Raw genomic sequence first — 144,179 nt, forward strand, 5'->3', positions numbered from 1 at the left:
TATTATAGTGTGCATCTTTTCCTTGCACATGTACAAGAATATCAGGTGCTTTCTATCATTTTTGTCTCTTTTTTATACCAAAAGCAGGATCTAAAGCAATATTACAGCAACCTTGTTGATAACTGAAAAGTGATTACTTTCTGGCAGCAATATGCAATCCTCCTGTAACATTGAGAGATCTTTATCAGCTTAGTTTTGTAGTCTCAAGTCTTTTAAAGGTGACCTGAAAAATGGAATATAAAATCAACTACCCTCAGTAACATTAAGTCCTTAATTCTCCATTAGCCTTATTGAGTATATTCACCACTCGCAGTGATCATGCCACTTCATTACTTGGTGTATTCTATAAATTAACTTAAATGTGGTATCCTTTATTTTCTGGTAGCTTTATACCGAGGACCTGATTCAAAGTTTAGGTGAGTCCAGGGAACCTTCTTCCAACGTCTGCAGTTACCTTTGGATCAGATCTCAGGTGTATTTAAGAGATATGATCTCCATTATTTGACCCCACCTTCCTCTTTGGCAACTCTGTTTATCTGAATGCTCTTCTGCCCAATTCAGTCCACATGTCCTTTTTTTCCCACTCTTAAATCCTTACTATTTAATCCATCTACTTTACTGCCTCTCAAGAAATTTTGATATTACTGTTTTGAAACAACATGCTTCAGTTTGCACAAGGAAAACACCGATTCTTTTGTTTTTCTCATAATTCTTTCCACCATAAATATATTAATGACTTTGCTGGTAAAGAACTAGAAACTAATGCTATTTGTATCTTATGCAAGAGTATTTCAGCTGGTTTTTGGTGCTGATCAACATGGTCTTAATATCTTAAAAGAAAAAAACCCCTTCTCTAATCTTCTTTATAACAACGAATGATGAATGCCTATCTTTTTTGGGTTTTTTGTTGTTGCTGGTATTTTGCAAAACATAAGCTGATGAGCAAGTTCATTTTTAAGTTTCTAATAAATGCATTATCTTTTACTTATTCAGGTAGTGTTCCATCACTGGCTGCCGGCCTTTTCTTTGGGGGTTTGGCTGGACTGGGTGCTTATCAGCTCTCACAGAATCCAAATAATATTTGGCTTTCTTTGAGTAAGTAATCTTAAAATTTTACTTAGAAGGGATTATACTTACCCTAAAATAACTGGATATTTAAAATTAGTTCCTAAAAGTCTTTACAGAAGAGTTAAATGGATGGTGTTATATATCTAATTTCAGTCCAGTCTTTAAACTTCACTGCACTGGTGGCTGCCAACATTCATCTGTCTGGTACTGATGTGTTTGAGGGATCGTAGTTCTAGGAAAGTGTTAGTAAATTGATGTCTGACCTCTCTGTGTCCTCGTTCTGACTGAATCCTACTTTAAGCATCCCACAGTAAGCTGGAGCATTTGGGGAAGTGGGATTCCACTGTAGACTGCCTATACCACTAGCAGGTTATTTTATTACCACTGAAAATGGCAGAGGTTGTGATTGGCTTATTTTTATATATGACAAATATGTGGAATGACAAAGGTGTTGCATGCCTGGGGGGATTAAACAGAAAAGTAAGGTTCAGTAGTGCAGCTTATTCTTCCTTCTTCTCAGAACTGGAGCTTCCCTTCCTCCTGATTGTAGAAGCTGACTGTGGAGAGTTACTACTTAATCAGTGTTTGAAGAGCTGACACTGACTATAGCATTTTTTCACTGAAGCAGTGACATAACATCTGGCTCTTTGGTATATGAAAGTCAGAAGTGAAAGGGGAAGGCCCAGCATTTCTCTCCACTTCAGTTTTGTTTACAGGCAGTCCTGTTTATGGGCTTCTACATCTACTGGACAGGCCAAAAGCTGTGCATGGTCAAGCCTAAGTAACTGGAATAAACTGCAAATACAGCAAGCTTAAGAAGAGTGATACCAAGTGTTTTCCTAAATGTCAGAGGCAGTCAGATACATTTCTCTAACTCAGTAGCATATGAAGTCTTTTCCTCTAAAGTTTTTGGAGAAGAGGTGTTCTACTGCTGCTTTGGACAAAATTACATTGTGAGTTGTGCATATTTTGAAGAGTGCCTAATAATTAGAGCTTGAAGCATTTGAATATTAAAATATTTTAGTTTTACTGTGTGTCAGACTGTGATCCCAGTCTCTTATATATCTCCTTACATGAGATCACTAGACGTCAGTGACAATATTTGGAGTGGTGTTAGGGAAGGGGCATGCCATGGCTAGGACTGAAGATGAGCTGGGTCCTGCAAGACCAGTCATCACATAGAAACAATGGTAGAAGATAAACGAGTTGGAACATACTGTGCGTAGCTGTTACCACTGGGTAGCAGATGCATGCTAATGCTAAGGATTTCATCAATATATTTTTCTTACAGTTTTCTTAGTATTCAGTCTTTCTGTGATATACAGTGTTCCAGGGACTGCTCTTTCTATTTTACTGGCTCAGTGAAAGTACGTGGCTCCTGTCTCTAAGTCAAGTGGTCAGGGACAATAGATTTAACTCTCATCTTAGTGGAAGGAGGTGCAGGACTGAAATGGCTTGGTAATGCATAGCACTTACATAGCACACTTCCCTTTTCAAGTCTTTTGAAACATAAATTAGTTCATTCTCAGAACATTACTACAAGTTACACATGAAAATGCTCTCTCCCTTTTATGAGAAGTGGGGGAATTACGTGCACAAGTTTAGTGATTTGCCTGTGCATGGGGAAGGAGTGAGCAGTGTGGCACAAATTATTTCCAGCCTCAAAAAGAGCACATTTTGAAAAAGAAATCTGAGGAGTGTGTGCAGAACTATATGGAGTGCACTGTCTGCTAGAACTTGATGTACAATACTTTTTACATACTGAGGCATTCCAAAATTTACATAATTTATTGACTCTCTTAGTCCATCAAGTGAAATAACTGTTTCACTTTTTACTTGACGCTACTACTTCTCACTGTTCTGTTAGTTTTTAATTCTATTATGTCTCTTACACACACGTATCTGCTGCCTGGACTGTACAATCTCTCATTTAAGTTACATCTGGAACACTGTCTGCCATCATGGGAACAAGATTTTACAACTCCAGAAAATTCATGCCTGCGGGACTAATTGCTGGTGTCAGGTACAACACAATATACTTTTTTTTTTAACCTCCTGTGTGTGATTTCTTATTTGCTTAATTAAACTGAAATGGCATGAGTCATATTTTATGTATCTTTTTTGTTCCTGTGCACCAGTTATATGGGAAGTATTTGAAAATGTATTAACAAATTGTTGTTATTATTGTTTAATTATGTGTTTTTTCCCCTTATGCAGTTTGCTAATGGTTGGAAGATTAGCACTGAAGATGTTGGAAAAGCCCCAGGATAAGTAGCTGTTCCCTTTACAGCCTAATATTTGGATAAGGAAACCTGATAATGGCGTTGCATAAATTCAGAAACAAGAAGATGGAAAAATTTTCTATATCAAGACATTTTTTCCCCTTTTTTACATAAAAGGGAGTAGAATGACGGGACAGATAGTTTATAAACATTTGTTTATATACATTTGTTTCAATGATCAGGTAGACCTATTTGTGTATAGAGAGAAATGGGTCTTGGGTTTGATTTTTCCAGATGTGAATCGGTGTATTTTAACACTTCCAGTTTTTATATTTCAAAATATTCTGCTGACATATATGAAGCAGAGCGAACCTGTAATTAAGAAAATAACCACAAAGAGGCACCAGGAGTAATTTGCTAAATACAACAGTGTATCTCAAACCTTTTGTACTTAGTATTACAGCATGCTTTACCTGTTGCATTCTGAGTTGATACACCACGTCTGTATAACACCTAACAGATCTTACATTTTTATTGTGAAATGATGATAAAATGTTGCTTTTCTACAAGTAAATTCTATTACAAACCTTTATTTGGTGTGGTTTTTTATAATCTCTGTGTTTTGGGTATGGGGGATATTTTTGCCTTGTTTTCTTCTCTCAGTGGAAATCTCTGCAGTGAACTGTTAGTATGCCGTCTTCCAAAATCACTTTATAAATGTGGGGGCAAAAGATTAAATTAGGGGCCTTCATTAACATTTTAATGTATTTCATATTGTAACCTCTCTTGTTTCCAGACAATCTGTAAATAACCTGATTGTACAAGATGAATCTGCAGGGAGCAACACTGAAATCATGTAAAAGTGTGTCTGAAATTCTAGTCCCAGTTAAATCATAGTCTCTTTTGACCATGCTGTAAGCAAAACCCAACAGAAGTTTTGTAATTACATTTTTATATTTCTAAATCTCCCCATGTAATTGAATAGAAAATTCCATCCCTCATACAGGATTTTCTAGAGCCATTCAAGAACTAGAGACATTAGTATACTTTCTCCAGAGTGCTCATGCTTTTAGACTGATTGTTAGCTAATTCTATAAGTTTTCTTTCCTATTTTTATTGTGTAGGTTTCGGTGTCTTGGTTTTTGGTTTTTCTCCACTTAGAGTGGTCTCTATCTAAATTGAGATAATTACTTTTGCATTAAATTCACTGTGGCTATGCCATGACTTCAGTGGAACTTTGTGCTATGAGTCAGCTTTTATATGGATGTAAATTTTGGAAAGTGATTTAGTTATTTTTAGGAAATCAATTGTTAAAATAATTCTTAAATTAAGGCTACTCTGTTTAAAGCACACTCTGAAAATAAAAATGTTACTTTAATATTTCTTACAGTATCAGCTATCAGCGCAAGCTTAAATGAGTACAGATTTTTCAACAAGGTTCAGTAACAGGAAACTGGTTGTACAATACACAGACTGGGTGACCAGAATTCAACAACTTGGAGTTTAATCATGCCTCCAGAACTTAAATACATTATAGAAATGTGAGAAGAAGAGAGTTATCAAATCCTCATTTCCCAGGTTGAAGAGCCAGGCCCTCTATTGCACATCTGCATGCCAGGTAGAAGTCTGGGTGGCAGGAGAAAATGTCAGGTATTTCACCCCTCTCTTTGAGGGGCTCACTCAGGACTAGAGGATGGAATTCCCTATTTGCTTTGGTAGGTAAATGATCTCTTGAAATTAGGAGTTTGCCCTAAACTTTGTAAGGGGGATGTATAAGGCTGTTTTGTAATAGCAAGTCCTTAAGTCCTGGAAAGTGAGAGATGTTGCACTATCTTCAGCTCCTGCTCTGGAGAGGTTCAAGTTCCCTTCCCAGGAGAGGGCTCTTTGACTCAGGCGCGGGATGTCCCACATGGAGAATATTACCTGGGGAAGCCACACCACAGGTGAGAAAAGACCGCAAAGTTCTTGGGACCTCTGGCAAAAGAAGCAACTATTTTTTTAAGTCTTCTTTTAAAGCTAAATAGTAACTGGTAAAAATACAGAAACGTTCTGAGGCTGAGAGATGGAACCCAGATTCCTCTCTGCCCAGGTGGAAAATCCAGTGGGACCACCTAAATTTCACCTATGCTATGTTTACTTCTGGCTAACCCTAAGTTCTCTGCCATTCAGGATCTTACCTGTGGTGTTCCAGCTGCTGACACTGGGGCAGCATCAGGCGCATACAGGCTTGACATGTTGCAAAATAACACAGTTAGTGGAAAGCTGAGCAAATATTTTGGGGTGAGCCAAAATCTGGGACACTTGAGTGCCTCAAATGTGCCTTAGTCTTTACAGGTATAGCACTGAGACCTCTAACACAGCAATAATGTACTGAGGCTGAATTACATCACTGAGTTGAGGGGAGGAAAAACAGACTTTTTACTCACCCATTGATAGATGTCACACCCTAAGCTGTTCTTCCAATTAATGTGACATTTGCAGGTAGCAAAATCTCTTTAATTTAGTACAGATCTGTACTATAGTGTAAGAATGTAAGTAATGTTACGCTAGTAGTGCAGACAACTGACTTTTACAAACTAGCGAAGGAGAATGAGAAAAGGATGGAAAATGTTTCAACTGAAACGGTTTAGAAAGGAAATAGTCATGTGCTGTCCTACTTCATCCCTTGTTCTAAGAATATCGTATGAGGCTGTTTTTAATGCAGAGCGAATCCCCTAACTCTTGTTCTGCTTCAGGCTTCAAAAGTGCAATTTGCCATGTCCCAGTTCTGTCAGTCATTGTGCTGGGAGCTGTTGGCACTTCATCATCACAGGCTGAGGGTTGGTTCTGTGGTGAAACTAATATGGCCTGAAGTATTACACAATTATCCCTTTGTGGTGTTAAAATTGCTGGCTTCTTGGCATTATAGTCATGCTTTCTGACTGCACAGTTTAATCACCTGGAAAAATGGGAGGGGGAAAAGAGGTCAGGAGAACCTCCAGGCACTTATGACAGGAGGGGGAAAGTCTTTGTTCTTTGAGAATCCCTACAAGTAAAAATGGGAAAATGTTGTGTCAATAATGGCACAGAGGCTGCCTACATCTGTTTTCCTGCTTCCTTGAAATGCTGCCACGCTGGAACAGATCAAAGCGCTTATGGTTTTGTGCCCTATCCCCAGCTCAGTCCAGTGCACAAGTGACTTTGGGTGTTCCCTTTAGTTTTTCTGTACTTCTCCTCTGAACTGTGAAATAGAGATAACGTTTTCTGTATCCCTTCCCTGTCTGTGTTTGCTGTCTTACACAGTGTGTGGCATAACATGTTCCCTGCCCCAGAAGCAAGAATTGGTGGTTGGAATTGATACTGTTTTATTGCTGATAGTTAATACAGTCTGTCCTTGTTTTAAGTTAATACTCTTTTAGAAAATACCTAATGAGAAAAAAAAAAGGTACAACAAAAGTCTGATCCTGTTCTTTCATTTAATTAAATGTTAGCGTTTTCTAATATATTGCTATCATATTTGAAATCCTGTCCTGCAAGTACCATAACTAAGTGGAATTGAGTTTTAGTACTAATACTGGGAGGCATACTTAGAATATCCTGAGTTGGAAGTGAGCCGTGAGGATCGAGTCCAACTCCTGACTCCACACAGGGCAACCTGAAAGTGAAACCATATATCTAAGAGCGTTGTCCAAACGCTTATTGAACTCCATCAGCTTTGGAACCATGACCGCTTCTCTGGGAGCTTGTTGCACTGCTTGACTACCCCCATAGTGAAGATCACAGTCTTCCCCTTTCTTTTCCTTCTTTCCTCATTTTTTCTTCCCTTTTTTTTTTAATTTCTTATATTTTTCTTTTTTCCCCTTTTACTTTTTTCCTTTCTCTTTTTTCTTTGTCTTTTTCTTTCTTCTTTTTCCTGTTTCTTTTTTCCCTTTCTCTCTTTTGTTCCTTTTTTATTGTCCCCCCTTTTTTCCTTTCCCTCCCCCTTTTATCCTTCATTTTCCCTCTTTTCCTTTTTTCCCTCTTTTTGTCCTTTCCGTTTTTCCCTTAGTGTGGGGGGGTTTTTTTCCCTCTTTCTTTCTTGGTTTCTTTCTCTTGGTTTGGTTTTTTTTTTTCCCCTTGTTTCTCTGTTATTCAGTGGCTGCCTGTGCTGAGAATGCAGAAGTTTTGGAAGGCTCTCCAGCGCGGAGAGCCGAGAGAGGGCGGCAGCGGTGCTCCGATGGGCTGCCGCTCCGCCCGGCCAGCTGTCAGCCGGGGAAGAAGGGCACCCCAGCCCGAGAGATGGAGAAAAGGATAAATAATAATCAACCTGCTTCTAATTTAGGGTTTGTCCACTTGTAGTTATGTGACCTTGAACACCAAATACTGGAACACAAATGCTTGGCTCAGCCGAAAAGGAGTGTCGCTTCTTTCATTGCCTTTGTGCTGGCCTGAGGAATGAAAGGAAATGATCCTGGGGCAAAAGGCACCGTGTGTACTGTGCAATCCCTGGCTAGTGCTGCTAAGGATCTGATAATAATCGCGTGAAGAATGAAAAATAAAACCCTTTTAGCACTCTTCTTACACCCCCTCGAGGAAATCACTTATCTGTATTGGAAGATCAGCCCAGTCTTTCTCACCTATTTACAGGAAGAAACATCTGCAGGTTGTCACCCTGACTCATAAGCAGAGGGGATTTGGCAGGACAGGCCTTCTTCTCTAAGCACTTTTAAGAAATACATAAACGTTATAGTTTTGTAAGCTGTTGAGGTATATGTATAATGAGGGAGAGGATGTTGAATGCATTTCTTTGGAGGCAGTGCTCTTTCAGCAGTGATATAACAATAGGAAATGGCTGGGATCAAATTATGTGCTGTTACCTGAAGGCATCCCATCAGTAGGAGAGTTATTGGATGCGCTGAAATTCCTTCTGACCCCTCTGTTCCTCAATAAACCTGTGTGCAACTTCCTCTGGGGACGGGCCAAGTATTGCTCCATTAGTATGCAGCACCACAGTCAGCAGGGCAGAAAAATACACACCAGGAGGAGAGAAAATAGATGAAAAGCAGCAGGAGCAAAGTAAACGCTTTTAAATTCTGGACTGAAATTTCCCTCCACTGAGGTTCCTGCTGGTCTGAGGTGTCATGACAAGACCTAAAATATTCTGAGATGAGAGGAAGGTTGGTCCACTTACTCAAGTTCTGTTTCTGTTAAAAATGAAGCCTAAACTAGGAGGTAGGGAAAATTTTTTTTGATGGGAGTAAGAACCCAAAAATCATGACAACAGACACAGACAGTCCTAAAATCTTCTGAAAATATTCTAATCCATAAAGCTGTTGGGAAAATGGTCATTCTGGTTCTCTGTAGTTACATATCCCTCCTGTTTAACAGCATGGTAGATGCTCCACTCTTCATTGTTTGTCCTATACTCAGCAACATCTTCAGTTCCCAGACACTACCTCACCTGGCAGCCCTGCAGCATTTACATCAGTTTAGGGCCTGTCGCCAGGTTTTCTCCTCCATATGCCACTATTGTCTCATCCCTGCCAAAAAAAATAAGGACACTCTGTTCAACTTACTCCTATAAATATCATCTATATAAATTTATTTTTATATAAATTTATTTGTTTATGTGAAGGACAGTAGGTAGTTCAGCAGCCAGTGTCTCGGGAAGCACAGAGAGTCCTTGATCAACACAGGGACCCAGGTTCAGCTACATTCTTCTCACAGCCAGGTGTGCAGTCAACACATACTTTCATGCTTGTGCACAGCAACAGACAGTACCATGATTGCACAGGAGTTTTATTTACACCTTTTAAAGCATTTTGTTTGCTTATGCATGTTTTTCGTATTTGTCAGTGACAAATACCAAATAACAGTGATAAAAACTGATATAACAGTGATAAAAACCAAATAACAAATAACATTTGCTTCTGTATATCTCATTCCCATACTATCAAGCAAGCAAATATTCCCAACGCTAAAAGGCACTGTGACTTTCTGAGGCAGAGATGGCAGCAGTATGCAATTATTCCTGTTCCTCTTAACTGTCAATGATCAGAGTACCAACTTCTATAGAGAGTGGTGTGTTGCACAGAGGCAGAAAAGATCCATAGATTTTGTTAGACACACTTGATTTATAGAATATATCCCACAGGATGCCCTTCAGAGTCAGGTCTTCTCTCAAGAGTATTCCTTGCATGTAAGCATTAACTGTCTGATGTCACCTACAGACACTCTGCTTGCTTTAGCCGTTTCTATAACAATGCACCAAAAGACACTAAAAGAAGATGTTAAATGCATTCAAATCTTCCCTTAACAACCATAAACAGGGTGTGGTGCATATGTTTAACAAACAGCAGGAAAGAGAAGAGTTAGCTATTTAAATAACCATGTTCAGTGAGACCTAATTAGTGCTAATCTCAAGTTTTTCTTTTTTTTTTCCCCAGGAACAGTAATGTACAGAAGAGGATGTTTGTGAGGAGGAAGGATAAGAGAGGTCAGCCTACTATTAATTGCATCTTGTTTAGCTGGGTCACTGCAGTTGACCTCATTCAAACCTGTGATGGGTTGACCCTGGCTGTATGGCAGGTGCCCACTGAAGCCACTCTTACCACTCCTCTCCTCATCTGGACAGGGGAGAGAAAATATAATGAAAGGAGATAAGGACAGGGAGAGATCACTCACCAATTAATGTCATGAGCAAAACAGATTTGACGTGGGGAAAATTAATTTGATTTATTACCAATCAAATCTGAGTAGAATAATGAGAAGTAAAACCAAATCTTAAAAACACCTTCTCCCCACTCATCCCTTCTTCCAGGGCTCAACTTCACTCCCAATTTTCTCCACCTCCTCCCCGCAGTGGCGCAGGGTGATGTGGAATGGTGGTTGAGGTCAGTTCATCACATGTTGTCTCTGCTGCTCCTTGCTCTTCCAGGGTAGATCTCCTCATGCTCATCCCCTGCTCCAGCCTGGGGTCCCTCCCACAAAAGACAGACCTCCATGAATTTCTGCAAGGCAAGTCTTTCACATGGTCTGCAATTCTTCATGAACTGCCCTCGTGTGGGTCCCTTCCATGGGGTGCAATCCTTCAGGAACAAACTGCTACAGAGTGGGTCCCCCATGGGGACACAGTTCCTGCCAGTAAACCTGCTCCAGTGTGGGCTCCTCTCTCCACAGGTCCTGCTGGAAGCCTACTCCAGCATGGGTTTGCATGGGGTCCCAGCCTTCTTCAGGTGCATCCACCTGGTCCTCCATAGACTGCAGGTGGATCTCTGCTCCACCATGAACGTTCATGGGCTGCAGAGGGTGCAGGGGTACATCCTGCCTCACCATGGTCTTCACCACAGGCTGCAGGGGAATGAATCTCTGCTCTGGCACCTGCAGGACCTCCCTCCTCTCCTTTTCTGAGAGTGTCTGCAGTGCTGTTTCTCTCGCTCCTCTCTCCAGCTGGAGTTGCTCTTGTGTGGTAACTTCTTTACCCTTCTTAAATACCTTATCCCAGAGGTGCTACTGCTGTTGCTGATGGGCTCAACTTTAACCAGTGGTGGGTCTGTCTTGGAACTGGCTGGCATTGTCTCTACTGGACATGGGGGAAGCTTCTGGCAGCTTATCACAGAAGCCATCCCTGTAATCTCTGAGCTACCAAAACCTTGCCACGCAAACCCCATACAAAATCCTTAAATGACACATTTAAAATCCAAAATGGCAACACCGTGCAAGATTTGTGCATACTCAGAGTTGTGCTGTCTTCATTAGTCTCTCATTCTTTATCAAACATTTATTTCATATGCAGATGAACATTTAAATTCAGTTGTAGCATTGCCCAAAGGTACAGTGGATTTTGTATTGCCATGTCCTGCCTAGTGTTGGGTGCTGCACTCCTACTTCATCCAGAAAACGTGAAGATGAGGCATGCCCCTGTTTCTATGGAATCTGAGGGGGAATAGGTGCAGCACCCTTAGGGCCAAGGGAAAAAAAATAAGACAGATGGTTAACTATAAAAAAGGAAGAGTGAAACATCCGAAGTGTTGTAAAGATGCCCTGGAAGAAAGTTTCAGATATTACCCTGAGGAGTGGCAGAGCCAAGTGTTGCTGACCTGAGGCATGCTGTGTCAACTCACCCACATGAGTTTCTGTCCTTCCACCCTTTAGTTTCTCATTTTTCAACAGAGAGACATGACTGTGGTCAGTAGCAAATCTATTTACAGAGCTTGTCAAAAGACCTCTCAGAAATCTAAGTATTTCCCAACATAGGAACATTCCCAACATAAGGAGAAGGCATTTTTGTGTTAATGTCTTCAGAAGTTGCTCTGAAATTTTTGGAAGCAGAGCAAATGGAAGCAATAAGCTTTCCTTTAGGCACTTCTGGAGGCAGTACTGATTCAGGCTTAGTTTAATCAACATGCTGGGGTAAATTGATATTCTCTAATTTGCTCAAAATTGTTTTTTAAAGGAAATGGACTTATGGAATCCTCTTCTTGCAGACAAGGTGGTCCAAGGCACCCTTCACCCAAGCACCCCAAGTGAAGGAGTGCAAACTGGAGCAGGCTGGGATCTTGAGATCTTGGAGTCAGTGTCCCTTTTCCTCTCCATCAGGAAAGTTTCCTAGTCCCCCGAAGTTTCCCCTGCATGGGAACTGAGAATTAGAAATGGAGATTGTAACTCATCTCTCTTCAGTCCTTTCCCCCGTTTTTAACCAATTGTTGCCCTTCTTTATGTAGACAGGCCTTTTTCCCAAAGAAGCCGCAAAGTGGTAGCTTGCAGAAAAATCAGTCTCGTGCTCTTTGAACACTTATGCTTTTCTTATGTAGTCTCTTATGTCTGTAGTTTGGTGGCTTTGGTCAGATGCTTAACTGAGACTACACATCTCTGTAAGGTTGTGCACAGCTGGAGCCCTGCCAAGTAAACAACCAGGCAAAGGACACCCTTTCACAAAAACATGGGACGTGGCTGGGTGAGCTTGTGGTCAAACACCTGGGTTTGGTGCAAGGCACTGAGTGATGGGGAGGAGGAGTTGCTGAGGCAAGGCTCGCTCCTTGAATGCAAGTCTCGTGGGCCACACATTGGCTGAAAACCCTCAAGTAACCCTCAGTTACTCCCCCAGATGAAATGTCAGCCCTAAAACATTCCCAGGGAAGAGAAATGTGGGGACCAAATGGATGGGTACCCCTGGCCGGCTGCACTGTGCTGCTTCTTGGGGTATTCCACAGCCTCTGGTGTCACCCTGGTCACCTTGGCCACCCCTGCTCAGGACAATGGATTTTTTCATCCCTACTCAGAGTAAACACTGTGGATTCAGCCCCTCACAGGGAGGAGGTACAGCTGACAGCACGCTGCTCTCACCAGAGTAATTAACTAATATTAATTACATGAATACACATCAATTAGCATTACCACCTTCCTGAAGCTTTCTATCGTGTGACCCGTCTGTGGTTGGGAAGTTCCTCATTTCTCTTGGGAAAAATAGTGCCTGGGAGTGCATTTCCTCTGCCAGAGTGACCTGAACTGATGTGCTTATTAGGTGAGAGGAAGAGAAAGATGGTTATTTAGAGGAGGCCAGTGCTTAGGAGAAATCTCTCTGGTAGGCTACTTAAAGAACCCTAAAGCAGCCAGTCCTGAAGCAAAGTGAGTTTCCTTCAGTGCTTCTGGCAGTGAACAGGTTGCAAAACACTCCCAGCCATTATCCCTCATCATTTTTGCCATCACCATGAATACTTGTGCAGTTCAAGGTAATCACACTTTGCTCTTCCAAAGCGCTCCATTACAGAAGATGCAAAAAAAAAAAGAACCACACAAACTGCAGCCCCCCCCAGGAGTGGGGTGAGGTAGGAGATTGTTGTGCACAGGTAGGAAGGGGCTGATGGCTTACTGGAGTCTAGGGCTTGCTGTGTCACACCCTCCAGATTGTGGCTACAGCTGCTATGGGAGACTCATCCCATGATGAAGCAGCAAGTGGACCTCAGTGACTGCCAGTGTGCGGCACCTGGTTTTGGTGCAGCTGTGCTTCCTGCCTTGCTTGTGGACCAGCCGCTGCCAGCTCCACTTGTTGGTTGAAGTGTTTCTCTCCAGTGAAAGAGCAAAAATGCAATTTCATAAAAATGGAAGGGAGGGAGGTAAGGGAGCAAGATGATAAAACCCACCCTGGCTGGCTGGTTTAGCCCTGCATTTGAGACCTGCCCTGAAAAAGGAAGAAACCAGCTAAAATAGTGAAAGTCTATGTTCAGACTGAGCCTTTGTTTTTTCTGTGTTTGCTGGGGGTCTTGGGGAGAAGGGGAATGAAGAGATGCTGGAGCTGCCGCTGCTTGGCTCTCAGAGAAAGACACTTATCTTAGCATTTTCAATGCAGTTTGTTTGTATTTTCCCTAATGTGACCATATTATATATACAAGGATATGCACTATATTTTAAGGAAACATATCACTGAGGAGAATTAAAAAAGCATTTACTTAACAAATCATGTTTGTTTCTTCTTGATTCCTCTGATCTAGAAATCATACATATTTAAACTTGGAAGTTGTTTTTCTATGTATGATTAACACAGATTTCTAATGTACATGGTGTCACTTCTCCAACTATCGGCAATCTGCTTCATAACTTATAAGGGAAATTTCAGTGCTGTCTATTGAGCTGTGACACAGACAAAAGAATTGTTAGAGGACAAATGAAGGATGCCCTTGAAAATTAGTACTCTGCTCTGTATTGATCTCACTCTTCTGCTTCTGAATTTGAGTGAGATTCTGCAACCCCAACCCAGGCAGGCTGCCATTAAAGAGTTTTTTCTGCATTAAACCAGCAGTATTAAACCCGCTGTGGTTCTGATATCCACCTTCTGAAACACCTTTCCTCTTTTCACCAGAGATGCCCATCCAACAGACTTTCTGTCATTCCATATCCTGCCATAAAAACTCAAGAATTTGCTCATCCAGCCCATCTACTAAAAATTAGCCTATGTTCCCTGAAAAAACCACCCATATGGCTTGCAAAGCATCACTTAGTCTTTGTGCACTCCTATGCTTCATTCTGCAGAACTGCTGATAGTGTTGTAGCTTCAAGTTTCTCCACATTAATTGCAATGATATTTTTCAGTCTTTTCCTGCCAACCAAGCTGCTGGCTTTTGATCAGAAATCACATGTGTGCTAGAAAGAAGTAGTGGATTGCTGTCAGCTGGCTCCCGTCTGTTTTGCCATGGAGGAAAGGTTGAAGAGCACAACACAGGGCTTCTGCAACTAGGGAGACAAAAGGTATAAGATACACTAAGTATACAAAAGTAAGTGTTAAATAGGACCTTAAAACCCCAATAATCAAACCCAGGGGCCCCTGTTTATGCAATATTGGACTTGAATGGAGTAGAAATTGTTTCTATCCCTGGATTCACTGCTGAGCTGAGACTGAGCGTAGACTGTCCACTTTCCTGTGCATCAGTGTCCCCATATGTGAATCAGAGATAAAAATTCCAGACTCCTTTATTAAGTGCTTTGGAATCTGCTGATGAAAAGCATCATTTGTCATGATGTGCCCTATGGGCACTTAAAAATTATTTCTGTGGAGTGAAAAGGCACTAATATATATGTAACAAATACGTGAAGAACAGTTAAGTAAAGATCAACAGAGCTCCCACTAGCTTGGCTGTAAAGAGGCATCATATGCAGCCTGTTGGAGTGCAGCCTACACACCAGATGAGTTATGGATAGGGTGTCATGCAGAGGGGTCATTCAGTAGGGACGGACAAGCCCTTCTGCAGACGAACCTCTCATGCTGAGGGCTGTCATGTTTCTCCCTAGGAGATTTTGGGTACAAAGACAGCCACATGTGTGAGATAATGCCTCTTCGGTAGCCCCCACATTTCTGGAAAGCCATGAGCATGTGTCGTACAGATGGTGTTTGTGTGCTGGGAATGTGCAGTGCCACCAGCGAGCGTTGGACCTATGGCACAGCCACATGGCGATGCCGCACCCACGCAAGGGAAAGGCTGTGCTTACTGAGCATCCAGTGAATGCCTGAGCAGCTTCTACCTTCCAGGGAAGCCCAAAATTTCCACATCTGGGTCCCTTGCAGAAAAACTAGCTGGTCTGCCAGATGACCAACAAGATGAGGTTTTCCTCAGAAGGGTGGGCAGAAAGCATGGAAGGCCCATGGTTCTGTGGGCTCACGGTTACCCCATGGCAGGTGATGCAGCTCTTGCACAGCCCTCAGGCACCACTGCCCGACCTGCTCATGAAAGGCATGAACCCCAGTCCCTTCTGTGCCTCTCAGGAGTCTCTGTTACGGCAAAGAGTTGGTTTTGATTTCAAGGGGAAGGGAGGACAGTGATTACCAAGTGTGAGTTTACCTCTGGCTTCTTTGCATATAGCTGCTGAGGGGAGCTTGTTGCAGATCAAAGGAAGAGGGATGGATACTTCAGGGAGGGGAGGTTACCAAAGTACTCTACAGACCAGCTCACTGGCAGCAAACATTATACTTGCCTCTTTCCTCAGGGAATTTCAGGGAAGCTTTGTTTGGAAGGGAGGTTTGACAGGATTTGTGTGATGGATAGTGTGAAAAGTTTCCAGGGAGCAATTAAAAAGTGGGAAGGGGGGGCAGACTGTTTTAGCATTTTCCATTACTGTTTGGGTAACTGGAAGAGCTACATGTGAAACTCTGAAGCAACAGTAAATTCCTGGAGAGAGACAAGATGCTCCAAACATTTTGTTTCTGACAAAAACTGTTCTAAGTTCTGCTCCCTACAAACAAAAAGTGAGCAAATGCCAAGCCAGTCATCCAAGTAACTGTACAGTTCAGTGCTTGTTTTATGCTGTCTTTTTCAGGGACCTCTTCTAAACAGAGTTTTTTTCAAGTTCCCTTCTTTTTCTGTCTAATTTGACATTTCTTTTGAACATCTTCATCTTCCTGTTGTACGGCAACAAATTCTGCTTCTCTGTTCTCTTTTGTCATTCCCCTTCCCTAGTGTCTTCTGTGAAGAGCATAGAAATCTCTTCCACATATTGAGCAGGCATTCCTGCACCAGTAATTTCTGTTTTGTCTCAGACAATCTATCAGGCTTGCGTGATTAAATTTAATGCCTGTATATGGCTTATATCTCTTCTCCTACTGAGAAGATTTTTCTATACCAGTATATGGGGCAAGGCAAAGTTCTCTCAACCTCGAATATGAATGTAAAAAAATCACACCTTTGAACCAGGCTTTCAGAAGTCAGTTGAAGGAGCACTAAAAAGTTACAGTCAAGAAACTGGCAGGATCACAGCTTTGCCATGCAAGCTGCAATTTGATTAATGTAGGAGAGAGTTTTGAGGAAATTAGGTCATTTTATGCTTTTAAAGCTCTTTAAAACTCAGTGGTACTCCTCCTCCGCTGGAGGTTTATGAGCATGCGGCAACTTCTGTATTTAATAAAGAAAGGAAGTACAGCAGAAAGACTGAAAATGATTTCCAGGGGCAGTGGGGCTCAATCGTCATATGATAATAGACCAGAAAACTTGGTTTCTGGAAATCTAGTCCTCAGCATCTTGGTTTGCATAGTCCAAATCCGCAATCATGTATCTCGCTTTATCCAGTGCTGAGGTCTAATTTAGGAGCACTTCACAGTGTCAAGCACTGAACATGGCCTGACTGACAGCCCTGGAAATATCCTTGACCTCAGAGGGATCTCTCAGTAGGTTGGACTGGCTGGCCAGAATGAATTTTAGTTCCCTCCAGCAGAGGAAGGTAGCCAATGTGCATGAACTATGTGGAAGAGAAGGTCCCGTGGCATGAATCATCTACTTCCCCTGGTGGAAAGAGGGTGGTTCTAATCAATGTGCTACCAAAAAACAGAGAAACCTCTTTCCAGCAAATTATCAACATATGCTGTCTGTGAGACAAATCTAATTCAGGAGGAGTAAACTTGGGAGTCAGTCAGCAGCGTTAAGGTTGCCTTTGAAGCTTCTTGGCATTAATGAAGGTTTAACTGGGAATTTAAGACTTTAAAACTGCTTTTCTACCAGATGTGAGAATGCAAAATTAATGCAGATGCAGTAACCATGGCCCAGAGGAGAGGTTTTGGTCTGGAACTTGGAAGATCTGGTTTCTGTTTTGGGATGTGCTGATTGTGACATGAGAAAATACTCTATGCTAGATTTAGGAGAGTTTAATATTTTTGGCAGTCACAAAATCCAGTTTTATCCTTCTGTGCTCCCAACCTTTCTGCACAGTTAGCTTTCCAGTTGTTGAGTCTCCAGGGTCAAAGCTTTTTAACCTCCAGTTTGGAAACTACTAACTGTCTGTAAGATATCAGAAGGTGATCTCTGGGAAGTGCCACAATTAAAAAACAAACTTAAATTATTGCCAAAGGCAGCACAAACAGACAGAATGTGGAAAGTACAAGTACTGAACATCCCTAACTGTATTTGGCTGCAAAGAACAGCTGCTGTGGAGTCTGCACAGAATAGTCTTTTGATTTGTTACCCAAAAGATGTAAAATGCTCTGGATTTGAGGAGCATCACTTTCAACGCATGGCTTTGTAACCATGGTGCCCAAACTGGTGCTTCCCAACCTGTTCTGCATTGAGAGTCAAAGTTCATCTCACCTCCTTGACAGCAAATCTGAAGGTGATGGTATTTTCCCTCTTATGCATCAACTCTGTAGTTAAGGCATTAGTTTAAGTTGTAGAAGAATAAAATTCAAAACCCCCATCTGCCTTGAGGGAATGTGAAATCCTGCCTCTGACCTTCTGGGAGGTTGTCCTTGCATTCAGGGTCTCAGCAGCTCTCAGCCTCTCCCTCCCACTCTCTATGGAGTATTTTTATCTTTCCTAAGCCAACTATGATCTCGCAGCTGACAAGAGAAGGTTCTTGCTTGTGAGGAGGTGGGGAGACCTGAGGTCCAATCCTTGCTCAAGTTAAAAGCTCAGTGTTTTAGTAATATGTTTGCTAACAAGGTTCTAAAGAAAGGCAGAGCACTGAAACGGGGAGCCAAGGCATTATGTAAACTCCTGAGATAACCGCTTATTGAAGTGATAAACAAATGTTTTCACTTGGAGCCTTTACTGCAAGTGAAGAAAGTGTATTTCCTTCATTTCAGTGTCTTCATTTTAGCTTGGTCAACCAGTTGTTCATTAGAACTGAGAAATTATTTACAGGTTAAAAAAGCTGTAAATTTCTTTTTCCTACCCACCAGTCTATGAATCAACTGAGACATCAGGACTAAGATCTGCTCATTCCAGGCTGTTTAAGCACTGGTTAACAATTATTTCATGAGCATCAGTTTTCTTTGTACAATAATACAGTCAACATTAAATAAAAAACATGTTTTGACACCTTCTTCTATTTTCATATCTAAATCAATTTGATATTGCTTTATTTGATAATGGAAATCAATGCCACCTTTTTGCATGTTATTATAGCATAATTTCTATCCCAAGGCAATTCAACATAACTCCTAAGAAAAAAATTGAATTACCTAGTAAGTACAAAATATAATTTGCCCTTTCCTAATATAATAAAAAGTAAACATTAGGCATTTGAATAAAAATTTAAATTGGTTAAGTATTTGAACATATACATATCACATTCTGAGTTAGGAAAACAAGAAAGTATGAAATATAGCAAAAGACTTCAGAAGAGAAATCTCAGTGGTTACCAACTACTAAGCATCAACTGCTCTTGGGAAAAATGATTAAATACAAATGCAAAACGAATAAAACCTGATAACTTTAGCCAAGGTCACTTGCTTTCTCCTTTAAGTGACAATTAAAATAGTTTGCTAAAATCCCACGCATATGAATCACTCCACCTAGCTTATTTTTCACAACAGGAGGTAGTGAGTTTTTGCCTCTGCGGTCGAAAGAGAGGAGGAAGGAGGCACCCCGCTAACTCTGTCACTGCTGGCAGCCCTTTCAGTTCACCTCTGCTCACTCCCAGCCCTCCCTTGCAAATGGCTTCCAGCACATGGACTTGTCTCACATTTCTCTCTACTGCCTGTCTGAGGAGCAAGGCTCTTGTGTTTGCCACCTGGCCTTTCACCTCTCCAAACATGCATCTCTCTACCTTTGTCCCATTTATGATCCCCGCAGATCTTTGGTAATGAAGAGATACCTCTGAAACCACCAGATAGGTCTGGCCAGAAATGCTTGGAGGAGCCTGAGATTTCTGTGGAGTGGCAAGTCACATTAGGTGAGACTTCTAGGGCATGCAGGAAACTGGGACCTAATGTGTCTGAAGGAAGAAAAGAAGAGAACTTGAGTTTGGCATCCTGGGAAGTCAGGAGATGAAAAGCAAAGCAGCCTTGATGCACTGGTTCAACCCAGGAAAAGAGATGCTATTTATTGTGGTGCTTTATACGTAGGGCTCGTCTGCTTCTTCCCTCCTTTCTGTCTGACTCTCAGAGTTGCTCCAGCAATGCACATCCTAACCACATTTTGTACTAAACCAGACCAGACAAATGCAGCATAACTCCCCTGGATGCCTGTGGGAGAGTTTCCAAATCCCACCAAACCACCAATTACACCTTCTCCCAGGAACAGGAAGGACTTGAGCTCTGGGGCATTTCCAAGGGCAGCCCAGTCCTTCTGCCACATTACTGTGCATGCAGGTTGCCAAATTCCCTGATGCCAGCTGTTGTCTCTGAATTATTCCAAGACTGTTTGCCATTGCATTTGGATCCTGTTGTTTTGTTTTGGTTTTGTGTTTTGGTTTTTTTTCCCAAAATAAATATGCTGAGTGTAGCACTCTGGCAGCCATCAATATTCAGATCAAATACCACTGTGCTGCCCAGGGGATAAAGAGAAAGAGGAGATGACATTGCGTGCTGCTAAAACTTGTTATCTACTGGGTATCTCTGCTGCAAGTCTGATGGGGGGGAACTGACGCAAGGCAGGTTTGTCTGCCTTGACTGCAAGGCATAACTGCAGAATTGTAAAACCTTGTGACTGTGCCATTTGGGGAGTTCAATGCAGAGAAGAGCAGGATTTGCACCCACGTGAGACTGCTTTGAATCTAGGCTTAGGGCATTTTCTGTGAGAAAGGAGTTGATATTTCCTCCTCCCTAATTGTCATAAAAATGAGTCACAACTTAATTCTGGGCCATTTTCTATGCCAGATGATCAGCACAACAATTCTTTGTTCACATATCTGAAATGATAAAAACAATGCAAGGATGAGAACATCAAATTCCAACACTGAAATCAGAGATTCTCCTTCTCTCAACTGGGATCTGAAATGCCTGCATTTTTTTAAGTGTGAAATGAATGAAAGAAAATGCAAGCATCTCTCCTCTCAAGATGTGCACCATTTCATGGCAAGTGCTTCATGCTTATTTTTGACTTGCCTTTGAGCCTTGCCCAATTACAAAGTTCACTACATTGAAAACTATTTCTCTGTGTAATCAAATCTGCTCAAGTTTAAAGTCTGAGGGTAAACGCTCTAACCTGGATTTGTAAAATGGTTTGCAAATGTGATTAAAGCCAGCCTAGCTTCTCATGGTAAATTATAAAAATTATGCATCTGACAGAGATGTTAACCTGAACACTGCCAGTGATTGCATTGCTGTATTCAACACCCTCCTTTGTCTTTTGTTAGAATAACAGGAGCACAGGCATACATTTGACAGTGTCCCACATAGGGTATATGTGGGACACAGCCCAATGTGTACTGCATTAGATTTGTGATTCCATACTGTCCTTAATAAAGCTGCCCTACTTTCTTTGTCGCTATGATTTTCTAATATTAGGAGTGCTGAGTGCTATTGTGTAGCCTTATTAATATTAAAAAAAATATTCTCCTATTACTGAGCAATCCTCATTCAGTCACTTTTGGTCATGTGTCCTACACTGAAAGGTGATGGGTTCTTAAGCATCAGAAAGGCATGTACACAGCTGGAACATTATCCTGTGCATTATAGGTAAAATGTGTGGCAACTGGAAGCTCCCTGCTGCAGCCTCACTCTGATGAGAAATCAGGAAGTCCTTTCATGAGGGTTTATTTAATAAACCACAGTTGCTGCACCAGTTACTAAAATGCTAAGTATCCATTTTATTCCTAGTGATTAATGTCTGAAGCCTGATAATATATATAGTATCCGAGCTATTAAAATATTTTTGAATAAACATTCTCCTCTTAAATAAAGTTCCTTTGAAAGACCTATTTTAATTTCAAGAGAAAGATTAAACCTTGCTTAAATATTAAAAAGGAATTCTGAATTAAAAAGGAATTAAAAAGGAAAAAAGGAAAAAATTAAAAAGGAATCCACACAATATCTAGTGAAGATATTGTCTGTTTATTTTGAGTTGGGAGTCTGTCTCTAGCAGTTATGATTTCAAAGATCATCTCAAAAATATAACCTCATTAAAATTGGTGCCTGTTTGCCTGCCTCAGTTTGCAGATTTCCTGAGAGAGCCACTCTCTCCTATTCATTTTGATGGTGATGCTTCAGGCCTGGGTACCTGAAATCGTTGACTTTTACCATGTTCCTTTGGGCACACCAGGGCAGAACCTGTTCTGAATGATGGCAGACACAGGGCAAGGAAGAAGAGGAAGGGGAAGCGATTAAGCCTGATTTTGAAAAGGAAGTCTCCAGCTTTGAAAAAGCCAAGAAACACCTTTAGCTCTTAGGAGAGAGAGAATTAAGAAAACATCTGGTAGTTTCTTTGTTATAGGGACACCAGTGCTGCAAGTTTCCAATCCCCTGAAGCACTTGATAGCATACTCTCCTCACCATGTGTGAATGGGGACCCAAGGGACCCTTGGAATGGACTGGCCTCCCTGCTCTGACCAGGAGACACTATTGCCTTCCTGAGGATGACAACACTCACCTTCTTCACTACAGACATTGCACTTGGTTCAATACTTGCCTGGATTGAAGTAAGAACCTCCAGAAATAACAAAAAATAATGGATTACCATTGTAATAATAATGGCGAACGAAGATTTGGGGAAAGGTCTTTTACCTTTCCAGCCTGCGCAATGGATTTTTTAGGTGAGACACAGCCTGCGCTGAACTGAGCCCACCCTTTAATCCTAAGGTTCATCTGCCGGGGCCAAGCACGTTTGGACAATGGCAGTGAGGCCCTCAGGACGTAGGTTTGTTTAGAGTGACCTTCTCATAGATGGATGGCCTCACAGGGCTAACGGGCTCCATCTGCCCAGGGGACGAGCTGGGATTCGAACCTGGGTAGCAGAGGTGAGAGTCCTGCATGCTAACCACTAGGCCACCACGGGTCCCCAATTACCATTGTAGATAAAGCAGAAATTGCAAAGAGCCAGTAGCCTAGAAACTGGACTGGACTGAATTCACCCTTTGTGCAAATAAAGAACATACGATTCACCATTATTGATTTAATGAAGCAAGGTCACAGAGCAGGTAATGCAGGCCAGACTTCCACATGATCACATCAGTACATCTGGCAACTCGAAGACCTGAGATTTAACAGTGTTAAAGAGCATGATTTTAAGGGAGCAATAGCTGTACAGAGGCAGGCCAATGTCTGAAGACGTCTGAAAGCAAACTGCACTCACTCAGCTTGTGCTGTGGTGCTAGTGTAGACCTAAATAATGGGTTTTCTCTTTTTTTTTTCTCTCAATGCATAAAAATGAAAGATTCACTAACTTGCATTTATTTGTTCAGATTAAGAATAACCACAGTACCAATCCAGAGCTCCAAATGCATGTGTCATTAATTGAAAATTGAAATTAAAACTAATGAGGAAGGCTGCTTAGGATCATAAGATTGTACTTCAGACCAGCAGGGCGTTCAGTAGGTAATGCAGTAAATACCACTACCTCAGTAGCCTAGCAGGGAAAGAGAAGGTTGGCATTTCAGTGTGTCCAGGAAACTAACAAATCTGGATCTTTGGAGAGATTACAGGAAAAGTGCAAGTTTCTGTACTGAATATTATGAAAAAAATATATGTATAAAGACCAGCATCAGGACACAAGCCTGCATTAGAAGAGAACACTCTCCAGAGGCTGGGTTATCTATTCCTAAGAAACATACTCCTGGGATTCAATATCTTTTTAGTGTACACAGGACATGGGCCTGTTTCAACAGGTAGACAGAAATTCCTGCCTACTCTGCCTGAATCACTGAGCCTTTGTTAAACAGCAGCAGGTTTTCCATTGTGAAATGAAACTGATTTCAGTACCCTGAAAGGCTGTCCAAGTCTATAGTATTTAACACATCTGACAATTAAAACTTATTCATTCAATAGATGTATTTTCCTCTAACATCTATTCCATAACTGTCTCCATTAAGATTTCTTTCAAGTCATGTTGAAATCCCAGTTGCTTTCAGAGAGAGCACAGTTGAGGAGGGAGGTGGTTGACTCCAGTGTGGAGCAGCCTTGAGTTATATTCCCAGGTCACTTTCCCTAGAGCACAAGAGCTCTCTATCCTGGTGTGTAGGAAATCAAGCAAGGCAGGCCAGAAAACAGCATGGCTGAGCAAGGATCTGCTTGTCAAACTGAGGAGTATGAAAGAAATGCACAGCCAGTGGAAGCAGGGACAGGTGACTTGGGGAGAGTACAGGGTTTGCATGTGCAGGGATGGTATCAGGAAAGCCAAGGCAAAGCTGGAACAGGACTTGGCAAGGGATGTGAAGAATAACAAGAAGGGATTATGTAAGCACTTAGGTCAGAAAAAACGGTGAAGGAGAGTGTACCCCCCCTTATAAGAAAGAAGGGTGAACTGGTGTTGACTGATATGGAGAAGGCTGAGGTACTCAATGAGTTCTTCATCTCAGTCTCCACTGGCAGTCAGGCTTCCCACTCCTCTCAAGTCCCTGATCCTCAGGGTGGGTGTGGGGGGAGTGAAATCCTCCCACTAAAAGCAAAGAGCAGGTTTGGGATCACTTGATGAAGTGGAATAGCCAAGTCTGTGGGGTGACAGGCATTCCAGAGTCCTTAGGGAAGTGGCTGCTGTTGTTGCCAAGCCATTCTCCACCATATCTGAAAAATCATGGCAGTCAGGTGAAGTTCCTGGATAAAGGAAAACATCGGTCCCATTTTTATAAAGGTGAGAAAGGAAGATCTGGAAAACTACAGACTGGGGAGCTCCCCTTTCTGCTTTGGAAGATCGTGGACCACAACCTCCTAAAGTTGCATGTTTTATGCAAACAAGGAGGTGACATAAAGACAAGGAGGTGATCCAAGGCTTTACTAAAGGCAAATTGTGCCTGACCAATCTATGATAGAGCGACAGCAATGATCAACAAGGGAAGACCTACAGTTGTCATCTATCTAGAGTTCTGTAAGGCCTTCAACATGGTCCCACGTGACATCCCAATCTCCAAATTGGAGAGGCATGGATTTGATGGAGGGACTCTTCAGTGGATAAGGAATTATCACAGAATCACAGAATATGATGAGTTGGAAGGGACCCACAAGGATCATGGAGTCCAACACCTGGCCCTGCACAGGACCATCCCTAACAGTCACACCATGTGTCTGAGGATATTGTCCAAAATTGTCTGGATGGGGACAGCCAGAGAGTTGTGGTCAATGGCTGTATGTCCAGGTGGAGGCCAGTGACGAGTGGTGTCCCTGGGGGCTCTGTCTTGGGACCGATGCTCTTCAGTATCTTCATCAATGACACAGACAGTGGGATGGAGTGCACTCCCAGCAAGTATGCAGATGACATGAAGCTGAGCAGTTACACTGACACAAGAGAAGGACAGGATGTCATCCAGAGGGATTTGGACAAGCTTGAGAGGCCCACAAGAACCTCGTGAAGTTCAACAACTCCAAGTGCAAGATGCTGCACCTGGATTGGGTATGAGTACAGATTCAGAGAAGAAATCATTGAGAGAAGCCCTGAAGAGAACACCTTGAAGGTTCTCATTAATGAAAAGCTGGACATGAGCCAACAGTGTGCACTTGCAGCCCAGGAGCCCAACTACATCCCAGGGTACATCAAAAGAGAAATGGCCAACAGGTCAAGGGAGGTGATTCTCTTCCTCTGCTTTGCCCTCACCTGGAGACCTCACCTGGACTTACATGTTGGACCTGGACTGCTGCATTCAGCTCTGGGGTCCTCAACACAAGAAAGATGTGGATCTGCTGGAATGGGTCCAAAGGAGGTCCATGAAGATAATCAGAGGACTGGCTGGAGCACCTCTCCTACTAGGAAGTCACGCTGAGAGAGCTGGGGTTCTTCAGCCTGGAGAAGAGGAAGCTCTAGGAGACTTCATTGTGGCCTTCCAGTATCTTAAGGGGACTTATGGAAAGGAGGGAGAGGGATTTTTTTATACAGGCAAATAGTGACAGGACAAGGGGCTGGTTTTAAATATTAGGAATAAATTCTTTACTCAGAGGGTGGTGCAGCACTGGCACATGTTGCTCAGAGAAGTTACTGGCTGCCCTAACCCTGGGAAGTGTTCAAGGCCAGGTTAGATGGGGTCCTGAGTAACCTGATCTAGCGGATGGCATCCCTGGCCATGGCAGGGGGGTTGGAACTAAATGATCTTTAAGGTCCCTTCCAACCCAAACCATTCTATGATCCTATGATTCTATGACAAAAGGATGATTTCTACCAAACTAAGCCCTTGCAAATCCCACCCTTCATAGGCAGGCTTAGAAGTCTAGAAATCACACGTGCTTGCTCTCATGAACTCCTGCATGACTAATAAAATGAAGATTCTCTGCTATTTTCATCCCAAAGTAACACATCTCAGCTGCCCTGCAAGCAATGTGCAATGTAATATTGCTAAAATAATAAGTACTTCGGCAGCATATTACAGCTATTTGCACAGCACTTAACAAGTGTGATATGACACAAACTAACACTTAGGTTCAAATCCATTTTTCAGAATTAAGAATTTCTATATGGCTCATTCACACTGTTGGTTTTTTCCCCCAGTGAAGTATCAATATGAGAATCCCCTTCTCCATGGGTCTATATACATAGTCCAAAAACCACAGATTTGCTAAGGCGGCTTAGGAAGCTTTAGCTACTGCTGCCCAGCCCATGGCATTTGTCCAGGGGCTCTGGAAGCCTGGCAGAAGCCCAGACAGAGCAGCAAACAGCCCAGGCACAGAAAGTTAAATTTACTGTGGGCAGGAATCCTGCCTCCTTGGCAGACCTGGTGCTGTGCTCTAGGTCTGTCTCAGGAACGCCTGGTTTGCTGAAGGCACGTCAGGGATTTCATCAGCAGGTGCATAGCATGCAACATCTGACGATCCAGTGCTTGCATGTTTGCTGTCTGCTGCATACTGTTTCTGTCAGGAGGGAATGACTGATGTGAGCTTTAGGTACATATTACACCATCATGAGTCCTGGTTGCACCCATGCAGCTGTACGCCTATTCCCTACTTTCATTAGGTGATCCCATGTACATCGTTGCTAACAGGTTCTCTATCTGCTTTTTTATGTTATTAAAACTGTGACCAACAGGAGCTTAAGAAAGCCAGCCAGACCAAAACTATAAGTGTATGCCAGCTGAGCATCCCGTTTTGTGTGCCTAGTTGCCCTCAAACACCCAAAAAGACCCAACAGAGAACAATAGAGAACATTGCACTCATTTTCTCTGAGCCTTAATTTCTCCGCATGTAAAGTGAGAATACATGCACTTGTCTTCATAGGATGTCATAGATTGTCAAAGAGAGGAAAGTGTTATTATTTAGGTCCTCATCTGTACCTTAGTGAACAGAGCAGCAATGCCTTCAGAAGTATCTTGTTAATGATGTAGTTTCTTGAAGCCTCAGTATCTTCCTCACAGCCCATCCACACCTGGCATATGTATCTTCTAAACAAAGGCTCTGGAAACTGTGAATGAAAAATGTTGAAATCATACTGAACAGGCTCAGAGACCCCAGGCACGGTCACAATTCCCACTGATCAGAATGGAGGAGTGCTGAATGTATTATGACCCCTTTGCTAGCCATATGGTCTACTCTAGTTCTCTCTGTTGCATGTTGTACCATTTAATACTACAAAAGGTAATGCAATTCCTGCCTTCAGATCTCAGAGCAAGAACTTCTGTGGATTGTCTCAGTGGAAATGCATTCAAAGAGATGCTTAAACAAACTGGCTCTTCTCAGGAACAAATTCCTGACAGCCTGAGAAACTGCCAGTTGTGTGTCATAAGATGTAAAAAAGGACTTGAGCAACTCAGCTTACACATCCTTTCTCGTGCTGCACGTTAAAGCTGAGGATGAGTCAGTACAGCTGAGTGGGAGAACCAGACAGGTCTGATTCACCACTTTTTCCTCATCTCTGAAGCACTATTATTTCCATGCAAATAATTTCAAGGCTCAAAGTTACAGAAGAAGCCCAGTAGTGGTGTTCACTAACCTCATATCCCAGAAGAAATCAACTGGTTAATGAAAATTCACAACTGTTTCATGTTTAAAGACACTGATTTATGTAAAAGGAAATGAGCTAATTAATCTTAAAATTCTGGAAATTGAGAAGTATCTGGAGAGACAGCAAGTTCCATTTCAGGATTTCACTGAAGCTATATATTATTCAGCTCTTTCCCTTGTTGTTCAGACAGACGTATGAGAGGTTTGAGGAACGTATCTGTGGAGTCTGACTGGATAAATGTTTAAAAAATCTGAAAAAGACCAGATTTTCTTTTAAATACAGAGAAGTAAGAAAGAAACAGTGTGGGATCCTGCTACTCTTATCAGGTGGATCTTATCTTTGTGTTAAGCAGGCTCTACAATAGAAAGCTCTGCAATAAGTGGGAAGATGCCTTCAAACAGATTCAGAAAGTAAATTGAGGATGTTTATTGACTAAGTGCTATCTGTCTCTGGGAAACCACCAACTTTCTGCATTTGACTTATGCCAACAGATAATGCATATTTTCATGTCATGTATGCTTGATTGATTCTTTTATGCCTTTTATATCTAGTAATTTCAACTCAATAGCTACCTTAATAATAATAAAACTAAACACAAAAGATAAATAAAAGCTCTTAAAGTAATTAAACAAAATTAATTTAAAGAAAATATATTTTACATTATTAATTATTAAAAATAATTCAATGAATTAAGAAGTCAAGGATTTCTGACTTATATTTTCAACACTTATTTAAGAAGAAACCAATACAGTTGTACAGAAAGAATTTCATGCAATATATGAAATTCAACTGAGAAGACAGTTTCAAATCTTTGCAAACAACTGTATCAGAATTCTGTAGAAGTGCTATTGAGTTGGGATTTCTCACGTAAAGTTGGTAATATATTTGATATGTACATTGTACAGTATAATGGCCTGGAGCCACAAAACTCAACTGAAATATATAAAAGGATCAGAATTGTGACTGCAACACTTCTGTTAGTTTCCTGCCAGTTTTTTTACAGAATTTAGACACAGAAAAAGGATGTATGAGACTTTCATGGGTTTCTTTGTTTTTTTTCCTATGTGCAACTTTGTTTTTGAAAAAAAAAAAAACAAGAAAGAACAGAATTACTGTCTCTGTGAGAAATCTCTGTGTGCATGTCTTTGTTGAAGGAAGCTTTAGCAACCTTCCGAACAAAATGTTGGCTCTCTTGACAAGACTGACAGGTTTAGAAGTGTAGAGGTCTAATACACAGAGCACCTGAGGCTTCATAGTTCAATACACTCAACTCAAAGAACCTTGGTCCTGGTTAGACACATCCTTCGAAGTGAAGGACTTCTTTGTTGACTTAATCTATTTTGTTTTGCACAAAAAAATCTTGCCTAGATTTGATAATACTTCAAATCAAAAGTAACTGATAACTGGAAGCACTAGTGATGTGTATTTGAGCAAAGATTCTGCTTTCATTCATGTTTGCAGTCACCTACATCATGGTGAGGACACAGCCTGGATTCCCAAAAGGCCAGTGGTCCTTCACTGTCTTCCCTCAGTCCTTCTGGGTGCTCATGAAGATAGGTAGGTGTAACATGGTGGCCCTATGTCACACAATTAACTGAGAAAGATTTGACCCCGCTCCAGTACAGCAGTATGAGGTGTGGCCCCCAAAGTCCCAGCAACAAATGAGGGGGAACACAGAGCTTCTGCAGATGCAGTAATTCAGGCTTGCTCAGAGGCTGACTTGGCTACTGCAGTGTTGAGGGCCAGGTGCCATTCGCCAAGTTTAACTCTGCAAACCTAACTGGGGAAAAAAAAAATTAAAAGTAATGCAACGAAAAATTCTTTTTAGGGAAATAAGGGACATAGCAGAATGCATAATTTTATTCCCTAGTCCTTAATTCCCAGTTTGAGTGCCTTACTGAATATTTCCCTAAACAGTGATCTTACACAGATCTTCATAAAGTGGCTTGTGCCTACTAAAGTAACAAAAGCTATATAATGACTAAATAGTCACATAGCATCTATTTTTCTTCAACCTATTCAAACATATTTACCCTGTTCATGTAACCTGGTTACTTTCTTGGGGTTTTTTATTATGCACAGATAAGCAAATAAGACAAGACAGATATTCCAAATTGCTTATCCTGGGAACACCCTGTATGAACAGGTTTGAATGTCTGATGGAGAGTCCCAAAGCAATCTTTGTATTTTAAAGAAAGGTAATACTCCTGCAGTTCTTTGACAAATGGATCTGGATTGTGTTTCAATTGTCAGAAGCCAAAGGGCATCCATCTCCTTCACTTCAGCATTAATAGCGCATGGAAAGCAAAACATGTTTAACTCGCAGCATCCTTTCAGTGATTCTGCTTTTTGTAATGAAGAAGTGTTTGCTGTGAGATGGTGGCAAGAAAAAAAACCCACTCCACCTCTTTACCTAGTATGGGAAAAGACTGCTGGCTTCCAAGCCCAATTTTTTGAACACTGGTGGATTACTTTTGCAACATTGTCCTTGGCACATTTCCAGGAGTCTCATAAAGGAAAGGTTTTTAATTTCTTTTGTCTTTTCTTTCCTTTTCCCTTCATTCTCTTCCCATTCCTTCTTCCCTTTCCTTCCTTACCCTTGTCTTCCTTTCTCTTAGGAGCTGGTAAAAAAGACAACATGTGGAAAATCATCTTTATCCTTATCTTTTAATCAGAAGCAGGAAGTTTCATAATTTTTCTTCCAAAGAGTGAGTTAGGCTGTGGTGTGACTGTGTGGCACTCACAGGAGATACTGTGCTCTCAGACCAGCTGATCTGTGCACAAAGCCAGTGCAGAGATTCACCTCTGTGGGAACCAGCTCTGCACAGACCTGTGTGAGACCAATGGGCACTGCAGTCCTTGGTCACTCTTGGGCCCATCTGGCAGCCTCCAGGTTGGCAGGAGCACAGCTCTGGAGGACTAACATTCAGCCCAGACAGGGGCAAAGGCGGGATGAGAAGGATCCGGCATGGGGCACTGCAGTGGTTCTGGAAGGTTTGCTCTTCTGGAAAGGGAGTTTTTACAAGGGCATATAGTGATAAGTGGGCTTAGATTAGATATTAGGAAGAAATTCTTTACTGTGAGGGTGGTGAGACACTGGAACAGGTTGCCCAGAGAAGCTGTGGATGTCCCATCCCTGGAAGTGTTCAAGGCTAGGTTGAATGGGGCTTTGAGCAAACTGGTCTAGTGGAAGGTGTCCCTGCTGATGGTAGGGGGGTTGGAACCAGACAATCTTTAAGATCCTTTCCAACAAAAGCCATTCTGATTCTATGAGTTGCATGCTACACACCTGTTGATGAAATCCCTGACGTGCCTTCAGCAAACCAGGCGTTCCTGAGACAGACCTAGAGCACAGCACCAGGTCTGCCAAGGAGGCAGGATTCCTGCCCACAGTAAATTTAACTTTCTGTGCCTGGGCTGTTTGCTGCTCTGTCTGGGCTTCTGCCAGGCTTCCAGAGCCCCTGGACAAATGCCATGGGCTGGGCAGCAGTAGCTAAAGCTTCCTAAGCCGCCTTAGCAAATCTATGGTTTTTGGACTGTGTAAGTAGACCCATGGAGAAGGGGACTCTCATATTGATACTTTGCTGGGGAAAAAAAAAAAAAAAGAAAAAAAAAGAACCAATGTAAAGCTGCAGAGGCGTGATATTTGTGAGGGAAATGAATGACCAGCAGTCTGGTATGGGATGGGTGGTAGACATATCGGCTGGGCGTCCCAGGCGAGTGGCATGGGCGTGGTAGGAGCCGGAGTCCGACCCCGCGCCCGGCAGGTGCCAGGGCTCGGTGCAGATCCCCTCGTGCTCTGGGACATCTCCGCTCCGGAAAACTGTCTCAGAGGGAAACGGACCGCGGGGCGACGCACACGATCAGCTTACGCCGGTCTGCCGCCGTGGCTCTCCCAGCTCTCCCGTGCCTTTACCGGGGCGTGACTCCTTGACTCCCCATCACCACGGCCCTTTAGCGGTTCTGCCGTGGGGGAAGAGGCGGGGCGGGATATGTCTCCGGAGGTGCCCCGATATCCACCCGCCAGGCAGACGGCCAACCCCACGGTGCCTCGGGACCGCACCTGCACCGCGCCCCTCCTGCACCGCGGTGCTGCGGGGCGGGCGGGCCGGCGGCTCCCAGAGGGCGCCCCGCGGCGCCGGTGCCGCTGTCGGGGCGGTGCCGGGGCGAGCGGCCGCCAATGGTGCGGCGGGGGCGGTGCGGGCGGTGCAGGAACACCCGGGAGGTGACAGCGACGCACCGCCCTCCCGGCGGCGAGCGGGTGCCGGCGAACATGGCAGAGGAGCGGCGCTGAGCCCGCGCCGCCGCCCGGGGAAGGGCGGTCGCCCCCGCGTCCGCTGAAGGGAGGCCAGCGCCGGCGCCTCCGCGGGGGCGTGTGTGTGATGGTGCAGGCATGGCGGGGCAGCCGGCGGCCGAGGCGCTGCTGAGGCGGGGGGCGGCCGGTCCCGGCCCCGGCGGCGGCAGCGGCGATATCCAGCGGGGGCTGCCTCCCTCTCCCTGCTGAGAGAAGGAGAGAGCGGCTCGCCTCGCCGTGCCGTGCCGCCCGCCTCGCCGCCGCCATGCTGCCCGGGGTGGGGGTGTTCGGCACCGGGCTGACGGCGCGGGTGATCGTGCCGCTGCTGAAGGCGGAGGGCTTCGCCGTGAAGGCGCTGTGGGGCCGCACGCCCGAGGAGGCGGAGGAGCTGGCCAAGGAGATGAGCGTCCCCTTCTACACCAGCCGCATCGACGAGGTGCTGCTGCACCAGGACGTCGACTTGGTCTGCGTCAACCTGCCGCCGCCGCTCACCCGGCAGGTCGCCGTCAAGACCCTGGGTGAGTGCGCGGGGACTGGAGGGGCGACCCCGCCTCGGGCTCGGGGTTCGCGCTCGCCTCGGGCTGAATGGAATTGCGCCCCACCTCAGCGCGGAGTTTTCCCTTCGCTTTGCTCTCTCTTCTTCCTTCCCCGTGTCTCTGGAGAGGGGCAGGCCGAGGACCGGCGGGGCGCGGGCGATGGCGCTGCGGCAGCTCGGTGTGACATCCCGCATCCCCGGTCCCCGCCGGCGTGGTCCCTGGCAGCGGGCACCCGCCCCTCCAGGATACTCGGGCAAGCCAGGGCAGGGCCGGGCCTGACACCCAGGGCAGGGGGAGGAGGGAGCAGGTGTCATCCGTGTCGTGGAGAAAGTCGCGGTAAAAAAGGGAGAAAATAATCATCCCGCCCGCGTTTGGCCGGCGGTTTCCTTCCGCGCCTGGCAGGAGAGCGGGGAACCGAGCATCGCTCCCGCCGTGAGGACACCCGCGCTGCTGGGGGGGTCGGGAGTGCCGGCGCTGCCCTCGACCCCGGGACCCCAGCTGGGAACCAGGGGGGAGGCAGGAAGCGGTGACAGCAGAGGAAACGCTGTTACAGCCGAGGCTTAACGAAGCTCACGTACAAAGGGAAGGAGGGACTGAAAAAGTAGGCATGCACTGTGGTGAGCGTCTCTGGTTTCAGGCGTGCCAAAGCGGGCCGCATCTCGCTTTCTCTTGTGTGAGCGCAAGTCCTGGCTTTACTCTTCCAGCTTCCTGATCCATGCTCCTCGGACACTGGCTCTACCATGGCTTTTAGTGGGAGCACCCTTCGGATTAAAGAAGTCTTAATTTGTCCCAAGAAATATAGGTGGGAAAGGGTGAGAATGAGAGGAAAATGCTGCGAGTCGTCGTCGCTGCAGAGAGCGTGGAGGTTAACGAGCCAGGGTGGCTGGTTTGGCTCTGGGGCTGCAGCTATGTAGGCTGATTGCTATCGCTTTCGGCCTCATAAATGTGTGTAGCGTGTCGTAGTGTTACATTGCTACTAGCATACTCATTAGAATTAGTCACCATTCAAATGCTGCTAATATCGCAGCCAGCTAGTGTTTTCAACCTTTAAAATTAAGCAATTAGGGAAATTAAGGCAGTGCCTAAAGAAAAAATCCTGCCTCAAGTACAGTGTAGGCATTTGTCTGGAAGCTTTGCTCAGTGTTACTTTTTGTACTCGGAAATGCTTGTCTTTGAGTCAGAACGTTTGCTTTTCTTTTATATTGTACTTTAGATTTTTTCCTGAAGATACAGCACTTGCATCAGAAGCCTGACTTGCTTGCTAGAATGATGTGCAGATGAATTTGTAATGTAGAAATACATATACCAAAAAGCTTATGTAAAGGACAGTAACAGGGTTTCATGTTTGACACACATTAATTTGATGACGATTGTGTCAGTTTTCCTGTGACACTCTTTCCTGCAGGTGTTGCTCATGGAAGTGACCCAGCTTGCCTGTGCTCTCAGAGGTAGAGTCCCATGAGGTTTCAGGCAGAACAAAGGCATCTGGTAAAACAAAATTTCTGAAATAATAAAGAAATACAATTGGTGTGCTTTTTCTCAGAGGGCCAGACACACATGCCTAGCATAATAAAGTAATAATATGTTTTGCCCTTCTCTGAATATTTGCAGCTAAAGAAGAAAAAAAAAATCTGTTCCCAAACATGAGCTGAATTTTTGAATGATTTTATGAATCAGTGTAGCTGAGATGTTACTGATAACTTGTTGATGTAATTTGCTAGCAACAGACTGGAGCAGGAAAAAAGGTATTTTCTCACTGTTTATTGGTACAGCACCATTCTTGATTCTCTTTCACCTCTAGTCAATAGGGTTTTCTTCCCTTCCTCAGTGGTCATTATTTTTATCTTGCAGGGGTAACAAAGTTTGTGTAAAAACGCATGTCATGGTCATTAAACAGGGATTGAACAGGTTACAAGGTGATAATGTGCAACATGTGAGAATTTTTTTTTTGGTGTATTACTTAAAGGATTATTTACAGAAATATATCTTAGACAATAAATAACTCTTCTCCCAGTTATTTCAGAGGTAATTTTTTTTTAATATATGTATTGTATTTGTGACTTAGAAAGTTCTTGCATATAGGTGCAAACAGGGAGCTAGAGCAGTGGTTCCCAAACTGTTGAGAGGAATATCTCCCTGCTGGCAGCTTCATCTCCTGATCCTGCTTGTGGTTCATGGCTTGGGAACTGCTGTGCCATGGCTTGGGAACTGCTGGAGTGTTTATTTTGCTTTATTTTTTGATTTGAGGGAGGGGGTGCAATTCATCAAGTGGGGGGTTCAGAAGCCTCTGGTAAACTGGGACAACATTGTACAGACTGAGCAAAGCGGAAGATGGAGAAGCATTACTTACTCTTGAAATTTCACATGAGAAATATTATGTACCAGCTAGTGATGGGACATAAACAGCGATTCCAGAGGTTTTACCCATAGATGGAGGCTTCAGGAGGTCTATACATGATGCCCTGCATTGCAGTAGAAGAGTTTGAGGAAGACACGAGTTACTTGTTAATGCATGCAGGTCTGGCTTCCCTATGACAGGATGCATATCTTGCCTGGGAAGAGACAGGGACCAACTTGTCTTTGGTACCTGTGTTTTATTTTAAATTGTCTTGTTGCCCAAAGCTGTGTGCTCATTTGGTGAGGTTTCAATTACTAAAAAGTAAGAGCCCGAGGAAGCAGTTGGTGGTGTTTCCATCACCCATCTCACGCTGTGTTTACACTGTGAATTTGCAGCATGTTAAGTCCACTCCGGCCTATTTCTGATGCAGACTCCGGAGGTAAAGGTGGAGTGAAACAGGTGTCCCTGCAGCTGTGTTTAACTTGGGCCACTCAGTGGGAAGGACTTGGTTGTTTTGTTTTCACTGATACGCCTGACATGTAGATGTATTGCTGCTTGAAATGTGTTTTTGGCAAGGTGGCCCAACAACCGCTGTTGAAACAGATGTGTGAATACATGCCCCAGCTGAGGAAGTCCCCAAACTGTGGCTTCCTGGCAGCTGTTGAGGGGAGAAAATGGGAGAAATAAAGCTATAAGCTTGCCCTGTTAACTTTTCCTCTAAGCCTCTGCTGCTCGTGTCTGTTAGAAACAGGTTCCTGAGCTGGGTCTGACTCTGTATGGTAGCTTTGTTAGGAGTGAGACGAATGTTGGGCAAGTCTCTGGAACAGACTGAGTTCAAGAGAGAATTGGAAACCAGGCTGGTTTCAACAATGACCAAAAGCACGAATAAAACCAGTGCCATTTTATGTGAAATATGCTGATGGCCTCTGTCACTTCTGTATGAAAGGAATCAAATTCCTTGTTTGCATATACAAAAATGGCTCTGATTGACCCTGTCCCTTTCCTGCCTCTGGTCTGTCCTGCTCACTTAAGAGCTCTTGTTTTTATTGCTTTGTATTTGTTCCCTGTAGAATAATACAAAACTCATGTCCTGACTGACTTGCTTGTTTGGTGGTCAAGAAAGATCAATGGCTGAATATTTAGGTAAGCATTGAGAACAGTCCTACTGTTGAATATGGGTGTTTTCCCTTCTCATTGAACTGAAAAATTTGGCATGTTTGCTAGAAGTGGTCCACTTTTCCCCTGCCCGCATGCATTGGCAATTTGGTCATATCCCAAGCCTGATCAGACGTGGGAGATGTGTTTGCAACAGGGACAAAATATGTCACCAGAGTGCCTACTTGTGCTCAGCATCAGAAGTGTTGCTAGTACAGACAATATGATATGACCCTCCATCCATTCAAAACTGTCAACACATGACTGTTCCCAGTGTAATCCCTCCCCCTTAGTCAATTAAATATGACATTCTTCAGATCCTGACTGAAACTGTTGCCCTGTGTGACTAAACAGCTGCCACATCAGGTGAAGTGATTTACTGCATGTGGTGCTGACAAGGCCTTGGTGGCATTTCATCTTGAAGTTGAAGGCACAGATATTTCTACATGTCTGGTCCTGTTGGTTCTTGGGACAGATCAACTTGGCTAAAGAGAACTTATTCCTGAGGTTCACATAAGTCTTTCTGGGGAAGTGCTTTTGGGAAGAGTCAAGTACCAGCTGTTTTTAAAGCATATCTCTGGAGATGTTACCCTTAATTCTATTTACAGTGGTTTTACTTACTCTTTCATCCTAAGTTAAGGGCAGGAACACTGAGCTGTGTGCTGAATATTCACTGCACGTGTTTGCAGCCGTGTCTAGATAATACTACTTTTTAAAATGTTTATATTGTGGTAGTGCATGGTAGGAGTCTGTTCTGCCTGGGGACTATACAGAGTACGACTTTCGCAGCCCTCCAGAAGTTGCGCCTCTTATGGAGCACTTAAATTTTTTTGCTGATTGGTGTTTATTCTACACTTGATCATGGTCATGAGGGAGCATCTTTATTTAGAGAGGAACATAAATAGTACTGCTCAGATGCTTACCTTCCCGCCCCTTCCCAGGAAGCACTGGCAACACACAGGCATGCATTATAGGCCTGCTGTCCAGAATATGTTTGTGAGAACTTCTTGTTAAAGCACTGGTGATGTTATTGCTGCAGTGAAGTAATTCACAGATCTGATGCAGTCTCTAATTAATTTCTACATACCTCTGCACTCATGCAAATCAGGCAGAGGTTAGGGTTGTAGCACTGGGTAAAACTTGGTCCAGAGTTTATAAAGCATTAGAATCCTTTGGGAAGAGATGCTCTATTAAAGGAAAACATTATCATGATTATATATTATTAATAACAATGTAATTTCTGTCCTGTAATATTGAGTTTAAATTTGACCTACCAGCAGTGACTTTCAGCAGAACACGCTCCTTCACTTGGAAGGCAGATGACTTTGCAGCATATTAAATGTGAATTATGGTCATCTTATTGCAAAAGAAGTCAGATGAAATGCTGTCTGTCTTTAATCAGCAGAGCTAGCAAAGGCTATGATGCCTTTTTTTTACATTTATTAGAAAGTCAGTCCAAAGACCCTGCTGGCAATCAGCTGCATGTTGTCTTCCTACTTGAGCGATGATGGTACCACAGAAAATGGCACCTAGCTCTTCCATTGACCTTTTTCTTTCAGTTCTGCAGACCTTTAATTCTGCTATTATTCCTGTAAAACTTATACAGAGATATTGTGGATGTGCTCTCTAAGACAGTTAAAGACCACTGTTCGAGTTTAAAAACAAACAAATAATGATAAAAAATCAACAGACAAACTCCCACCCTTTCTTTCCTTTCTGGCCTTCAAATCAAAGGTGTGTTTTCATTTTTCCTAGTTTTCCTCTTCTGTCTGAAAGTAAGCACCAGTTCTGCTGTTGCAGTGGTAGGGTGTGTTGGGAGCCTAGAATGTACCAGCTTTAGGATACTGGGGCACTGAGCTCATGCCATGATGACGTACCCAAATTTGCCTGTGTTAAGGAACAACTAGTTGCAATTGGAGTGGTTGTATCAAACAGTGTTAGGCATGAAGATCACCACTGTGATGCTGTGTCCAGTCAGGTCAGTTTGTGTTGCTGCAGTTTCCTCTGTATTGTTTTTAAACAGAGTGCTTGGCCTCTGGGATCCCAAAATGCTGTCTCCAGAGCAGTGTGGGCAGTTGAAGTGGGACACACTGAACCTTCTCAGGATGGCTGCAGGTCTAGTCTTGTGCCCCAGTCAAGTGGAGGCTGTAGAGATGTGGAAAGCAGCATCTCTCAAGTTTAGGAAGTTACCATCCTCTGTCAAAGGATGTGTCCTGTAGGTGAGTTGGCTGAAAAAAATGGCTGCCCATGCCCTCAGCAGCCCCACTTCTCCCTGTGAATTAAATGACAAAATGTGGTGCTGGAGCACAGACCCTCCATCCATCTGCTTGGCTGCCAGGGGCTTGGACCTTTGGCAGGGTGGTAGTGAAGGAAATGAGAGCGGTGCTGACCTCTGCCAGTGTTTGATTTGATCTGTCATGCTTTGTTAGGCAGAGCCCATGGTCAGGGATGATACTTTGAAAAGAAATCTGACTTTCTTTTAATACATGAGTCAGAGGTGCTAGTGAAGATCACCCTTTGTATTTCTCTTGCTGGCACAGTTGGTAGAGTAGATATCACATAGATAACATCTTGTGCAACTATTTTTTTTTTTATAAAATGGCTCAGCTGTGCTGTAGTGCTGTTACACAAACAGAAAATGTGTAGCATAGTTTTATTCTATGAGAAGATGAGAGAAGGTCTTGCTAAAATGTGTGTTAGAGCTGTGCCCAGGCTAGGTATTTTAATTATTTAACTTCTGGAGTAAATTATTGCACTCTTATAACATGGGAAACAGCAGAAGACAGATGTTTTATTAGTATTCTTTCTTGCATAGCTTTGTGCCTTCATTCTTGACAGGCAGTGGCCACCGGAACACCTGCTGTGGTACTGAGCTGTTTGATCCATCTTGAAGAGACCTTTCCTCTGTGACTTTCTGTCATGTTGTTTGTTTTTAGGGACTTGTGTTGCTGAGTGCTCAGTGGTGTAGGTAAAGAAGGGAATTGCATCCTGCTTCTGTTGTTCCAAATTTTGGAAGAATATTAAATAATAAATTAAGGAAGAATATGTAGATAAATGCAGAGAAGGGAAAATGTGTTGGACAAGTAAAATGAATAGATTTTCAAGCTTTCCACTGTTGCCTCTTTTCTGTCTCTCTTTTGTTTCTTTTTTTCTTTTTTTCTTAAAGTCCTCTCATGCCTGAGGTTGACAGTATGTGACAGAGGTTTGCTGTATGACTCCTGATATGGATAGTTGAACACAGTCCCTGATGGAGACAGGGTAAAAACTCTGCAAGACATTTAAATACGTTGTTCTGTCAGCTTTTGTTTGAGAACCAGGTAAATTGTGTCCTTTTCTTTGTACTTGGAGTAGATTTTACCTATTGAGCAACAGTGGTAGCACTGAGGATGAAAATGGAGTTAAATTTCTAGGGTGGCCAAGACGGGTGTTTTTCACAGGCCACTGCAATGCAACAGCACCCTTCACTGTTAGTATATGTTTGCCACAATGTTATCTGGAGTTGCTTAGAATTGTTCTGATTTCCTCAAACCACTGAAGCAGAAGCCTTTACCCTACTGCTTTTTGTTTATTATTCATGTAACAAACTCTGAATTCGTAAGACTGAACTGTCAAAGTCAGTGACTTAATTTGCAAGGTCAGCATGAATGCAGGTACAAAACCACGCTCCTTACAAAAAACATATTTCAGGTCCTAAGTCTTGATTTAAACAAATTTATTTAAATGGCTATCTTATTAAAGAGAAACAATCCCTTGTGTAGGTTTCCTAAATTGATTTAAGGCCTGGTCTGTGCATAGATTTTTGTACCAGTATAATTATGACTGCAAGGGGTATGATTTCTTTAATGCAATAATTGCTGTGTGGCCATTAGAAATCCAGCTGGTGTGACTCCTGGCATGAACTCTGTTCTGCCAGCACAATGGCATCTCTATTTGGTACAGGTTATTCCTGCTCCCATACAGGCATAAGTTGCATATCTCTTTAGAGTGTTCAGCTGGTATAAATGTATCTGTGTTGCTGGTGTAGTCCAGCTCTAGATGTGTTGGTACAGTTGTGCTCTACATAAAGGTGTGTGATATACTCAGTGTCAGTGGACACTGTGAGGAATCCTTTTGGGGCACCATGAGTTTGGAGGCCTTTCAGCAAAAATCTCCAAAAGGTCTGAAGACTTCTTCAGGAGCTGGCTGCACTAAAAATGCAGGAGGAGGATGAGCCTTGGTGCAGTGCACAGCCAGCGCTGACCACCCGTGGCAGACAAGACTCATACACCTGGCAAATGTAAGCAGAATTGTCCTTGAGCACTGTGGATGCCTTATAGAGAACTTCCAGATGGTGGAACTGGCATCCAGGGTAGCATAAACACCAGATCTTATTAATACACAGGTTTGACTCACAAAGTAGTAGGAGTTGTAGGGAATTGTGGAGGGCAAGAGTTTTCCTCCTTTTCTCCTTTGGAAAGAGATCATAGCATCCTTTGTTTCAGTCCAGCCAGGGCTAGTGAGGAAAGCTAATTTTTATCAGGCCTAACTCCAAAGTATGAGCATGGTGAAGGGCACTGAAAATGAGAGCACTGTGTGAGGAACTTGCTTGGTAGTAATGTAAGAATAAACATAATGATGTAACATGGGGAGTAAAATTACTTTTGTTATTTGCTACTGTGCTAGAGTTTAATCTCAGGGTGAAAATCAGTGCCTTCAATTCCATCACAACAGCAATCACAGCTTTAGTGAAGCAGATGGAGGTGAAAAAAGGTAGCAACTGTTTTACATTCTGATGTTTCCATGGCTTTTATCAGCAATAAAGACCCTTGCTTTGGCATTTCCTTGCAGTGAATGTTTGGCAGTCTTCAGCTCTTCCATCTGGCCATTTTTTGCCAGGAAATGCCCAGAAGGGAGGTCATGGTTGAATTAAATACTGTTTCTAGGGTACTGGGCTTCACATGGCTGATGAGAAGCCTTAATATAGAGAGCTTTTCAAAATTCAAATAGAGTCAAGCAAGGAGAGAGAACTATAAAATAGTAATTATCCTTGCTGTGCTGCAGTGCTCTTGCTTAAAAATGTGGAACCAAGGGCTAGGCTGAGCCCTCCAAATTCTTTTTCTTGGTGTCCATACATATAGTTTCATATATGTATAAAAAACCCAGCATTACGGTGAAAAATACATAAATTAAAAATTCCTGGAAGTCCCTCCCCTTCCTTCACTTCCTCAGCCCATAAAAGACAATGCAACTGTTACTGTTTCATGTGGGGATACAAAAGGAGAGAGAGAATAGCTGGGAGAACATCTGAAACATAGCTTGTGTGTGCTAAAATGAATTCCAGAAATGTGCCTGAAAAGTTGTATGTAAAACCTTGGATTCTAATTCTGCTCGCACCACTGTAAATGCAAATAAAGCTCTACTGGATCAAAGGAAATAGTTGAAATTTATAATGATACTACTGAAAACATATTGTGGCCCAAAAGAAAAACTAACTGCGCCTCTGGGAGAGGAGCCTGGCCTTGCAAATCTTTGTCCTCTCAACAAAAGCATCTCTGTCAATTTAGGGAATGATTAGTGGGGGTCTTGGGACACAGTTCTGCAAACCTTTGCTTACTTCAGTAGTCTCCTTGAAGACAAAAATAACTGATTCTTTACAGGGAATATCTGTCAGGCACAGTAATTCACGTAAGTAGGAATTTGCTTGCCAACTGCTTTTGTACCCCTTCATAAAAAAATCCAAAGCTATAGCTACATCTGTGCAATTCCGTAGCTCGATATCATCATCATGGCTAGGCTTCGTGAACAAAGATTTGGGAAGGACTCTACCCACATTTGCTACAAGCACGCTGGTGGCTAAAGAGGCCAATGTGAGATAGACAAATCCGGTTGCAAAAGACACAGCAGAAAGACTCCTTGGATGGTATCGGCAAGACACGGTTCTTTCAGCGTTGTCTTTTCTCCTTGAGAGTGATCCTGCGTGCCTTCTCAAAAGAAGCAGCAGCGTTATAGATAGTGTGTCTCCAGGCCTCCCGATTGGAGGCCAGAACAGACCAGTGTTGAAGATCAATATGGCCAAGGCTGAGATGTTGTTTCGGGGAGTCCTTGTATCTCTTCTTTGGGGCTCCTCTCTTGCGGCAGCCAGTGGCAAGTTCACCATAAAGCAAGATCTTAGGGAGGCGGTGGTCCTTCATCCTGGAGACGTGTCCTGCCCAACGCAGCTGTGTTCTCAGCAACATGGCCTCAATACTCGTAACTGCTGCCTGTTCTAGAACAGACATATTAGTCACATAATCTGACCAGTGGATGTTTAGGATTGTACGGAGGCAGCGTTGATGGAAGCGTTCTAGGAGTCGCAGATGGTGGCGGTAAATGACCCATGATTTGGACCCATATGAAAGAGCAGACAGCACAATGGCTCCGTAAACACTGATTTTTGTGCTTTTCTTCAGGTGTTTATTTCACCAGATTCTTTTATGGAGTTTTCCAAAAGCTGTATATGGCTTTGCTAACCTGTTGTCTATCTTTCCATCAATCTTACTGTCCTAGGTAGTTAAACTGCTGGACTGATTTGAGCTCTGATTCGCCAGTGGTGATATGGGGATGATGGAAGACTTCCTGAGGTACAGGTTGAAGCTCGATATAGTTGTTCCTTGATAACATGTTAAGGCAGCATGTCTGCAGGAATAAAAAATAAGATGGAAAATACTGGGAGTACAGATGCTTAGAAACCTTAGCCATAGCCTACAAAAATCTATCACTAAATGAGCATGACAGAGCTTGCAAAACTCTTGTGACTTGCTACTTGCCTTTAAGGTGCTTGACAGTTTAGTGCTGGGAAAGATGCTTTGTGGTTAAACAGTATGAGATGCATTGATAAAGACTTATTTTTCAGGCAGAGTGCTAAGCGTTACTCTCTGAGGCTAGTTTGTAGATACAGTGTTATCCAAATACAGGAGAAGGTGTCCTGAATTTTAAATCCTTGATTAACAGGCATTATTCATGTTGCTGAATAATTCTGTTTCAAAATCTGTGTCATGAGATGCCTGGTTTGCAGGGGTGACACCTTTGCTAAACTAGCCAGAGCACATGTGGACATGGTCTATGACTTTTGGCATAGCTTGAAAGAACCATGAACCTGAAATGTAATTCTGGATATAATTTTTACTGGACTCCACCACCTAGCCATTAGGAGAAAATACTTTGATGCACTGTATGCCTAAAATGAGGAAAGTCTGTGTTCACAAGCCATCTCACTTCTGTCTCATAAATGCTGATATGTTTGCTTCTGAGATTTGATGCTAGCTAGCAGATTTATTTATGCCTTTGATTATGGTGCTGTCTCGCAGCTCTTCATATAAATTTAATTGTGATGGTAATGTGGTGGTTGTTTGAAATTGCAGATTTGTTCACATTGGTGAAGGTGATCCTTCACAAGGCCTGATGTGCACAGATGTTTTGGCAGCTGCTGAGACCACACCTGCAGCCATCTGTGTGCAGAGGGACCTGACCCTTTACATGTCAGGTGGGAATAAAATTGTTCCACTCTACCCTTGGTGTGTGCTTGATGAGATTCCTATTTCCTCTAAGCAAGAGTGGCACGATGAGAATAAGCTTGAGGATTTCTGTCCTGAGCTTTCATTCTCTGTAATGTAGGTTGTTGATGTCTAATTAGATTGCATTTACCTGCCTTCTTGAAGCTCGGTTCATCTTTTAGGATTCCCAGAACTACAAACTGAGGGTGAGGAAGCACAGAGGGTTTAAGAGACTTGCTGAAGGTTTTGTGGGAAACTGGTGGCAGGGACAGAAGCTGAGCCCTTTGATACCTGCTCTTCTCTCTCACTGTGGGATTTGCTGTGGCTGAATGCTGTTGAGTGGATGATGATCGTGAGAGGTGCATCTGAGCTGCTCGAAGAGGACCAGTCACTGTCACTCTGGTTGGGGCTTTTCCCTGAATGGTTGTGCAGGTGATCTAAAACCAGGGTGGGAAGAGAGGAGTGGGGACAGTGCAGGGAAACCTGATTCACATTGAAAATAAGCTCTACCTCTCCTCATGTTGGTGTCACTTTTTAATGTGTATGCAGCAGCTTGTAAAGGAATTGCAAGGACTAGTGGAGGGACTCCCTTCACCAGGAAGGATTCGTGGCTGGAATTGAGTGATCTGTGTTGAGTTTGAGGATTGTATCTGGCACTAAATATTTTGCATGTTATTAATGTCAGTAATCATCTTTCCAGTGTTGGAGCTTTATTTAACAGATGCTACCAAAAAAAAAGTCTTAATAAGATGGCTTGCTCTGGGCAGTGATGGTTCAGCAGCTGGGAGACTTGTGTATTTATTTTTAATGAAGTGTGGGTTTTCTCTTTAGTATTCTTTATGGCCCTCTGCACGCTGGGAAACCCCTTTCTTTAACAGACGGGCAGGGCCTTTCAGGGCTGATTGGAACAACTGCTGTTTTGGAAGACAGACAATAGCATACACATATGTAATGCTGGTTGCAAGTACAACCTTGAGCCCCAGTGTAAGCTGGTGTGAGCAAGTTCAGATTTGCAGCTGCTGTTAGGAGGTGCTCAAATTAAGTATCAAAGAAGATAGGTAATTTCATGTCTGGGCATTTTTTCAGCCTGTAGAGTGCTTGCCTATGGCCTCTTGCATCAAGCAGAATCATCTGATAGTGCTGGGTGAAAGAGAGTAGGGTGCTGGTAGTTGCTGGAGCTGCATGTACCATCTTGATGTTGTGCTTACAGGGAATTTGCATTAGATGGAATTGCACTGTATAGAGCCATGAATGATGTCTTTCCCTCTCTGGGTACATCTGCATTTTAGTGCATTTCACCAACTTGGTAAATAAATAGGCAGAGCATTTGAAAACATTTCCTTGGCGCTCAAAAGAAAATTGTGGGATGATGCTCTAACCACTGACTTGGGTTTTGGCAAATCATTTAAGGTTCCCTTGAAGGGTCTTAAATATAATGCAACAAGTGTGATATTAATTGGTCTTGTGAGCTCTTTGGTGTAATGAACAAGGACTGGATTTTGAGGCTTTTGCTTCTTTTGGGGAGGAATTACTCTCACATCTCTCTTTACTGGAAAGGATGCACCAAAGAATTAACATCACAGACTTATGGGAAACTGTTTGTTTTTTTACTCTTAAAGAGTATTTATTTTACCAAGGCACTGACAGAACATGGCTTTGTCCCTCTGTTTGAGAGGACTGAGTGCTTTCAGAGTCCTCCTAGCAGATAATATCCAGGCTGATAAAGTATCTTGGTTGCAAGTGTCAAATGTTTGCACTGCAGCTCTGGACCAGGATGATGGAAACATCTAGGTTTTTATAACTGTCTGTCTGGTCTTAGTACGCTAGCCTGAGTTCCATTTGGATTATGTGGTGCTTACAGCTGGGAAGTCTGGAGGAAGCAAGCAGATCATATGGACTATACTCTTGTGATTGTAATGAGTGTAAATATATTATATATTCTTTGTCTGTGGATCAAAAATCTCTAGACTAAACTTCAGATGGGCTTGTGCTGGGGCAATAGGCTTGTAAAGTTGCTGCAACTGTTAATGCAGGAAAAACTGAGGGTATCCTTCCAGTCATGCCAGTAAATAAAAATATATCAATTTTTAATTTAGTATTGTTCACAGAATACATATCTCTAGTGATTAGATTACCTTGTCAGTGTCTCTGGTTTTTTCTCACTACTTATTCTTTTATTCCCAGGGTCACCTGGCACTGTAAAGCCTGTTAGGACCTGAAACTAATATTAGGGAAACTAGTGTGGGTAATTGTGCTGCTTCAGTTTTCTTGTAGCAACTAGTGGGTGTAGTTTCTTGATTGGGGAAAAAAATAAAAAATACGGCCAGAGAGGAAGAGAAGTCAGAAAATTAGCTTCAGACCAGGATAGACTTTGAGGCTCTGGTTGGAGAACTGTGTACCATGAGTTCTGATTTAATGCAGCTGTGCTGTCCCAGTCTCTAAACCTGTAATTAAAAGAGACTGAGAGATGGATTGATGTGGACGGTAGTTAGGATATTAATTAAAATGCCACGGATGATGAGCGGAACAATATGCCTTATGTGCTTTAAATAGAGAAATTGGAGAATATATCATTCAAAATGCCATGAATTGTCAGTCTTGGATCTTGTTTCTACTTTTGAAAGCTCAAGCAATTGTAAATTGCTTCATGAGGTGCAAGATAGTGGAAATTTGGGGTTCTAAGTCAAAACAAGGTATTTATAGACAAATGTTAATTCTGGTAGGATTAAAGTGCTTTCAAATGGCTTGTTGCTTTTCAGACATACAAGCCAGAGAAAAAGGCCTGTGTGGAGCAATCTGAGATTTACCTCTAAATTTCTTAGCAGAATGTCATCTTTTGTTTTCATGTCAGTATTTTCCTGTGCTCATATAACTCAAACTCTTTCCCATAAAAATATGGATGCAATCAGTCTTTACTCCTCCTTGGGATTAAATTATATAGGGGTGGAGCAGGTGAAGAACACTTTGAGCAGCTGGGGATGGGTTCCCAGTTTCACAGGTCCTATAGCCCTTAACACAGCTGTGAAAATCCTTTTCTCCTGTGCTTTTTACATCTCCCATGAGAAGTTTTACAGTGATGGGAAAACTCTCAACACCTCTGATAGCTGCAGGTGTTGGAACTCATTGATTTGAGGCATATCAACAGCACTGAGTGATCAGAGGTTGCACATCTCTTCCAGAAAGTGAGACATGGTTTGGATTAGGGGAGGAGAAGAAGGTCCTGTCAGTCCTCACCTCAGACATATTGGCTGCTGTTGTTCTTATGGACTGCCTCAGTACAGCAGGGAGTGTTTTGGGTTAAAGTGTGGGAAGGGGATTATCTGCCTGGGCAGGGTAGGACCCCTAGACAAAGATTCACATCACTGTCTCTGTTGAAATTTTTGGTCTTCCAGCTTTGGCCCACAAGATTTTGATCAGTATTAGGAGTGTGTCAGGCGTGATCGTCACTGTACTTCCACATGCCTGAAACCTAAAGACTTGAAAGCCTTCTGATCTGCTGTTGGCAAAAAGTCATCTGTTTGAAGTTGTTTTCTGTCTCACAGTTGTTTTCTCTGAATATTCTAAGTTGGAAGGGACCCATAAGGATCATATTATTTAAATGCCCATACAGGAATCAGACTCACAACCTTGGTGTAACCAACTGAGCTAATCTCAGTGTTGTCTAAAACTTCAAAGAAATTGATCTTCTACTGAAAGCAGCATGGCAAGAAATGGAAAGCCAAACCCACTTGCTTGCATTGTCTTGGCATTTCTGTGATATTGAAAGAAGTGGCCAGACCAAGTTTGTTGTTTTTTTTTTTAAACAAATACTTCTTTTGTTTTAGTGTAGTGCTTGTTTTATGGCTGATGCCTTTTTGCCAAGTTTAATCTCAGAGTGGTAAAACGCTGTGAATACTGGGAATGGGATAAAGAGAATGAAATTTGTGATGCAAATGTGCAGTGGGCCATAATTGGGGCATTGCTGCCACTGCTGTCTGCAAGACAGTAAACTTTAGTCAGATCGGAGAATATTGTATTTCTTTCTGCATGGCTGACTTGCTTACATTTGATGGCTTGTGTTTGGCTTGTTACCTTTGTTTGGAAACAGGGGCAGAAAAAAAGGAGACTTATGGAGGAGTGGGGAGCAGCATAGGCTGTTGAGGTTGCCTGGATTAGGGGTATAAACCACTTAAGTCTTCCTTCTGCCCCTTTCACAGGAGACAGACACTTGCTGCAGGTTCCCTGAATGTCACAGCAATGTGGCAAGCCATGCCCAGCTTTGTGTGAAGTGCTGAAAAGGCGTAGCAGCATTCTTTGGCATTTCTTGTCTTTGAAAACACACTGCTCCAAAACATCACGTAACACATGCCTGGAAGAGGAGGATGTGTTTCAGTCAAATGATAAGAGGGGAGGGGCTGCTCTCAGGACTCAATGTGAGACGCCTCCCTTGTTAGAAATGGGAAAAATAGATGAAAACAGAAAATGGAAAGGCACCTGTCATGCTGACAAATTTGGCCTGAGAAAGCCAACTGAGTAAAGGCTGGCAGGGGAGGGAATGGGAGAGAGCCAGAGCATGAGGGAGCAAGTATTTAATGTATCAGGCTGTGTTTCTGGGACCAGGCTTGCAAAAAATGAAGGGGAAAGAGGGTGTAGGTGGTGGTTGTGGCTGTGACTTTCAAAATCCTTTGTCTGTACTCTCTTGCCAGCCACAGGCTGTGTTCCCCATCTCCTTCCTGCTACTGGGCTGTGGGCTGCTTCCCTGGAAAGGGCCATGTGCCAGTTGGCCCTAGGATGTGCTGTGGGGCATCCCTGGCAGTGAGATGCAGCTGAGAGGAGAGGGCTCTGGCAGGACCCGAAGTGAGGTTTGGGTTGCACTGGGAAAGGGTGAACTAGGAGGGATGTTGGGAGGGAGGAAGACATCATTGACTTCAATGGGAACTGTCATATCTCCAACACTAAGGTGCAGTGAATTAATGAACCCTTCCTGGAATGCTAGCTGTATGCTTTGGTGATGAAAAGGGTTAAACAAAGCAGTGTGTTACTTTTACTGTCTGTTCTTCAAGCTGTCTTGAACTTTCCAGAGAAAGACTCTGTAAAGGCTGTCTCCCTGTGGAGGTGAACTTGAAAGATCATGAATACTGAGTGGAGAAATAAAGCAACCTGTCTGGCACCACTGACTCCACACTGAGTTACCAAGGATTATTTGGGTCAGGCAGAAAATGCTTTGGGCACCAAATGTAACAGCTTACTGGTAAAATCACTGTGGTGGTGAAGGATGGAAAGTTAGCCTTCCTTTAGAAGAACAGGAAGGCAGAGAGAAGTTAAGCACAGTTAGAGGTTTTTGTTTATTAAACAGAGGTGATGAATAGGTGTTTCAGCATCAATAATCCCTGAGACATTTGATAAGAGCCTTGTTGAGTAATTTAGAAGTTTTCCCCAAACATAGTAAGGTCTGTTTGAAGTGACCTGTGATGTGTCTGTGTGTGGCATAGCCTCATGTACTTTCAGGTATATGAGCTGTCTTCTTCCCAGCTTGGTTTCTGAAAAATGCTGTAGGCAGACAGCCAGTGTTACCTAGCCTGAATTCAACCTCTGTGTAGAAAATGGGTAAGAAGGTCTGTTTAAAAATCTGGACTTTGTTTGGGGTTTTTTGATGGGGTTTTTTTGGGAGAAGGGCCTCTAGGACAAAGCTTTTCTCCCATGTAATGGGAAGGGAATGGCAGTGGTCAAAGCTCCATCAAGGCTTGCTCTTGGTTGCTACTCTGTGTCACAACTCTGCCATCTGCCTTGTTTTGCTGAGGCCACCCAGCTCCTCTTAGCAAGGGCCTGTAAAGATATTGTATGCATTAGCCTGACTTGTGCTATGATGCTGCCTGGCGTGGCAGTGGTTCACCTGCAGTGTATTTCAGTTGAGCAGCAAGCATTAAGGCCAGGTGGGCTCAAACTTATTTGCTGTTGTGTTTGAATGTAGTTAAATGCCCCAGTGATGCTGTTAACAGCATCCCTGCAGCCTTCTTCGTTGTTGAGACACTTTCCTAGTGCATGCAGTATTTGAATATGCTCTGGACTGCCACAGGAGCCCCCAGCCAGTGCTGGTTTTAGGCAACAAATTGCTTGTGGGTGTCTTCAGCATAATCTGTGGCTCTGCCAAGCCCAGGTGGAGACAGAGAGCAAAGTAAGTGGTGCTTTTATCTGTTTAGTGCTGTTTCTTCTGGGTCAGACAAGGTTTAAGATTATTCCTTGGCTTTGTGAGCAGGGCTGGTGTCTGCAGGGGGAGGACAGCAGAGGAAGGAGGTTATTAGGGCCTAATGAATCCTTCTGGAAGCTCTTGTTTATTATCAGTCTTCAGAGTGAGAATGCATGACAGAAATTCTCTGCTTTCTCCTTTCCTGAGGCAGTATTTCTGCCTTGAGAATTAAAGGGTATGGCTTCAACCAAAAAACAGCAACAGAAACACAGCTGTGAGGATGTGAGTGATGCTTTATCTTAAGAAGAGTTAAGGGAACAGTACAGCAGTGCTACTCAACCTGAGGTCTGTGAGATAAGAGTCTGCAGATACATACCTTCCTGCAAGTGCAGGCAATCAATTTGCAAGGGGGAAAAATGCAATAAATTAGTATTTCAGGCTTAATTTAATGCTTATATGGTTGCAGATGACACAAATGCAGGACCAAGATACAAGACAGCTCCTTTTTTTTTTTCTTTTTAATTTTTGGGATGGGGGCTGGGTGAGTTGTTTGTTTGTTTGATGGGTTTTTTTTTTTTGTTTTGTTTCTCCTTCAGAAAATCTTAGTGGTCCTTGGATTAAAAGTTGTTCAGAATGTTTTGCTTGTAAGTTGTAGCTAATTGTTGTCCATCTCTCACCCTGTTTGCAGCCTACACTGGCACATTTTTAAACACTGGGCTTGAAAGGGAGAGCTAAGGGAGCTGTCACTATGACTTGCTTGGCTTGGCCAAGTGAACAGCTTAGCTTTTGCCAAACATGGCTATGTCTACAGTTTGCATGACTTTGTTTAGTTGAGCTATGTTTTTCTCCTCCTGGCTTCTTTTTATGCAAAGTTTTTCTCAAGTGAAGTATTTTGGATTAGATGAGATTTACAAGGAGGAGTTAACATTACATTTCAAGGTTTGCTTCTGGGATTGCATTGGCTTACTGACATCATATCCCCTGGGGTCAAACCTCTGGGCTGAGAGCCAGTATTTAAAAAGATTTTTTTTAAGGGTGGAGGAATATTGTGTAATTTCACCCCCTATGAGTTCGACCTCTCCCTCTTGTGCTGCTTGTTCATTATTTCAGATTCTACTTCTACAACATGTAAGAGAAGACTGTTTTAGCCCTTATTGTGATAATTCATGCTTAACCATCTGCTTAGAAGGCATAGATGATACTACATGCAGCTTGATTTCCTCCTGACTCATTTTTGAATTGCTGGTACATCCCTGTATGCTGTTAAGGCATCTTTGAACCTCACTGTGTCACAGCAGTATACATGAGGAGTAAATCTACTGAAGTCAGTCAAGTAGTACCAGCGTGAAACTGGAGTGACCAGAAAATCACGTCTCCTTTCTTCTGGATTATGTATAGCAGAGAGGAGTGAAAGCTTCAAGGGAGCAGAGAAAATTTTGAAAGCAGCTTTTTGATTTCCCTACCAAAGAGACTGGCCAAGTATAGTGAAAGTAATTCCAGAGACCACAAGCTGATTTGAAGTGTGTCCCTGGAGTTGCATAAACAGATGGTGCATTATTCATGAGCTAACTGAGCCTCTTACCTTCTTAAGCAGACTGGGACATTCAGAAATGTGCTTGCTTCCTTCACCTGGTTGACTGGCCCTCTGGGAAGGGTCTGCTCTTTGCAGAGTGGAGTGGAAAGAGCAGAGAAGGCTGCTGATACTATTAGGCTGATTTGTACTGTGACTTAGGAGCAGTTACGGGAAGCCCATATGAATTCACTTATGACTTGTTAATGCTGTGTTTGTCAGACAGCAGTCAATGGGGATCAGAAGCCTGAGGTACACAAAAGCAGTGCAAAAGGCAAAGACTGCCTAGGCACCAGAGTACCTGTGTGTCAGCCCCATGGGCTCACATCATCTCATCCTTGTTCCTCCTGCATCTCACTTGCAGAAAACAAAAATAACAGTAATTTTCATTAGAAGCTGGTGAATGTGCCCTCCTTCAGTGTGTTTCTGAATCATAGCCTTGTAGAAAGCATACCTCTCCCAGCAGGAAGTCAGCAAATCCATTAACAGGCTTATGACGCTGGATCTGTTGTGAGATGTTTCAGTTCAGCTGACCATAACCTAACCAGAGAGCAGAGGGGACTGCCCTTGTTTGCACCCATAGCTACGATGCTTGTGTGGTATACGCCATTTCCTTCATGCTGTGTTTGTCAATCTTGCAAGCTCCATGTCTGACTACTTCTTTGGTAGCTGCTCTCCTCTCTGATTTTAATCCAGCAACAATGATAAAATGACATTTACTTCCTCTCCCATCCTCCACTGCTTACTTTACCATCTAAGCACTGAGCTACAACAGTTTTAAGTTCATGTACCATCAGCAAAACCTACTAAAATAGTGTGATCAGACAGAGACCAGATTAATGTTGTCACTTGAACGTATTCTACTGAGTTTTATTTAGTGTTACGTTTGTAGCAGTGGGTATTTTAGCTGGTACAAATGTGTGATGATGTTCTTAGTCCCAGGACTGCCCTTTCTTGTAATAGTCACAGTTCATTAGAAAGAAATAAGTGTTCAGAGAGAGAGCTGGCATAATCATGGCATACTGGAAGAACAGGTCATATTACATCCTTGCAATAAGCTGCTGTGGATTCATCATGAAAACAACTGTTCAAGTTTGGGTTTGTCTCTGACAGACAAGCTCTCTTATTGTGTCATATGTTCATAGCAATTTGAGACAGACAAAGCTGTTGAGGTCACCTAACCAATCTCCTGGACAGAACAGAGTTTTCTCCAAAGCATATTTTTGTCATATATCTAATCTTAAATATTTTCCCTGAGAGAGATTCCATCTCCCTACTGGAAGAGGTACCTTTGTAGTCAGGCTATATTGTCCTTTATTAATTCAATTGCATAATTTCCATATAACTCCAGTTTTTAATACCTTAATGAGTTCCCTTCAATCCTTGATGTCTCATTCTTTGAATTCACATCTGTGTGTATTAGAGATTTCTACATTGGTGTGTCATACCTGTCTTTCAGTGTGATTAATGAAATTATCTCAGTTTACTAATGCCTTGCATAATCTTTTGAACTGCATTCAGATGCCATTAAAGTGGGTTGGGGGTTAGACCACTGTGACAGGAAACCTTGGAGCTGGATAAACCTCCAGATTGGTTTCCAATTTAAGCCATATCCCAGAGGTGTAGTAAAAAGCAAAAAAAGCTGCTTTCGTGATGCTGTGGTTGCAGTTCATCTTCTAGTGTGTGATCAGATGACCCATGAGAGGATCCAAACCATTTAAGGCCTGCAAAATCAATGCTGATTATGTAAGCAGTCACTGTTTTGGAGTATGGATCATAGAAGTATGCACAAGGAAATTGTAGTGTGTTTTCCCAGACTTTTTGGAATGACTGCTAACAAGGGACTGTATTTTCACTCCGTACTGCTACAAGTGATGTGCAGGATGTGGTGTACTTTCACACTGCACTGTATGAAGGCAACCTGCATGATGATACCGGATCTGACATGCTTGTTGATCACAGCCATGTCAGATAGGTAGACAGTAGCTGTGATTTTTCTTTTTCATCTCTTCAGCTCAGTCTATTTGTTGCAAGCCTGCCAGCAGCTCTTGCCATTCAATTGGGTAATGTTCTAGCAGCATTTGAAAGCTGGCAGAAAAGGGTGATGATCAGATGCAGCCAGTTAAAAAAAAAAAAAAGCATATGCTTTACAGGAACATTTGTTCTGTATCCCTGAGCTGAAGATGAAATTTCACAGCGTCAAGGCAGAACAGTCTTGTGAGGGAGATAGTGGCCTTTTGGAAGGCTTACTTAAATACTGGGTGCACTGAGAGGGCATGTCAGCTCTGCATTTAGAAGCTCAAGGGTTTTGCTATGTCAGGAAACCCAGAGGTGGACACAGCCTACTGAACGTAGAGGGCTTGTTAGTGAACATGTTATGTGTGTTACAGAAATACAGCTAGAGTGGATGGGATCATGTTAAACTTTAGTATGGTAGTATTGGACCCTGGGGATGTGTAGGTGTACTCCCCAGGTTGTATCAGCACATTACAAAATATATGTAAGGTGTAGCTGAGGTGATGCCTCATGGTGGGAGAGATTCCCTCAAAAGAACCCCCCCTTGGTTGCTCTGCTGAGTTTCATGGGTCAGTGTCTCTTGTTTCTGTAACGTGCTGTGGGGGACCAGTCTTATAATGTAATCAAGTTAGGTACCCATCCTGTGTCAGTGCTCTCAGTGTTCCTCTCAGAGGGGTGGCTGAGGGCTGCATGAGTATGGAAGTTGAAACCTCCATACTTTTGGGTATTTCAAGCCTTCAGGATTGGATGCAGTGATGTGAATGCTATGGAAGAAATTGTAGCTACTGTTTTGTTCAGGAGCATATAAGTCTCTGGGGATGTCAGTCTCATGCTTCCACCAGCTTTCAATTCACAGAATGGTAAAATGCAATTGTTGTATTATGAGACCCAAATGTAGTACATGAAGAATGTATGGCACATTAAACCTGTCTGGTTCATACAGAAACTCATGTATAATTCATAGTCTTTGTAAATATGTCAGCTTAATGCCTTTCTGGCACCTATCAGCAAAGCTATGTCTCCCTTGGGTTAGTCAGACCTGACAGCTTTTGAAACTGGACCTTGAATTGTGTGACAAATGGTGCTGAACTCTGAACACTACTGAATAATAACTAGTTTTGAATTCCAAAAAAAGAATTCTTACAGTCAAAGCCATTTTATTGAAGTTCTTCATTGTCTCCTTGGGACAATTTTAAATCTTAATCCTTGTTATGGTGGAGAAACCCTTATTTTTTTAGTAGAGCAGGATTGCACTAGAACCAACCAAGCTTTGGTTATTCTTGTCTGCAACACATTCCACCACCATCAAGAAGTGTAATGAAGTTGTTGGTCATCTGATAGTTGTTTCAGGCATTTATTTGTAGTTTAACTAATATGTACAATATTTTCTCATAGACTGTAGCTCCTGAATAAGAGTCACTTGCTAACCTGTAAAAGAAATGTGCCATGCCATAAGGCTCTTGGTGACTGGTGTGATGGGTGCCTACTTTTTATTAAATGAATTGCCTGTATCCTGTGGACAAATTGAGCTGTACTTACATAAAGCCTGTGAGAGTGCATGAACTTATGTGTTTGGTGCTTGCTCCTTTAAGTGACAACATTGGCCTTTTAAGTAGTCCACAGTAAGCAGCAGCTTGGTTTAGTTGCTGCTCCTCTGAAAAAAATCAAGTCCCAAATGTATCATAGGCAACTATGAAAATAATGTTAAATAACAACATGTTTTGCTGTGGCTCAGTAAGAGGTGCTGAGAACTTCTGAGAGCTGTTGGATGGTAAATTGTTAAAAAACAATGCTCTGTGGGATGCTAATGTAGCCTGGGCTGAAGCCAAAGTCTGTAGAAGTCTGAGTTAGTTGTCCAGGGAATTAGCCTGCTTTGGACTGGGTCCTTTGGATGAGATTTTCAGTAGCAGTCAGCAGTGCTCAACTCCATTGACCCTAACTTCAGTGGGAGTGGAGAACCTAATGCTGAGTTTTCCTGATGTTAAATCTGCTGGATTTAACATCATCTTTGAGTGACTCAAAGGCACTGAGGGGAGGAAAAATAATCTGCATTTTTAAGTCAGATACTGTATATATTCTCTCAAGAGCTGGTTTTACAAGTGACTTTACAAGTTACAAAGCTCTCTTTACCACATGGCCAATATGAATTATTTTCCTGCACACACATGTATCAAACTAGGGGCAGGGAAAGGTGAGTCTGAACACAGCTTTTTGCCTGCAGCTGGGACCCCTCTTGCAAAAATTTGATGTGAAGGGAGCTAGAGCTAGAGCAAGAGATTTTAATATCTGGAAGCCCTCCCAGGGCACATCTTAAACTCTACTCCAGCTCTGGTTTCTTTTGTAATCGTCAGGCTGCCATTTATCGCATTTTAACAGCCAGTGGAAGTTGTGTTGCAACCTTCCTACTCTGTTGTAGGGTGTCATGGTAATTCTTTATTCTCTACTGAATTCCTATAATTCTTTTCTTTGGGAAACAAAACAAAACCTATCTATAATGAAAACAAGTGCAAGTCTTCCTGCAAATAAAACAGCTCAAAAGCTGGCTGCTCTTTCCCACTGAGGCTATCAGAACCAAGCAGCCTTTCCCCTATCACCTTCAAAGCCCTTGATTTAAGGAAGGGGAGTGATTACTGAATCATTAAGCATAATGGCTATTTACTTTTGGAAACAATGGACTTGATGAACCGCAAAAAATAGCCTAATTTTCAGAAGCCTCTTGCCTTGGAGCAAACTAGCAGAGTTTTGGGATGGAAGTGAGGTGGTAAAAAGTGACCTTTTGTTCTGGGATTAATCACAATTTTTTTGTTGGTTTTTTTTTAAACTTGAGGATTGATGTGGACCCAAGCATGGAAATGTCAGGCTAGAAAACAAATCTAGCATTTAAAGTAATGAGCACAGAATTTAAAACCTTATAATAATTACAAGTTCTCAAATTTACCTGACAGCTTGCTAGGTTTTCCTATTTTCACCTTGTATATGTTAGACATAAATCGATTTGCTCTGTCTACAGTAGGATTGTGCCATGTATTTATCAATCTGTGGGAAACTGCTCCTATTTTGTAGAATCACAGAATGGTTTGTGTTGGAATGGACCTTTATAGATCATCTACTCCAACCCTCCTGCCATGGCAGGGGCAGATTCCACTATATTGGTTTGCTTAAAGTGCCGTCCTACCTGGCCTTGAACACTTCAATGATGGGACATCCACATTTAGGTGTTTAGTCATATCTACTTCGGTTACAGTGTAGTTAAAATGTGCTGGGACCTGTGTAGGCAAGGGTAATGGAGAGGATGTTACTGTGCTAATTAGCGTATTATTGTAAAATAAGGGATACTGCTGGATTTGCTGTGTGCACTGGGTTGAATTACAAGCTGAAGGTAGTAGTGGTGGGATAGCAGAATTATTTTACTTCCAAATCCTCTGATAGTCCTTCCATCCTCTGTGCCTCTGGAGCTTGAAAGACGTATTACCTACAGCATGGGCTGAAACAGTGACTATTGCTTTGTTGTAAGCGATTTTGGCATTTATACGGATTTATTTCTCAGGGTATGTAGTCTGAGATTTACTCCTGACTTGAAGACTGGGAGTAAGCACCTCTGCAAATTCAGCTGAAGAAAGTGTTTGGCCTCTCAGAAGGGGTCCTGACAGGGTGCTTGTCAGAGGTACAGATGTGCATGGCAGAGACTTTGGATGACAGGATCCTGCTGCTGTTCATGATGATTGCTTTGAAATAATCACAATTAGCTGTATGTAAACCTAAGGAAGAAGTACTAATAACAAACTGTGCAATGGCAAGCAGAGAAATAACCCAGCAAGATCATAACTGTGAGAAAAAGACAACAGAGTTTTGAACCTGTGTTTGATGGTTCTTTGTAGGCAAGTGACTTGTCAAAAAACTTCTATGAAAATGCTACAAAAGTGGAGGTAATCATAGTAATCCAGGTTTTATGTGCGTTTGATAAAATGGTACGGCTGTGCCTTTGGCTTTGGCAATTTAGGTTTGCGAGTTTAAGCCCTTTGCATTTTATGAAACCCTAGGCTACCTTTTGATGCCCATGGATGCTTTCTTCTTGTGGAGAACTCCAGATGTTTTTCTTGTCAGAGGCAGACAGACATGTTATCATTGCCTTTTGCTGGGCCTCTCCTGGGGTACACAAACCCTATCAAATGATATAACGTGAAATTTGTGATCACTGTTTGAAGCTGAAGTTTCCACCAGTACCAGTATTGAGGGCGGATGTTTTGTTCTTAGACTTCTTATTAGCCATTTTTGCATAAAATGCCCAATGATTTCACTGTTAGAATATGAGGGTATGAATCTCATTTATGCTACTGCAGTTCCTACTTTAAAATGCTCCTGTAGTAGGTATATAAATATTTTAAAGCAGTTTTAGACTTAGGGGACTGTAGTGAATTGACCTCTGGGTTTTTAAGAATCAGGCTCTTAATATCTCTGAAGGGGATTGTTCTACTGGCATCTGATCATATGTTCCAATTTATAGGGAATCTGTTTTTGTTTTTTTTTAGTGAGCACTGCAAGCTTAACTCTGTCAACTGGCTGAACTTTTAGTATACGGACAAGGTTATCATTCAGTACTTGTTGCGTGAGTGAAGCCTTCCCACTTCTGCTGCTGTCTTTGCCTTCCAGGAGACACATGAAAGACTCTGGCAGAGCCCAATTTTTTTTAGTTCAATTTTAGATCATTTCAGCATTTATTGTCCTTCCTGCTATTGCTTGGTTCAAGTGGAATTATGCAATCCAGCTTATCTCCATATGGTGGATAGGCTTCTGTCACACTCCTGGTGTCCCCCAAGTTCTAATGAACTTCAGCAAATAAATGCTTATTCTTTCCTGAACACAAGGAATTAGATGCTTAATAATATGTATATTGGCAGTTTCATTTCAGATATAGGTTCCTAAGGGCTTTATGCTGAATCAAAGGAGTGATTCTAAACTACAATATGGCTAATTTGTCTAAGAAAAAAACATTTTTATAATAAAGTAGTGACTTTGTGATCTTTCTTTAGAAAAAACAAATAAGCATGTGTATGTGTATACAAAGAGGAAGAGCACTGCCCTTTTAAGAATTGCATGCACCTTTTGAGTAAATTTAAACTGCTTTACTGCAAATGCTTTGTTTTATTGGCAGTGTGCAGTCATGGTGCTTAAAGGTGATCTAAGGTGTATAGAAAAGCACAATATCTAATATCTGATGAAGTTGGGGAAAAATCCCAAGCTTTCAAGCCCACAAACCTTTGTGTTGTGGGTTGGGTTTTTTGCTGTTGTTGTTTTTGTGTTTTGAGGGTTTTTTGAGTGTTACAAAAGCCTTAATGAGTAAGACAGACATTCTAAACTTCATCAGACTTTCTGTTCTTTAGTTTAATTTTGTATCCTGGACAGTGAACCATGCTAAAGCTTTTTCCACTTCAGTGGTGCATGCCGGAAAAGTGTAACTGAGAGCTGATGTAGTTTGAGCAGACACTGCAGCAAAACTCCCTTCTGACCCTTTTTGCCATTCAGGCTTTTGCCAATGCTGCCAAGTCACCTAAAAGGCTGGATTAAAAATATCTTGCGCAGTCAGACAGAGCTGGTTAATCTGTGCTTGGTTTATATGTCTGAACTAGCAAAAAGTTCTCATTGATGAGTGGATATGCTTTTGATTCTTGCCATTGACTTGTTTTAGGACCTTCTTGTACTGTAGATTTGACCACATTTGAATGTGTTCCGTCCTTTCAACACACACAGAACACAAAGACTTTCTTCAGGCAGGAGAAATGGTTTTCACATCTCAAGCATTCTGGACCATAGCAACAGAAGGCCCAGGCTCTCAAGTCAAGAAGGTGGGAGCTCAAGAACAAAACCAGGGTGAGGTCACATTTTTTCTGCCCTGGCATTCAAAACTGTCCCCAGATACAGACATGTTTAGTTGGTGCCCTGCATGGCCTAACCTAGCCAGGCTGACAGTCAGCAACAGTGAAGCTGCAGGAGTACAGACATCAGCACACCCTGTGCAAAGTCACCATGTATCCTTTAGTCTGTGAGAGTCCATGCTGCTGTGATTTCATTGCTATTGCTGCTAGAGTAAAACTCACTCAAGCCCGTCAGCATGTTTGACTGTCATACTGTCCTTGCAGTGTAGACATGACCTTGGAGAGCACTGGTAAGATGCTGTTTCCATTGACTCCCATGGTTTGGAGGTGGACTTTTGACAAGTGATAGGACAGGGGAGAATGGCTTTACACTGAAAGAGGGTGGGTTTAGGTTAGATATTGGGAAGAAATTCTTTACTATGAGGGTGGTGAGGCACTGTAAGAGGTTGCTCAGAGAAGTGGTGGATGTCCCACCCCTGGAAGTGTTCAAGGCCAGGCTGGATGGGGCTTTGAGCAACCTGGTCTAGTGAGAGATGCCCCTGCGAATGGCAGGGGGGTTGAAATAGATGGTCTTTAAGGTCCCTTCCAACTCAAACCATTCTGTGACTCCAGAATGTGTTGTAAATGCTCACCTTTAAAATGGGGACAAAACTTAAGGTAGAATACAGGTGGGAATCCCCATGTAGACTTTTTCTTGATTACTCACATGTAGAGTGGTGATTTCATATGGTAGTATTGTATATGACATTGACTCAATAGGCTAAACTCAGGCTTGGCTTTTACTTGTTGAGTGGTTATGAAATTATACTATCAGAAGCACTGCTGCTGGAGCTGTATAGTTATAAAGGTGGTTTACACCAGTGCAGTTTCTTGCTTTAAGAAGAGTGGAATAAGCTATGCTAAAATAAAGCATGATACAGATAAAACTCTTTCCACAACAGAGGAATCTGTGAATACTTGGGAAATGTTTTAAGAATTATTTAAGAGTTTAGACTAATTGTTTCCTGATTCTGTGGGTGGCTACTAAACTAGATTAGAATACTTCTACTCTAAAATATTTATCTTACTTTAAAATTTCAGATTTACATTCAAATGGGAGAAGTGGTATATTTTGCTTGCTCGCTTATACCTGTTGGCTGTTTTGGTACACAGGCTACTTATATCCACAACAAGTGAAGACACATGTGACCATACGTTAGTTCTGCACTGTATTACCATTAATTAATGGAACATATATACAACACATGTTGTTGTGTTACATGTTATAATACCATAGGCCATATCTGGCACACGAGCAGGACTGTACTGTGCTAGGCACTGTATCAGCGCAGAGCAGAAAGCTGATTCTGTCTAATGAGCTTTCCATCTTAACAGAAATCAATATATAACAGATGGATATAGATGGCGCATGGGGGAGTGCAGAGAAGACAAGGGCATAATGTTTTTCCCAGGCCAGATGTCAGTTCTGATGTAGGTGGCACTGAAAAGTTGACACAGAATAAAAGGAGGAGACAAGCAGTAGCAGTAGAAAAGGCAGGATGAAGCATGGAAACACTTGTTGGAAAATACGATAGTTGGGTGATAGTGGAAGGCTTCACAGGGTGATCAGAAGCAGGAATCGATGCCTCAGTAGCAAATAAGGAACAATAAGGGTGAGAGTAAGAGATGGAAAGGCTTGAAACCAAAGATAAGTTTGATGCAAGAATGTGTCTCAGAAAGAGCTGCTAATAGTGACGGACTTGAACTGTGATCTTTGCCAAAGCCCTTTGGGTGGAAGAGAACAAGATTCTCTTTATCGGGACTGAAGGAAATGATGTTGGAGTCACTGAGATGTTTGGTACCGGATGCTTGAGAAAGGAAGAACTGTACAAACACCATGTAAAAAATACATTCAGGATATGCTGTCCACCCCTCTGCGTTAACATAGGCTAAAATGAGATGGGGAATTTAAAGTGAGTTTTCTGTTACTAACTATGCTGCTTGCAGGTAGCTCTGCTTGGGAACAACCCATTTTTCTATTTAGCTTAACCCTTTTTAAGTGAAACTGCAGAGGCGTGTTTCTGGTCTAGAAGAAAAGTGTCCTCCTGTGGAGTTGAGGAAATCGGGAGATGCTATTAGGATAATAGCTCTGTCTCAGCAAGACCTCCAGCCTACTCTGGATTTGTAGACCTAAATGCAGTGCATATCCAAGATGACAGCTAATGGTACACTGATGAGCTGTGTTGTCCTCAAGATGAAAAGCAAGGGGAGGTGAAATTTGATTCAAAGTGAAACAATCCCTTTTACCATGTTGTGCTTGAGCTGAAGGCTAGATGTTGTGGATATGCTGTCCAAAAGACAGGCCAAACATTTACTTGAGGGCTGAAAGTGAGAAGCCTGGAAATAGTTGTACATTTTTGAGTGTCATCAGTTCAGATACAGTTGAAACATCAGATAAAATTAGCCAGATATAAAATGCAGAGGGGGGAAAAAAGCTGATGAGAGTATTGTATGTAACAGGACCACAGAACACGGGAGAGTATGTTGAGAGCACAAGTAAAGCAGGAGAAATCAGATTTGGACAGAGTCATAAAATTATGGCTTTTACGTGTCCTGAGAGACAACCTGAGCAATTGTATTAGTACTGTTGTAGTATTATAATATTACATTAATGATGCTGAATGCTGTATGATGAATACTTTATAATGTTTGTGTGATACAGAATATAAGCAATCAGTGGTTATACTAGCACTCTAATGTTGATACCAACAATTGAATTAACATTGTGTGTGAGTAACCAGACAAAAATCTTATGCAATGATTAATTGCTCAGTGCCAGCACTACTGCTCCATTAGGGAAGAGTGCAATTTTTTTTCCTAATTCTGTGAAAGATTTCAACTGTAATCAATGGGAATTTCTGCCCTTAAGAACCAAGCAATGTAGTGCAATGTAACTGTTTCATTATCCTGTGATATCATTAATTATTAAACTTTCCAAGAAGCGAATAATCTGTTTAGTCAAACATAAACTATAACATGGCTTGAATTCACTATTCTGTTTATCTGTATCATGCAAAGCAAGTGTAAAGCTACTGCCATTTTGATGCGATAACAGTTTGTGCTCTGCTTGTTTCCTGTTCTAGTACACAGAGTAATACAATATATAGTACAGTCCAGCTGTTACGGGTATGGTTAAGTACCAGAAACAAGGCTGGGGCAGAAACAGAGGATCATGCACAAGGATGTTCTGCACAAGGAGCCTCTCATCTTAGCCGATCCTGCATTTTAGGCTGGATTTTGCCTTGTCTTTGTAAGCAGAGGAGTCAAGATCTGTTAGGTGTTACCAAATGAGGAAGGCTAATGCTTTCTAAAGGGCTTGGTATAATTTCAGTGCGATCACCGGCACTTGTAGGTATGACATTTTGATTCTTATTTTCCTTCCTCCTTCTGATAACCTTTGCCCTGTTCTTCCTTAGCCTGCTGCATATCAGATAGGTTGTAGTCACAGGGCTTCTGGCTATTTTCTCTTAGACTATAGAGAGTTGTGTTTTAGTTTGTTTTCTAAAGGTAAAAAGAAAGGGAAATGATTGAATGCCATTCCCTTTACTGGAAACCTGTTCTTGTCTGAGCAAAAAGTTTGCCTTTTGGGAAACATTTAGGCTGAGTTCACAAGATTTGCTCCTGGGAGCTTGTTCAGCAGCTGGATCTCCTCTGCCTTTGTAAACCTTACAGAAAGTATTTCTAAACTACTGATCATCACAGAAATTCCCAACCTGTCAAGAAGCAGTAGTAATTGGCTTTGGGAAAGCAGTTACTGATCCGTAAAAGCAGAATAATTACAACAAGCAGCAATTAGTGAAATCAAATTTCACTCTACACTAACTGCCCTTGCATATTTATTATACTGCAGTTGTTGGCTACTTCCCATGTAATTCTATCACTGGGCTACCACTAATAATGCAGTTTTAAATCCATTGGTAACAAACTGATCAAGTAATTAAATTTCATCATCCTTTGCTCAGCCTTGCTTTACAGAGTCATGGTGACCTGCTGTTAGTCAAAGTTTTGCAAAACTTTGGCAGTGACTCCCACAGACTATGGTGGTGGCACCATTTTACATCCTGAGATTCTCTGAGTCACGTTAAGATTCAGGAAACAACCATATAAATAGAGCTCTCCAAACAGTACCTTTACATCATCATCATGTGTTTCCAGTTGGGGGATAAATACTTCCTCATTCCAGTGGTGACATCACTTTTCCAGACCTTCTCTAAAACTAAATATAGTCATAGAATGTGTCTCTGCACTTAGAAACTGAAGTGGTTGAGTCATTTAGGACCCTGGAGAATGAGAGAGGATACGCTGTATTGTACATACAATTGCGTTACACCCTGTAATACAGGGTGGCTTTGTTGTCATTAGTAAAAAAGGGAGGTGTGGTCCTGAGTTAAAGTGTAAGTTTGGAGGTCAGTAATTTGTTATGTACCGGCTGGCCTTGCACAGATGATTCTATCTGTTTGTCTGTCTGTTTGATCCGTAGACTTAGAAAATGCTGCCCATCAATGGGACATCTGAGTAGCTTTCACTTGGACGAAGTTGCAGCCCCCAGGCTGCTTTGTGGCATTTCTGGTAACATCCACTTTTACATGCTAAGCTCCACTGGCAGTAGCATTCCCTTTGAAGGGAATGGTGAAGAGGAAGAGGGAAGGCATCCTTTGGGCCTGATTTTGATGATTGCTGAGCATGTGCAGTCTTATCACTCAGAACTCCTGAAGCAACTTTGCTGCAGGCTTCCGTGGTCGACTCTTAGATTCAGAATATCAAAAATTGATGGTCACTCCTGAAAGTGCTGACTTCTAACATTACAGTTTCCCTTTCACTTAAAAAAGACATTGGATAAGTAGTATTACAGATAGAATAAAATAAGATACGATTAAGTGTTTGGGCCCTGTATGAAAGTCAGTAGCATTCATTAGATTAAAAGAACTAATGAAGTGTTATGCAAATGGGCAAATCTCCTAACACCTAACCCTTCCAGGGTTATAAACTGCTCATTCATCTGCCTTAATTCTTCTAATGTTACTAACCACGGTGGAATCTTGCTACCTGTTCTTTTAGTGCAGTTTAACCTCAGAAGGCAAGCAGTAATCACTGCATATTGACATCACGTCAAACTGAAGGGATAGTTCCATTCCAGTTTTTGGATGTAGAAATACAGAAAGAACATCACTGTTCAGGCCTGTAATTTGCCAGATGGCCAGGGGAGCTGATAATCTGGAGAGATCAGAGCTCTGCAAGGCGCACAGCACTACTGCCCGAAGCCTGGGGAGGAATGCCTTGCTCCACACTGGACTTCTAATCAAGGAAGGTTGTAAGGACAATTTTTCACTCGTAAAAGGAGAAGGTTAAAAAGGACTTCCAATTCTGGCACAAAATCATCAGGCGAAACTAATCAGCATGCTTGTTTGCCTGTGATATCTGGAATGCTTTTCTACTCTGCTGCCTTTTCACAGAAATACTGGTGTTTGAACCTCTAGGGAAAAAAAAAAGGATGCTAGGTGACCAGAGAGCATGTTTCCTTGTCATATGCTTTCCAAATAGGAATGCCAAGACCTCTCTTTATATCTGCCTTTCCACAGTTTTCTAAATAGCATTTAACTACAAGATTTTTGGCTGGTATTTTGAGAGAATTAAATCTTCCTCTAAAAAAAGCCCTAAAGAAGTCTGAAGAAGACTCTCAAGAAGAAAACGTGGTGGAAAAAATACAGCTCTCAATCCACCTGTAAACCTCAAAGGGGGGGCGCCTTTTCACTCCAGCATGCCTTGCAATCCTCTCAGGCAGTGGATTCCAAATGAAGGCAGAGGGCCCCAAACAACTTGTGCCTGGGAGGAGGGGTGCTGTGAGTCTAGCTGATGAGCTAAGTTTGGGATAGTGAACTGGGTAGAGTGAGATATACCATCAAATGCAAGTTTTCTAATCAGAAGAATTGGAGAAAACCACTGCCCAAAGGCTTTTCTCTATACCAGAGGGTTGTATTCTTCTAATTACATGTTCAGATAGTCTGGATATAGAGAAATGGAAGACTGCTTCTGAAGTTTCGCACCTTAGCTTGCAGATGTAAGGACAAATATTTGTAGGAAAGACAACTGGCAGGTGCTGCTCAAGTCTTCAGAATGTATGAATCATTTAGGTTGGAAAAGATGTTTAAGATCATTGAGTCCAGCCATTATTTCAGCACTGCCAAGTCCACCGCTAAACTGTGTCCCTAAGTGCCACATCTGCACACCTTTTAAATACCTCCCAGGGTGGTGACTCAACCATTTCCCTGGGCCGCCTGTCCCAGTACTTCACCTATTGGTGATGAAATTTTATCCTAGCTTCCACTCTAAACCTACCCTGGTGCAACTTGAGGCCACTTCCTCTTGTCCTTTCTAGCAAGGACCAAATGCATCCTGCAGTTAAAATTCTGGTGAATTGCGTTCAGTTTGAATCCCTCTCATAATTCATTTGAATCTGGCAAATACATATTTTGCAAAGTATATATTGTGATTTATGAGGGCATTTCTGATCTATGATAATTTTTTTTCCCACAGACAGTGGGGGCTCAATCACCAATTTCTGAAATGCTGGCTTTTCAGTGCCTCTTGTCAAGCAGCACAAAGAAGTGCTGCCCAAGCTAACTGAGCGAAGGGAGGAAGTTGCATGCTTGCTATCATTATGGGGAAGTTTGTAGGTAAATGGTAATTTTCCAAACCAGAATTTGGCACAGTAAAATTAATATATTCTTCCCCTGAAACAAAAAGACTGTAGAATTGTTACTAGGCATAGTGATTTGATCTCTCTGAGATCCAGCAGGAAACAAATAGGGAAAAAGCAAACAGCAGTGTCTGCCTGCAGTTCCCACATCTTGCTTGTAGAAGCCTTACCACTATTTGTGTGTTTCTGGGTATTGCAGTGAGAATGTCATCCTTCTCAGCCTTCAGGTTACCCACTCTCTAGCAGTAAGCAGTCTTTGTGCTACCTGAAAAGGTCTGTATGTGAGGCATCAGGTGCAGAGAGACTGGAAGGGATTCTTGTGAATTGCCAAGAAATATTCTGCTGTAGTAACTACACAAGAAAATTAAGGTTAGTGTAAATTCAGCATTGATGTGTTCAGCTCTGTCTCACAGGGAAGAAATTTTTATTGTTTCCTTGCCCGTGCCCTGCCCTCTGACCCAGGTAACGCTGTAACCAATGGCTGCTTTACGCTGATGTCTGATCTGTGTTCAGAAGGGATTTGAGGAGGGAGAATGGTGTTAATTTCTTCTATCTTGTTAAGCTAAATTGCACTGCGCTTACAGCTCTTGCATTTTAGCATGTGGCATTCCCCTGGTACATCCCTTCTCTGTTTCCCATAGATATCCCTTATAAAAGGAGACAGCATCTGGCGTGAGCTCAGGGAACTCGAGTATTTAGGACTCTCACAGTTAGCCCTGTGTCTTTTGGTGTTTGTTTGTTCTTAGGAAGCTTTTGTAGGATGCAGGGACTGGCAGGATGTGGAAGCATATGATGCGGTCAGCCCTGGATTATGGTTTATTTTGTAAAGCGTTTTAGCCTTGAGTGACATTAATTCTTTTGCCTCCCCTGGCTGTAAGGAGTAGGGAGATTTGCCACAGAGCAGGCCAGATTCAGGTCAGTGATCTAAACAAGTTTGTTATTTATTTTCCTGTAGCATCCGAGGCACCTTTCAAGACCAATACAAGGGTATTTGAAGGGTGTAAATATATATATATCCCTTCCTCTGAGAGCTTATGACCTTATTGGGCACGAAGACAGGACAGGAGGAAATTTTAAGTTAAACAAAATTGCTTAAATTTTAGCACAGAAACATATATCCTGATGCTGGAAGAAAGAAATACCAGGAAACTTTCTAGCCATTGTTGGGGCATAGCTTTATCATTAGAGCATTTTTGGGGCAACGCATTCAGCAGAGCAAATCACTACTAAACTACTTATCACCTCACATCTATGCAGACAGTATGTGCTAAATCATCAGGAAATATCTTCTGCCTGTATTTCCAACTAGAGCAACATCAGTGCGAGTCCTGCATGCTTCCAGCAAGAGACTGCTGTGAGCAAACCACAGAAGAAAACAGCTAAAGAGCCCCTTTCTCCTTGCAGCTTTTGGGGAAAATCTTTTGTTTAAACAAAGGGAACAGAGCCAGTAGTGCCTGGAAGGACGCAGGCTTCCTGCTGAGATGTAAATCACTTTTGATTCTGTCTGGAAGATGTATTCTGGGAACAGAAATGAGTGACTGGAGGAAATGTGAGGTGGGAGAAGTGGTTGGTAACAACCTTTACCTGGTGTGAGAGGGTGGTGGCTCTTTTTACATCCTGGCAGGCTCCAAAAGGAATGGAGAAGTTTCTCATCTTGTTACGGAAGGGGCATGATCTCCATGCAATTGACTCAAGTTGGAAGAAACAAGTTAAAAGCCTTGCTCTCGGCTGGTGTTTTTTGGTTACCAATTATTATACATGCACTGCGTGAGCACACAGGAGTCCAGTGTGAACTCAGTGCATCCTGTTTTCCTGGTGCCTAAGGAGCTTGGGGATCCTAAGGGGCTAATTACAAATATTGTATGTATTTTCACTTGCTCTTGAAGGGAATGGCTTAGTTCTTGTCACCTTTGCAGTGTGGTACCAGGGAAGGTACAGTGATGTGGCCAAGGAGACAATAGAGAAATGGATTTGACCATGATTTTGGTACTGCAAGTGCCGAACTTCATGAAACATCAGTTGCTTTATGAAAAATCTTACTGGCCTTGCAATTGGACTTGAGCTGCGTCAGGGGTGTTTTAGCTATGTATCCTGACTTCAGGGCAGGACTGTCCTGATTTAAGGAATGTTCCCACACAACAGCTGCCGGCACCACTTTAAATAACTTCCTCTATTCCCCAAAATAATGAGAGGTTTCTTTATTTGTTTTTACCATAACACATGAAACAGAACTGCAAACCAATAATCCGTGGAGGTTTAAGATACCCCAGACTCTGATGAATCAGACTTTTCAAGTTTCGTAGGTCATGCACTTCTTCTGAGATGACTCAGAAGTCCATCTCGTTCTTTCCTGAGGCTTAGGATCTTACTGGATTTGCCAGTAAAGTTTGTAATCATGAACAGTGTTTCACATCAATGTTCATATGACTAAATGACTCATGAAGCTGAAGTTTCAAGATCCTGTTTCATGACATAGACAAAAAACCGAGAAGTAAGACTCAAAACTGATTTCTGTCCCCCTCCCAGTATTTAACTTGGTCTTCTACAGTCAACTGGAGTCCCTCTAACCTATACAGTATGCTAAAAGTTTAGATGCAGGTGAAATATAGTTAAAAGAAGAGTGAGAAGAGCCAACTAAATTCTTCTGCCACTGGTGTCAATCATCACTAGATGGTCACTAAACATAAAGTAACTCCTTTATAGGTTGGAAAATGCTAGGTTCATACAGTGCACGTACAAAGGCTTTGCATGCCAGATAATTATTACAACAGAAAAACAAGTGATGGAGCCAGCAAGGTAACTACCCCTCCACGTCCTGTGGCATCTGTTGAAGTCCCATTTCAATGTTTGCTCTTTCTGTTTGGAGCTTGTGAGCTTGAGGCCTGGCAGGCATGTTTGTAATTAATATTTCCAGCGTCATCCTGATGCTTCTTGCTATGCCATGGAGAACATGTGTTCCCATGAAGCCAGGATGTCATGTGGACTGCTCAAGGGTAGTGCTGAACTTTAATCAGGTTACTGCATTATAAGCCAGTCTCTGTGCAGAATAATAAAAGCATGCCTTGCTGGAGAAATGGGTGAACTGGGATTCTTAGGGTTAGAAGCATGTTTGAAGAGGGAAAGGTGTCAGCCTGTCAGGGAGATTTGTGAACGGAGTTCACCAGGATTCTTAATGCTGTGAAAGTGAAATAAGTACAAATTTATGGTTGTATAAAAGAGTGCTTACATGCTAGGGAGTCAATTCCCCTGGGACAGGGTAAAGGGAGAAAATGTGTATAGCCTTCCTGTTCATTAGGCTTTATGAATATTGGCTGCTGCCTTTTTTGGATGCCCATTACTAGAGACTGTTAGAGCACTCAGAGCTGCAAGTGAGGTAGTGAACACTGTGGAGATCAATCCCAAATTAAGTCCCTGAAACTAGCAGTAACCTAACAATCAGGCATAAAAAGATGAGATAAATACCCACTGGGTCACACCAGTGTGCATATCTGGCCCTGGATTCTTTTCCAATGGTGCTCAAAAGATGTGCTGATCAGAAAGAGCACAGGAGCCCGGCCCCTGCTCCCTTGCACTCTCTTGCATCCACCACTCTTGTATTGGGAATGTTAGGAGGAGCATCGTGTACTCTTTGTTTATGGACTTATTGTCACTGGATTTGCCTAATCCCTTTTTGAACCTGCTGATACTGTCTGCCTGTGGCAGACGTTACAGATCATCACTGTGGCAACAAATTCCAGAAATTCACTACTGTCTCAGTAGAAATGTATCTTCATTCATTAATTTTAAACGATTTCCTGCTAGTTTCGGTGAATGCCTCCCACATCTAATAATACTGAATTTAGTTAAAAACAGTGCTATGAGTACTTTGTCCATAGACTTCATAATTTTGTAGATCTTGATCACATCCCCCATGAGACTTTTTCTTTCTAAGTTGAAGACTCGTGGACTTTTCAGTCTCTCTTGTAAAGCAGCTCCTCTGTCCCCTTAAGCATTGCTGTTGCCTGTCTGTGTACCTTTTCTGTGTCCACTCTGTCCTTTAAATGCAGAAGCCAGAAATGCCCCCAGGGCTTGGGAGGCCTGTAGGCTTTGAGCAGATTGAACTTGGAAGATGGAACCGGAGACCTGCAGAATTCACCGCACACAAAAGCTATCACAAATGCCAGTTTGAATATTCACTGAGCACAGAGATGGAAATATGTTTGAAATCACTATTACAAACTGCTGTTACTATTTTATATTTGATATTTAGTACTGTAAATATGCATGGCACATTACAGAAAGCGGAGGTAGGGTGGATCAAAATAAAACAGCACTACGTCATGCTTTGTGAACAAAATGGTTTACCACATGGCCCAACCCTGCAAGCATTTCCAGCTGTAGTGTTGCCAGGAACAATCACATGAATTTGCAAGGACTGTTCATGGCAGTAAGCAGCATTGCGGTCTCTGAACTCATGATGCTTAGGTGTGTACATACATACATGCATATACAGGCAAGGGCTTTTTTTAAGCCTTGTTGTATTTTTCCAGTGTAAGTGTTGGTGCCTTAAAAAGGCAGAGTAAAGGCTGGCTTAATTGTATGGAATGACTACAGGAATTACCCTTTGGTGGACATAACTGGTAGCTAGACTGAGGTAATATTTTACACAGTCTAAGATTAGGAATGGATCTGAAGAACCCTAAAAATCCTTACCCATATGGTCAAGCTTAAGTCTGGTGATCTGTTTTGTAGTGAGAATTATTTTCGCCAAGCTTCGCAGATGGAGGGTTTACCTTGAAGGGGTGACTGTGTGGTAAGGACTAATGCTTTTTTGGCATTGCCCACTGCGACAGCAAAGGAAAATATCCCATGTTCTTGCTGTGTTATCAGCTTCATGTGAATTTTAACCCCTACATCCTCTAAATGTTGTTTTTATGCTTTGTACTTGGTTAGTTCTGTCTTGGTTTTGGTAGATAGTTTCTTGAAAGCCTTAGAGACAACCGCTCTTGCTAGAGATCAGCTGTGAAGTTTTACCTTATTGACCCATGCTCCAAGGATATCCATGAGTACATCAAGTTTGATTTACTAACGGGCAGGGAGAAAATTGAAAGAAGCATTACTTGTTGGCTTTCATAGTCCTTTGTGCATAGGGCAAAGTGACAATATACATCAACTTTAATTTCATTTTGTATGAAGGGAACAGGAAAACTCATTTACAGTCAATGTTTGTCCACTAAACTTTGTCTTATGAATCTGATTTTCAGTGTTTTAAAAAGAGCAACACATTTTCTAGGATAAATATGGTTTACTTTGGCATCTCATTCCTTCATTTTTCTCCCTTTCCCACTTCATTATGGATGATAATCCATCCAAAAAGCAAGAATGGCTTTATGGTGCAGCTGTACTCCATGTATAAGCAGTTTGGCTGCCTTCCCAAAATGGCACATTTCAACCATGACTGCCATAAAAGCTGCTAGTAAGGATTCTAACCATACTGATGTGTTTGGATCAGCTTCATTGTATTTTTAAGTCAGGTCCTATTCAAGAATATTCCTGGCCCCTGGCTATGCAGTATAGTAACACTTTGAAATTTCATCTCTTGGGACATCAGCTGTCATTTTTGAGTCATTGAAAAATATGTTTGATGATGTCTACCCAGTCCTTAGTGAAACATTTGCTCATAGGACCATCTGCCCCTTTTAATAGAGTTGTCATTTCAGCGTCGCTTCAGTTTCTGCAGCAGCTGCCCATTGAGAATTAGTCAGATGTGGGGATGTTGCAGAGGAGAACAGTGGAGCCTGACTCCAATGCTGTCGTTGCCTTCAGCTCATTCTGCCAGAACATCAATTCCCCAATTAATGAATCCCCATTGCATGCTCTGCCTGATCCATCCTTCAGATTTCTTCTTGAACCATCTTCAGCCAGAGAGGCAAGTCATGTGGTAGCTCAGACCAGATGCCTGTTTCATGGCCTCCACTTACAGTGAGCATCTTTCTGCGCCTGCTGAGTTGTGCTTTTAGCTTGGCTTGGCTAACTCAAATTAAAACATTGGCAAAGATACAGGACTTTGCTGTTTCACATGGATTAGCATTTTTAAGTTCTTTTTTTTAGGTTTGAGCTTGAACTGATAATCTCTCTTTATTCTTAGACTTGCCAGGCATCTGCCTTCCAGCTGTCCAAGTGAGCATCCTACAGAACCCCTGTAAATCTGAACTGTCCAGTTTGTAGCACTCCAGCACTATTGAGCCCTGCAGTGACTCCCACAGGGCATGAGGGACTCTTGCTAATGCTATGTGCTTTGAGACACAGGCATCTTGTTGGCTCTTCAGCCTGAGTGAAGCACCTGTGTTTTTAAAAACAAGCCCAATATGAGTGACTTGAAACAGTTCTTCTCTTACAAGTGACCTCTGTTACCAGGCACAAATGTGCCAAATGAGGCATTATGAAATAATGCAGCATAGGAAGGGTCATTCCAATAGTTTGCCCATTACCCTGAGATCTGGGAGATGCAAGTTAACTATTCTGTCCTGCTACTGATTTTCTGCCATCTTTATAGTGGAGGTCTGTCTCAATTAACTTTAGATGATCTCTGTTTAGACATCTGGTCTTAAAGTTATGTATCTAGTTTTGACTGGTAACCAAGATGCTCTGAAGGTGGTGGAAAGATAGGCACTATCCTAAGATGTGTGCCTAAATTAGGTAAGATAAATAGGCCTCCTGGTGGTGTGTGTTTATGTTTGTTGAGAAATACCAGATTATTATTTTAGACTAGACTTTTAATTTCATGATGGTAGAAAGGAGCAGAAGTGAATCCAGGGCTTGTAGTTCTCTCTCTGTGCCTCTTTTCACAGAATGTACAAGTCATTAATGATTATCTGCTGTTTCATAGGATGTGGTTGATAAATATGAAAGTGCCCAGAGATTTTATAAGTAACTAAGTTATGCAAAAGGGAAATGTGACCCTGTGTAGGCAGAGGTGACCTAAATGAAGTGACAGTGGCTTCTTTTGATGGTAAATGCAAACAAGAGAACTTTTATCCTCTTCCTAAACAGCTAGCTTTATAAAATTTAGAAAACCAAAAGCATAAGCAGTTTTTGTGGCAATCTTGGCTCCATTTTCTGCTTCTCTACACTCAGAGTCTTTCATAGATGTACGTATTTCTGTGTGTGCACTGTCTAATCACAAATCCTGTGCCTCAGGTACTGGGAGTGGATTAATTCCTTTTTTTTCTTCTGTTTCTCTTCTTTTTTGATTTGAATGCTGGTTTGGGGGACTAAGAGGGTAAATTTCAACAGCATGGTCTCTTGATTCTCTGATGGGTGTTTAAGGTGCAGACAGACTCTAGCTACCACTTTCTTTCATTTCTCATTTTCTTTCTGTTCTTCTGCACAGGCACGTGGAAGGCTCTGAGGAACTCTGTGCACATTTTTGGGTTGCTTTGCCCAGGACCTCTGGCTGCTTTTTGTGCCTTTGGGTCATCTTTCAGGCAGAAAGAGGGTAGCAATTGTTTGTATGGTTGGAGGAGTCATTGTATATCAACAGAATAGACTATTAGGCAAAAGTGCCACATGCTTCCAAACCTTTTGGGATCTCACACCCTAACCTTCTGCAGTTCATGAAAAAGACGTTGTCTCTTTCTTGGGGGAACACGGTCAAGTTCATTGGGCCCAGCCATCAGGGAGCTGCGCATCTGCCTGGCTGGAGCTGGCCACATGAGCAGAGGGTGAGTTGCCATGTGGGCCATAGAGCACATTCTGCACAGCAGTGGGAGTTGTGAGGCTTTTGGGCTTCATCTCATTCAGCCCATTGTGGTAGAGATGACGACATACCACCAGGTGGTTTAGCTCAGTGCCCACCACTGAGAGGAGTATGAAGACATTACAGCATTGCCTGATGGGTTTTGACTGTGTGTTTCATGGCACTTGACAGCCTGGAAAGGCTTCAAGGAAGTTGCAGTGCACGATGCCTTCAATGCCAGGTAAGACCTGCTTAGTCATAATGAGTTGGTTTTTCATTCTAGATCAGATTCATGTTGGTTTAGCAGCAGCTGACCCACCAGAGTCAGATGCTATATTCACTCACACCTCTGAGGCACTATTTGAAAACAAATTACCAGTCTGGAGAAAACCTCTGTTTCTTTTAGTGTGAGATCCAGTGTGGAATGATGAATGGGTTTTTGCTTGCCTTATCCTGCTCTAATTTCATCACAAATATTATTTTGTTAAAAATTTCCTGATCGATTGTAGAAGCCACCCAAGGACTCAGACTTCTGTATTTGCACAGCTCTAACCCCAGCAAGACGTGATTTAAGATAATAAAAACTACTGAAAATATTTTCCCCCTCCTTTGTGCCTATGCTTATTGAAGAAACTGGGGAATGAAGTTAAGACTTAAGTGCTTTTCCACAGAACCCTGCTACACTGACTTCCAGTTAGGATACAAACATGTCACTTCCCACCAGGCAGTTTGCACATTGTGCTGTCCTTGATCCCCATAGCGGTACTGCCTTCCTTCCTCACTGTGAACAGGAGATGTGACACTTCTCATTTACTCTGAAGTACGTTCCTGGTGGCACATCTCCACCATGTGCTGTGTGATGAGAAGGGAAGAGCTTTTTTCCCTATGAGGTGCACATTACGCTTGTGTTTCAAGAGCTGCCTTTAAAGAAGCTGGCAGATGTTGAGGCACTTGCAAAGCTGGGGTTGTTTTGAGGCTGTGTGTAGTGCACGTGAGACCTTTTTTGAGTGTCTTACTGTTAGATATTTTGCACTTTATTTTCCCCTAGAGAACTCCCCCTTACAAAACAAAACCCTATGGCACGCCGGGTGAGCTGGCAATCTGGTGTGTGTTGAAGAAAGCCCTATGTTTTTTCACTCCTTCCCCTTTGCACCTCAGTCAAAATCACACACTAATGTACATTAACAGGCACCTTAGACTCCTTTTGTCATTAAATTTTTAGATTATGACTTGGTCTGATCTCAAACAGTGTACCTGTACCCCCACTATGTTTACCTGTTTCACTCTGTTTTGTTATAACAGTGCTGAGTCTTTATCTGGGGCAGGGAGCTGGTAAATGTGAACTCTGAGCCCTGAGATAGCCTCCCGTTTCTCTGACTGAATGCTCAGAGATCTCACATTTTGGCACCTGGCCACAGATTGAAACCCTCTGTGGCCTGCCATGACCCTGTAATTGCATAAATCAGCCCTAGAATTTGGCTTCTGATCATAATTTTTTGTGTTATTGTGTATTGTATTCCTAATGCAGTGATGTATAAGGAGACAAGAGTTTCTGAAAAATGATTTAGGTCAAGCTGAAAGAAACTGCTGTTAAATAACATTGATTTTGTTTTATATAACTGGGACTCTTTTTGAAGTCCTTCTTTAAATATTTAGTGACACTTTTTCCTCTTTAACTCAAGGGTCAGTGTCTCGTACTGGCCAATGGTGTGGGTTCCTGTGCCAGCATACAGAGGTTGCCAATTGTTTCTTTTCATCTTACCAGCCTTGGCTTTCCACCATGTCTGTAAGCAGTGCTTGACTATTGTATCCAGATGATGGTCCAGCTCCCTGCAGCTAGACACTGCTCACTGACTTCCTCTAACAAGCTTTGCTGGCTGGGATACTCTTAAGCCCTTCTTGCATTGTTCAGGATGGGTCAGGGAAAGGCCATGTGTTAGCATAGTTTTTGTTTTCCTGACTTTAAATCCCTTCCTAGTCAGAACAACTGCATCTAGAAAAGAGTGGAAGATCAGTCATGTGTCCCTGTCCTGTTGTGTTATGTCCCCCTGCTCCCTTTTTTTGTGTCCTGACATGTCCACTTTATCATCATGGCTCATTCTGTTTGTAACACATTATATCTGCAAAGGCGAAGGCATGCACTGCTGAAGTCATAGCCTTTTTAGTCATGGGCAGCTTTGATATATCCTTGAGCTGGATTCAGACAGTTCTGTGAAAAGCAGAACTAATGAAACCTGATTTGCACTTTTTTTTCCTATGTGGAATTACTGAACATGTGAAAAAATCAGCAGGAGTCAGATGGACAAACATTTGCCTGAGCATAAATGTACACAAAGTGTGATGCCGTGAGATTTGTTTCCTTATGAAATTAGTCTAAAAATGAGTCTAGCCAGTGCCATCTCAATCTGTCTTAGGAAAAAAAAAAAACCGGAGACTTGAACCTCTGAAGCTTTCTCATGCTCAAGCCAGTTTGCAGCTTTTTCACAAGCTGTTATGAAATGGGAACTTTATCCCCTCTCCTGTGTTATTCTGTTAGTTTCTTTAGTCTGTGATTCATATTTTCACTGGCTAAACCTTAAGCATTTGAGTAAAACTTTAAAATCTGTCATCTAACTGAATAATAGATACAGAAATATTTTATCCTAAATGTTCTCATTTGCAAGTTAAAAGGATTTGCAAGTTAAAAAAAAAAAGAAAAACAACAAAAACCAACACAGCACCCCAAACCAAACAAACCCTGCCAACAAAACAAATAAAAAACCCTCCCCAAAATCTTATATCAGATACTGTAAAATTTATTTAATTGTAAGTTGAAACAGTTTCTAGGATCTGTGGTTTCAAGATGCTACATCCTGTCTCCAGTGTCAGTCATGGAAGTGAAGTGGAATACAACTTTTGCAGTAGAGCGACCGACTTCAGTGGTCTTAATGGTCCAACATGAAAAATGGCCCAGTGTAATGATTTATTATGAGATTTGGGTTTCATCTAGTTAAAAATCTGCCTAGAAGCTGAGCATTACATCAGTGATATTTAATTGTATGCCAAAGAGCTTGTATCCATTAATAGGATCTGGTTTCCAAGGCAAACCAGTGTTTGAAGCACCTTCTCATGGTGGGCAAGGCACACCTAGGCCTTCTTCAGGAATCTCCCACACACTCCTCTGGGCCTCTCTGAAGCATTCAGGTGGCAGAGTCAGCTGCAGTCTCTCTGTGCTCTGTTCACTAATGCAGGGGAAAAGCTTTGTCCCCTTTGTATAGCCACATACATATGTATGCACTGAAGTGGTGAGTGAAGGCTTTAGCCTGTCTGGACTGGCTGCACAGCCAAAATTCACATTTGTATGTGTTGGATTTCTCCTTACTGTCACTACTTTTGATGCCACTGTGAAGTGACAGTAGAGAGGGGCAAATGGGGACAAGCAGTTCTTGCAGAGAGAAGTGAGGAGAAGAAGCTGTGAGTGGTTTTGTGTGGAAAATTAAATTAAACCCTGGTGAGGTTATTGGAGCGGGGTCTTGTCCGAGGAGGAGGAAGGCAACCCCTCCTACTACCCTGCCCCTGACACTAGGGACTCATGTTCTCTCCCAGGGACATTTTTAGTGTGTCATGCAGAGGTGGTCTTCCTTGTGAGCTTCAGTGGAAATATCAGATGAGTTGCAATGGGAAATGAATAGCCACAGAGGAGATAGGGGCTGTCTAGCCTCCCTTTGCTAAAACTGCCTGATCCTATTGAAATGTTTTATAGGGAGATAAAGCCCAGTACAGTAGACAGGACTTGACTGCATAATTCCTTTGGGAGAAATAAAAAGTGCTTCCAATGCAGGTCCAGTCCCCTAAAGGGACTGCAGATTAATGGCTGAGAAGCCTTAGCTGAACTCAATTGTTGGGAAGTCATCCCTGGTCATTCAGGGAGACAGTCAAAGTTGTTTCAGTTTTAATTGGATATGGCATTGCTTTTCCTTTCCTTTCATAACCAGCACTGAGGGGTCCTGCACTTGTAGGCTGGATGTGTCGGTGTTTTGTGGCCGACAGATATCTGGCACTCAGGCTCCAGTGTCAGCCTGTGTGGAAACATTCCTGCAGCAAAGCCATGCCAGGCTGCCTGTGCCTGCCTTACTAATGTGATCACCTCTTTTGTAGTCCAGGTGTACCCCATGCTTTTCCTGCTGCTACGTGCCAAGGTCTTTTGCAGCCAGTTATGGCAGCTGGGGGTCAATTTGTGTCCTGCGTAGGCCCTTCACAAAAGAGTGTTGGAGGTTGTTTTGATGTCCTTGTTTTGGCTCAGAGGACAGTGGAGTCGAGACTTTAACCATTGTCACCAGCTGAATGTCCCACTGTGTTTCCACACCCCAGTGAACAGCTTTTTCTTGGGATAAAGGGGGAGAGGTCTGAGACCAAAACTCCTTGCAGTATGGAATGGCGGTACCTGTAGCTGCCCCCTTGGACAAAGGGATGCTCTGTATTCTGAAGTCTCAACATCTGCTAGGAGTAAATTGATTCATACCTATTAGGTACCTGATCAGAAGGCTTTTCCTGTCATACTCCTGGAGAGCAAAGATTGCAGTACCTCCAGCTGTGCACAAGAGCTTCTCTGTATAAAACTGGCCAGGGGTGAACAGGACATAATCCTTGCAGAGATCTTTCCTGTAACCATAGTGAATAAAGAAATAATTTTTTTTTGTAAGTGCACTCGGGATATTTTGAGGCAAGATTGAGGCAGGAGCCACCAGTATTTTCTGGAATATTCACTGGAGAGAAAGCAGTAACATTCTTCTTAAATACTATATAAGCTGGAGGGAATAAACCAGTATGTCTAGCAGTTAGAAAAGAAAGCTGAAAGATACTGTGTTTTCTTAAAGTGAGAGAGGAGAACTGGACAGCAGAGCTCTGTGGTCTTCATTTCTGCAGCCACCCTCTGTGCTCTAAATGGGATCCCCTCCAAAAGCCATGTGCTTGGCAGAACAGCATAAACAAGTGAATAAAAAAATCACGTAACTTGAAAATTTTGTTAAGCTAAGGTAGCAGCAGTGTGGCTGTTTACATATCTGTAGTTGTTAATCAGACGGTGCATTTGTTTCCTCCGAGGAAGGACTGTTTTTACACTAATAGTTGCTTCCATATAAGAGCTGGAGGTGTGCTGCTCTGTTCTTGTCACTGGGGAAAGGATGTGCTGGAAAGCTAAGCCTGTAGCAGATACTTGCTGAGAATGACAAGCTTTGCTTGCATTCTTTTAGCTTTTTTCAGTGATTAGTGAAATGGTCAGAGGCTTTTTGGAAGAAAAAAAAATCCTGCTTAATTTACAGATGGTATTAAATTAAACTTTTATTTTCCTCCATAGATCCTTTCTTAATTTTCTATATTCTGTGTAATATTGTCACCTTTTTCCTGGCTTTTTATAATAATGCTGGAAGTCAGAGAGCTAGCTTCTTTCTTGCGTTCTTCCCCTCTCCAAAATTGATGTTTCATTGCCTGCCCTCAGATTTTCTGGGCAACTGACTCAACTAGGGACCAGATGTGGATGAATAAAGGCATGCTGCAGCCTGATATTTTGTCTGGATGTGTATGTGCTTTGCAGGGTTGTTTGTGTGGCAGTGAAAACTCTTCAGTAATGCAGTGAACATGCACACTGGAAATGTTTGCTTTCTGTAAATGAAGGGATGTATTAGTTTTTTCTGAAATAGAAGCAAAAGAGCAAGAGATGAGCTGGATCGCCTTCCCCAGGCACAATATTGACCAGGTGACCAGATTTCTGTGGTTTTGTCAATTCTCACTGTGGAGGGGACAATTTTAGATGAGCCAAACCAAAGATGACAACAACAGAAGCTTTGAACCATAGAGTTAGAGAACAAAATACTCTCTAGAGACTTAGGGGGCCAGTTTTGTTGCAAACAAACAACACACATTTTTTCCAAAGGAGAGCCCGACTGGATGTGACTCAGAGGGGAACCATTCAAATTTCTGTGAAGCCCAGCTTCCTTTTGGTGTCACTGAGCCAACTGAAACCTGCTATATTTTAAAAACACTGGCATGAGCACGTGCATGTGCTTTGTTAACCCTTGAATATTGTAGTGTTAAAAATAGTTTTATTAAAGGAAAGCCACACCTATAGTATAACAGTAAAGTTAAGGCTTGTCCAAGGTAAAGAAATTTGCATTGCTGTGATGACATCCTACAGAATTGGAAAACTCCACTGTTAAGTGTGCTGTTATAGTGCAAAATGGAGCTTGCAGTAGGGAGGCTGTTCCCGTGTGTTTGCCACGTTATGTCCTGCCAGGCCTCAAGGACAAATACGAGCTGCACAGTTTAGAAAAAGCATTTTTGAAACTAAACACTTTAGCAGTGAACAAAAACTCATTTAAGGAATCTAAATATGCAGGCAGCATACAAAATGCATGCAGGATTTTTGCAGCACATGTATGAAATCCCTAAAGATCAAGCAGTATGTTGTCTCCTGGTAATGCAATTTTCTGGAGATGTGAGCAGTTTCTCATTTCAGATCCATTAAGTCATGTCTCTTCCAAGTGCAGTGCAGATGATGCAAGAAGTGCTCAGTACACAGGTAGCACTGTGCCAAGGTACACCAGCTGTACTTTCCTGTGGCAAACGCTCATCCATCTGCAGACAGACTACAAGGTCTATCTGACCTTGTCCATACATTCCCAGATCATTTTAAAGAAAATGGGAGACCTGTGTGCAGATGTTTCCTCAGAGGAGGGAAGGGAAGGGACACGTACTCACTGGTTTGTGTTGATGTGCCCTTGGAAGGTGAGGATATGTTTGGTGAAATAGCTCAGGTGTCCGTGTCATGGAAAACTAACTTTGCCTTGTTTGAGCGCTTCCCTTGACTTCTGCCCTGAGGGCCAAAGCCAGCTATTGTAATGTCCCTGACAGAAACATACAGGTTTGTGGGGCAATGGAGTATTTGGTAACATGTACTTACTGCTGCAATTGAAACACCTTTTCAGCACATGCTAGTACTTGTAAAACGTTTGCTTATAGGCTGAATAAACCTGGGAAACCAAAATGCTCATGGTCGGGACAGCCTCTGATGCAGGTTATGGTAATGTGAACATCCAGCATGTGCCTTGATTTTGAGGCTAGCTGCTGGACTCTGCTTTTGCCCGGTCAGTCTTTTTGGGAGAGCCCCCAGGGAAGGCACTGATGTTGTCAGGAGTGGTTGTGATGACAGTCATGCTTCATGGCATCTGGAGGTAGGGTGAGCCTCTCATTTCACCAAGGCCACCACGTTTTTGTCAGGCCAAACAACATGCAGTTGGCCATTATTAAGATGAATTCAGGCTTGGAGGAGGAGCACATTACTGCAGCAGTTGCCCTGAGCAGCCGAGTGCCCTGCGTTGCTGTGTTCAGACCAGGTTTACCTCACAAGAAATCACAAGTAGTTGTTTTGGCATCTCCCTTATGGTGCACTGAGTCATGGGGATGAGCCTCAGCCAGCAGTGAGTTGCCCGCGGAGAAACTGGCCTTTCCTGCGTTTGGCACTCTGTTCATTTCTAGTTAGATGGGGTAAATATTAACCCTTAGCTTAGCCCTCTGCAGGGCTTGCATGACTGACTGGCGTCTCTCCACATGGACCTGTTGCTGCTGATGGGTATAACCACAGGCAGAGGGTGTTCCTGCCATGATTTTAGGGAGTGCTTTTGTCTCAGGATCCTCCTCATTTTTCTCTACCTGCTGGCATACAGAAAGATGTTCAGGGATGAATCTAGCCTAAAGCTGGTATTTCCGCCTGCCTGCAAGGCACCCACAGTCAAGTGTGTGAATACTGAATACGGGAGAACAAAAGCCTGGTGGTTTTGCTACTCAAAAAAACTCTGGAAAATGTCTGCCCTTAGGCAGTCAGACCTATACTCCTACTGCTGAGGTTTCACTTCCAGCTAAATGGCAATGGCTTTTAACACAGAAAGTTGAGATATTCCAACAATCTGCAAAGTACAGATATGGCACTGTTTTAAAAAGAAAAGAGTAAATCATGGTAAAATAGGATGGAAAAGCTGAAAGAATGGCATAATTCCTGCAAATGCAGTAAGGTTATGAGGAGGAAGAGGTTAGATATGTTTGCTGCTTTTGCCACTTTGATAATTCGTGTACCAGGAGAAATCATCGAACTTCTTGACTCCTCTTTCCTCTGTCTTTGTAATGGGAAGGTGGTATTGGCTTGGCTTTGTCAAGTGCTGTGAGTGAACTGTGGCTCATAAGTGACCTGTGGTAGCTTTCAATAATATCATGGTTACCTGTTGTTTAATCCTTGTTCCTGGAAATGGATAATCTGACTCCCAATGTCTTCTGTGCTGGGTGCAGGTACAAACTCAAAGTTAAATTTGAAGTAGGTGATGACAGTGATGGGTCAAAAAGCTCGGCTTTGATATGTCCTAGGGAGCCTTCTGTTTGGCATATGGGGATTCCCAGTTCAAGTTTAAATAGGCTGCAGTCATAAATGAAAGGGAAAATAGCATACAAGTCCTGAGTGGCCGAGCGGGGTTCTCTCTGGTGGCCCATGAGCATGTGATCATTGGCTGGAGTCCACAGTAAAGCTCTTGTCCAAATCCATCCACATGAAGTCACGTTCAGGTTTCTAGCTGGAAACTTCATCCAGACTAAAGCACATCTCAAATAATACAGACCTCCTAAGGAATTGTCTGTCCTGCATGGAAATTAATCCTGGTGTAAGATGTGGGACATGAAGTTTTACATACAGAATTTTAGTGGTGTGGCTTCTGCTATGGCTGGTTATGCTGGAATAAAGATGACCTGTTGAAATGAACCAAAAAAACTATAACATACTTTTTATCAGTAAAACCATGTGTGTACTTGGGGGTGGGGATGGTATGCTTTTTAATGTATCAGTATGAAATAATAATGGACTCTGTGTAGACATGGCTTAAAAAAAAAGAAGAATTGCAGGCTAACTTTTTGTCTGTACTTACTGATGTGTCTTTTGGGTTATTAAAACCCTGGGCTATATTAAATGATTTTAAATATACAAGCTTGTTATTATGAAGCCACTTGAGATACTGTACAATGTGACTGCAGATGTATGCAAATTGGCATAATTTCCATTTGACATATGCACTGTAATTATTGAAAGCTTTTTTTCCAAATTTCTTTTTTATGTCTGCTGTAGTTAATTCACTATCTCCTTTTAACATTGGCAGTTATAATTATTTGCCACGAGCAAATCCTTGCTAACAAAAATCCAGTTTTCTTTAGCCTGCAGCTTTTCTTTTGATTTCATGATGAGGTGCTGTTAATCAGAGAAACCAGCACTCAGAGTGCTGGCCTCTGAGTATCCAGCAGGGCAGGAAAACACTGCAGTCAGAAAAAGAAATGCATTTAATTAGCCTAAGCTTCTTTCTAGCATCCCAACTCTGGGCCTCCTGAGTTGCCATGTTTGTGTGAAGAGGTGCTCTGTGAGAAGATCAATCAGAGTTAGCATCTCAATAGGACTTACAGTGAAAACTGTCTGTGCCCGCTGTGATATTTCTCTTCACGAGTTCTTGCTCATTCTTCTTTTCTAGGGGCTACATGTAGAAAATAGTGTGTATTTGGGGAAAATGGTGTTATTGAGTTGAAAAAAAACCCCTTTCTAGGGCTGTTCTGCGTAGGAACCTGAGCCAAATCTGTGACTGAAAAATGCAGTGTTTAAGGGCTTTGGGTTTCCAGCTGCATACTGTTGTTCAGAAATAAAGCAATTCTTATTCCCTTGAAATGTCTTGTCCTTTGCGCCCTCCTTTTCCTTGGAGATCATTGTATTATGCAGCTTCTGAAAGGAAACACAAGTGCAAGTGCTGTCTAAGAATTGCTGACCTACTTTACAGGTATTTTATTCTTCATTGAATCAGATGTACCTGCAAGAGTGTAGGTGGATAAAAACTACATTTCCTTCACCCACTATGGCACAGGTCAAGTGCAGGAGAGCTCTACTCGTTAAGTTTCTACCCCTGGAATAATACTTCAGGTTCTCCTGGGGCTTCAAAGGGATGAGGTCCAAACATAGCTTTGCAGTGAACTCAGAACAGCATAAGGTAAGGTAACCTGGGCTTCACTTCTCCCACAGCAGAAGGTGGGCACAGTGAGAGGAACTGCCTGTGTTGACCCGTCTTTCCCATCCAGGTGTCCAGTATGTACATGGTAAAACAAAGCCTGTTGTGAGTAGGTGCTCATTTTTCATTGCATGCTTATGGAGTATCTAGCACAAGGGGGTCCTGGGTTTGCAATATGAATGCATCAAAATCAGGTTTTGAGGTTGATGAAGAACACAGCAGTTTGGGCTACCATAATTGACTATATCCAGCCTAATGAACGGAATGGAGAAACATTTCAATGTTGATCTGCTTTCCAGCAAATTTTCAGTGGTGGGTAAAAGTCTCCCTTAGAGCAAGTGGAAAAGCATAGTGAAATACAAATTCAGCTGCTACTGTGCCGTAGCTGTGTCTTGTCTGGTGCACAGTTAGCCAGCATGATTGTGAATGGCATTTTCCAAGAAACCCTTCTGGGAGGATCAGTTTGCAGATTGACTGCAGACAGGACAATCTGGCATCCAGGCAGATTGCACCTGAGGAGTTATGGCCATCTGAGTCAGCTGGTTGGGCTGCTGCTGAGTCGTTGGCTCTTGTGTAAGCTCTGCAGTCTGGGGAGTAATTAATCAAACTTCCATCTTTCTTATGGAGCAAGAGTTGGAGCCAGGGAAGCGCGATGTCAGCGTCTCACACAGTCAGAATTGCTGATTCACTTGATTCATTCTTGCTGCTGCTTTTCAGAATGGGTTTATGGCTCCTCTTTAGCGGCACTTAGCTCTCACTGACAGGAATATAAAATACTACCCAGGAAAGTACACTGAAGACTACTGCCTTCAGGGGGGGTTATAATTTATTTAGAAGGTTCTCTAAGAACCTGAGAATTATGAAGTCCTGTTGGATGAGAAGTTAACGAAAGTACAGTTAGTTTAAACCACAGTTTGCTTGTCATCTGTTCACTCTTGTTCCATTGACTGTGTGGCTTGAAGAGCCAGACAAATGGTCAGTGTGACTGCTTTAATTCATGGGATTACAACTGAGGTAAATTTTACCTGAAGCCTGCTAAGGCCTGATGCCAACTCCCTGGAAAACTCTGTTATGAAAATTCTTATTAACTTAAAAATGGGAGTGGGGCTGGACTGAAGGAACCAGACCCAATTATGCCTAGGATAGAGTTGTGCTATTCAACATCAACTTGGAGAAGTGGAGGTCCTCTATAAGGATGTATTTTGGCTTGACAGCATCCCAACAAAGGGATTTCATTATGATCAGGGTTTTAATTCAACTGGCTTATTTTTTCTTATATGGGCCAAGCTAACTTATTTTATTCACCTCTGTGTTCTACAGTCCTGATCCTTGATGTTCTTGGCAAGAAGTAAAAACTATCCTGGTCTGAGCAGAGGACTTAGACTGTGAAAAGGAAATGAGAAGCCATGAAGAATCCAAGCCATGGTCTCATCTGTAAATAGCCTTAGGCAAACTTTGATGACCTAGGCAGGTGGAAGAATACTGTCCTGCAGCTTCGCTGTTGTGTATATGGTTTTGTAGTCTCCCATATCCTGGTGAAATGGCACAACAGAAACGAACAGATAGAAAAGGCAGCCTTGAGCCCCTTAGGTGAGGTTGAGAGGTGACACCTTTTGCATCACAACTTCTCCTCTCTGCTGCAGCCTTTCCTGAGAGCAGAGCACTCATGCCAGCCTCTGTAGCTGTGCTGCTGATGCCGCTCAGTGATCAGAGAGAGGACCTGATGACACAATGAGCATGAAACCACTGAGAGAATGTTCTCTCCAAGATGCATTGTGCAACTTGGTGTTTGTGTATCCCTGCACAGCACGCTGGAAGATCTGGTCCCACTGCTAGGTGCAGCCTTATGGGCTCTACTAGGGTTTGCCTAGTAATTATAAATTGACATTTCCAACTTTTGCAGGTGTATACGTGAAAGAGAAGATGTGGTTTACGGTGTGAGCCTGTACGTACAGGTGCACGCAGGGGACACCTGGAGTGTGCGTACACTCACTACTTAATGAAAGGAGTGGCACTGCTCACCTCTACCTGCCATGTACTTGTGTTTGTGTATGTGAAAGGGACTCTCTTTCACGTTCCTTTGCATTTCGGTGTGTCTGTCTATGTGCTTATATACTAAAATCAGAAGTGTGTGTGTGTGGTAGCAGTCTTCAAATGAGTTCAGTTATGTTAGTGCAGCCCAGTCCACAGTTGGGTGCTTTGGTGTCCATAGTCAGTACAGTATTTGGGAATATGAGTAATGATCTTAGAATTTATTTTAACCATTTGTATCAGAAAATTAGGTCAAATGCAGTCTCCATTCATCCAGCACTGAAGGGCTGACACACATTTTCTTCAGCACTATGATCCTTCAGACTTCACTGGGCAGGAAAGGAAGTAGAAATACCCCAGCTGAAAATATTGCAGAGAAATAAGGTTAGGAAAAGTGTTTGCAAGGTTAAGTAGGTAGCGAAGCTGATGCTTCATTTAATCATCACATATAAAGGATCGTACTAGAAACTGCAGTGGTTCTCCTGCAAACAGATAGCATCGCTGAATGTTTACTGAATAATAACAATCCTGAAGTATGAAGTGCAGGGAGAGTACAGGGTTTGCTGCTTTGCAGGATGACGCCATGTGAGATATAGATAGGGATCTGACACTGCTACTTGAAGGGTCAGTAGGGGTTTTTTTTAAGACTTCAATTTCTTGTCACTTTCCCTGTCACTTGACTGGTGAGATGTAATTTTTCAATGTTTATAAAGCTTCATGAATCCTGTACAAATCAGCGAAAGTAATGGCTGTATTAATTACTCACCAGCATTAGTCTGATGTTTATCTTTTGTCAGCTTTTTATTTACTATCAGATTACAACTTGCTAGTTTTAATGGGGTAGAAAGGGTAGGCAAGAGAAACATAAAGAAAATTTACTCTAATTATCAGTCATAAATTTCTCTGGCTCAGTAAGTGTAAACAAGTCCGTGATGGAAAAGCAAGCTGAAAGAAAATTGAACTGCCTGATTTCCTAATCCTCCCAAAGCCTCTACTATATCTAGGCATTTAGTTGTTGTCAGGTAACACAAAAAGAAACATATTTAAATGCAGATAATAATGCCTCCGGGCAATAGAGATTGACCCTAGGTTGTGATTTCCCTGTGATTTTTTTTTACTGAGGAAAAGAAAGGTATTATAATATACTGGACTGATGCCATGCATTTTGCTCCAGAAGTTGAATAAAGGGAATGAGAGTAATTGGAACAAATAAAGGACCAAACACAGATTTTCACTGAGTTTTTTATTTAGTTCTAAAACAATTAAAATCCCCTTGAAATTAATGTTTGCTTGAATAAGGTCTAAGTAGAATGTTTTTCTTTTTTCAGTTTATTTGTCTACATAGAACTAGTATATTGATTTTTTTTTCTTGTATGGGGAAGTACTCAGCAGGGATGTGATCATACTGTTTTGATGGGAATTTGAAGATATAAACATTTAATAGAAATTTGGAAAAAGGGGTGTGTCCCATTTACTTTTTCCCAAGCACATATGAGAGCATGGAAGGCATCCAAGTAGGGATCAGGGAATGTAAGTCTGAACATGTTTCAGATGCCTGACCAGATAATCTCAAGCTGAGACCCCTGAAGCATTTCCTTGTGGTGTGCAAGTAGCTGGTTTGTCAGGGTGTATTTGCACCTTCTCTAGATTTCCCAGCAGTTAAATATTTTTAAGTAGTTAAAATATTAGTAAGTGCTTCATTTATTTCAGTCTCCAGTGCTCTTATTTGCGTAAGTGCCTATGGAGAGGAGGTGAGAATGACATGCCAGGTGGGCTATAAACCAAGCATGAAGCTCTAACCCATGTTAGGAAAGGGCTAGAGAATTTTGCTTTGCCTTGCAAAATGCTGGCATACAGTGTAACGCAAATCTTGATTGCTTTCCTTGCTCTCAAGCACATTGCCCATGGATTCAGTGATGCAGAAACTTTATACTGCCAAATCAAAGGCCCCAACTAGCCAGACTAACAGAATAAGCAATCAAAATTTTATATGGACTTACTAGAAAAGTTACCTTCAAGTCAGCACATATGGTCTTTGCAAATGAGGTCATATATCAGAGAATCCTTGAATATCTCCAGTTGAAAGGAACCCATAAGGATCATTGAGTCCAGCTCCCTGCTCACTGCAGGACTACCGAAAACTTTTCTGTGAAGCAACTGTGAGTCCGATGTTGAGCACAAAAGGACTGGATCTATTCCAAATGCCATGGATACTGCTACAGCAACACTTAACACCTACTGTAACATATGCACAGACATCCCCAGTCCATAACCCTAACGATTACCTCCATGCAAATAGAAGTTAGCAGCAATATTAATACATAATGAAAATTGATATCATCATTAGAGTCTTCTCTCATTCTGGTGAACCCTCCTGGCTCTGCTTAGGTGACACTTACTTTCCTTCAGGCATCATTATAATCTGTTTGCAGTCAGCAGGGGTATTTTCCCAGCCTAGGCACCACACCTCAGGAGCTATCTCCAAAGAACCCAGCATCTTTTTTTATTCCAAGACAAACTGGTTCCTTGTTTTTCCGTTTGAGTGGTTTTACAAACTGCTAACCCAGCTGAAATCACTGCTGTGAGCTCACAGCTTGGTTAACCTTCTTACCTGTTTAGCCTGATTGCAGTTCTGGCACTGTTTGCCTGAGCTGCACGTTGTCTCTGTAGCTAAGTGACACCTGAACTGTCGGTAGAGATGGTGCTCATATGCCACCAGCAGTAAGGTGTCTTTGCAGGGTTTCTTCTCATCATGCAGGTAGTCACTTGAGTGAAGTTTGGTTTAGCCTATGATTACAGGGCAGCCAAGACAGAGGCACTCACAAACAGCTTTTTTTTTCAGCGTATTTGAATGTTTAGAGTTTTGTTTTCAAAGGATTTGTGTGAAAAAAAGGTTACGTCAGTGAGGATAAACCAGCGTAAAGACTGGAATCATGGTGTGATGCATCAGAGCCAGAAGAAGGTGTGTGAACCGAGACCCTGGCTCTGGAGGTAGCGTGTACAGTTTGAGCATGTGTGTGTTTACTGTATAGGATTTTTCATTTAATATTTGTGAAGTGCAACTCATCCCAGTTGACTGTAAAATGTAAGAGTACATAACATTTAGATGCAGAGGAAGAGATGTAGGGTTTCTAAAATCTGTATAAGCCATTGATTTGCTGTGGCCAGATGAGCTGTCACTTGTCAGCAGGGCAGTGTATTACTCCTATGTGCATTTGCTGTCTGTTTCAGTTGCGAAGGAAAACATGTTCCTTCAGTCACTGTTATTTTCCTTCACACTTACAGCACACTAGGAATACACACATGGCCTGTTAATATAAATCAGATCGTGAGCTATGAGTCACTATGCTATAGTAACTTGATTTTTTGCAACAGCTATGCATATCTGTGATTAACAGAGATTGTCTTGGCCAATGTTAGAACTGTGACTAAAGCCAATCTTGTTAGGCATTCATCATCCAGATTTATTTCCTTGTCAAAAGTTTTGTTAAATAAGGTTTCTTCAAAGAAACATTGTCATGCCATCAATTTTCCCTGGCAGATGTATTGATTGAAATAAATAGGTTTTTCATGCCACTCAAGGAACTGAGTGACACATCATGCACCGAATACAATAAATACAACCATTGTTTTTATTGTTACTGTGATCATTACTGTATGACAACACTGACAGCGGCAGCATTTCCTAATAGCAGAGACATCTCTGCATACTAATAAAAAAATCTTGTGTGAAAAGGTTTTCAAATCACCTGAGTGATTGCTTTTATGAGATGGCCTAGGCTTTAGTCCTCAGTCCTTCAGTCCTCATTTCCCAGAGCAGAGCAACTTTCTATCAGGTTTTCTACTCTTCCTGCTAGAAATACACATATCCATATCTATTTAGACAATATTCTGAGAGATTCAAGAGCTTTTAATCACTCTGCAATATGTGATTCACACATCCCCACATGTAATGCATCAGAAAATATTATCAGCCCCATAGAATAGCCCTGCCCTGATATTGCCTAATGTGCCTATTGGGCAACAGCTTAATTCACACGTTTTAACACAGATGCTTTTTCTTAATATTCCCTCCCTCCTGTCCAGTGTCTGGGTACAGAAGGGTGCTACTTTTCTCTCAAATCTATTTCTTTCTCCTCCATTGTTACTTTCTTTTGCAGAAAAGATGCTAGCAGGGCTCACAAAAAATTGAACTGAAGGAGAGCCTTTCAGGATGGGCTTCCAAATATTGGGGATGTTTCTGATACCATTAGGGGGCTGTTGCAGCTCCTGGAGGGCAGGAGCCTCTCTACGTTTTTCCACTAGCCCTTTCCAGTTCCTTTCTGTTGCCTCTCCTCTCTCCTTCTTCATCTACTCAGCTACCTTCCTGCTTTTTTCTGCTGGACCCCTGCTGCTGCTTGCTCATCTGGAGTGGCTCCAGAAACATCCCCATGGCTGCCTTGGTTTCCTTGGGGAGCCCCAGGAGGGAAGTAGGACTATGGGCTTCAAATGTTGTATCTTCTGCAAATTCAAAAAAAGTGATAGAAGAGAGTAGTTCAAATAGCTGTGAGGATTTCTGAGGTCATTATCATTGAGGAAAGAAAATGATTCTGTATGGATTTGCATATGGGTACACAGGTACACACAGAATTAATTTTAAATTTTATACAAGATAGAAACGGAAAAACATTTTCTGAAAATCCAAAGGGGTTGTAGAAGTACCATCAGCTAACGTGATTAGTGTTGCAAACAGATCTCCCTGCCCAGTATGGGAGTGTGCAAAATACACAGTTCTACTGATATGCAGCTTATATCAAACATCAATTTAACTGCAGGGAACCATGTGCTGGCTTCTGGTGCCTTATGTAGTTTCTAAGATGGTTTCTGTGTCAAACCACAGAGTTAACGTATATGCAGAAGGACAAACTGCTGAATATCAACTATTTAAATGAGAGGTAATGAGATTTGATTTAGGCCATTTGTTATTTTTATATACTCCTAGGGAAAAGTCTTTTGTCAGTATGGCTGAAAGGACTGATTTGCAGCAGAGTAACTAAACTTGCTATTTTTTGGTTTTTGACTTGGGCACATTTATAAAGGTAGCGGAATATCTCTGCTTATTTTTTCAGTGTTATAATGCTGGGAAAATATGAATGAGATACTTCTCATTAATGTATTAGATGATACTTTTTTGCATTTGCAAACCATGTGAAACTGCATTAGGATGAAAACCGTGATCTGATTGCAACTAATAATACAGGATATCATTGCAATATATTTTTCAAGCTGTGAACAGGACTGAGTACCAAGGACCATTTCCCCTCTGATTCCACATAGGATCCAAAGGCAGCATTGCAACAATGGTCAAATACAAGAAGAAAAAGTCGTCCTTATTTATTTATGTATTTATGTATTTATTTATTGTGTCAGTATTAATTATGCAAATTATCACCATTTAGAATGTAATTTTGTATTAGCTTTTTAAAAAAAAAAAGTGTTTGAAAGAGGTACTATAATCAGATATAAGTATTATAAATCACTCACTTGAAATAACCTGATAAGCGTGCTCTTCCACCATTCCTGTGTTTTCTGAAACTCTGAGATTGTCCCTTGAACGTTGACAGTTCCTCTTTATTCTCAGCAATTTATTTTTCTGCCGATTAATGTAGCTTAGTCCACCAAAACCTTATTTTTCCTTTTTCTCTCCCTCATCCTGACAGAGACCAATACGTAGTGTCTGCTAACTAATGAATCTTTCTGGTGCCAGTGAAGGTTTTGATTATATGCCTGCCCAGACTCCAAATAGAGCCCTTTTTGATTTTCTTGTGAATAGGAGGAGGAGAAAATACTGTACTGGGGCCTCGTGTCTTGAGCTGAACAGATAGAGGACTAGTCTTACTTCATTCAGTGATGGACACTTATTTTCTTAATTAGTTGGAGGTTTTTATGGAAAAACAATCAGAGCAGATGGGGAAAAAAAAGCTGACATTGCAGGTTTCAGAATTGATGAAGCCTGTGCTAGTTACAGCTGCTCTACCTTCCCTGTGCTGTGAGTCCAGGAGTTCTGCTTGTTTTTAGGCTGTGCAGCACAGGGATGATACAGGGATAAAGAAACTTGGACTGCTGGTAGCTGAGGAGCTGGAGTCATCTGTAAAATGAAGGGCTGCAAATGCCAGGCATTTCAAAATCAAGACTTAAATTCTTACTGTAGCTTCTTACTATTTCCCTGCATTTATATGGAAAAAAAATGTAAGTACTACTACCCTGGACTGTATCTACTTGCCACTGACTTCTGGGCTGACCTCCAATTCACAAGGACTTCATTTTTTTTAAAGGAAGGCTGAGGTTTGCAAACAAATCACGTGACTTCCTCACAAAAATAATTACTGTGAGGTGGGTGACAAGCTGTTAGATCATGGTTACAATTTGACTTTTCAACATAAGCTCCTAGAGGAATCTTTGTTCAAATGGTAGCACCAATGACAACATAGACAATTTTTTTCTATTTGCTCGACAACTTCTCGAGAGGTGGTTAGGCATCTCCTTCTTCAGACAAGATCAGTTGTTCTTAAATAACCTTCTTAAAATAAATGCAGATTGGTAACAAAGTCATTGAGGTTTGGCTTGGGAGATGCACTTTATGAGCTTTGGTAGGAGATGCACTGTCCATCTTCAGCTTTGGACTTGGGCTGGCCAGGAGTGAGCCCCCCACCATGCCATGCCAAGTTGGAGAAATCCCACGCCATGTCACTTAAAACCTGATTGGCACCCCTGTCTCTCTTTCTGAAGCACAGCCAAGCAAAGAGACTGGGGTTAAGGCTGTGCGGAGCCCTCAGAAAGAATTACATGAATTTAAATTATTTTTCTTCTTCATTTTATCTAAGAAGTCAAGAAATCAGTGCTCAGAAATTGCCTGACTGAGAACTGTAGCACTGTGTACCAGATTTCTTGATGCATGTGGAAAGCATATGGAAAGGGGTGTGTATTCTTTCATGGGATGAGATGTATTCAACTCTGTTGCTTATCAGCATGGACAAATATATTGCACTTTCTTGCTGAAGCAAGCTGACTGTACTTCCTTGCTCTTATGTAATTAATGAAGTTTTTGCTGTCTGTTGTGGTGTGATTTTCAGAGATGTGTGAAACAGCAAAACACACTGAGAGTGACAAGTGGTAACAATTCATTCTTTCTTAGTCTTGTCGAAAAGTGGAGAGGATTGGACCATAACCCCAGACTAGAGGAGAAGAAGGTCTGTTCCCAGAGAAGCCTCCTGCAGCACCTGCAGTCAGAGCATGCCTTTTCATGAGACTGTCAGTGTTGGGAAGGGAGCTTTTCCTCACACATTGCCCTCTGCTCTGTCTGACGCTGCTTTAGAGAATGGCTCAAAGGGAAGGTGCCTTTTTTCCTTGTCCTTTTGAGAAGAGAGCAGAGGAAAGAGAGCAGAAAACTGGTGTTTTGATCCGCCTGTTTCTCATTCTGGTTGCATAAACACACCAGAGTATTTCTCTAAATTAAATTAAGCAAAGCTTTCATGTTCTCTCCCTGCTTCCAGAAAGCTAATGTGGCTGCTTGCAGATTTGTAGCTACAGAGGAGACAAAAATCTGTAGTGTGCACAGACTTGAGTACCGAGCAGTGTCATCCTGAACAAACTGCACAAGCTCTAATAGCATATAAAAGCTTTCTGGGCATCAAGCAGAAATCTGTTTAAATCCCTGACAGGGATGAGAGCACAGCACGTATTATCAGCATATGCACAGAGACAGAAAGGCTCTCAGAACATTTGCATTTTGGATTTGCTATAATTAGAAGGTTTCAACCTTTCCAAAAAGGTTGAAATGGTGGAAGGAGTAAGTGTAAAACTTCAGCTTTTTTCCATCCCCACACAAATATTTAGGGCTTTTCCCTTTTCTCCGCATGTGTCCCTGAGTTACACTGATCCCAATGACAATTTTTCTTGAATATAAGGGATGTAAAAACCCACAGACTTTTCTTTCATATTAATAATCATAATCTGATCCTCAGATGTTGACAATCCCAAGTATTCCCCACTCAGCACACTGAAGGACGGACCCCCACCATGCATGGCAGTGAACACACAGCAAAAAGATTGTCCCTGGGCTGCAATTCCTCATGAAAGCAGATCCTTTTCCTAGTGAGCACATGTGTAGAGCTGAGTATCTTGAGATACAGACATACCTGTGCCTGGACAGACCTCAGATAAAATGTGGCAGGCATCTGTGAGGCAGAATGATGCAAGCTGAACTGGAGCAGAAAGGATGCTCGTGGGTCAGTGGTGAGCAGGTCAGATAATGACGTAGTATGTATGGGTTCTCTGAGGGGAAAATGGCTATTTTGGGAAGGTTTGACTGCAGGGAAGCTTTGTCTCACTAAGATTTCCCTTATTTTGATAACTAATTTGCCAGACTAAAATCTCTCTGCAAAGACTCTGTGTAACTAAAGGATGATTATATTAGTGATCTGTATCAAGTGGCACAGCTGAGCTAGCAGAGGAATATAGGGCAGGTGGATGAATGCTTTCTCCAGTATCAAACAGATTCAGCAGAAAATTATTCAGGAGCAGTAAAAGAAGTGTTATTAAGTTGAAGATGTCAGCTCAGTCACCAATAGCCATCTGTAAAGATGAGGGAGAAAAGTAAGAAGAGAAAACCATGGCCACTAAATAGAGGATTCTTGCCTAATTTAAGAGGAAAATGAGTATGTCTCTACTTATGTGGTTAAGTAGAAGGTAAGTAGGAATGAGTTGAAGAAAGGTTTTCCCTTCTTGTCTGTTAACTAGATGTGACTGCCACTTCAGTGATGACAGCCCTCCCTCCAGTTTCAGCTACTCAAATAGCAGCAGACAAAGACTGGGAATAGGCAGTGTGGATAAGCTGGTTATTGAATGTTTGGACTGTGACCCCCTTCTTCTTCCAGTCAGACTGTTGAATATTTATGTAAGTGGGCTCAGATAGATCAATGCCATCTGTCTGTATTTATATGACTTCATCCAAACAGCTCCAAAACATGTACAATTTTATCCCCACAACAAGCCCTTTAAAGCAAAAGGGATATTTTACCTATCTGAAGGGAAGAGGAATGAAAAGACAATGTGATTTAGCAAGTAGCCAGATTTATTCATCTGGACTCCATCAGGGAGAATCCAAATTCAGCTCCTTTAAGTGCCAGGCCCAGCTATAGCCAAAGGTCCTCAAGGCAGAAATCATATTTGGTGCTCTATGGTGTTCCATAATTCGCCCAGTGTTGCTCATTAAACGTAAAAAAATCTTTGTATGCAATTAAAAAGGAAAATGGAGATTCCATCACTATATATGTGTATGGGTACACAGTGAAAGTATTTGAGGAGGAGAAATCAATAATAAACGCATTATTTAGCCTGCACTGCATTTAGTTGCACACCTTGATGACCAGATAAAAGAGGACTGTCATACAAGCTTCAGTAAACAATGTGTCCATATGGACAATTCCATGAGGGAACAGATTGTCACAGCTACATTTGACCTGTTTTAGAGCAATCGTGAGTCTCCCTTGGCACAGTGGATGTGCTGCTGACATTTCAGCAGAGCTGCTTCAAAAAAACTGAGTGCCATTGTCAGAATAGCGTGGCATTTTATGAGTGAGAAGCAATTTCTACTTTTTAAATCCAGCAGCAAGCCCAGTACCTCTCCTTCTCTCCTCAGAGCACCTCAAAACAGTCTGAGCAGGAGAGATGAAGGGACAAGACTGTTGAGAAGACGAAGCCAGACTTTTCAGTGTACCTGCATTAAGTTACTGAATATGTCACTCATACGCTTCAGGGATTTGAATCTGAAGCTCAGATTCAGCTGACAGAAGCCCACACACAGGCAGGTTATCACAGAAGAGACGTCTGTGAGATGGTTGAGGGGGGTGGTTGGTTTCATACCTGCTCCCAGAAGGTGCCTTACTTTCTTATCTGTCCAGGCCCTTGCCTTCGAGCTATTTTTAGACATGAGTGCATTTTGAAAATAAAAAGGAATACATTTTCACTGTGGTGCTCAAGAGACGCTTAACATGCATTTTGGAAGCACGCCAGAATGGGTCTTTGTGCCTTTAACACCATATTGAAATGTTTTCTTCTTTCAAGGATCTTTCTCCTTGGCTTAGTCTTTAAGAATAGCCTCGAGGCTTTCAGTTTACTCAGTCAGTATATTTTTGTTGTTGATTTTTTTTTCCCAACTGTTTTTCAGGCATTGGAAAAAATGTCATCTGTGACCGAACGGCGACTCCCCTGGATGCCTTTAGGATGATGACTGCGGCTCATTACTACCCAAAGCTCATGAGCATCATGGGGAACGTTTTACGCTTCCTGCCTGCTTTTGTGAAGATGAAACAGCTGATCCAGGAGGGTTACGTAGGGGAGCTGCTGGTGTGTGAGGTGCAGGTTCACAGTGGAAGCCTGCTAGGCAAGAAGTACAACTGGAGCTGTGATGACCTGATGGGAGGTGGGGGCTTGCACTCAGTTGGCACCTACATCATCGACCTCCTGACCTTCCTCACCAGCCAGAAGGCCGTGAAAGTGCACGGGTTGCTCAAGACCTTCGTGAAGCAGACGGACCACATCAAGGGTATACGGCAGATCACCAGCGATGACTTCTGTACCTTTCAGATGGTTCTGGAAGGAGGCGTGTGCTGCACGGTGACGCTCAACTTCAACATCCCGGGGGAGTTCAAACAAGACATTATTGTGGTGGGTTCAGCAGGACGGCTGATTGTAATAGGCACTGACCTCTACGGACAGAGCAACAGCTCTCCTCAGCGGGAGCTCCTGCTAAAGGACTCCACGCCAGTCAGCAACTCCTTACTTCCAGAGAAAGCCTTCAGTGACATCCCATCGCCCTACCTCCGGGGCACCATTAAGATGGTCCAAGCTGTCCGGCAAGCATTTGAGGACCAGGACGACAGGAGGACCTGGGATGGGAGGCCCCTTACGATGGCTGCCACTTTTGATGACTGCCTGTACGCCCTGTGTGTGGTGGACACCATTAAAAAGTCAAACCAGTTGGGGGAGTGGCAGAACATTTCAATCATGACCGAGGAGCCAGAACTGAGCCCAGCATACTTAATCAGCGAAGCCATGCGGAAGAGCAGGATGTCTCTGTACTGCTAGCTCCTCTTGGCTCCTAGGAAAGAATAGGAACCAGACAGCTCTCGAAGGAGATAGTAATTCAGCCCCTGTGAAGGGCTTGGGTGTCTTAGAAACAGCTGAAGAGAAGGAAATACAGTGTCTGGATCAATTAAATCTGTTGGCAGCTAAATGCCAAAGTGATATGGTCCCTCAAAATGCCCAAAACAGATAGGAGACGTAAGAGCTGATATAACTTAACTGTTTTAATAACAGTATTAGCTGGGTGATTGGAAAGATATATCACGGACTCATCTCCTGCTTGCAGGTGCTTTAGATTATCCAATTGTGTTTACTGTGAAAGGTTGGGAAGATCCTTTTAGATTTTCCTTACCTACCAGAGGGCTGTGAAGGTACTGTCATGTCGTTAAATTTTCTGTAGTGTCTGACATGAATGGTTCCTACCATGACAGCTGACACCACCATGCTGTAGTACTACACCTCTAACCAACACACAGAATAACAGGACTTGGTGTGAAAGTGTTGCGTGACAGGGAAAATCTTGGCAGCTCACTTTTCATACAACCTGTTAGGAGCTTCTCTGTGTTTAGCTAGTTGGTTTTTGTTTGGTTTGGTTTTTTTTGAAGCACAATTAAGTAGGAAAATGTGTGGCTTTTAAAACAAAGCAGTCCTCAACCACAGTGCATATGCCCCAGTATTTGGGGAGGGAGGGTCTTCTATGAGCTCCCTATAAGCTTCAGTGTTATGTATTTGCTGATTGAATGGGTTGTGGAAAACCTTTAACGGATGACAAGTGGCACGACACAGTAGTGATAGTGTGTTTTATTACACAGCCAAAGTCAGGCTAGTCTTACGAAGGTTTCCTGTGTCTGGGACTGACTTTTGAGTGAATTCATCGTGCATTTTGGTTCTAGGTGGAAAACAATAGAAACACAACCCGAAACCATACAATGTTTAGGTGGGCGGTGTTCTTTTAAACCTTTGTGAACTCACACTTGAGAGATGCACACCAAGTAATTTCACATCCCTCAACCCAGAAGCTCCACCTCCATCAAGTGCCGATTGTGACTGAAAAACAAAAGGGATGAGAAAATTTCCCGTCCATTTCCAAGGAAAAAAATTGACATAGGACTCCCACTCTCCTCATCTCTTTGAAGTGGCCAGCTACTGGTACTGTAGTAATCATTCCCTGTCACCAGTGCAGGGGTGAACAAACTCTTTTGATATGTTTGTCCTGTTCTTCTTTTTAATATTTTAGTTGCAGTCTTGAAATAATATATTCTTTTGAGAATATCTTCTTGAATGAATATAGTGAAAGGCACATAAATTATCCCACTAAACAGGGATACTGTTTTTCTTCATAAAGCTGCTCCAGTGCTGATGTGTTTACAGTGCTAGGTCTTGACAGTAAAAAAGTAGAACACAAGCATATAGCACTAAATTATATTAAACTTGAGAAAAACCTTTTCAGGGTTTGTTTTGTTAACTTTGATGAGGGGAAAGAAGAAAGCATTTGGATGAACAGTAAATGAAAAGAGAAAATATGACCCCTCTTTCTCAAGGCCATCCCATTAGTGTGGCCCTTATAGGTTAGAAGGAGAAATGTCAGAGTAATTTAGATCTTTTAAAACCACTTACAGTTTTGCTGGTTTTACGAGCACTAAGGACTTCTCTAGGGTTTTTCCTACAAATGACTCCATCTGATTGCTCTGTGCTCTTGCCTGTCCTATGCCCAGTTTTAGAGCTTTGTGGTTTTGAAAAGGAGGGCATCAATAGTGTGGTTTATCTCATCTGACTTTAACCAGCAGAAAGACATGTGTCTTACCCTGATCAGCAAGGACACAGTGGTCAATACAGAGAGAGCTCTCCAAAGGCTGACTCAGTTCATCCTAAGATTAATATAGAAGGAAGTGTCCATTGGAAATGCCCGTCCTCCTCCTTTGCATAGAATTTTGGCTTCTAAATTTTTAGGTGACTCCCAGCCTGAAATTATTCATGTGTGCTTAATTTTTCAAGAGCGTATGTGTGACCTTTCATTAAATAGTCCCCAAAGTGTAACAGTGTGACTGATGAAGGAATAATGTAATACTGCAAAACCACACCCTAAAGGACAAATGTTTCTATCCACATTGTTCTGCCGGTTTCAGCAACTCTCTCTGGGCCTGACTGTTTCTGCTAAGACCTCAGGCAAGCTCTCATTTTTCGTTCTTGAAAGCAGTTCTTGAGAAGTTTGGTTGTTTTTCATAAAAATGGATTTCTTTGAGAATTCCTGAGGTACTATCTGTGCCAACAGGAATTTCCTATTGTCATGGTTTACCATGCTATCCCGTTCCTGCCCTCAAAAGTACAAAGAGTAAAAAGAAGAGAGAATTTGACCAAGAAATCACCATTCCTGAAAAATGGAATTAGACCCAAGGGGATCAAGAGAGTTTTCATAAAGTAAAGCTAAAGCCATTTACTGAACACAGTGGTCTAGTTCAAGTCATGAATGCAAGTCTGGTGGATAATTAACCATGTACAGTTAAACATCATCCAAAAGTGGAATGAAACATGGACCAAAACATTTGTGAATCTTGCTTTTCAGTGGTTTAGCCCTTGTTCTGGAATTGCTGTTCATTTCTTTGCACTTCATTTTGGTTTACAAATGTTGACCATTTTTCCTATCTATGTTTTCTTCTTTTCTCTGTCTTTCTGAGTTTTGTGATGCCAGTTGGAAGCAGCGCCTGCAATGAACAGTCCCCAGGTGAGACACAGTGTATAGGGATGTAACTACTGAGCTCAAACTTTCTGTCCCGGATCCAAAGGTTAGGTGACAGGCATCATCCATCCTCTGTGCAGACTTAGTGATGCAGCTAGTGCTGCTTAGCAGAAAGAAAATCTAATGCCTTGGGTACACAGCCATCTGATGCCGGTTTTAGTACTGGCTTGCAAGTGGGTTGAATCCTGTACAGCTCACTGTGTGACTGCAGTGCTGGCCCCAGAGAGACTGGCAGAATGAGCAGGGGCAGGGTGGGACCTCTTCTTCTGATGGCAACAGAGATCTTATGCTAGATTTAAGCAAAGTTGTTACTTAACTGAAATGCTGGCAGTACCTGCATATATTCAGGATTTTACAGCAGTTATTCCATTCTCTAGGAAGTGAAGGGGCTGTAGTGTCAAGTATAAACATACTTAACTTCCACTTGGCTTAGAGGAGGAAAGAATTGGTTTATTTATTGAATGTGTATTGTTATTCTGATAAATCATTCTTTTAAAGTCTGAGATCTTCTTTGGCAGCATCCAACCCTCTGTTCTTTTGGTACAGTTGAAAGTACATTGAATTTGCCCTAAGTAGCCTCTGGAGTTCATGCTGGGTTTAAGAATTTGGGCAGGAGATACAGAGATGTACTGGATTGAACTCAAAAGCGGTACCACCCCAGAAAACATGTATTTGGAATTGCACTTCTAAAGCTGTTCTTTAATGCTGTGCCACAAGTTTTGAGACGAATGCTGCTAAATTGGTGCAGGCTGAAGAGCCAAACTGTGGCTACTGCTGGAATTCACAGTAGCCCCCAAACGAACTTTTTTATTCACTCCTCTTTACCAGGGCTGCTGTTGGAGAGGCTCTTTCCTTTGCCATCAACCTGTGCACACAGGATACTGAACATTATGGTCTATTGCCAAAGACAAAAAGAGTCAAAGGGTGAGCCCAGGTGAAATGCTTTGTGGCTCTGCAGGGCTCTGTTCCAGTGCTGTGACAGTCAGTTGAGAGACGGTATCTTATTTCCCATGGGAATTGCATTGGTGTTCACATCAGGGGTAGGGCAACCCTACTCTGTGTGACAGCAGGGCACAACTGAAGACCTTAAATGTGCCCAAAGGGAGAGTGGTGACTGCAACAGGGAGCAACAGGAAGGTGTGTCTGCAGGCTGGTACCTCTATGCCAACAGGGAGAATATACTGGTCACATGGAGGGTGAGGGCTGTACCTCCTGAGTGTGACAGCAGCAGCCTTGCTCCACCTCTGTGTTTGGGAGCCCAAGAAGGGACCCTGCCCTTGGGGAAGCAGCATCCGTCTCATACTCCTCCTAGATGCATGCACGTCATCAGTGCTGATCTCAGTGAAGCCCAACATGGAAGCATAAGAACTCTTCAGAAGCTTGGGATTTCCTATATCTAGTATCGTGCATGTGTTAAATTAGTAGTACTTTAGCTGTGTAGTTAGAAAATACCAAGTAGAGATGATACTTACCCAGGCAGCCAGTGTGGCAGAGAATCGGGGCATGCATAGATGAGTTTAGGCTCAGGATGGGCTGCTGTGGAGTTCATCCTTTGCTTTGGCTGAAAGCATGAGAAATTCCTGCCCAGCCAGCATCGGGCAATCAGAGGCACTACCCACTTTGTACTTAGTGTTCCCTTCTTTGCAATAGTTTTCAAAAAAATGACTGTACAAGTGAACAGCTGTCCTGGAAGTTCAGCCATTCAAAAAAAGGAGGCTTTTCTGCTGTGTGTGGTCACAGCACAAGGCCAATTCAATTTCTCTGTTGCCTTGTTTATTTCCGTGTCTATACAAATGTGGAAAAGACCCAGACAATTTAGAATTACTCATTGAGCTACAAAAAAAAAAAGAAAAGGCATATTTGATTTAATGGATAAAGGTAAACATAGTAACTTGATTTTGTCTTTGCAGAGATTTAGAAATTAGTGATGACAGAATTTCTTGTTGCTGGGAATTTTATATTTGACTTTTATCTAAGGCCTTCAATATAAAATATCACACATTATGAAGTTCTGTATTTACAAGGGTTTAAAAGTACACAGCAGAGTTTTGGCTTTGTGCAGATACTCAGCACTGGTGTGGTGTTCCAGTGGCCCAGTGATGTACCGTTAAGTACGTATGAAACTTAACACTGGACTTTTGACCTCTGCAGTGCTCTTTGGGTATCTAGAGCTAGTTGTGAAATGGCAGGATTATTCAGGACAGCATTCTCTTTTTGTTGTTGTTGAAGTTGTTACTTGTGGGGAGCAAAGTTTGTAAATTTTAGAGATGAAGTATGACTGAATAATATTTGGCAGTCTTATCTGCTTTAAAATTTCCTCTCTCTTGAGCTACTGGATAAAGTCTGTCCAATAAAAATAATTTCCTTTAACTGCCCACTTCCATTTGCTCATGAAAAGAAGAAATTTTAAGTAAATGGGACTACACATAATGCTGCATTCATGAACCAATGTCAAAACCTCATGACTTAATGAGTGTATGAAGCCAGAGACCAGACAAGTAATGACTTTCTCTAAGCTGCCAGATTGAGGCCTTGGGGTTAGGAAATGAAGGGTATCAACATAGGTCAAACTGAAATAGCTTTTATTCAGCATTTTGAGTTAAATGAATAAACAGAATGGCTGTGGTCAATCCAAAATTGAAGACAACATGAAACATGTTTGTCTAAGGTTATTTACATTTTTGGGGGGGAATTCTGTTTTTAGAGAATGATGTTTTGAAATTAAAGGTTTTAAAAATCTATCTTTTATTATGTTTTGGCATGTGTGAAATTAACTGTTTGGGGTTGAGTTTGGGGTTTGGGTTTGGTGGGTTTTTTTAGGGTTTTTTTTGTGGGGTTTTTTTTTTTTGGATCAGTTTTTGTTGGGCTTTTATTTAAGTTCATACTTTAAAAAATTCCATCTATTTGGTTTAAGGACATTCAGTGAATTCAGCTGCCCTTGGCAGGTTCAGCTCTGAACCCGTAGCTTCACCATGTCTTACAGTGACCCCATTTCTAACATCTGAATTTGGCCATCTGGGTTTCATTTGTGTCTTCTTGGGGCTGTGGGAAAACTGGTTCATTACATGGAGCTGGCTACAAATAAAGATACTTTTTGCAGCAGTGCCAGCCATCGTCTTTAAAAGCACTTAACTCTATTGACTTGTTTACCATGGTTATTTATGACTTTCCAGCCATGTGCTGTCCATTATTTCCTTTCCTTTGTATACCAGCCTTCAGACTCACTTCTCTCCCCTCTGTTTCTCATTCCATTGCAAACCTGGAGGAGAGTCTCCCTTTTTTCCCACTGAGCTCACGCTCAGTCTGTGTTACACATGGCGTACAGGGTGGCTAACCTACAACTTGAAGTAGCTTTTAACACAGGTCCAGTACAGGATATGTGAACACCACAACTGCTCGAGTATGTGGCTTACTGAATGCCTAGCCAGGGCAGGAGTCCAAACTCCCTGCTACGCTGTCCTTCACAAGCAACACGCACTGTTCCTCTCCCACTGGTTTGCTTTTATTTGATTTTGAAGATGAGAGTATGTTCAGTTTGTTGCTGTGTCGATATTGAGTATATATTTATTGTTTTTTCAGACATACATACATATATATAAATGCTATATATATATAATGTCAACGCATGGACATATGTACAGTAGATATTTTAAAGAGCTATTTATCAAGAAAAGTAAGTGTTATAAGTAAACAGAGTTTATATTTTATATATTATGTAGATAGCAAAAAAAAAAAGTGGTTAAATTATAGTAGGACTTTTGGGGACGGGGTTGGAGAAATGGGCAAGGACTGGTTCTAGCATTTTAAATAGCCAAACTACTTTGTACGGAAGCTGCCTGCTGTGCCTCTCGGCTGCAATATCTGTTTGTTTCTTCTTTTGGAAGATGATGTGCATTGTTACTTTTACATTGCTTGGGGAATGTAGTTAGTTTATTCTCAGCCAACTGGTATGTGCTGCTTAAAACATGGTTTCCTGCTGTTCTGCATATTTGCATTGATGGAATAAAAGGATCTTAACTGGCAAATAAAGACGTAAAAGGATGTGATCTCAGCTGTCTGTGGTTTTTCCCCACGCTTCTGTTTTGGGGGGGTGTAATAACCATCACCTTTGCCTGGTTTCTAGCCTGCCTGTTAAGTTCAGCATATCACAGTGAAATACATGGGCTTTTGTGCTTGGGAGTGGGGATTGTGATGGAGGGAGAGGAAGAAGAAAGTTTAACACTATGCCATTGAAGGTATTATGTTATGGCAAGGACCGAACTAACACCTATTGGAGGGATGTGTCCTGAGGAATCAGCTGTTTTTGTTGTCAAAGGATGCGAGTATGTCCAGTGGCATAACAAAACAGGGGCATTGGACATCCCTGCTGAGCACAGCCTGGAGATCCTTTCTCCTGAATTTTCTCTTTCTCCTGGATCCTCTCTCTCCTCCTTTTTCCAGCACAGCCTGGAGATCCAAATCCTACCTCCCCACTGGTGTCCTGGAATGTTTTTGCCTTCCCTGTCCTGAACTCCCTCCAGTGACTTCTCCAGGCCTACCCCATCCTTGCTCCCATCTGCCAGGAGCTGTCAGGTCTTTCTGCTTACCCACTGTTTTTTCTCCCCTGTGTGTCAGAGTATCAAAAGTCTAGTAAGGATCTTGTTAGTCCAGCCTCTCTGATGCTTAAGAAAACCTCACTCGGGTTTGAAGCAGAAGATAATATGAAGCAATTGTAAATTCTAGGCTCTGAGGAAAGCTTGATTGCCTCTGTGATTGATGTGTAAAAAGACTAGACCATTTTCTATGTTGCTTTTCCTATTTTACGGCAGAGCACACATAAGGATGTTGGATTCTACTCCTGTCAGTGCTCACTCATTTTCCGGGCACTACAAAAGCACACAAATCTGAGGCACAAATCCGTGATGGGATGGGAAATCATCGTCACTTACAATGCACACTCCCCTCAAATCATACAATCTTGTGAACTGTATATTTTTCCTATATATAAAAATTCACAGAGTGGGTATAGCATTTACTTCATCACAGAAATGTAACATGATAGCAACTTCTATTACTTCCATCGCAGCTCTCATACTATAAAGATGTACTGATGTTTATATACACATAAATTTTTTTTATCGGTTTTAATACACATGATTTTCTTAGGCTCAAGAGGAGAAAAGTACAAGACAAGGAAGCTTCAGTCTGCAGGTCTCCAGCAATTATAGTTTAGTGTTTGTCTTGTCCTGGTGAGTAAATGTAGTATACCCTTGCTCAGATTTCCAGATCACTGTCTCTAGCTAATCAATTAGGCACTGAATTAAAATAGGGCCAAATTTCATGGTATATCATTTCCCATCAATTTCATCATAAAACAAGGCCTACTTCCCTCGCAGAGGCTAAAACATAGAAATCTTTGGAAAACTGCACCTAGGGGAGCAATTACTGTGAGACAGTGTTGGAGATGCAGTGGGATTATTAGTACAGCATTTCAGTGCACAATATGTAACTGTATAGGTAAGTGCAAATGCAAGAGTGAGTATAAACATTCCACACTAATGAGGCTACACAAATGCTAAGGTAAACATTTCCAAACCTGTGTCAGCACAGTAAGACACTTAGGTGTAGATTTATGAACCCATGTAAGAGTTCTGCTTTTAAAACAAACTGCAGAAATGTAGGTGAAGAGGAAAAGTTCATGCCATTTTCCCTAGTTTTTGAAGAACCAAGGCTTCTACAGTTTACCCTGGCTTGTCCTGCTGTTTTCTGGAGTCTTTATTGATTAGCAGCTATGTAGTAAAAACAATGGGTGGCTTGTAGCCATAAATATTAATCAAGAAGAATGTTAAATGCATTGCATTGTTCTCTTCAGGATTGAAGAGTTTGCTGGGGCAGGGGTTATTAAAACATGCTGCTGTGCCAAAGAGAAGATGCACTTAATGCCTTTGCTACTTACTCCTGTTGGGCGGTGGAAAGCCTTGGTGCTCTTTTGTGATGCCAGTAGAAAGCTCATGTTTCAGATTTGACATATGTGAAGCCCAGAACAATAGGACAATTTGCCACATGTAATACACCAGCACAGCTCAAATGGGGGTGAAACAGCACAGCTCTTCCTAGAGCAGCCTTTCCTGGGGCTGGAGGCTGGGGGGAATGGCTGGTGCAGCCCTGCTGCACCTGGTCACTTCTGCAGTCATCATATTCAGCATGGAAAGAAGAAATTTCTATCAGGTGTCCCCAGCAGGCAACACTTGGAGTCACCAGACCTGTCACCTGTCTCACAGCAGTATCCTAGTACAAGCTAACACTTGTGTCCAGCATATATTGCCTTTTCTAATCTACTTTGCACTTGGGAGTGCTCCAGGTAGTGACTTTAGCACCGTGAACTTTGGTGTGCACCATCTCTTTACTTTAAAATGAATAATTGCAGATCCAGAAGCAGTTCCTGAGGGATGAGGCAGGGCTGCTGACAAGCAGTGCTGACACTTCTTACTCTTGTCCTCAACTGCTTGTTCCTGCCTTCCCCAAGTATGGGCACATGGGGAGCATGTGTGCAGCCACCTGGTTAATGCGATCACGGATTTAGCTGAAAACTAAACATGTGAGGTTTTTACTAGATTACTTTTCAGGCAGAGCAATTCCCTGATTTGAGTCATTGTCAACAGCAATTGATGCGAGATCACTCTAATAGCAGAATGTAAATAGAAACCAGGTCTGCTGACTGCCAGAAACGCACCTTTTTCATCAGATCAAAGTAAAGTAACTACAGACTAATAAACAGGACCAAAAGAAAAATGAATGAGTGGAGGAAAACAATTTCTGTCCTTACAAAAGGATATACATGTAAGCAAATGTTTCTTAAGGAACTGGAGGCCTCCTCCTCCAGATATGGAAGTGGTATATATACAGATTCTAGATAACCCTTTCAGAGTGTGCTCCAATCTGTTTTAATAACTCTGCCTTTTGCAGTTAATCACATCTTACAGACTAAAGGCTTTTGCAGTGATTATCATATTCCATTCAGGCAGTGAGAACAGGCATTGTCACTTGTGCAAGTAAGTTTTACATGGTGTTTCAGCCAAACCTGGAAAAGCTGAGACCCACTTTTCAGACTTCGAGAAGGCAGATATTGTTGGAAATGGAAATGGTGCTTAACGGACTTCTTTATTTTCCCAGTGCTAAATTGCTAAATTTTATATTTTAACATTCCTTTTCAGTGGTGCTAGTTATCATACCGTATGGAAGTTTCTGTTATGAAAAGAAGCCTTACAGCTGGGGAGCTGTGATAAGCTGTCCATCTCAAGAAGGAAGGTAATCAGAAAGACAATGAAAGTCAGAACTGGCATAAAAAGCAGATTAAGAAGAAACAAGAATGTTCCTGGGCTTGGAAGATTGATTTTCTATCCTGTGAAATTGTTAGAAACATCCCAAGCATGGTTTCTGGCTTAGATCAACTTGTATTTTTCTAGATCTTTCTGTGGCACCGTTAGGAAGTTAGCACACAGCAGACATGATTCCCACTAAGAAAATTGCTTGAAACCACCCTCTTTTGGGTGATTATGAAATCAATAATAGGGCCACTGGCATCCTGTGCCAATAGGCCCTATGGCCAGATGGTGAGCCTGGGCGTTTGATCTACTGTTGTGGATACAGTTCAGTGTTGGGGACTGATCGGTAGAATGGAAGGATCATAGAATAGAATCACAGAATCATTGAATAGAATCATAGAATCATCTGGGTTGGAAAAGACCTCTGAGATCATCAAGTCCAACCCTTGATCCACTACCACTGTGGTTACTAGACCATGGCACTAAGTGTCACATCCAGTCTCATCTTAGAAACCTCCAGGGATGGAGAATCCACCACTTTCTTGGGCAGCCCATTCCAATGCCTCATTACCCTTTCTGTAAAGAATTTCTTTCTGATATCCAACCTAAGCCTCCCCTGGCAGAGCTTAAGACCTTGCTCTCTTGTCTTACTGACAGTTGCCTGGGAGAAGAGACCAAACCCCACCTGGCTACAACCTCCTTTCAAGTAGATGTAGAGAGTGATGAGGTTTCCCCTGAGCCTCCTCTTCTCCAGGCTGAACAACTCCAGCTCCCTCAGCCTCTCCTCGTAGAGCTTGTGCTCAGGTCCCTTCACCAGCCTTGTTGCTCTTCTCTGCACCTGCCCCACCACCTCAATATCCTTCCTGAACTGAGGGGCCCAGAACTGGACACAGTACTCAAGGTGTGGCCTCACCAGCGCTGAGTACAGGGGAAGAATCACTTTCCTGGTCCTGCTGGCCACGCTGTTCCTGATCCAGGCCAGGATGCCATTGGCCTTCTTGGCCACCTGGGCACACTCTGGCTCATGTTCAGCTTCCTGTCAATCCAAACTCCCAGGTCCCTTTCTGCCTGGCTGCTCTCCAGCCCCTCTGTCCCCAGCCTGTAGCGCCGCATGGGGTAAATGTTGGTATTACAAAACTTGTGTGTTAAGAAATGAGTCTGTGTCACAGTGCGAGGAAATGCAGGTATAAACTGTGCCAAGTTCTTTCAGCACACCGTTTTTTCTTCAAAGGGACTATTTTTCCACTCACTTTTCTATGCCTTTATTGTGCAGTTCCATGACAGCAGAAATAACTTTCTGGGAGATGTTCTGCCCTTTTGGCTACAGTCCTTGCTAGCCGAGAATAATTCCTGTTTAGGCCTACTGCAGGACCAGGGCCTCTGAGAAGAAGAGGGGACCAAGTCACTTGCTGAATTGACAAAACACCCAGTTATCCATGCACATTTAGCAAACTTTGTCTGTACTGCTTCACATCAATGAAGTGTCTTAAGAAGATTAACAAATCCACTCCAAATGAGCTGTTGTGATTATTCCCATTTTGCAGCTGGCAAGGTGGAGGAAGAGGTGAAGTCAGTGAGATGGCTCTCTAATGAATTTTTCCGTTCTCTGAGTTTCCTACTTGGATTATTAGGTTTGTCCTCTCCCAGTGTCTGAACCTATCACTCAAAATGTTACTCTCAGAGGGCCTTCCAAATGTCTAAGATGACAGAAATGTCTTATTCCAGACCAGGTGCCAGCTCAGGTCTTTAGGGAATTTCAGCTTACTTGGAAATACTCTTAAAAATATATTTTCATATATATATATATCTATATATTTACTTACTTGTAGCTTCTAACCTATTTTTAAGGCAGTTTTTGGTAGGATTTTCCTCCTTTTATGGACTACATAGTCAGAACTATTTAGCTTTATAAAAAGGATTTTTATATTCTTTACTGTGAGGGTGGTGAGGCACTGGAACAGGTTGTCCAGAGAAGTCGTGGATGTCCTGTCCCTAGCAGTGTTCAAAGCCAGGTTGGATGGGGCATTGAGGAACCTGGTCTAGTGGAAGGTGTCCCTGCCCACAGCAGGATGTTGGAACTAGATGATTGGTCCCTTCCAACCCAAATTGTTCTAAGATTTTATGATTTTAAAACTGTGGTGCTGGAATATTTGAAATTACAATTGTTATTTCTGTTCATTTCTGGCTTTACAGAGAAGGTACATACCATTACCTTTACCTCGTCTTTGAAAAACTAGAGATGAATGGTAAGCGATGCTGCCCAAGGCTGTGCAGAGCAAGTCCATGACAGCCAGATACTACATCCTGCTGCTTTAATTTCTAGTTCCCTTTAAATAGTTCTTAAACCTAATACAATTCTCATTCACTGTAATTAATACAATTAGTCATATATAATTAATGCCTAATATGCTGTTGCGGTTTGTGAATACCAAATAAGCTGGAGTTGGCTGCACAGGCTGTGTTCAAATCCATCTGTTTAGAACAGTGCCTCTGCAGCACCAAAGCCAATACCAACAACTTTATATGTACATGAATATATTTTGCGCAATTCCATCTGTGGAGGGAAAGGTGAGAGACACTGTGTTCTCCATGCATTGATTTTAAAACCAAGCTGGTAAAATTAGCACCAGATCCATTCAGAAATTGATGGGGTAAACTGTTCTGTGGTTTTTACAGCTTTGCATTATTCTGTACAACAACCTGGAAGTAGGACATTGACAGTACCTCTAACAATTGCAGGAATGCAGACCTAGGAGACTGACAAAAAAATCAGCATCAGTAGGGAGGTGGAGACTTTTTTGTCCTGTCACAAAATAAACATCTGTTCATCACTCCAGCTTAACAGCTTGTCTTCACATATTAAAACAAGCCTCCAAACCATGACTGATACAATTTAGAGTCATTAATTAGTTGCTGCTCGATCCTTTAAATGAATGCACTAGCAAAGCCCTCTGAGCTTCACCGAGATCAAAAGCCTGCTTGTGCACAAGGCTCCCCTCCCCCCTGGTAGACAGTCTTTCTAAAAGAAGTGATTAAATGACAAATTATTCTTTTGAGGTACAAGTGCTGTATCTGCTGGGTCACTGTGGTTGGATTCGATCCTTTCACCCTTACATTAGTGGTCCCAGTGAAGCCACTGGGTTAGGCTTTTGCTTTTAAGCCTAGGCAGCAGGTTGGAGATACAGACTTGTCTCTGTGGCCAAAAGTGCCAGCAGCAAGTTGAGTGCCATTCTCAGCTCAGGTCCTGGCTGAGGAGAGTAGAAATGGGGCGCAAAGCTTGATCTGCCTCTGCAATCACAGAATCATAGGATACTTTGGGTTGGAAGGGACCTGTACAACTCATCTAGACCAAGTCCTCTGCAATGATCAAGGACAGCTCCAGCTAGATCAGGTTACTCAGAGTCCTGTCCAACCTGACCATGAATGTTTTCAGGGACGGGGCATCTACCTGTAATCAGGGATACTTGGTTGAGTGAGGAACACAGAATCTAACTATCATATCCAGCTTGTGACCTTGAATTGGCATTTAGGCACCTTTACAGCTCTGATACAAGGAAAAATATTGCACAGACTGATTCCTACTTGCTTTCTCACTTTGTGGCAGATAGCTGCATATTTTTGCCTTGCCTCTAACCATGCATAGTGATCATAATAACTATACCTCATCCATATACCAGAACCCTTGATAAGGCTTCTCAAGGTGTATTATCTGATTTTCCCATAGTCCCTAAACTGAACAATCTTTGTCTCATTGTCATCTCACTGTCATTTCTCAATTAAGGAGTAACATACCTGTGATAATATTATTTGGGACTATTTATTATTTATTGTGTAGTGCCCCAAAAATGCCATGCTTAGTGACAGTACAGAGCATGTGTTTGATGCTATTTAAAAACTTGCAACTCTTTTTCAGACAAAAACATTGATCTTAACACAGCTACTAATCAAGGTGGTAGGAGAATAATTAGGGCAGGCACAGCTGATCTGAGGTTATGCAACAAATCAAAGTTATGACTAGAATCCAGAATATATCCTAAAAAAATCACTAACATAGTCTCAAAAACTCCCCTATTTCTGCTACGTATGGAGCAAGCAACTGCAATTGGTTATTTTCTTCATAATTGTCTTGCAGTTTCTGTATACCTTTGCAGACAAAAGCAAGTCACCTCTGAAGTACTCTCGTTCTCTAGCAGGATAAGAAAACAGAGAGGTAGGACATATTTGAACTCAGATTTCCAAGTTCATCTGCTCCTTATGCTATTTTCAGTCCCATAAGCCTTTTCCTTGTTGTCATTTGGAGATGGGTGTTCATGATTACAAAGACAGTGTTTGCTCTGTTTGGAGACAGACCTGTCTGTTGTCCTACCATGCTAAAATGAAAGGCTGAATTCGCCTTTGCTGCCAAACAGCTTTATAACTTTTTTACCCCAGAGTGTTATATTTTTGCCGTCTGACTTCAACAAGGAATTAAACTATGAACATTAATAGCGACAACATTTGCATTCTTCTCTCAGGTAGAATGTAAACAGCAGAGCAATGCTGTTTTGGCCAGGAAATGGGGCCAAGCTCTTCTAGGTCTGCTGATTTTCATAATGAAAAGGTTATATGAATGTATTAGTAAATTGTCCTTTCCATTAACACAGCCCTACTCTGCATCTGGAACTATTCATGCTTGTCAAGAAGGAGGAGATGATATCTTAGAAAAGCTGAAATGTCCAAACTTGTAACTCCTTCCTTAAACATCAATTATTTCCTATTACAACAGGAACAAGGGATGGTGCATTACCAAGCTGAAAGTACACTCTGCTTCTGAATCACTGTGAAGATATTATCAGACAAGTGTCTTTTTTTTTTTAAAGTACATCTTCTGTTAGTTTAGAGCAAATGAAACCCACATGACAACTTCACTTACTTTTTAAATGTTACATCATATGTTATAATGCCATGTAAATATGGACCTCCATGCTGCATAAAATTGGCATTCCATTGCTTTCTATTTTCCACTTCTTTTGATAAATTCACATAATAATGTGTGCTTCTGATAACCTTCTGTAATTCCACTGATAAATCAGTCATATAGTAGAGATGAAACTGACTTTTCAAGAGCAGCACATGGCTCCCATAAAATTATTCCAGCTTTAGTAGCATGTCATAGAGAACCAGGGACACAGTGCAGTTCGTATTTTGTAATAAAAGACATTAGCACTGACTACTTGGCTTCCTTCTCATGTGACTTTGTATGTCAGTGAGTAATTCAGTAGTGCAATATAAAGATATCACTACAAAATGGAAATGCAGTAGTAGTCAAAGTCATGGATAAAAACAAGAGATGCAGTATGCTAGCAGGGTACTAATAAGTTTGGCTCTGCTATCTCAGATAATCCCAAGCCAATTCCAAACCTGTTTCCCTTTTATCTTTTATGTGTGCTACCTTTTCTGATGTTATTGCAGTTTAAAAAAAAAATAAAAATCACTGTTTAGATTATCATTGGACAAATGCCTAGGAAAGTAGTATTGATTAATGATGTATTAATCAATTTTATTATAAACACAGACCTCCACTTGGCTGATTGACACTAGCAGCTATTAATGATTAATTTCTGCTTTCATTTACAGTGGCAAGAAAAAGATTCTGTCAATAGGAATGAAGATACTTTATGTCCCTAGACAAAGGAAAATAAGGTCATTATTTGGTTTATGAAAATATAAAATGTTTTAAATTAAATATTTAAGTAATGAGTCACTTGTGTGCTTTACAACACTGATTTACAGCATACAGAGTAACTTAGCTAGTCCAGTTGGATGTAGAAGGGCACGTAAAAGATAAAAAGGCTGTTAAAGTAAGAAAGTCCAACTCTGTGCATTGCTGTCTTTCTGAAAAATAGGTTAGTCATCTTTGTTTCACTGTGAATGTGTCACCACATAATAATCATTGTAGTCATTAACAGTTCATGCTCAACCTATGCCTTTAATTTCATTTGTGTTTTGAAAAATCTCATATTAAACTAATTCATTTCCCCTTGACCTAAATATTTATGTCAACAACATATATACAACTGATCCCACTATAACCTATTATGTTACAAAGTGTTTACAGGCACCATTAAGAAAATCTCTGTGTATAAGTTATACGATTAAGAAGCTTTCTATATATCGGATTTAGAAACTTTACTGTGCGAGGTGCATTAGTTTTATTGTTTTATTGTTTTTCAGGACAGGTATATATTACTATAGCAATGTAATACATTTTGATCAGGCCAGAAATCAATGATTGAAAACTGTAGAGATTTAATTTCAGTAGCTGTTTCATAAACCTTGTGATACTGGTTAGCTCCCAACACCACCAAACAGATCTCATCCAGAGACAAGTGCCATCTATCGATAAAAGATGTATCGAGTTGAAGAAGCCAGAACAGACCAAAAATGGAACCAGCCTGCCACCTGCTGCTGTGTGGAATTACTTCAACAAATATATTTTCTAGGCTTTGTACTGAGCAAGAAACACACTCCTGTGTGAGCTGGGTCCGACAAAAGCCTGCCTATTCTGCAACAGTGAGCTTTCCCCTGGGCAGTTCCAAAAGTGTTGGTTAACATTAAAATAATGGGATGCTCCGTGCATTTGAAAATAGGCCACATAATCTAAGCAGCTGTCTTGTTTTCTTTCCTGCTGTACTTGGCACTGGTGGGGCTTCACCTCTAGTGCTGTGTCCAGTTCTGGGCCCCTCAATTCAGGAGGGACATTGAGGTGCTGGAGCAGGTCGAGAGAAGGGCAATGAAGCTGGTGAAGGGTCTAGAGGGTAATTCCTATGAGAGGCGGCTGAGGGAGCTGGAGTTGTTTAGCCTGGAGAAAAGGAGGCTCAGGGATGACCTTACTGCTCTCTACATCTACCTGAAAGGAGGTTGTAGCCAGGTAGGGATCAGCCTCTTCCAGGTAACAAGGGACAGGACAAGAAGACATAGCTGTTGCAGGGGAGGTTCAGGCCGGACATCAGGAGGAATTTCTTCATGGAAAGGGTTGTTAAACATTGGAATGGACTGCCCAGGGAGGTGGTGGAGTCACTGTCCCTGGCAGTGTTTAAGGAAAGACTAGACGTGGCACTTTGTTGGTCTAGTTGACATGCTGATGTTCGGTCATAGCTTGGACTCAAATGATCTCAGGGGTCTTCTCCAACCTAACTGATTCCCTGATTCTACGATTCTAGTACTTCCAAACCTTGGGGCGGCTAACTTGGATGTTTGATGGTCTCGTTCAAGTTTCTGCTCCTGGAAAGGGCCATGAGCTGAAAACTCAGCTCCTGCTAAAAGCAGCTGCCTAGTCCTTGCAATCGCACAGCTAGAGGCTGGCAAGGTCTCAAAGATCTGAATAAAAACATCCCCACCAACTAGAAAAAACCCAAACACAAAATAAAAATCATATAATTTGTTTAATGTTTCACAGTTTTAGCAGCACAGGTTGATATTTGAGGCTTTGAACAGTGGTCCTTTATCTGTCCTGAGGGGCAGGATATCTAGCACCCGGTACTTTGGTCACATCCGCCGGAGTAAATCTTGGGACTTGGAAAACGCACTCCGGTTCCTAGGGACTGCTCTAAGTAAAGTGTCCCCAGGAGTCACTGGGGATGGGGCCAAAACGCCAAGTACATCAATTATAGCAAACAACGCGGTGCAGCCCTCTCCGCACCCCACGCCATGCGGGCAGCAGCACGGAGCAGGAGCCGGCTCTGAGGGATGGATGGGGGTAGCAGAGGGCTCGAACTGAGAGGTGACGGGGAGCACAGCCAGGGTGCGTGACAGACCGGGTGAGCCCGAGAAGCTGCAACAACCCCATAAAGGGAAGACAACCCCATAAAGGGAAGACACCCCCAAACGCCCGGGTCACCGGCCGAGACTCACGCCCGCCGCTGGGCCGGCACACGTACGCGCATGCGCCCGCCCCGCGCTCGGGCCGCGCCCGCCTGCCGGAGGTGCCGGAAGTGGCGTCCCGGTGCCGTTCGGTCTCCCGGGAAGTGGGGGGGGCATTGATCCCGTGCCCAAGTGTGCCCGTATTTTCCTTTGGGAATGTGGCGGAGGCCGGGAGTCTAGCCCCGAGGTATGGGCGGGTGTGGGGAGCCTCCGGCAGGGCCTGCGAGGGAGGGTGTTCTGTGGCGGGCGGAGTGCGCTGCATGGCGTGTGGCTCCTCAGCCGGGGTCTGAGCGGCGCTGCCGCCGCTGCTGCATCACCCGACGTGAAACGCAGGGGTACCGTGAAATCCGCTGCTAAGGCCGAAAATGCTTTAGTTGAAGACAGGGCGAGTAAATTGCACGGTTTTGTACAGAACATTTCCAGTGAGCTGGCTGGGGGTTTGTTTCCCCCCTTCCCTTTTCCATTATATTGTAGATTCATGTGAAGGTTGGAACACTGGTCGCTTGCCTGACATGAAAATGCATATGCTTAATTATGAGTGAGGAGGAAACTATATTCTTGCTTTTTTCCACTGAGTAAATAAAATGTATTGCTGTTACAGTGGTAGTTTAAAATTATTAAAATAGTATTCCTTTCTTGTAGGTAGTGCTGTTATTTTTCAAATTATATTTATTATTCCTGTTCTGTGATTCTCTTGTCAGCTTTCCACAAGTGGTACGGGCTAAACATCTTTGCTTTTTTTTTTTTTAATTTTTCTAAATAGCACATATTAAATTCAGATTTTAAAAATTTGAAAATGTAAATGAAAATCTAAGCATTTTTAAAAGTAGTTGAGTATCTGTAGCACCACAAGTCACCATTAGACATGACTGCAGTGTAAATAGTGAACACTGTGATCACTGGACCCTTAAATGCACAATGCATCAACATCAGAGTCATTTTCATAGGCTAGTGCAGGACTGGCATGTCTTGCAAGTAATATTTTTTTTTCCTCTGGTTTTGAAATAATATTTGACCTGTCTCAGAAAGCCTTAATTCATTAGTTCCCTGGTTTATATTTTTCTGGCTGGTCTTGGCCCTGATGGTACAAAGCTCTAAAAACAGTCACAGGTGGGTATACAGGCCTGGTGGATATACAAATTTAAACATGTGCATTCTTTGCAAAATTGTGGCCTTTTTTATATCCACAAGTAGTTTGCTCCTGATGTGTACTTTGGTTCTGCAGAGAAAAGAAGAATTTATCTAGAAAAGCTTCACAATGCATCATTCACCCATTGCCCCTCACTCATAATAAATTATTTTTCTTCAAGTTTTGCTGCTGTCACAGCACATAAAAGTTAATATTGGTTTTAGTCCTTTGAGTTAGGAAACTGAGCTTTCTAACATTTGCAAGCCTGCAGAGGAGAGAGATTTGATATTTAGAAAGTTGAACTGAATTGAAATTTCATTTACAATTGTTATGAAACACAAAGTACTCACTGGAATTTACCATTGTTTTCACTACAGGGGTTCCACTACATTGTCATAGTTACAGGGGCTGGAACCAGTTTATCACTATGGGGGTATAGCCAAAACTATGTATTTTGCACCATCTATGTCATTTCTGATGGACTATTAATAAATGGATTGTTTGCAGCAGCTGCCCAGGGGCACACCTGACACCTCAGGTAACAACATGAACATTTAATTCATATCTGCAACGTAAGAAGAAACCTACATCCCTAGCTTTATTCTTTCCTGTCACCCCCTGTGCCACTGAGGCCAAAATTGGCTCGTCCTTCCTTCTCACTGCCTCATTTGGTGAGTATGAAGCCTATTTATTTTGCTTACCTGGGTGACAGTTATACTTGAGTAGGGTTTCTATACCCAAAATTTTGTCAGACTCTTTACTGTATTTTTTATATTGGTTTTGAAATACGGGGTATGATGTAAAAGACCAAGTGTCTCTCTAGCACACTTTTTTTTAAACTTTTTGAAAAGTATCATAATTTGCTATGGGAATAACTTAAAAAATAAAAACTTCCTGTGTTTTGTTTGGAAAGTTGATTTCCTTAGACCTAGTTTAGATTAAATTATTTTAATGATTTTCTCTGTTAGCATATGATGAAAAAAATCTTGGAAGATTTAATGTTCTGTAGGGTGTATTACTGCTATAGAGACATATGCAGTTAACTTCTATTGGTGTGCAAAAATACTTGACTCTATCATAAAAGGAATATATTCTTGTAAGTCTCAAGAGAATTACTGTTTCTCCAAAAGGAATCAGTAATGGCTGATGACTCTCAGAGGAACTTTCGCTCAGTGTATTATGAAAAAGTGGGGTTTCGTGGAGTTGAAGAAAAGAAGTCACTGGAAATTCTGTTAAAAGATGACCGTTTGGGCAAGTTGATTTCACTGTTTCCTCTGTTACTTTGATGATAAGGAGCTGGGGAGGGAGTAATAGAAAATGTTAAGCTGCTGTGCTTAATACTCATTTAAGTTTTTCATGTTTTACCACTAATGTCTCAGTTATTGCTAGTAGACCTTTGACTTTTGAAGATCTGAAAATCTGTTTTTAAAACTATCAAGGATTTGTCAGTTTGCTTCCTTTTTTTTCTTCTCTCATTCTTTGTGCTGAAGAAACTCAAAGTTTTTTAGTGAAAGCAATTTTAATCAGAGAATGCATCATTTCATGCTGTTTATTCCATATAACTTCAAAACAATGAAGATTTTGTTATTGCTGTTGGTCGCTGAGGAGTGCCACATCTCTAACAGAACAGAAAGATAAATGTCTTCCCTTTAAAAAAGCCCTTAATTGTTTTGACAGTGACATGATTTACAAAATACCTATAAAAATGATCCAGTTTCTTCCTGATGAAACTTAAAGTAGTTTTACTGTAGATCAAGCCAATGTATATATTTTTCAAAATTGTTGCAGTTTATAGGGCACATTCTATTCACAATTGAAGTGGTGAAAGATCTTATTGATAATATGTTATGAAAGTGAGGATTGCAATCAGCAGCTAAAGATTTGTCATAGTTAGGCAGATCAGAGACGCAAAATTATTTATATTTAAATTTATCATAATTTTTTTTCTTTTTATTTCTCTACAGATATTGAGAAGCTTTGCACATTTAGTCAAAGGTTTCCACTCCCATCCATGTATCGTATACTGGTGTGGAAAGTGCTTCTAGGTATGAAATATAACATAGAATGTAGGAAGGTGTATTTTTTAAAGAGGTAATGACATGGATTATTCTATACTACCTTGCCTACTGCTGCATATTTAGCCTACTTCTATATCCACCTCGAATGCACAATGGCAATTATAAAACAATGTTCCATGGATAGTTTTTGAGAACTTTGCTGAAGTGTACCTAGAAGAGTGTGTTTCTGTATTTAACCTTGTAACACTATGCAGTTACATTTATAAAATGGATTTGAAATGTGGGTTGTAGGAAGTCACCGATACCTGATAAGATATTCAGTGCTGTTCCTGAAATAACATACAGTTAGGTTGAAGTAAGGCTGTGATTAATTTTAAACTGGGCGAGTTATGGAATGCATGTTTATTCTAAAGAAAAGCTTTGTGTTCCAACAAAATCTTGGTTTCTTCTGGTTTTGCTTCTGGCTTTGAATTGTATTTGCCATTGAAGAAATTATGAGGCCAAAGACAAGTTATGGTATCCCCAGAAACCGTAAAACTCCATAAATAGATTATATTTTCCTTGGAGTGCATTAGTCAGATGACTAATTCAAAAGTACTAATGACTTTGCACTAACTGGTCAAGCGTATTGGTTTACTAGATGTGAGCTTGTGCCACTTGGAGACAGGAGGGGTTGTGCAAGGCCCAGGAGTTCTGACCCTTACAAGGTACCTGGAGAGTTTGTTTTCCTTAGAGTTGCTGCATGTAGAGAAACACTGACAGGTTGAGTGTGAAGGTACATCGTCGGACTGAATCTGTGGAAGAGAAATGTGATTTACCATACTGTTGGTGGGGGAGCCTTGTGCCACTTCTGTAAAGCTTGAGTGTGGCTCCCATGCTCAGTCTTGTGCTAGCAGAGCTGTGCTGGCAGGAAAGGAGCTGAGAGCCAAAATGTTTCATCAGGGAGACCAGCAGCATCAGTCTGCAGATTGGCTTGGAAGCTGCTGTCTTTTGCTGCCTATGAACTATCCCGCATATTCTTTGTCACTTGGCTCTCCAGAGTACATGATACAGATCCCACATATATTTCATACAAAGATTCTTGGCGTGTGATTCAGAGTCAGGAAGGCTGGTGATTCGTACCTCAGAATGGTTATTTTCCAAAACAGTTTTTGTCTGGTTTAAATGTTTATTAATCTTAGACTGTGCCATAATCTTGAACAATGTTCAAGTAAATATCTTCTTCGTTTCCATATTCCACTACAGTGTCTGGAGTTTGAAATAGTGTATTAGAAAGTTTTAGATGAGTTTTAAAAATTATTTTTAATTTTTCCTTCTTTTTTTTTCCTGCTTCTAATTTTCTACAGTTTAAAAGTTGTGGCTTCATATCCCTGATTATTTGGATTTGTGAACCTGTTTCTGGCAAAGGTAATAAAGGAGCAGTGCACAGAAGGTGCAAGATCTAATTATAAAACTTGGAAGTTTTTGGCATTGATCGTTGAACTGACAGAGTAATTCTTCTTGATAAAAGCCTTTGCCATAAAAAAGGTGATTGCATCCTGGGCCCTAGTGAAGTAGTCTGCATCCTTTAAAATATTAGTTGTAGGAAATATAGCGTTGAAGGTTTGGACAAGTGACTCAATAAAAGATCCTTCAGCCAAAATTATAATAGCAAAATATAGTCTGCAAAATTGTGGCTCACTGCAGAGCCAGTGGTCACTCTTTGACTGTTTTAGATAGATGATCCATGAATCATATAATAACACAAAACACCTTCTGAGTTAATTGCATGGAAAATTATATTGATTTTTAGAAAGATTTTGTATTTTAAACTCAGAGTGATTCATTTCACAACATGAAGCTGTGTCAGGGGAGGTTTAAGTTAGGTATTTGGAAAAGGTTCTTCACCCAGAGGGTGATTGGGCACTGGAACAGGCTCCCCAGGGAAGTGGTCATGGCACCAAGCCTGCCGGAGTTCAAGAAGCGCTTGAACAGTGCTCTCAGACGTGTAATTTTTTGGGGTGGTGCTATGCAGGGTCAGGAGTTGGACTCAATGATGCTTGTGGGTCCCTTCCAACTTGAGATATTCTGATTTCAAGCATCCATACTGTCATTCTGTATGCTTCTTGGGTGAACAGAGGTGAACAAGGACTTCTCTTATGCTGTATCTCAGTGTTAACACTTGTTAGAAAAGCTGGTAATGAAAAGGAATGCAAAATATCTCTCCTTAAGTAATTGGAACCTGAGGAGAAAAGACCACGCAGAAGGAATCAAGCCTTGCAGAATATACCATCTAAGGAGTCTTTCTGCTGTGCCTTTTGCAACCGGTCATGCCTCTCTCGTATTGGCCTTTTTAGCCACCAATGCGCTTGCAACAAACGTGGGTAGAGCCCTTCCCAAATCTTCGTTCACGAAGCCTAGCCATGATGATGAAGTAGTTGGAACGACAGCCCAGTCCATTTCTGATGGGAAGTGTTACATGTCCTCTAAATAATGTTAATAGTTTAAGAAAATTTTGCTGACAGGATAGGCTTCCTTATCTCAGACATGTGCCAAGACTTGATGCTGTCCCAGGTTGCATGGTGTGTCAGCAGTGTCTCCATGAATTTCCTGTTCAAGTGTGACTCATTATGGTTTCTAGACATCCCTGTGTTGTTTAAGCTTCTTTTCTTTCTGCCTAAGGTTGTCTTCTGTATTTGAGGAGAGCAGTTGGCAATATGTATATACAAAGTCATGATGTTGACTCTCTTTTGGCATAACATGAAGAATGTCTTGCTCTGTCCCAGCTTTTGAAATGCAGGCAGGTTTGCAGTTGGAAATGAAAAGATAGTTTTCTGTCTGATGTGCTTGTTACTAAACTCAGTCATTTCATGGTTTAACACTTGGCAGGAATATTTTTTTCTTAAAGTGAGAGATAAAAGCAGCAGGTAGCTTATTTCAAACTGATTTTTGAAGAATACTTTGTTCTCATGGGTTTCTGCACTGAGAAATATTCTGCTCCACTAGTGAAATGTTGAGCATCTCTTCTGGAGATGCAGTTTAATTTTGTCTACCTTACTAGTTTTATTTCTTTTTTAATTTTTTTTTCTCCTAGAAAACTAAAAAAAAATATTCGTGTTGTGCTAAGAATGTAAAAATGTTACCTTGCAAAGTGTGTATGTGGTATTCTTAAGTTTTAATCTATAACTGATTCAACCTGTGTGATTGATTTTGCTTCTGAATGTTGTTTTAGAGAGATTTAATCTATGATACAGAGAGTAAAGTAATTAATACTGAGTTGTACAGAATCTTTGCATTGGTTAATTGAATCTGTATATTCTCTGTCATCTCAGACAAAGTGTAGATTTTGAGAAAATGAACAGCTAATGTAGATAAAAATCATTCTGCACCCACTTTGTTTTCAAAGTAAGTGGAAGGTGGGCGCAAATGCACAACTATAACTATGCTAAAAACTAGATAAGTATAAACAAGTAACAAGTAAGATTTCTCTTTACAATTGCTTATATTTTTTTCTTTTAATTATTTTTTTTTAATTTTTTGTCAGGAATTATTCCTCCTCACCATGAATCTCATGCTTTGGTGATGAAGTGCCGAAAGGAGCAGTACTGGGATATACACCATGCTCTTCGTGTAATTCGCTTTGTTAATGATTCTACCCCACAGGTAGATGTTTTCCTGCGCATCCATCAACTGGAATCAGGAAAATTGCCTCGAAACTTGGCTTTCTCATTGGTCAGTGAACTGCAAGTCACCTCACAAATGCATGTAGATAGACAAGTAAGGTGAATGCAAAACAGAGAAGTACTAGTATAAAATAAGAAATTTCAGTCCAAGTGCTTTTCTCTTTTTCTTCCCCTGAGAACTTATGTAAGATTTCATGCCTTAGAATCCCTTTTGTGTATTTTGCCTGCTAGCTTTCAAGCATTTTGTACTCTAATGCACTTCAGTTTCTTTATAGCACTGAAATGAAAATGACATAATCCTATTGGAGCTCATATATTCTTACATGTCCTGGAACAAGGATAATTCAGAGCCCGTACAAGCCATGATTTAATGCAAATTGCATCATATATTTAAATTATTTGTTTTTAAATGTAGACTTTAATGTACTGACCTCCTTTTTATGTTAGTCTGAACTGATCAGGGCTTCTGTCAGGTCATGCATGTACTCTGCAGTTTACAGTGTACTCACAAACGGATGTTGCTGCAATAGTAAGCCAGTAGAGAGATGAGAATAACAGTGTGTGGATCTTATGTATAAGCCTCTATCAAAGAGGATGTGATGAAAGGAACCACAGGGCTTTCTGCAGTGGATTTTATCCCTTATTTAATGTTAATTTATCCATCACAAAATTTGACATAAGAACTAAAAAAAAAATAAAAAAGAAAGCTTAAAGTTAATTTAGAAAGTTCAGTAATATTTTGATCTGGAGGATTACATACAGCATTCTGTTGTTAAAGGAGGGAGAATATTTTTGTGCCCTTACCATTGTCTAGGAATGTGGCTGTCCTACCCTGCAAGTTTCCTGTAGAGAAATTTCCTTGATCTTGGCTGTGACCCAGTGGGTGAAAAATTCCTTCTAGAGCAGTATTGCCTTCTGAGCACGTGTTTTGTCAGTGCATCCCAGTGCACTGGCTGCTCTCAGTACTATGATGGCATTTCATAGCAGAGCACTAGTTATTAGTCCTGTAACTTGGGTTTGTTTTGCTGCAGAAAGCATTTGTTCTCTTTATGCCAGCCTGCTTTCTGTGCAGTAATGTCCCCTTAAATAAGAGGTTACTACTTGATAGTAGCGCAGTTTTATTGTGGAACCAGGGGGAATATAAAGATGATGTTGAATTGATCTAAATATTTTGAAATGTTTGAGTACCAGACAGAAGTCTGGTAAATGTTTTGTGCAATCTGAAAGCAGAGAGTTTAAGTAGGGGTATGTGTGCATTGCAGCAGTCTGTGTGGCGGAGACATATCTCAGTAGTATTTAAGACTCTCCATGCATCAAACCGTGTGATTCTATAGCTTACCGCTGCTGAGGGTTACAGTACATCACACTGTGGACACATAACCTGGCTTCTTACCCTGCCTCCTAATGTAGTCAGTACTGCCTGTGTAAGGAAGACTCTGAGAAATGGAGCAAATACAGAGCCGTTCCTTGTGCATCTTCCCAGTTTAGACAGTTCCTGAGTCAGCTGTTGGCATGAGGTCTAGCTGGTTTTAGCGTTAGTTTGCCTACATCTACCCTGTGTGCAATCATACCATTACCTGTGGTTTAGGCCGATACTTCTGTTGGGAAAGTATATCCTCATGAGAGAAGATGATGGCGTGTCCATCACATGCTTCTAGTCATGGATTGCAGGGAGTAACATGCTCATAACCTGGAAAAGGTATTTGTCTCTAGGAAGCTTATCTCAAACCAAATGATTTTCTGTGTGTTGAAGGTAGGTGCACAGCTCATGGCCGCATTGTTTTCAATATCTGTAACATTCACAACAGAGGTGTTTGAGGGGCCCGTTTGGCCCTTAGCAACCAACAGCATGAAAAATTCTGCTGCTATGCAGTATATGTGGTCCACATAAGTGGGATTATCACTACCTTGTTAGAATGTAGTATTTTCTCATTTGAGAAAATTCGAAACTTTGAAACAGTTTTTCCCAAGTTCCTGTTGTGTATTTTGGTTTTAAAATTAAAACAAGTCTTATTTGCTCTGCTTTATAAGTATTTGTCATCATAGTGCAGCTGCTGCCCGATGTCTTATTTATGAATGTTAGAACAGCTCTTTGTGTACGTTGATTTCCATTTGTTGTCCCAAATAGCAGAGAAAAGGAATATAAGAATAATTTAAATCAGAATAGTCCAATACTTCTGTGTAGTTCACTTTTTTTGGCTTTGTTTTCCAGGAACCTGAAGATGAAGTGTTTCTTGTTATTGCTAAAGCAATGGAGGAAATGGTGGAGGATCCTGTAGAATGCTATTGGCTTGTCAGTTGCTTTGTGAATCAGCTGAACAGCAAGCACAAAGATTCATTACAACAACTGGTAAGGAAAACACACTTTTTTTTTAATCTTTTGTGGGGAGAGGCAGTTGTGGAAAGCATTAATACATGGAGACAACTGAAGCATCAGAGCTGACACCCTTGGATTCTGTTCCACCAGCTGTTTTGGGAAAATGGGAGGAGTGCTCTTTGGGTTATGATTGTGCTGTCCTGCACAATTGGTTTTGTTTGCTGCATGGTGATTTTCAGTTACATCTTATTTTCTTTTTAGCTTGTGTAAAGGTTGCATTGTATCTAGTTGAAATATATTTCCTTTTTAGGTTGTCTAAAGGTTGCTTGTATCTAGGTGAATTATATTTCTCACAAATTGGTCACTTAAGAATTTTTTTTATTTTAAATAATTAAATTTAAATTACAAAGTTAAGAACATCTTGATCTATGTCTGCTGCTTTTTAGGCTGCATCTCTAGCATCCATGTTCTGCTTATTGTATGATAGACAAAGCACAATTGTTTTTGCTTTTTAAATGGACCAGGGTACCTACATCTTCAGAAAAACAGTATGTTGAAAATTAAGTTATAATAAAAAGCGGAATAGTTTTCTTTTAACACTGATCATTTAAATGCTGTCATAAAATGTTAATTTTGAATTTCTGCCTTACTGATTTATAAAATTAAAATTTGATTGTAAAGAAAATGCATACTTATCAAAATCACAAAACCTTTTGTAATTCTTCAAATAGCCTTAACAGATAAAAGCTCTTTAGTTAACAGTATCCACTGAGTTAAACGTATCAGAGTACCTGTGCACTGGCAAGCACCGAATGAAAATTTGTTTTGCAGAAAATGATGCCTACCCTTTGTTTGTTAGTCTTTTGGAACAAGAAATAATTTTTAAACCTACCTCCTATTTCTGGGGCTGATACATTAAACTATACAGATTTCTTTAATTCCTTTCAAAGGAAAAAGGAGTATTTTTAAAGAAAGTGTGTACTCTCACTACATAAAGAGTACCAAGTGTCTCCCTCCCTAATTTTTTTTTTGTAATATAAGCAACTACCAAGTACCAAGTACCAAGACTCTGCAGGTGAGAATATGGAAAAAGGAAGTGTTTTCTCCCTTTGACAGCTGAAGTAATTAGCTGTTTACTTAATTATGACAAAAAGCGTAAAGGTACTCCTGAATTTATGAAAGTGTGTATTGTGTTACATTAAAATTTAAAAAGATGAGAAAATTATCCACATGTTTATCCTTCTAAATACTTTGGGTTTTTAAGCAATAAATCAATGTCCAGGTTTTACTGGGTTGCACAGGGATTTACTCTCAGAATTGATTTTCTGGGTTTTGCTGTATTGTGTGTAGATCTTTTTGATGTGTGCTAAGGCGATTAGGTTTGAGGTGAATGAAACTCAATTTTACTTGTGAAGGTAACAGTAATTAGTGGATGTTTAATCTCTGCATTGCCTTAAGCTCTGAAACACCTCCTTGCATTAGGGAATACTGCATATATTGGAAGTTCTGCTAGTGGTCAGCAGTTTAAGGAAGCTGAGTTTGTTTATTTAGTTAAGTACTTAATTAGTTAATTGCAAAAGTCAGCAACACTCGTATTTTGGAACAGTGCGAGTTCATTATATTAACATGTTTTTTATGCCAGTTGAATTTCTAAGACGTTACATGTCTTACGGTGTGCATTAACTATGAAGGTTTTCTGATGTGAGTTACCTAAAATTTTCCAATCCTTTCTCAGCCAAAAGTTCTGGAGCAGTATTTGAACATTGAAGATAACAGACTCCTGATGCATCTGAAAGCATGTGCTGCAATGAGCAAGCTCCCTTATGATCTTTGGTTTAAAAAGTGTTTTGCAGGATGTTTACCTGAGTCCAGTTTACAGAGGCAAGTTCTCTTCTTTCAATTTGTAACTTCATAGTACTTTTAGCTTTTTGTTGTCAGTAGCATGCAAAGACCTTTCTGTACTTTATCTGTAAGATTATGGTGTTTATTGCTGACTGGAAGTGATAAAATCGGATTTAATTCCACTTTTTACTGATGTGGGATAATCAATCTGTGTGATCATTTCACCCATTGAAATTAAAAAAGGATGGAGTTAAGTATACCAGCTGATTCTCTTAGACACTCCTGGGATTTAAAACTCAAAATCCTGTCTTAGTGATAGATGGCTGAATGGTAGTCGTTTTCAGGCTTTTTAACCAAAATAATTTCGTAGGGAGTGACTGTAACATCATCATCATTAGATGAAAAAGATTTTGGGAATGTATAGTAATTTTGGCTCAGATAGATGTAAATTTCTTCAGAGTAGCTCATATAGGGCTATGTTTTGCATTTGTGCTGAAAACAGTGTTGATAACACAGGGATGTTTTACTTACTTCTGAGTGGCACTAACACAGCATCATTCCGCTCACCAGCGAGGAGGCTGGGGCTGCTTAAGGAGCTGGGAGGGGGACACAGCCAGGACAGCTGACCCCAGCTGACCCCAGGGATATCCCATTCCATATGGAGTCATGCTCAGCAGTACAGCTGGGGTGAAAGTTGGCGGAGGGGAGTGCTGCCTTGGGGACTTGCTGGCTGTTGGTCGGTTGGTGGTGGGCAGCTGTTTCCCTTTGCATCACTTGTCTCAAGTTTTATTTTCCTCTCTTTGTTATTTTTTTTCTCTTCCTTACAGTTTTTTGAAGTCATTATTTCTTTTAAATTATGAAACTCTTTTTTTTTTCTCAACCCACAAGTTTGTTTCTTACTTTTACCCTTCCAATTCTTCTCCCATCCCATTGGCAGGAGTAGTGACTCAGTTGGCTGTGTGATGCTCAGTTGCTGGCTGGGGTTAAACCATGACAACGTTTGTTTTAAAAAGTCCTAGGGCAGGTTGGCTATTACAAAGTTAATGAAATAGTGGATTGCATCAGGATTCTACAGCTAGAAATAGGTCGTTGAGCTTTTAATAGGGCAAAATTCTTGTGCATAGCATTTCACTGAAGGGCTTTTGAAACGAAACTTTTATTATTTCTCTAGTTCTGCTGCCTGAGAACTCTTGGAAAGCAGGAAATTCAAGCTGGATGTAGAGAAACATATTCTTTCTGCATTAATAAGAGTTGCTAATAGCTGAACAGGATGTGGCACAAAAAAACCAATGGTTTCATCTTCAGCAGCCTGAAAACTTTGAGAAGTAATAAGGTTCAAGGGAACTTTTATTTCAAGGGAATCAATTCCAGGGCTTCAGTTAGTATAGGAACCTAGTGTGGAAACAAGATGCTTTGTAAATTGCTCTGTATAAAATGCTTTTATGGTGATAAAGTTGGTCGTAATCTAAATAGTGAATGCAGTGTTGTTTGTTTATCTGGAACTTCATGTTTCATGCAGAAAAGTGAGAAATGGCTGCTTTTAAAAATTTTATTGGCCCTTATAAAAACAAAGTTTTAGAGAACAAGCTGTAAGATTAGAAATCATGCTCTCTGCTCTTGGTGGACCATGGCCCTTGAGGTTCTGAATGTTTTACTGTTGCAAGGAATATGTTTGAGAGAAAAAAACATTTTGAACCTTTAGGTGCAGCACTGTAATTGTTACATGCCAAGTTCTTCTCATCAAGCACCTATAAGTCTCCAAAATAGTCATCTCTGTGTACTGGTTGTGTGTGATGTGGTGGTGGAAAGCTTTTACTCCTATTACGGCTACAGAAATTATTTAAGTACGTGGTGTGTTTGTTACAGCCTTAAAAGCAATTGAACACCTATGGTTTACCTACATCTCTTTCACATTTGCTTTTTTAGGTTATTTTCAGTAGGTAATGATTGCTCTTGTTTCAATTGTGCTTTCTCTTTGTGCAACTTAATGCCTTAAAATGTAAACTAACATCAGTCAGAAGTGACTGCCCTAGCTAGGACTCGTCAGTCTCTTCAGGCCTCCTTTTCCATAGGCTTTTGTGATCTGAAATGGCCTTGGCAATCTGCTGCATTGGAAACCTCTTTGCACGTCTCCTAGGAAATATTTTTATTTAGAGCTTATGTGATTCAATTTTGCTACTTAGTCTTATGGCTGAGAACTATTGCTGAAAGAGGAATTTGCATCAGAGCAGTTTTGCTCTTGGAAGAAGAAGGGTTTTTTAAAATTTCTGTTGAAAATAGAACATTTTATGGAGCTGTGTAATCTTGATAGTGTAAAAGAAAAAAATGTAGATGAAGAATTTTGATTTCATATTTCATCTTTAGTTTCAAACTTCTACCATTTTGAATCAGTTTACTTATGTAAAATATTTTGTCTAGTCAGTATGCATGTTTAGCATTCATATATGCTGTTTGACCTTACTGGAAATAGAATATTTTGATTACCTGGAATTTTTTAATACTTCCCCCACCTCCTCCCATGGAAAAGGTCAAAATATTGGCTTTCAGTATCACTATGGAGTAAAAACAAATTTTCATGTTGATTCTTCTAACGGCAGAGCAGTCCCTTTTCCCAACAGTTCTTGTGGGAACATGATAAAAGTGCACTTCTTCTTCGCATTTTAAGTTTCTGAATTATTCAGTTGTAATCATAATGGCCTTATTCACTAAGGAAATAACATACTTCATGGGTAGCATGTGACAAATGAACTTAATTAATACTTGGAGATTCGGTTTGGATTAGAATCTAGAAGCCTGAATGCTTATCTGAAATGTATCCAAGTGACAGTGTTGGAACTGCTGAGATTTGAAAACAGGACTCCAGTTCTCCTGTGAATTTTACTTACTTTTTTGTCAAGTGAGAGATGATGTGAACACAATCTTTTATGATTTAATTTAACTTATGATTTAGCACTGTATTTCTTGGAGAGGTTGATTGCTTTCTATAAATTGTAGTCTTCTCTGCCAGGCAGCTAAATCTAGATTTCATGGTTTTCTTTCTTTTTTTTTTTCTCTGAGGTGTACGAGGCTTGTATATGCTGTGCAGAATTTTTTTCTGATAGTGGTGGGATGACTTTGCACAATATCAACTTCTGATGGGCATTGCCGTTCAATATAAATACTCTTTTATAGCACACTTTCAGTCACACCATAGGTAAACTTTATGCATCAGTTTAGTTTAAATGGGCTCGGAAAACGTATATAGACAGGTTTCAGGTAGAAACATTTCCTTTGAGCTTATGCAGTTTCTTTGTGTGCCCTAATACACTCGACATATTATTCAGCAAGCTTCTTAAAACTTCTTAAAGGTGCCATATTGATAAAAGAGAGGAGCAAACTGGCCATTTCAAAGACTCTCTATCCCACCTGGAATACAGACAGGGTGCTTTCTGGAATATGAACCAGTCTGTAGCACAGGTTTAAGAGGGACAGAAAGGTGTATTTGTCTGTGAAACAGGGAGATAAATGGATCACGCCATTGTTTTCATACTCATCATTACCCTGTTTGCTTGATTTCTGCAGCAGCATATCCGGTCATCTGTTTGGGAAGCCATGCCTGGAAAGCTTTCCAATGGTGCTGTGTGGGCCCTTAGCTAGAAATCCCGACTCTTAGAGCTTGGTGTTCCATTTGCGGCTTCAGCTCTACAGGCAAAATGGCATGTTGGCTGCCAGTTTAATCCAGCGCTATCACCCCAGATGATCCAGCCACAACAGAAGTAGTGCAGCTTTGCAGTTGTAATTGTGAATGAGCCAGGCGTTTTTTATGGCCTAATGGTGCCAATCATGTAACATGCCCCTGAGTAATGTTGTTTGTATTCTGCACTGAAGGCTTGGCATTAGCAGAGTGGTGTTAGGTTATTAGTCTCTGGCAACTTGGTAGTGGCAAAGTATTTGGTCATTCTTCTGAAATTTACAACTTTCCAGCTGACACTACCTCATGTATTAATGTATGGCTTCTGTAGTTTTACATCTGTGATCTCCATGTCCTGCATAATTTACATCTGGTTGTAAAAATGTAAGTAATTAGTTAGTAGAAACAACAGAAATATGATGAAAAATGCCTTAAATTTACTGTGGAGTGGGAGGGCATAAAAATGTGCATGTGGGCTACTACTGTGGAAAAACTTAATTTGATTTGCCTTTGCCTAAGTAACTGAACTGCTTCTCAGCTCTGTAAATGGGTGGGCACAAGATCATGACATGACATCAGGATGAGATTTGTGTGAGCCTCATTACGTCCCTCCATGCCCAGTTACCATTGGAAGGACACCCAGAAGTGCAGGCAGAGGAGAAAGCATTGGCTCTTTTTACATATCTCTGGCCTGAACAACTGGAGGACCAGAACCAGGGAAAAAGGCTGAGTGTGTTTACCCTGCATCCTAGGGTGTACCATTAACTGTGAGATTAATGGTAATATTTCAGAAAAAGGGAGAGCAGCAATGCTGTGATGCTTCTTGTGTCCTACTGCACTGTAGCAGTATAGGAACTTCAGAAGCTGCCTGGAGAATGGCATCCATTCACACACAGGTGCCCACAGAGTAAGTGGTATCTTGTCTATGGAAAAAGCTCAGTGAAAAGTAAATGGTTTTATTTGCATAATCCTGGGCATGCTCTTTGCTTTAAGTGCTTCCTGTTTCTTTTTATTTTTCCTTGTGATTGTCACTACTGTTTCACTGTTAGACAAATACCTACAAGAATGCTCCTGTAGTTAATTGAATGGTTATATTTCACAGAGGAAGACAGCCACACAAATGTAGGGAATTTAGCATATACCTTCTTTTTCAGCATTTCGGAGTAGGGCTATAGGCGCAGTAGCATGATGTTTCTGTTCTACTATTAATCTGCTGTGGTTTTTTTCCATTTTTGACACAGTTATGTTGTTCTGCCTGGCTCTGCTGGTACAGAAGGTGCTGACTCTTGATCACAGTGTTGCTGGTGGCATTGCATTGAGAGTAACAATAGCTGGAAGTGTTAAGGGGAAAAATATTGCAGCAGAACAGCTGGTTAGTGCTGGCGTCTCACCCACTTCTCTATGCAGCACCTTCCAAAATTTGTGAAGACGCTGGTGATTTAGGTACTGCATCCGTTTTGCCATTGTTAAAAGATTTGTTCTGGAATCAGACTAAATAATGCAGGAAAACAATAGAGTGTTTTCTGAGCGTAGCATGTAACCTAATGCAGTTATGGAGACTAAAGTCAGGAGAGTTGGAAGCAAAATAATGAAAGAAGACTAGATGTTTTATACTAGGATTGTTTTTGAATTAACATGCGCTTTAATATTAACTTTAAAAATTATTTCCTGTTTTTGAGGTTTGCTGCTCTTTGTAATTGTCATTCATAATTACATAATTCTGATGCGCATGAAGCGCATGGGGAAACTGTTCTTGGGTTCTAAACAGATGTGTTTGGTAAGGAAAATGCTTTAGAAATAAACAGGGATGACTTGTACAGTATGGAACAGTGCCATTGTCTCAGTTTTCTCATAGCCTTGCTCAAAGCTCCTAGACCTGACTTCAACATCAGTGTAATACTTACAGTGATAATTTGTCCTGGGATGCTCAAACCGCAAAGGAAGCAGTAAGATTTTGATCTTGGATTATGTGTTATTCCTCTCAATACGGGAATTATGCTCATTTTTTTGTCATAACAAGACAGGGAATTAAAACTAAATTGCCAAGGGGGAGGCTGTACCTTTTTTTTCCCCATCTGTCCATGTGGGGTTTTTGTTTCCTTCTTTTTTAAGAGTAGTCCTGAGGATTTTACATATTCTTTTCCTCCTTTCTTCATTGTAAGTTAAAATCTAGTCTAAATTTTTTGATGAATGGAGAGGTGGTGAAAATAGTGTCAAAAATTTATGTGAATGGGAGGTTAAGAAACTGATAAAGAGTTGACTTGAGCCACAGTGTGAGAAATAAGAACTGTGTAGCAGCAGCAAGCCTTCCAGCAAGTTATAAAGCTTTTCACCAGAAAGTCACAGAAAGTTTGAGGTTGGCAGGGACTTGTGGAGGGCACTGGTCCAACCAGTCCCTCTGCTCAAGCAGGCCTGCCTCGAGCCAATTGCCCAGTATCACGTCCAGACGGCTTTTGAATGTCTCCAAGGAGAGAGACAACTTCCCCTCTCTGGGCAACCTGTGCCAGTGCTCGGTCACCCTCACAGTTGAAAAAGTGTTTCCTGATGTTCAGAGGGAGCCTCCTGTGTTTCAGTTTGTGCCTGTTCCCTCAGGTCCCTTCACCGGGCATGACTGGAAAGAGCCTGGCTCCATCCTTTTTGCACTCTCCCTTGAGGTATTTGTGTACATTGATGAGATTCCCCAGATCCTTCTCTTTTTCAGGCTGAGCAGTCCCAGCTCTCTCAACCTTTCCTCACAGGAGAGGTGCTGCAGTCCCTTCATCGTCTTAATGGCTCTTGGCCTGGCTCTCACTGTTTAAAAGTGTGATACCTACACTTCAATTCAGCTGTCAAAGTTCATGTTGTGCCTGCATTGTACTCTGCTGGCACTCTGGGCTGAAGGGCAAATTTGTCTGGAAGAGGTCATACAAAAATTGAGTTGCCTTTGGAAGAAGCACATCCACAGATCCAGATTTATAGGTGGGCTGCAGAAGATGTTTTTCAATTAGTGTGACTGTATTCAGAAATTACGGAGGATGGTATGTGATCTTTGTCCCCCATGATTTTATTTGGAAGGAGAAGTACTTTGAACAAGTGCCCAGAAGGAGCAAGATCTGTAATACTCAGAATGTCTTTCTGACACAGCTCTTAAAATTCAAGAACTAAAAATAATGCAAGCCCATAAAAGCTGCCATCTGACAGATGGTTTCACACTGGTTTTGGATATTCTTTTGTCGCGAGTATGTTGAGCTGGGCCTGAGAGAGAGCTACTGGATGAAGAATGATTTCAAATTGTTGGTAGTTTTGGTAGTAAGGATCCATTTTAATGTTCATCCAAGTTCTGTTACTGAAGTACATGCAGCCTTTGGAGCCCTGCCCTTCAGGTTTTCTTAAAACTGAGATCCAGGTACAGCTTCATACAAGTGGTAGAAGTGCTTAGGTAATTCTGAGAGGGTCTGCACAGTGGGATGGATTGGAAGACTTAATAGTTGTTCCTTGTGCCTGATTTAAACATAATGGATTACATCCTGTTGATAGGTCATATTTGTATCATATACAGCAATGGCCTGGAATATTTAGCTGCTTAAGATGTAGTAGTTCAGTATTACATCCCTTTGAATTTTCAGTTACCTAACTGTTTGAAAGAGTATATTAGGCATGCTAATGAATTTAATTTCTTCTTTTTTGCACTAGGAAAAATTTTAACCTTTACCCTACACGGTAAAGTAGTTGTTACAGTTCAGGCTATTAAAACAAGATTTGCTTTTTGTACTTGAGCTTGTAAACAGTTCAATTTCTAAACAGCAACACACCATATCAGTACATAGCAATTACTGCTTGCCATCTCTCTGCTCTGAACAGATTTAGGAGTTGATAAAATGTCTTTTATTTACCCTGACCCAAATAATTCAATACATTGCTGTTACTCAGAAAAATAATCTGGGAAGAGGTGATTGTACAAAGGCTGTTCTAGCAGATAAATAAGCAGATAAGCACTGCAATAATGTTTAGTGATTCCTTTTCGTTTTCTTGTAGGGTTTGGGACAAAGTTATTAGTGGGTCCTGCAAGATTCTCGTTTTTGTTGCTTTGGAGATATTATTAACCTTTAAAATGAAGATAATAGCGCTAAATACTGCAGAAAAGATCACACAGTTTTTGGAAAATGTAAGTACTCTATTGTGCTTTTATAAAAGTGTGTTTCAGCCTTAGTCATTTGCCTTTTGCAGCTGTACCATTGATATTATTACAGATGTACCATGAGATATTATTACACTCCTTACTGAGAATAGTGGAGTAGTACAAAGGTGAAGGAAAAATGCACAGGAATGAGAATAATGATTTTTTCTATAAGGAGGTAAGGCTTTCATAGATTGAAGTTATTTTTAGGCTTGGGGAATGTATTATCTACATTTGTACAGAACTGACAATATTCCTTGTGATACTAAAGGGTTTTTCTGTGAAAGTAAATGCAGGTGAGGTTAGGTGGTTAGGTTATTTTTTCTGGAAGCTCCTTAGAGGGGTTGGTTTCTGGCTGCTTTTTTTTTTTGCTTCTTGCCTGAGTGCGGGTCTACAGACTGAAGATGTGTTTTCTGTTGATGTGAGGATGGGGTCATGAACCTGACCCTGAACTTTCCTGACCTTGAATAGTAATGAGCATCACAGCAGGGCTGTAGGGTCCCAGTGTAACCCAGGTTAGTTAGATGAGATATGTCTGTGGTCATGGATAGCCAGTGTGAGTTCTGCCTGCTGTCAACTCGGGGATGTGTCAAGTGTGAGATGTCTGGATGGTAACCTTACCATTTTGTAAATAAAAGCTTTTTGTCCAAAACCTGGAGGTAATATGGTGCGTGTAGGACTGAGGACTGGTGGGATGGTGGGGCAGGGAGGTGGGATTCTAGTTTTGTTTTCTTTTTTCTAAGGAGAGAAAATATGAACTGGAAATTCAAAATCTTTATTTTAAACAAAACAGTCCAAATGAAGTACTCTGACGAGGCATCTTACCCTGATCTTTTGTAGATTCCTCAAGACAACACTGATGCCATTGTCAGCAAAGCTGTTGATCTGTGGCGCACACACTGTGGGACTCCAGCACACTCAGTCTGAGAACTCTCTTTGCTTGTGACAACTTGGGAAAAAAAAGACATTTGAAAAGACATTATACCACTCTTCCCCCATCCTAGTGTGATGTTCTTCATTAACCTATGTAAAAATGCTATTAAAGCATAGTGACCAATTGGCAGAGACTGAAAAGGTTAATGATTTGCGCATTCTAGAATCTCCAGGTTTTTTGCAGGCTGGGAAGAGGCGGCTGCTCACCCAGCAGGGCCCATCCCCCCACTAGTGCTGCTGAGGGGTCGAGTCCTGAAAAGGCGGGAAGTGCCATATTTGCCATGCCCTTCTCATGAACTCTGCGTGTCTGGCCTGGGCTGTTGGAGGCTTGTGGCACGCCTGTCAAAGCCCATCCCCGCGCCAATCCTGAAAGGCGAGAAAAACCCTTTTACCATGCCCCTCACAGGAGCTCTGCGCATGCCCAGGAGACGTTGGAGGCTCGTGGCATGGCCCATGACACTATTCCATGGTAAAATTCCCCACTTCGGGGAGGTACAAGGTGTTCTGGAAGTATATGATAACTCATAAATTCTTTGAGTGTGTGGACCTCCCTCCCCCACCCCCAACGGATCAAGACCACCACTTCAACTAATAGACATTGAAGCTGCAACCCCAAGTTTCATCGCTGGACCCTGTGTGCATTGACTATATATATCTTTCCACCTTTATCCTTTCTTTCCCTTTCTCTCCCTTTCTCTCCCTTATGCATTTCCTTAAGTGTTATCCTAATGATTGCCGTAATGCTATAGATGGTAGATATAGACGGTAACACCCAAAATGGCACCATACCTGTTTACCTTTGAAACAAAATTGTTCTAAAATAAACCCTACATATATATGTTTTCAAACACTGATTATTCAGTGTCGTTTTCACTCTAATCCACTCCAAGGAATTTATTAATAAGAACCTGGGTAAACCCCCCCCTCCTTTCTGGGGTGGGTCACAACACCAATATGTAAATATTTTTCAATAAATACTGGTGGAATGAAGATATCTAGCGGTGGTGTGATCATGTCCAAAGTGTTTGTTGGTCAGCCAGCTACAGTATTTTGATTGTGCAGTGTGCTCTCTTGCTCATGAAGAAGTAAATCTAACTCCTGAAGCAAGGTAAATAGACTTGTAATTTAAAAATGTTTCTGTATGCCAGCTTATGCTTGACATAACTAGTTATTATTTGGAGGTGTTTGTAAGGTGAATGTACTGAATGTTAGTCTGCTGGATTGGTGGACAAGCATGCCTTTCTAGAAATGTAATTGTACTCCATTAATACTGTAAATTTTCAGGTAAATGAGGCTTCACAAGGCTGAGGTACAGGATGTCACAATGATCGGAGTGGCGTCCTTTTCTGAAATGTTTTAAAATACTTTCTTTTTATCTGTCAACCAGCTCTCTATGGCTGTACCTCTGTCTTTGTTCTTCATGAAGATATTCTAGAGAGGTGGATCTGTGCAGGTATGGAGAAAATCAGTTGGGATGAGTCAGTAAAATTCAGAATTACAGCCCAGTAATAACTCAACTCTGTTGAGTGCTTGGCTCAAAGTTGTAATTTGATTCTTGTTTGGCTTGGATTTCAAAACACATTTAATACAGAAATGTAATTCATGATTTAAGTAGAAGCCATAGATAGAGGTTTACTGGAGAACTGATCTTTTTCTTGTAAAAGGGTAAAATTCTGTTTCTACTTCTTGCATAGCCCAGGGAATTGTATATAAAAATGTGTTGCTTAGCTGTTAGTTGACTCAAATTGATGTTCAGTATGCTGAGTATGCTCATTACACTTGAAAGAGTGTGTTTAGCTTGTACTCGGTGTAGGGCAAACTTGAAATGCTTCAGAAACTTTTGTTTTAAACTACGTCAGGTTTACCTTCAAGCACATTGATTGGGGAAGCTTGGGACGCGGCTCAGGTTACCCCTAAAACCCTGGGAACATGACCTATGCCGGAGGTTGAGATGCTGCAGTTAGTGTTTCTGGAATGTCCAAGTTTTGCCAGTTCAGAAAAAGCATGTTCATGTCTGCTTTGGAATCCATTGCTGTGCCTGCATTGTAGTGTAATCCAGTGAATTCACTTCAGATGGGAGACTACTTTCCCAGAGTAGGCATGGGAGCTGGGTAAGGGGGATGGGAAAGAGCACACACATTCTGTGAACAGTAGCACTGCATTCTGTAAGGTGCAGTGCACAAGTTTCTCAAATAATGGCCACGGGTGTAGTCTGAGAGATTGCCTATTTGAAGATTTTTTCCCCCAGGCTGCACTGGTAATTCACACAACCCCAAAGGTACAGGTGCATTATCTAGGCTTTTACACAGCAGATTACTTGGTCATTGAAAAAACAAACACCGATGACACTGAAGGTGTTCCGCAGTTTCAGTCCTGAAGGGGAATCAATAACTCATATTCTGTGAAGAGAGGTGAACTGAATCAGGATTAGAAATGCCAGTCAGCGTTACTGCTTCCAGACTTGCCAGTGAGTGTTCCTCCAATTACTATTTGACTGAAGGCTCCAAACGCTTTTTTAATTTAAAGAAGCCTTTCTCTATCAATAGGCAGGCCCTGGAACTGCACAAAAGAGAGAGATCAACTTTTATGGAATCACAGAAAGACTGAGGCCAGCAGGGACCTCTGGAGTCCATCTGATCTAACCTCCCTGCCCAAGCAGGACTGCCTAGAGCCAGTTGCCCAGAACCATGTTCATGTGGCTCCAAGGATGTCTCCAAGATGGAGACTCTCTCCAAGGATGGAGACTCTACCACCTCTCTGGGCAACCTGTGCCAGTGCTTGGTCACCCTCCCAGTAAAAAATCTTTGTGTTTCCATGACCAACAGCAATTTTACTAAAACATCTCATTGTATGTGGGATGGATCCTCAAATGCTGCTCCCTTGTAATGTCCACCTGAAGTTTGTGGGCAGCTTTTTCAGTTCTATGTATAAAGAGGGAGCAGGAGTGTGACTTTAATGCAGAGTGTGTTATTTATTGTGGGCTATCCTGAAGGAGTTCTCTAGAGAAGATATTGTGGTTTAAGTCCATGTTTCCTTCACGAATCTGGTAAGAGACATTTGTGTGTCTCTTAATGGATCCATTCACAAACTTTCACTGTGGATTTATGAGGGAATCAGTTTATGCAGAAAATGTACTGAATTCCCAAAAGACAGGAAGTATGAATCTGGCTAACTTACGCTCAGTTAATTTTTGGCGATTGCTCAGTTGCTCATATGCTGAGTGGAGCAAAATGCTTCAGCTCAGAGACCTGCTTACCAAGAGAGCAGAAGAGCACAGTGGGAGCTTCCACTGTCCCCAGCATGTGACAATCAGGGGGAACTTGAGACAAGGTACTTTTAAAGTCCCAGCCTGGAGCAGAGTCCACTGTTTGGGAAGCCTGGGTCTGTGCCTCCAGCAATTGTCATCAGCCTGCAGTTGACCTCTTGAACTAAACCAGCTCAATAATTGTGGTGTCCAGCTTGGCACTTTTAGTGGGAAATCCCACTAAAGTTTTCTCTTTTATCTACTATGGACTCCTAGACATAGATTGTTTTGAAGTTGCATATAGTTGAGCCTCACACTGAAATCCTTGGCTAAGTACTTAATACGAAGAAGGGGTTATCTGTGATATTTATTTTCTGTTAACCTTTATGTCATCCAGGAGGAGCATGGTAGCAAGCCAGGTGTGTCTGTTAAATGGAGAATTGGGTTTCTCAGCCTCCTCTGTTTCCTGCCTGAAGATGGCATTGGATTGCAATTTGATTGCTAGTAATTACATAGATTTCATTGAAAGCACACACATCTCTTCACTCAGACTGGCTTTATGAAAAACCTCCATTAAAACATAAAACCCCATCCCTTTTGTAGAGGTCTCAGTGCAAGAGATTGGGCTGTGTTCTCACATTCCCTGTACAATGTATCCTCACCAATATTTTTCTTGTTAAATCACAGAAATTACTGTATGTAACCAAACCACATTGCACTGCTGCTATGGAAGCCATATCTAGTTGCGGGAAAAGGGGATCTTTAGTCAAAAACTATGATTTTGTTTACTTTATTTATCCAAGCCTCACTGGATAGCTACAAATTTGTTGGCTGTGAGAATGGAAATACATACAAACAAGGATTTTAAGGAGTTCAGTGAAAACTTACCCAAATGAAAACAAACCAAAAAGGCCCATACCAGAGTTTTGATGATGTTGTGTCTCCCTATCAACAAGGGAAAGGAACAGAATTTGGTCAGTTAAAATACACAGATCTTCAATTTTTGTTAATTGGAAGCCTATGTGTGTGTCAGGGAACTGCTCCCATCTTTCAGTTACTGTGAGGATGCTGGGTGTCAGTTGTTGCTTTAGGGTCAGAATTTTTGCACCATCAGTTACAAAAACTGAAGAGCCTAAGCAGAGCTGTTACCTTAAATACTTTCTGCTGGAGACCAGTGAGCCTGTTTGAGGGTATGTACTTATTCATGGGTAAGTTTTTTCTTCACTACACAGAGGCTTCAGCTTGTCACAGCCTGAAATGCTGTGCAACTACTGAAGCTACTCAGGGGAAAGAGGGAAAAAAAAAAAGATGAAAAGGCAATATAGATGTGCAGGAAAGGCTCCTCTGCTAAACAGCAACAGCACTTGCTAGTGCTACTTGCCGCCAGATATTGCCTGTTGGACAAAGGCTTGTGAACAGGGAAGGGAGAGTAGAGCTGGCAAATGCTGCACGTTGATGCTGGCAGCTGGCACAGCATTCCCTGTACCAACAACATTGTGGTGACAGGTGGGGTTTGGTTGTGTTTGTGGCTCTGTGTGTGACTGTTGGATTTGCTCTTCATTAGCACAGTGTTGGGTACAACTTTAGCAGCAGAGGTACCATCATCCTCCTTTGCACACCTTTGTTGATCCAGCTCAGCAATGGTGCTTGTGGCCCATTCAGTACATTCCACTGATCATCTCTGGTAAACCTCACTCTTCTGCTTTGCTCCCCATGGAAGTGGGCAAGCCTGCCTGGCAGCAGGAGGGCTGTATCCTTGACTGCATCCATGTGTTACACTCTCAGTCACTGGGACAGAGGGTGATAAAATACACAGGCACGAAAATGCTTTTTTTAAATGAATTTTTTTAAGAAACTGCATACATCAGAGACAAACAATAATTTAAATACCATGCAGTTTCAGTATGTACAAAAACTAGGACATTAGAGATCCAGTTTAATTTTTTCTAGTTATTTACATCATTTTCATACAGCCATAATCTGTTAAATTACAATACTGGAAGAGCACGATTGACAGCCACCACACTCACTCCTATACAAAGACAAACTATATATATACACTTGGATATCAACTGGAAAATGCAACTGGTGCAGGAGTAACTGGGACACATGGGAAGGCAGGTAATGTGCCCGTCACCTCCTCTTTGTTTACAGAAGTTGTTCCAAGCTTGAGCAGACTGAACACCTGGGAAAAATAATTTGTCCCCTTTCTCTTTCCTGATTTTTTATTAGCCTAGTCATCTCCCATGGCTATTTATACAAAGTGATTTTATTTGCAGGCACGTTAGGGAGCCCATTTATGTCTAACTGTGGGTTTCCACCTTGCCCATCTATTTTTATGAGTGTATGTTGGAAATGCTCCCCCCCTCTTGGTTTATAGTGTTTGCACTGCACAGGCGGCACTACAGAAATAATGAAGGGTGAGTTTGGTGAGTAGCTGCAGTGATGGCAAAGTGCAGGTTATATGCAGGTTATACATGGATTAGGACAAAATATATTTGTGTAATGGACTCACTAAATGGTTTCAGTTAACATAAAATAGCTGAAAGCCTATTATGTTCTTTCCCCCCCTTCCTTCTCTTCTGATAATGCCCAGAGTGCTCACTAGGAATTGCCTAGACATAAAAGTTGGCCTGAGCCTCATCCCAGCAAACCTGCAGCCTTGAACTTCTTCAGCTTGCAAGTACCTACACAGTTGCGTGTAGGGTGGGCAAAAGCCACAACACTCACCTTCCCTCTGAGTCGTCAGGTCCCTGGTAATGCCACTTATTGGGCTTCCTCACTATCACATCCAAACAATCAAAACTTTTTTGCCTAGATGTTTTGGAATTGCTTTTCCAATACCCACTATCTCCCCAGCCCCCCATACTCCCCATTTCTACTTCATCCTTCCGTAGAATGTAGAACAGATGTCACAATAGCTGCACATTTTAAGAATTCAGGATTCAGTGGATTATAACCAAAACATTTTTCTTCCTTGGCTGTGGATTATTATCTCCATTATAAGCCTTGGAGATGGATGGTAGGAATAGCCATTTTTGTTCCATGTTGATTTTTCTATTCTCTAAACCTGATGTAGTTTCTTTATTATCACTGTTAATCTCCTCCTCATATGAATGAGGATGACTGGTGTTAACAGAGTCTTAGCAGGAATGCCATCATCTTTACATCCTACACATCATCCAGGTCAAAGGGAGAGATACCATGACTGTTAGTTTTGTTTTTTTTTCTTTACCCTCAACAGAATCACAGCTACTTTACCATGATAGAGATGGCTTTCACAGATGAGAAGACAAGTGCTCAAAAAAACAGATTTAAAAAACAGGGACTAACAGTTCCCCAGTCTGTGTGCAACTTTCCATTGATGCCAGAGAGGTGGGTGTGCAAACTGAGAATGCACTGCCATGGCCAGGCCCTGAAAAGCTGTTGAAGGATGCCTTGACAAAGGTTACCTTCACAAACTACCCAGACCCAATGAAGCTAAAAGCAGATGAAGTGTCAGTTCTGCGACGCTTATGGCAGTGCCAAACACTTTGTATGGCTTCTTTCTCCTCCCCTTCCCCCTTTTCAGTAATGAGCTCCATTTGCAAACCAGGAGAATATGGCAGTTCTTCCGCTTGCATCCTGGTGTCTGCTCAGCCAGGAGCTAACATAGTTATTAAAAAAAAAGAAAAAGAAAAAAGGTAAAAGAATTAAAAAAAAGCACGACTGCGTGAGGCTGCCCTGGGGACAGCATAAATCATGGGGCAAGGCTGAGTGTGACAACTTCCCTCTCACTAGCCTACTGAGTCCTGTGATTTCTGTCACCACTGCTGCTTAAATGGTGTCCTTTCCCTTTCACAGTGAACTTCTAAGCTAATGATGCCAGGCCAGGTGTGAGATGTATACTGGGAACATATGGACTTGTTGCTCTTCAGAACAGCTGTGCTGCAGAGCCCATTCCTAATACAGTGTATGTGTAGTCAAAAGCATAGAGGATTTTTTTCCCTTTTTTAAAGCTGTGATGCAGTCCTGTGTGCACGTGTATGTGAATGAACTTAAAACATGAACCCGAGGTTTTAATGAAAATTACCCCAAAGCAGTGTATTCCTGGCTAGTACGTTAAGTGCTCTGCCTTCGCTGCCCTGAGCTGATAACACTGCATATTGAAGGCTTTCACCACTGATGCACTTGTATCTCAAGCAACTGTGAGCTGGTGATATAGGGATCACTGTGTATTTCTTCAGAAATCATCACCCAATTTGGGAAGTGTCTGAGGCATGATACCTCAAAAACGAGGCACCAGAAACCAGCTGGTTTTTACTTTCCTTTGATCTTCTATCCTACAACAGCCAATTCTTATTTAATAGCTAATCATCCATAGCATTGCAAGGATGGCCATGGATGAAAATGAAAAGCTTTCACTTGTCTCAGATGGAAAGCAAATCTGTGAGGCATTGAGTACCACCACTAGGCAATGAGTACCACCACTAAGCGTAGATGGAGTGCATTAGCCTTGCTGCCAGGGTTGTTGGGCAGCCTGGATGCTAGAACCACTCCACGGGCTACACAGGTCCTATTGCTGTACTCCTGCAACCAGAAGAATGAGACAAGGCCTGAGAAGAGGCAGGAGTGTTGGCACTGTGTTGCATTGGCCATTAAATGCTCATGTGCAAGAGGCTTCTCAGCCCGTGATCCGTGAAGGGCAATGTTAGCATGGCACTGGGGAGGTGGACAGGGAGCACAGAAGAGAGGACAGATATGTGGAAGACAGTGAGAAAGAAAAAATTAGTAAAATAATAGAAATAACAATACTGTAGTAAAAAACTTTGGCCTTTCTGTTCAAACTGTCAAAACAAATTGCTATCACGGAAGAAAAAAGGTGTCCTGAAGTAATAATCTGGAACTTCTTACAGTAATGTTGCTACAGTGCTTTGGGCCACTGTCCCAAAAAAATGGCATAATAGTTTCATGTAAGAGCTGGAAAGGAATCCTGACAATGTTTACCCCAGCTTGCTGGCATTATACTAGTTAAGGACTTGATTCTGCAAGGTGATGGCCTAAGTTCAGAAAAGCACTTTAATGTGTTCAGCTTCAGTTAAGCCTGTCAGACATATCCTTGAATGCAGTGAGGCTGTGTGCATGCTTACTTACTGTAGAGCACACGCTTAAGTTGGCAACTAAACCAGGCCCAGAGTGACCAGCTCTCTGAGCTTTACTTGGTCAGTTTGTGTGTTAAACCACTATAATAAAAATAAATTAAAACCAAAATTAGAACCAATAAATTCAGAACACCTCTTAATTGCTGTCCTTATGCCTCAGCTGTGGGTACTGGTAACAAGTCCCACCATCCATAAGAATGCACCAGACTCCTTTTGTTAGGCCAGGTAACACAATCGGTCATGCTTTGCTCAGAATGAGTTTAGGATCAGTTCTTGAAACACCTGATACAGAGAGGATAGATATTCCTCATTGAACCCCCAGTTCCTCCTGTCATGTGTCCCTCTGCAGAGCTGGTGGGGAATCCCAGCCTTTCTTGCTGCCTGAGTGCACATCGGCTCTCACTCAGTCACAAGGCCTGGGTGTAAAGACAAACTACAAAAGGAGCGAATGCCATGCAGTGACCATGAAGAGATGGGTTTTTGCTTGCTTGTCCTCAACATTCTTGTCACTTACTGCCAATTGGTTCACAACTGGGTTTAGAAAATTATACTTGAAAGAGATGAAAAACAAACAGTTGCTGAGACTGAAGCAGCCTTCAGCAGGGAGTCCTGTTCTTTAGAGGTGATACCTTTTTCTGCTTGGAAGCCAAACAACGTCTTCTGACTGGACGTAAACTTCTCCAGGGAAAGAAATGCCTTTCTAGTCAGATGATATTCACAGATGAGCTGGCCCATAGAGTAGTTTTACTCCTTCACCATTCTTATAAGGTGCTCGCAGCCTGAAAGGAATGTTTGGTGTAAGTGCTTTAATGCCATAGGTGCTCATCTTTTGGATACTTCATCCAGGCCAAGTGATTCCCTGAACACCATCTCAGGGCTCTCTGGAGCTGATGACAGAGGCTTGTCAGGATGAGGGGTGCCTGAAGACAAAATGGTTGCACCACCAGCTGGGCCTGAACATATATGGCAAATCCACATGCCGGGAAAGTCCTATACATAGATGCCAACTCTTGGCATGATTCCCACCAGGGGTATTTTCTGTTACTGAAGCTTGAACCAGCAGGTCTGATGATGCCGCAGTACTCATCACATGTAAATACAATTTTCTTTTTTTTTATATTTCTTTTTCTACTCTTTTTTTTTTTTTAAAAAGGCAGTTCAGAAGATTTACATTGTACGTAACAGGGAAGTGAATAATACCAGCACTTATGGTTCCTTTTAGTTATGTTTTGAAGATGGCATAGTAGTAAGGTAGAATTGATCTGCTACGGTCTATGAAACCTGAAACCCAAGGAAAAAAAAAAAGAGAGAAACAGTAAGATAATATCCTCACATGTTTACTGTACATAAAAAATATAGGAAAACTAATTGCTACAGTGACACCATTAGGCAGCTCAATTCTTGCAGCACTGACATCGGCCATGCTGGCGTTGAGGACCCAGAACAGGCACTCACACTTCCTTGGTTCTTGTCAGACTCACA

The 144,179-nt window shown here is 41.8% G+C and overlaps 4 protein-coding genes across 14 annotated transcripts in view; 3 read left to right on the forward strand and 1 right to left on the reverse strand.

The window, feature by feature from the left end:
• The window catches only part of LOC113964278, a 5,834-nt gene extending 1,952 nt beyond the window's left edge, over window positions 1-3,882 (forward strand). Inside the window, exons 3-5 of the mRNA XM_027676284.1 lie at window positions 994-1,095; window positions 3,004-3,091; window positions 3,286-3,882. Of these exons, the coding sequence (XP_027532085.1) occupies window positions 994-1,095; window positions 3,004-3,091; window positions 3,286-3,343 (248 nt within the window). The 3' untranslated portion in view covers window positions 3,344-3,882. The remainder of the gene's footprint in view (window positions 1-993; window positions 1,096-3,003; window positions 3,092-3,285) is intronic.
• A 27,888-nt stretch (window positions 3,883-31,770) lies between these two features.
• GFOD1 (glucose-fructose oxidoreductase domain containing 1) lies at window positions 31,771-103,430 on the forward strand. The gene is made up of 2 exons (XM_027676166.1): window positions 31,771-32,329; window positions 95,726-103,430. The coding sequence occupies exons 1-2, from the start codon at window positions 32,077-32,079 to the stop codon at window positions 96,643-96,645; spliced, it is 1,173 nt and encodes a 390-aa protein (XP_027531967.1). The 5' UTR covers window positions 31,771-32,076; the 3' UTR covers window positions 96,646-103,430.
• Window positions 103,431-114,655: 11,225 nt separating this feature from the next.
• LOC113964224 (TBC1 domain family member 7-like) lies at window positions 114,656-135,302 on the forward strand. Of its 5 annotated transcripts, none has more exons than XM_027676167.1 (9): window positions 114,656-114,772; window positions 116,092-116,385; window positions 116,845-116,965; window positions 117,679-117,759; window positions 121,256-121,488; window positions 123,607-123,744; window positions 125,447-125,592; window positions 133,238-133,367; window positions 134,220-135,302. In XM_027676167.1, exons 3-9 carry the CDS (start codon window positions 116,854-116,856, stop codon window positions 134,304-134,306), a joined length of 927 nt encoding a protein of 308 aa, XP_027531968.1. In that variant the 5' UTR covers window positions 114,656-114,772; window positions 116,092-116,385; window positions 116,845-116,853; the 3' UTR covers window positions 134,307-135,302. The 5 variants fall into 5 exon arrangements, with proteins under 5 accessions (XP_027531968.1, XP_027531972.1, XP_027531971.1 ...); XM_027676171.1 differs by having other exon boundaries at window positions 121,256-121,443; XM_027676170.1 differs by having other exon boundaries at window positions 116,092-116,143.
• Window positions 135,303-139,384: 4,082 nt separating this feature from the next.
• The window catches only part of PHACTR1 (phosphatase and actin regulator 1), a 302,232-nt gene continuing 297,437 nt past the window's right edge, over window positions 139,385-144,179 (reverse strand). For all 7 annotated transcript variants that reach the window (XM_027676174.1, XM_027676173.1, XM_027676177.1 and 4 more), the window contains one exon: window positions 139,385-143,978. In XM_027676174.1, the coding sequence (XP_027531975.1) occupies window positions 143,963-143,978 (16 nt within the window). In that variant the 3' untranslated portion in view covers window positions 139,385-143,962. The remainder of the gene's footprint in view (window positions 143,979-144,179) is intronic.

Source organism: Neopelma chrysocephalum, unplaced genomic scaffold, assembly GCF_003984885.1.
Source record: "Neopelma chrysocephalum unplaced genomic scaffold, ASM398488v2 Primary Assembly neopelma1_26b, whole genome shotgun sequence".
NCBI lineage: Eukaryota > Metazoa > Chordata > Aves > Passeriformes > Pipridae > Neopelma > Neopelma chrysocephalum.

Excerpts from the sequence above, each read along its gene's own strand:
- GFOD1 (XM_027676166.1), top strand. The coding sequence starts at position 32,077 with ATGCTGCCCGGGGTGGGGGTGTTCGGCACCGGGCTGACGGCGCGGGTG. Across the intron at positions 32,330-95,725 it reads GGTCGCCGTCAAGACCCTGG|GCATTGGAAAAAATGTCATC; the intron begins GTGAGTGCGCGG and ends ACTGTTTTTCAG.
- LOC113964224 (XM_027676167.1), top strand. The coding sequence starts at position 116,854 with ATGGCTGATGACTCTCAGAGGAACTTTCGCTCAGTGTATTATGAAAAA. Across the intron at positions 116,966-117,678 it reads GTTAAAAGATGACCGTTTGG|ATATTGAGAAGCTTTGCACA; the intron begins GCAAGTTGATTT and ends ATTTCTCTACAG. Across the intron at positions 125,593-133,237 it reads CCTGAGTCCAGTTTACAGAG|GGTTTGGGACAAAGTTATTA; the intron begins GCAAGTTCTCTT and ends GTTTTCTTGTAG.